This window comes from Colias croceus, chromosome 20, assembly GCF_905220415.1.
Source record: "Colias croceus chromosome 20, ilColCroc2.1".
NCBI classification, from domain to species: domain Eukaryota; kingdom Metazoa; phylum Arthropoda; class Insecta; order Lepidoptera; family Pieridae; genus Colias; species Colias croceus.
This window is the reverse complement of record NC_059556.1, coordinates 8,734,021-8,861,458: the sequence shown is the minus strand read 5'-3', so window position 1 is coordinate 8,861,458 and position 127,438 is coordinate 8,734,021. Positions and strand designations below refer to the sequence as shown.

Here is a 127,438-nt window from a genome sequence, read left to right as displayed (position 1 = left end):
GAAAAACAATTTACAATGGTGTGGTACAATAAATGATTAAATAATAATAATAATTAATTAACTCAAAGTGCATGGCACTAGTTACCCATAAAACTATATTCTCATTTCTCAAGCATGTCGCCGTTTGATGCGGCTCCAGGCGCCGTCGCCTACATTCCTTTGAGATATGCAATTAGTCTTTATTACATGTCTATTAATTATAATATGTCTTATATATTAAAAAATAAAAATAAAAATTTTAAAAGTTCATTCTAAGCTTTTTATATATGTATGTATTTTTAAATATTTATAACTAGTATTCTCGATCCGATATTTTGAATGAAAAAAAAGACGAACGAAAAATGTATCATTAAAAATTGTTTATTTGGAACATTATAAATTTATAACAAACTATAGGCAACAGTTTTAGCAATAATGGCGCCCTTATTTAAACAAGCCAAGCTTAAATTTAAAATAATATTAATATTAATTTATAATATTTAAATAAGCACGTGCCAACATTCTGTCTGCTAATCGGTAGCGATTGTTAGCATACTTTTCTATTTTATAAAAAATAGCTAAAACTTAAGCTTACCTATTCTTAAAAGGAAAGGTTTCATAGTTAAAAATTATAGCTACAACTAAATTATATCGATTTTGTTTTTGTAGAGTCATAAAGGAAATCATATAAGAGTAAAATCTTGAAATGAAGAAAATCATTCAAATTTTTTAAAAGATAGTAGTCTCCCACAAAAATATATTTATTGCACCAACACTAACTAATAAAACAATATACCACCCACCCATAGCATAATTCATATAAAATTATCCGGCATATTACAGAAAGCACTTTACTCTAATTATAATTACGACAGGTCGGCATGAAAGTGATTACACAAATATAATTAATCAGACAGTCATCAGAGAGCTATTTGCGGCTGAATCACAGTACAGAAATACACAAGCCTGATCCACCATTTTAGCCCGCTGCACTTGTTTTGACGTGAGACCTATTTTAATAACCTATCGTTTACTAAAGGAAACATAGAGGTAGGTCAGGTATGAGAGATTCCTGATATGTTATATTTATCTGTCACTTAAAATCACAAACATACAGCAAATTAATATCAAGAAGGGGGAAACAGAGCTAGGCAGTAACTATTCTCTAATCTGTGGCTAGGCTATCAGAGGGACATCAGTACATCACAATGGAATATTTGTACAAAATTGTGACAACGCCGCGTACCTTCGCTATACCTTAACTTCAAAAAAAATATTTAATTTATTACTAAATATGTTTTGTGGAAAGCTCAGGCACTTCATCAAGTTTGCTATTAAAACAATATCACACTATTTCACTTAAAAGTAACAATATACAATTAGCCTAAGAAGCAAATGGTTCCATCATCCATGACAATTCGATTTCGTTTGCTTCGATTCGATCCATAAAAACCTAATGATAAGAACAATATTATTGGAATTAATAAATAATCAGTTTTTCAATACTTTATCTACCGTGTAATCAAATGTCATATTTCAGTAATGATCCTACTTGATTGTGAAGATATCTATAAAAATTGCTAAGTATTAGCGTATCGCCTATTTCAAGGGTTCTGTATGTTACCTCTCATTTAGGACATAGGAAATTTTTTTACTTTTCTTTTTAGTTTCATTTTATCTATTATCTAAGTAAGTAGTTGCGCCGCGCATTTTCACACAAAAATGCAAGTTTTTCTATATCGTATCTATATACGTTATTCTGTTTACTAGATAAGCTGTACATAAGTATTTATTTATTTATTTATTTATTTATGTACAGGTACCTTACAGCTAATCTTACACTAGATATAACATTAACATTTCAATACGCCAATTAAAAGGTACACCAATAACAATCATAATACTGTGAGTGAGCAAAGTAAAGATTAAAGATATATTAACAATTACAAACCCTATATTATATCTATAATTATAGCTAAATAAAAAGGTAACAATTGGTAACAATATATGAGTACAAGTGTGAGTGAAAGTGTGTGTGTGTGAGTGTGTGCGTGTTGTTTGTGATTTTCTTTATAATTTCACATTTATAATTTTCACAGATTGATGTTCTTAGGGGGTAAATACTGACTGTGTATCTTTAAAAAAGGCCTTTTGTCAATCTCCATAATTGAGATAAAAATGATCATCGTGCGCATTATTTCTAGAGATTAAATTTTAGATTTTAGACCATTTTTCAAAGAGAATCTCATAATGGAAAAATGGTCAATGAATATTGAGAATGAATTTATGTAATAACGCTTATGTTTAGAATAAACACGTAGAGATTAGTGTTTTATTTTAGAAAGTAAAAAATCGTGATTTGAACGAATCTGAATCGATGGCAAACACCAGTTGCCCCATCCCACTAGACAAGATTTTTCTCTATTTCTATACCTTCAAAAAATATTTAAAAAATACAGTAATCCCTGTTGTTACTAACCTAAACTTTCAAAATAATCCATGATTCAGAAATAATCAAAATGGAAGCTCTACGATAATCAATTTGTACGCTTCAATAAAAATGATTATATATCTTTCGTACGTAACCTTATAACGAATAATAAAATATAAAAAGATACATGGCTATAGAAAGATCAAAGGAATTATAATAACGCGATTAAAAAAGTATTTAAATACGACTCGTGAACATTTGTTATCATTCATTGGTGCTTGATCTTAAAAAAATGAAGTCCTACTTGGTGTTAGCCCTCGTGCTCTTCGCAGGTTAGTTTTTTGTTGTATTTGTGGTTTTAATCGAAACAATTCGTTATCCAATTCCTAAAAATAAATGTGTGGTGCTTTTTCAAATTCCGATGCAGTATTAGTCGAATCAATTGAAATATACATTAGTTTAAAAAAATGAAATTGCGCACTAGCTTCTCTTAAAAGGTTGAAATAAAAAATGATTAACTAGGTATATGAAACCAATTTAAAATAACTAAATTAATAATATCGTTAAACAAAATCTGTCACGTCGCCTGTTAGGGTTCTGTTTTTTTAAACTCAAAACTACTGCACCAAATTACATTCAGTTTTACCTATTTAATAGCGTGATTCTCGAAATTTCGTAAAAGGTTTTTGTAGGTACACCATTGGTTAATTTTAACAATGCGGGTGAAGCTGCCGGTGTAAAGCTAGAAACTTCAAAAACCTTAACATCACTTCTTATTCAAAAATCCACCTGACTACATGTACATAATGCCCATTTTCCACCAGGCTGTGCGTCCGCGACGCGTATCGTCGGAGGCCAGGACACCACCATCGAGAAGTACCCCTACATCGTGCAGGTGGACTCCTTCAGCCAATGGTCAGGCAACTGGGCACAGTCCTGTGGAGCTAATATACTGACCAGCTACTTCCTGCTGTCTGCTGCACATTGCTTTGAGGGAGCGTGAGTAAATGTATATCTTTCTATTGAAATTTTGATGGAAATGTAAAGTTACCCAGTGATGAAGTAACCTTAATATCTTCAGACACAAAAATCGCTCCACTATGCCGTGAAAGATAGACAAACAAACACACTTATGCATTTATAATACGACTAAGTTAGTTAACGAATTGCCAATGGTGGATTCGCTAGAATGAATTAACAAGTTTTGGACAGCCTTCACCATATTCTTTGTTTATTTTGGTAATCAGTTCAGTAAAGTGGTAGAAGTCGATTTACAAGTTACATGATTATTTTTTATTAACCCTATCTATTACAAAAACTTTAACCTATCTATAGTTAGACTGTTTTTACTATTTTACCTTAACTTTATCCCAATTCTTCAATTAAATTAATTAAATTATTCCTTGATTTCCAGTTTATACGCGCCTCAATACCGTCGTATCCGAGCTGGTACCACCTTCCGTAACTCCGGAGGTGTCATCCACTACGTTGAGTATGCAGTGAACCACCCTGAATACCGTGTAGCTGCCAGATACGATGCTGATATCACTGTCTTCAAGCTAATCACTCCTCTCGTATACAACCCTGCGATTCAACGGGGTACCATCATTGCTCAGGGCGCGGTTATTCCTGACAATATTCCCGTGGTCCATGCCGGTTGGGGTACTACTACGGTTAGTGTTGTATTTATATATGTTTGGTTAGCTGTAGGCTTTAACTATAGTGCTCCAGCTTAAAGAACTTAATGTTAAATTAGCGGGACTTTTAAAATGAGTAATATAACTTGTGTTTGTGTAATGATGAAGCTATCCATGTGTCTATAGATCGTAAAACAGCCTTTTACCAGTAAAATAAATGTGTAACTATCAATCTTTTAAAATAAAATGATTATGATTTTATGACACATAAAACTGAAAGAATAGAATAAATTCGATTGCTCTGGCGGGTCATGAGTGGCTGAGTTGGTCATGCATCCGCCCCGGAATGGCGCGAAAGGATGCGGGTTGAGTCCCGCCTCGTGATCGAATTTTTTTTATTCTTTATAAATTTATAAAATGATTATTTCAAGTGTAGAGTAAGAGTTAAGACTGTCAACATTTTATACAAACCATGATATTCCAGAAAAACGCAATAATCGCAATATAACAAATATAGAAATTTCATACAAAAATATCTAATCGATCAGAAATTTCACTGAATTGTGTTTTTCGGCAACAATTTCTTAAATAAATCGACAAGCCATAACAATACTTCAACCTTCCCTATAAACTTCATCTAATCAATCCTCTATTCCAGTGGGGCGGTTCTCCAGCACCAATCCTTCAAGAGGTTCAGATTTACACGATAAACAACAAGCTCTGCGCCGAGCGTTACCACGAGTTCAATCCTAACAACGTTGTAACTGAAAACATGATTTGCGCTGGTCTCCTCGACGTTGGCGGCCGCGACGCTTGCCAAGGGGACTCTGGTGGACCTTTGTACTACCAGAACATCATAATTGGAATCGTCTCCTGGGGCCACAGGTGCGCTAATGACACGCTACCCGGCATCAGTTCTTCGGTAGCTTCTTATTCCGACTGGGTTCAGGCTACGGCTAAATAAAATTGACGACTAATAAATGTTATTTATTAAGAAATGGTGTTTTTATTATATTTTGTCACATTTGAAAATGATCCTTGAACGTGAAAATCACCTTAAATCTTCTCTATGTATAAAATTCTAGTGTCAAAATTTTAGTTACAATAGGTACCTCCGAAATGGCTGGACCGATTCTCATGGAATTTTGTTTGCATATCGGGTAGGTCTAAGATTCGGACAACATCTATTTTTCATAACCATAACTGATAAGAGTAAGGCAGAACAACGTTTGCTGGGACAGCTAGTATTTAAAATAATGTGTCAGTAATTTCCTAAAAAATCGTGTGATTAAACAATTTTATCAAAGAAATTATAAAAAAAATTGGAAGATAGTTCCGCATGATGATTTTACAAGGATAATAGATTAATAATTAGTTTCTAGAAATATTATACATAAGCAACGGAAGCGGCTACTTATTAAGTGTTATGAATAAATAACACAATAAAGATAATATTATACTCAATCCCCAGCCGTGAATTTATTTAGTACAATAAAATTATTATATTGCGCTTTAAATACGATAAAAAATATATTATTTCGACAATCTACACTAATCCCGCTAATCTTTGGCACTACTGGCATAGAATATAATATAGGTACCTAGTCCGATTTGAAAAATTATTTCTCAAGAAAGGCTATCATCACGCTGCGCTAAGACCAAGAGGAGCAGAGCCACGCGGACGAAACCGCAGGGCGCAGCTAGTTAATGATAAAAGTGAAAAATTTAAACTGAGCTAGGCTAGTTAATAAGGCGAACTAGATTTATTTATTTCCTTTCGTTATGAATTACTTTAAAGTGGTATATGGTACACAAAACCACAAACCAATCCTTATAACAATAAGGTTAAGGTAATTATGTATTATGTGGTAAAAGGTAGAATAATTACCGAGGGGGACTTTCAGATGAAAACTTGATAATTGCCGTCTAATTTCAGGTTTTAGAGAGATCATCTAACGCGGGCTTTTGTTTCTTATTATGCCGTTTTCTTTATTCAACTAAGCTTTCAATGCTTGGATAAAACTTATTCGTCGAATAATGTACCTATAAAACTACCATTTTAAAAACGTATTGTATTGACCGTATTTGCCAGTTTACGTGACATTTTAATGTTATAATACTTTATAGGACGGATAAGTTTTATCCAAGCATTGAAAAATCGGCCCTAAATAAAGAAAAGAAAACTGAAACCGTAAGTACACAATGTTTTGTTAGGTAATTGTTGGTTAATGGTTGTGTCAACTTGTATAAAAAGACAATATATAAAAACTAAAATGTTTGGCTGTTTAAATAATTTCTGATTCTTTGTATTTTCTTGTCTGTTTTTATAAAGTAGGCTCCAAACTAATAAAATAATGAAAGAAAAAGAAAATTCATTAAACATCCCATTGCTAAAAATAATTTTAACTATTTTTATTGGTTTCAAGAAATTAACGATTCAAAATTTATTTATGCAACGAATAAAATAATCTGCAATTTCCGAACTTTCAAAACATTTTATTATCACGCCATCTATTGACGAAAAGCGAAAACAGTACAATCATTCGCAAATTCCCATTCCGTCTTAGTTTTGGTTCTGGTCACTAGAGGGCGTTTTTCTAAATATGATAATTTTTATTATCACGCCATCTATTGTCGAAAAGCGAAAACAATACAATCAATTAGCAAATTCTCATTCGTCTTAGTTTTGGTTCTGGTCACTAGATGGCGTTTTTCTAACTATCAAAAGTTTTATTATCACGCCATCTATTGGCGAAAAGCGAAAACAGTACAATTATTCACAAAATTAACATTCGTCTTAGTTTTGGTTCTGGTCACTAGAGGGCGTTTTACTAAATATCGTAATTTCGAACATTTTCAATGTAAAATTAATAATGTTGAGTATTTTAAGTAGGTACATATTCGACGACAAAATGTTGCAAAACTATTTTTTTTAATAATTAGACGGTAAGGATAAGTTAGTACTATCACAGACTAATAATAATATACTACGTATACAATACTATCAACAAAAAAAAATAATAAAAAATTTACAGAACGTTTTAAATTTCATTCCGCCATCTATTGGAGATATTTGTAAACAGCTTTTCATTATTCATATTCGTACTAATTTAACTGCTTGCTACTAGAGGGCGCATTTATGGAAAAAAAATTACTGACAATTTAGTGAAATTTTACTATATATATAATTATATTATATATTGTATATTATATTTATTTGAATTATTTGAAAAATATAACAACAGTCCTTGAAGTAATTTCCATTGAATAAGATTCATTCTTGCAGGAATTACATTCTGATTTGGCCTAGAACCTATCCTACGGTAGCTAGCTACCTTCTAGTTATTATTCTGTGCCTACGGGCAGGATTTTATTGTATTTAGCAGCATTAAACAATTCACTTATGCAAGATTATTTTATTAAAAATAAAATATTATGTAGTTATCAGCCACTTTAATAAATTTTTTTAGACATTTATTTAGAATAAAATTATTTATGCCAAAACAAATTAGCGAGCGGTAGCCACAACCCAATCTGAATACGATGCAACAGACGCGCTCACACCTGGGTAAGTCTCATTAGCACAGCCATGTCCCCAGGAAACCACACCTACGATAACGTCTCCGGAATACAAGGGTCCTCCAGAATCACCCTGGCAAGCATCTTTACCCCCCACATCAAGGATTCCAGCGCAGATCATGTTATTAGTAACATATTCAGACCCGTAGTATTCGAGGTAACGGGTGGCGCATAATTCGTTGTTGATTACGTAAATGGTGACGTCTTGTAATATGGAGGCGCTGGGGCCGTTGAACTGAAAGTAAAAAGAAGTGTTATTCTGATCTTTGATTTAGAATTATACACTGTACACTGAAAAAAAATTTACTTTTCATTAAGTACCATGCAAAAGCTCACGTTAAGTTGAAGTGAGCCCACAGTTAGGTATACCCCGAAATATATTTTAAAATACTTAAAATAAGTTATAATAACATAGACCTATGTTCAATAAATATGAAGAAAAAGCAAACTTATTCTACGTAAAAATATATCTGTAGTTTCCTAAGCTTCTGAGATAAAATTTTCCTTTGTTTCTGCTAAAAATTTCTGTAGAATTTTTAAAATCGATAAAATATGTAGTTCTTGATTTAAATAATTATTTCGTTTGTATTCGTAACTTTGTAGCTAGGTACTAATACAACATTAGTCGCTACAAAGTTAAGAATGAAAATCTTCTAAAATCTAATCTATACACTATTAGTCCTGATTAATATACTTACTCTAGTAGTCCCCCATCCAGCGTGCACCACAGGATAATTATCTGGTATCACATCATTCTGTCTCACAATAGTTCCTTGTTGTATAACTGGAGTGTAAACCAAAGGAGTTAATAGTCTAATAACGCTGATGTCAGCATCAAATTGTGTCGCTTTTCCGTAGTCTGGATGGTTGACTTCATAGTCTACATAGTGGATAACACCACCAGTGTTTCTGAAAGTTGAACCAGCTCGTATGCGTCTGTATTCCGGGGAATATAGCCTGGAATAAAAAGCACAGATAATTGTATGATACCACAGACTAATAATAATATACTACGTATACAAATGATACTAGCTAGGTAGGTATAAGATAATTGTTATTCGTATTCATATTTTGGCGTTCTTTTTAATTATGTCGTGTTACTCGGGCTAGTTCAAAGCTGTGTTTTGTCAGATAAATAAACGGAATATAAGCAGAAAATTAGATGATCATTCTTTTATCGGATATAAACTGGCTAAGGCCTAAGTATATGTATAATATAAAGGAAGAAGAAGTAGATAATATTTTTATAATATAGGATGTTATTTATTAGCTGATTATGGAGAAAACCCCCATTAATCTGATATGAATTTCTGATGCGCATAAATGCCTTAATTGAGATGGAAAATTAAGCGGTATACAATGTGACTAACTACCTAAATGGTTCTTTATTAAAGTGAAACTTTTATTACATCGTTTCAAACTTTTTGGTTTGTGTAGCGCATGTCGCGTGTATCGCGGCTGCCGAGTAGGTATACCTACTCGGCACGCGACATGCGCTACACAAAGCAGTGTTCGGAACTGTTCGAACAGTTTCACTTTTACCGTGGTTTCATAAAACCACACAACATTTTTTTTTTAATTCTTTAGTTTACTAAAATTATTTTCTGGGTTTAAATAATTATGTCGTATTAAATATGGACTAAATACTGTTTCAACTACTCTATCAGAAACTGACTTATATGGTAAAATAAGACTATTTGACTGAGTAATCATTTAATGTACTCACCACCCCTCAAAACAATGAGCAGCTGACAGTATCCAATGGCTCGTCAGGATGTTGGCTCCACAGCTCTGGCTCCATGAAGATGTCCAGATACTCCAAATGTCCATTTGCACATGGGTATTTCTCAATGGTAGTGTCCTGACCGCCGACGATTCTGCTTGCGTAGGAGCATCCTGTAAGATGAAACGTTGGGGGAAATTTGATTAGGCTTTAAAGTCATTTAGAATTTTATGAATGAATAATAAATATGAATAGATAATTATTTGCATGGTGCTTTTGTACACTATGAAAAAGAAGTAGGTAGGTAGTAATACAAAAAAAAAAAAATTGTTTTAATATAATTAATTTTATTTCCGACTCTTCTCGGTAAAGCGATTTTAAGAATCGTTGGTTGTTACTTGTATCTAATAGTTTAAACGAATAAAAAAATATTGATAGGTATTGTGTTTGATTTTGTTTTTAAATTGTTTGTTAACCATGGGCGTTGTTAAAAATATTTGCAACTTATAATAAGAAAACAAGGAAACATTTTTTAACACTTATTAATTTATAAACATTATAACAACAATTATTGTAAAGATATACCTACCAAAAACAGTACTGCGAACGGTAAATAGGTCACCATTTTCAATGATTTTTGACACAAATACTAGTAATTATCCTTCCGTGCACCATGTGGGGTTTAATACACCCCAGCCATACAAAAATCTTTGTATCTTTTCCAAACATTGTGCGAAAGTCTTGAAACCTCGTCTAGCTGGAGTTCCGACGTTGCCAGACCTCTTAGCGACAGCGGTTTAATAGTAGCGTCGCAGACGCAGTGAACGGACGCCGTCAAAGTGCAGCTGGGTGTCAGAAACCCCACGTAGTTCGGGACGTCTACTAATAGGTGAGCAGTATAGTGTGATAAAATACGACTATTTTTATATAAATATTTATTTAATTTGTTTTTTTATTATTTAAAATTATCTGAAATTGTTTCTAGGGCTCATTATGGCTCATCACATCAATGAAAATGCAATATTATCCGCACTTATGGAATTGTGGTGATTTGAACCAATTTGGATCTCAAGAAGACCAATTAGTTTATTTCAATAAATAGACTAAAAGAACAACTATGGAGTTTCTTGCCGGTTCTTCTCCATAGATACTGCTTTCCGAATCAGTGGTAAATGTTAAAAATACTTGTGAAATGACGATTCGAAAGTGCTACTAAAAGTAGTAGTCTAATTGAATAAATAAATGTTTGAGTTTGAGTTTGAGTTTGAATTAGTTTTAGTCATTTTTGTTTTATTTTTGTTTACTACTTTGTTATGCCTCCAAAGCATAGAATTAAGAAGTTCTTAGTTATTTTTTTTTTCTTAAAGTATAACCCATAGAACATAGTCTTATTTTAGTTGGTAAAAAGTACTATTTCTGTAACATAGCCTAAAGATATAATAAATGTATATAATATTTAATAAATTTATATTATTTATAACCTCTAATAGTCAAGGGATAATAATAATATACACATTACAAATTTACAATAAATACTAGCTTAAAAAAACGTGGAAAGATTATTGGGTCCAGGAAACCCCACGTAGTGCAGGACATAACTTTTATCCACGTGGTTCACGGAGGGTTATAACTATTTTTTCATGTATTTATACAAAACTATATAATATAATTATTTAAATCAATCGTGATAAGAGCATTAGTTTAGTAAACTAGCCATATAGTTTTAATCTAATAATTGAGCTATTTTATCAATCCGGTACTATAATGGAATCTTTAGATTAAGCTAAGTCAAGATAATAATGTGACCTTAAAATAACGTAGAAGCTATAGTTCATTTTTCTGTTCATTTTTGATGTATATTAATGGAATAAATCATATTTTATATATTATATATTATTATATATATTATAAAAACTCTAAATATGGCGTAATTATTGGTAGATCTTTCTAAAACATGAGGTTGCGTCATCGCAATTTTATTTTTTTGATGTGTGAAGTTATCACCAAGTTTGTGGGGTCGCCATTATTTTTTGAGGAACAACTTTTATTTACAACATTTTTTCATTAAGTACCTAAATAGCTAAGGTTTTACAACGCTCCGAAGTGAGTACTGTTTTTCAGTAATGTGTGCTACAACAGAATGATTGCATGTAGTTTAGTATGGTTTTTAAGCATCAAAAGATTTTTTAGAGGTACCTTTGTGATTTTTTTTATCGAGTAAAATAAGTTGCATTGTATTTTCAACACACTCTCTAGCTAGTATACCTATCTCCTGAAGAATATCATATATACTAGCTGCTCCGCGCCGTTTCACCCCCGTGGCTCCACTCCTGTTGTTCTAGGCGTGATGATAATTATATAGAACCTTCCTCGATAAATGGGCTATCTAATATCGAAAGAATTTTTCAAATTGGACCAGTAGTTCCCGAAATTAGCGTGTTCAAACAAACAAACTCTTCAGCTTTATAATATTAGTATTAAGTAGTATAGATTTGTCTGAGATTTTTTACTGCAGTTAATCAAATACTTTAAGGCATTATAAAACTCGCGTTTAGCTCTTCTAGTCCCCTTAATCTTTGTGATGTTTATTCTGAATATCAAATCTGGGAAATCCCATGGCACTGATAAAAAATTGATTTGATAAGGTGTATAGTTTCTGCGCAATAAGGTCTAGAGAATGGCAATAAAGAAAACATTAGGAAATTATACGATGATGTTATTGATATGACGGTTGCAATCCTATCCTATTTTATCCTACTTCCTACTTAATGCTACTAATATTATAAATGCGAAAGTTTGTGAGGATGTGTGTGTGTGTGTTGGTTACTCTTTCACGCGAATACTACTCAACCGATTACAATGAAATTAAGCACACATATGTTGCGCAGCATGACTTATAAGAAAACTTAAAAACTGTGAGATCCCAGACAACTGCATTAAATTTTTATTAAAAAAGTATAGTAGTTGTATTTATTTTTATATTATTTATTTGTATAAGGTACCTTCAGCATATGATATGTACATTAAAAAGAACATATCACAAAGTTACAAGGAACACCAATACATGCAGCGTGTGATCAAAACTTTAAAATAACAATAAAAAGCTTAATCGGAAAAATATGAAAAATGTATATAAGACTTCCTAAGTTCAAAAAATCGATTGTGTAGAAGAAATATCTACGGAAGTGGTTTACCGAGTAATTTCAAGGCAGTTTTTAACTTTTATCAAAGAAAGCTTAATAGTACCTTACGCTACTTTTAAAGTTAAAAAGCTTTTATACGATATCTCATTTATTTTTGGTTATTTCTTTAATAAAATATCATTGGTTATATCCATTGAACGTTAAATTATTTTCATTCATATCCAATTAAAAATAATAATAACAATCTTTACTAGAATTTTTAAAGTTATGGTTAAGATTTTTCTTAGCTTTACACGTTTTTATGACAAAAGACAATACACCAAGTCGGGGGATATATCAAAAGTAATGAAATGAATAAGACCTTATTTTAAATGGATTTATTTCATTAATAAAAACTTACACAATAATAATAAATAAAGTTTGTACTCTGAACATATCTCTTATTTATGTAATATACACAAAAATATATTCGGTCGTTAAGGTACTTCAAAAACGTCATATAAACACAATGACACCTGGCCACTGGCATTTTGTGTTGCTTACAGGTAGAATCTACCTAGAATCCAGGTAAACAAACAACAGACAGTTATTTAGTAAGATCAAAATAATGTAGTTTCAATATGTCCTGGCTAGATAAATTATTATGTACACCTTTATCTAGCGAGGATTTTCGACAATCCGGGTGTATAAATTATCGAGCATTAGCAACAATCCAATCAGTGAAAGAACCAACAGCAGCACTGACACCAGGATATACAGGATCAGCGCAGCCCATTCCAAAGGACACAATACCAACTATGACGTCACCAATGTACATCGGTCCACCGGAGTCCCCTTGGCACGCGTCACGACCACCCACGTCGAGAAGACCAGCACAGATCATGTTCTCGTTGATTACAACATTTACATTACTGTAACGGGAATTACACACTGCTCGGTTCACAGTGTTAATGGTTACATCTTGGAGGACGTGAGATGAGGGCCCGGAAGACTGAAAAAGTTGAGTTTAATGTCACAGTTAATGAATTAAGCAGTGGTGGCCCAGTTTGGACCAATGTATAATTTAATTCTGACAACATAATATGCTGGTTTATTTATTATCTACATTCTTCAATAATAAAATGTCCTTATCAAACATTTATTTAAAAATTAGATTAGATTTCTATTAGAAACGCTTATAAATCTAAATTTATAAAGAATAGAAAAAATTACTACTGGACTCGAACTACGGGACTCGAACCCGCATCTTTTCGCGCCATTCCGGGGCGGATACCTGACCAACTCGGCCACTCGTTCACGAGTATATATATAGTTTCGATATTTATAAAGCATATGAATGCCATAAAACCAAAAATATCATTTTCAACGCTTATTAATCGTCAAAATACTATATTATATTTTATAACTTTGGGTAGCAAGTTTTACTCACGGTAAGGGTACCCCATCCAGCGTGCACTACGGGATAATTGTCAGGTATAACGAAACCCTGGTTGACAATAGTTCCTGGTTGGATGGATGGTGAGTATACGAGGGGAGTGAGCAATTTGAACACGCTAACGTCAGAATCGAACCTAGAAGCCTTATTATATTCGGGGTGATTGCGCTCAAAGTCAACGTAGTGCACGCTTCCATCAGTATGACGGTAAGTGGCACCTGCTCTTATACGGGTGTTCTGAGGGTCGTACCACCTGAAGAGAATTAAAATATAGTAATAAAATCTAATGGAAATAAAGAATTATGTAAATCTTTAGTAAATTTTACAATTGTAGATAAAAAACTTACTAATTTGCGTGATCTATAAAAATTTAATAATATGGCATAGTTTATATTTGTGTCCGGTTCAAATTGAAACTATATTTATGTCTTGTATACTGTATAGGTTTGTTTATCAAAGGATGTAATATTTTTAAGTTATGCTATAAGTTACATCCAGCTACAAATAAAAGAAGTAGAGAATCGATGAAAGATGTTATTATGAGAACCCTCCTCCATTTTTGAAGTCGCTTAAGAATGAGTAATATTATTAAAGTATTATTACTTTTCAGACCAGCTAAAGTTAAGATAGGTAAGTAATTAACTAATTAGTAATTACCATTCATTAAAGCAGTGCGCAGCAGTAAGAAGCCAATAAGATGTTAGAATATTTCCACCGCATTGCTGATCCCAAACTCCGAGCCAAGGGAAATAGAACTCTATTTGCACTAAAGATGGATATTGCTCGATGGCTGCATCTTGACCACCGACAATGAATGGAGATTTCGCTTGAGAAATTGCTGCAAACAAAAATAAGTATCGAATAAAATTATCGTCAAAAGCCCTAACTGGTTTATAAAATGAAGTCACTGAAATTATAAATATGCTTGCTATGCATCCAAAGAAAATCTAAGTATTAAAGACAGATCGTAGTTAAAAGTGTATAGTTTAATAATAAACTACAAAAAGGGTAGCAAAACTACTTGAATTAGGTACAAAAGATACACCTGGAAACTTGTAGGCAAGTTAAGAAGCTAAAGTTTTATAATACAGTTTTACCTGCTATGAGCAGCACACCCAGCAATGACAAGTACGATACCTTCATTTTTATATTTATTGTCTTTCTCCAATCAATAAGAATTTTATTGGAGAAAGAAATGACACATACTCGAGTACTGAGAATAATTAAAACAAAATTCGATTAAATAGCTCGGACAAGTGATATCGATAATTCTGGGTTTACCATAATATTGATTAAAAAATCTCTGATATGATAACATTAACATTTTCGACTTAAATAGCTTTAATGACAAATAAAGAACGCAATTTGGTACAAATAGAAAATTTGTTTTGTATTCGGGGTACAAATGACCCTAGTGAAAAGAAGAAATTCGATTGCTCAGGCGCGGCGCGATGAGGGGGTTAAACAGAGGCTAGAAGTCACCCTGGCAAGGTGAAAGACGCGGGTTCGAATCCCGAGATTGTTTTCAATTCTTAAAAAAATATATGCTAGTGAATTATGTATTCGTTGATAGTGTTTGAGTCAAGTTTAATTCAATGGTACAGTTTGAGCTTATCAGGGAAGTTCTAAGAATTTGTAACCATACCTACACCCAAATTAACAAATAAATTGTTTACAACAGTCCTGTTGATGGTTACTGCTACATTACATGAATATAAAAAAGATAAGCAATGTAATATCTATAAACATAAGTCTAAATATAATAGTGAAGTAGTCATAATGATTATCATCAGCTCATGTTCTCACTGCTAGGACACGGGCATAAGGCCGTAATCCACCATGCTGGCCAAGTGCGGGTTGGTAGATATATCACATGTTGTTGAACTTTTTGATTCTTCGACATGTGGGATTCTTGTCGATGTTTTCCTTCACCGTTTTGAGCAGTTGTGTTACCCACACGAGCAGATGATTTCAAAAACTAATTATTTTCTGCACGCTCGTCTGGTCTCGAACCCCCGACTCATCAATTTTAAGTCCGAAGTCCCTTACCACGGATTGTGGATTACCACCAGTGATTCAAAATTAATAATAATATTATCCAATTAATACTAATGATTTTTATAAGATAATGAGCAATAATTTAGTGACGATTTTAATCTTATCTTTCGTAATAATATAAATATTAATGAATGACATTCAAACTTCGTAAATGAAAATTTAAGATATCGATTATTTTTTCACTCCTATCACAAAGCACAAACAAAACCCACAAAATGTTTATTTGCTCATTTTTACAGTTATGTCTATTTTAATATGTGTATGGTGAAATCATAAGATTTTTTAGTTGAGACATTATGAAATTAGGCTTTTTGAGTAAATGGTAAAGAATTTGTACCTTTCATTTGGGTAATAAAAACCAAAACATCATGTATCGGAATTAATCAAATTTAGAGTGATTTAAATATTCATCATCCGTTGCTTAGTTTTAAAGATTTATGCATACATAGGGATACAGGGCCATGGAAATATATTATATAATATGTACTAATATTATAAAACTGAAGAGTTTGTTAGTTTGAACGCGCTAATCTCAGGAACTACTGGTCCTATTTGAAAAATTATTTCGGTGTTAGATAGCCTATTTATCGAGACAGGCAATAATTATTAGCGTGATGATATATAATAATAATATTATATCGACACGCTAACACCAACAGGAGCGGAGAGGTTCGGAGCACTGCGTGTAAAACCGCGAGGCACAGCTAGTAAAAGATACAAATATATAGATTAGCAGCTGAGTGTTTCTTTAATTACAGGTTGTCCAGGTGGACAAAATATTGTGATAAGGCAGATTTAATTATGTAATTACATATTTGGATTAATCAAGTCATAAATCGAAACTGAATAAAACATAATATTTTAATTTAATAAAAATTACGTAACACTAAAACCAAAAATTCATTATAAATATAAATATTAAAATTTTAATTAAAATTAAAAAGTATAAATCACAATAATATTAACTCTTTAAGCCATACAAGTCTCATCTAATACCTCAACATACATCTCATCCTTACCTAATCCCTCTCTAGAGCAGAAGCAGGTGGAACATCAATTCTCTTCTCCTGTGGGCGAATACAAGAACCACGCCACCTCCCCACGACGGATCAATGACTGCTTATCAGCTGTTATGTTCATTCACAAATTCGCTAAACAACTTTTCAGTTCAAAATAAAAACGTATTTGAAGGTTTATAAAGTTGTTAATCAGAATTTTCTTTGAAAAAGCATTTTATATTAGCATAGGTAATCAATATTTTCTTTACAAATTCGTACCAAGACTTCGCATGTTATCACTCGATATCTGATAGTCAATGAGGTAATCTACATTGATTAATAATTCGTAGTATCACATTATTATTTACTAGCTGTGCCCCTCGGTACTTACTTACTTACTTACGCGCTTTTTTTACGCGCTTAACGCTTTGCTCTGCTCCTATTGGGCTTAGCTTAGGATGTTATATTATAGCCTATACTCTATATTGCTATAGCCTTACGGCTTACACATTATATGGTTCTATCTAACAGTGAAACGATTTTTCAAAACGGACCCGTGGTTTCTGAGATTAACGAGTTCAAGCAAACAAACAAACAATCTCTTTAGCTGTATAATACATATTAGTATACAGGGTGTCCCGTAAGTAGTGGAACAACGGGTTATGGGGAGTAGAGGAACTTATTATCTAACAAAAATACTAAAATTTATTGTCCTAGACCATAAAGTTTTTGATTTATATGCTTAATTTTCAAAATTTGATAAAAATATCATTTACATAAGCTTAATATGAACTTTTACCATTTCTGTTTTTATTTTATTCTTATTTTTTTGTTCAAGGTTGTTAAGAATAAATAAGTCTTCCTAATTAAAATGTAACTCAAGCATAATTAACAACAACAAGAAAATTAGACCAAAAAAAAATAGAGCAAAATTTTACGTTTTAAAGATTACGGACTGAAGTTTGAACAAAGCTGGTGTAAAAAAAAATGTATGACCCTGTGAAACTTTATTTTAAAAACTTCTACATCTCATACATATTACAAAAAGGTATAATTATGTGGTACTTATAAAGTGTTTAAAAAATGTTAAATTGGCGTACAACATTCAAATTAGAAATTATCAGGAAGTCAACTCATTAAGTAATTCCGAGAATGATTGCCTTTATGGGCGTGCGCTGGAATTCTTTTGTTTCTGGCCAATCATAGACGATACTTGAACCCACTATTATTTTCTTTGATTTTCAACTATTTCAGTGACTTGCTTATAGCTCGGAACTACACGCGTGTTTAGCTTGATCCCGTCATTACGATATTATTCTTTGTTGAAGTACGCTTGAATTGGACACTGATTTTGCTTGTGATTTGGATGTTGTTCGACTTTAGCTTTTTGAAGGAAATTACCTAATACATACACTCCGTATTCTGTCTGGTCTGTATCCTATCACGAAGGCATGACCGCATGAGTTTTTGAGCTTTTCCTTTAATTCCATAGTGATTGAGTTCATCCAATAAAGTAGAATGTTCAACGCAGTCAAATGCTTTGGAGAGGTCACAAAATATCCTCAAGGCATTTTTAGAGTTTTTTCATATTAAACACAAACAACAAATTAAAAAAGTTTGTACTTTTTTTTCTTTAACGGTCGCCAGTGTAATAGACACGTTTTTGGCATAATTATAATGTTAAATTTGTATTATCTTTACTGTATCTTTGTTTTGGTGCCAAATAAAATGGGATTGTTTGAATTTGTAAGGATTCAAAAAGAGGGCAAGAGTTTAATCAAATCGATAATGTGTTGTTTGTTTACCTGCTAGGAGCAGCACACCTAAAAGCGGCCAGCCCCCCTAGCCAAGTGGCTTTCTGTTAGCGTAGCGTTCAATAGAATAGACTACGAATGTATGACGTTAGCTGTAGATACGTTTATCTACAGCTTACGGATGTATGAGCTTGACGTTAGCTGTAGATACGTTTATCTACAGCTTACGGATGTATGAGATTGACGTTAGCTGTAGATACGTTTATCTACAGCTTACGGATGTATGAGATTGACGTTAGCTGTAGATACGTTTATCTACAGCTTACGGATGTATGAGATTGACGTTAGCTGTAGATACGTTTATCTACTTACAGCTTACGTCAATCTCATACATTCGTAGTCTATTCTATTGAACGCTACGCTAACAGAAAGCCACTTGTCTAACCCCTCAGTACGGTATCTGCATTGTTACCGTTGTCAATCTTATCTTAATTAGAATTAGATTTTATCTATCTAAATAGGATTCACGTAATATTATACAATAGTGCACTATCAAACATTACGACGAAATTTGATTAATGAAAGCAACTGTTTTAATTCCTATCAATTAAATATAAATGATTAACATCGGTTGCTTCTTTTTTAATTATAAAGCCTTATCGTCATCATCATCAATATCATTATCAATACATATAATAAAATTGTAGAAAAGTAATTTCTGTACAAATATAAAAAAAAAATAGCAGGTGATATTATTAAATCGGTCCCGAACCCAGAACTGTGTTTTTTTTGTCTGTTTGTCTGTTTGTTTGTGCACGCTAATCTCAGAAATAGCTTATCCGATTTAGATGCGGTTTTAACTAAGGCATATACTATTGTACACTACAGTGTAAGATAAAACGTAAGGTATCTGTTATACGCTACTGTTATTCCTTTACATGTCCACATGATCATATCGAAAGTCCCCAAGGGTCCCCTTATATATAGGTACAATTAGACATGGTTTACATCAAAATCGGTTCTGCCATTTACTAGGGGTGAAAGGGAAAAGTTGAAAGTCTGTGAAAGTAGAAGGATATGGGAGCGGGAGGATAAGCCACACCCTAGAAATTTTGAACTCTTTTGTACCTATTTTTATAGCTCATTTTAGTAATAAATTTTTTGTGTTCTTTTGTGTTCTTTGTGTTATTATTTTGTTTATTATTATTTATTTTGTTTCTTAACTGTACAATAATCTGTAAGTGCTTATAATTTAGTTGTTTATGGTAGCATGTGTTTACTCAATAATTGTGTGTTAAGTAGGTAGTAACTACTATGCAGTCACTATTCCACGCGGACGAAGTCGCGGGCACCCGGCACAGCTAGTAATAATAACTTAAATCGTATAACTCAAGCGGTGATGCTTGACGTGGATAGATAAATCCTTGAAATCAATTAAAAAAACAACTTAATTTATCATCAGGTCTTGATAAGCGAAGAGACAATGTTTTAATTTAATCAAAATTCTTCGTAATTATAGATAGTGAAAGATTGTGATCTTGTGAATCCTATTTAAATATAGAAAATTTTCTTTATTGGTTATTAAAGATTAATAACTATAACAACGAAGATGCCTTACTTGCCGCTTCTGGGTGTGCTGCTCCTTGCAGGTAAATAAGTATTTTAATATACATAAAAGTCTACTAATTTGCTTATTTGTCCATAAAAGGCCGGCAAGGCACCTGTATCACACTAGTAACACTTCTAGTGTTACAAGTGTTTATGTATGATGGTAGGTCTTTAGATGATGTTAAGTGGTGACCACTTAACATCAGGTGGCCCAACTGCCTCTTGCTTGCTCTGACATAAAAAAAAAAAAAAACATAATTCGAATGTGCTATACGGACGAACCGTTACAAGTAGAAGAACCCGCGGGCAAGATAAAGTATTTCTATGTCTCATAATATGTTACGCTAATGTAAAACCTATATCACTGTGAAATCATCAAAATATGCCCCGTATGTAGTTTTTTGTGAAAAAGTAAAGAACCTATATACTTAACATCGATCCATCCTCACAAATTTTCGCATCCTACTTTGAATTGAATTTGAATTTACGAATGCAATTTTTTGGATTTAATTATATTGTATTTTTTGTAATGGACCGAGAATAGGCCTGTTGATATGTTATAATGATGATTTTACTCATTTTCATTTTTCGTTCTGAAAATATGATAATTACTTACATATTTTTTTAATATATCTTATTACTTTATTAATGTCTCTTTGCCCCGACTTTGCTTGGTTTAGAAAAAATGAATAATTCTCCGTAAAGATGTAGCTTTTTTCTGGTAAAATTTCTTTGAAATTCAGTTCACTAGATCCAGAGGCTACCCCACAATCTTACAAACGTTACTTCTTTATAACAGTTCAATTATATTACTATGTTTTCTTGTTTACAGCAATTTCTCAGTCTGCTCCAAACTCTCGTATTTTCGGAGGTCAAAATACCAGCATCCAGAGATATCCATCTTTGGTACAAATTGAATATTACGACCCTACCTCTGGAATTTGGAATCAGCAATGCATGGGCAATATCTTAAGTACTAACTGGGTACTTACAGCTGCCCAGTGTTTCAACAGACAGTAATTATTATTTTTTTAATTTCATACAGTTACTTAACAGCAGATAACTGGTATACGTAAAACATACAATTGAGGGACCCAAAAAGCCTCTTTATAATGCCCTCCTCGATTTTCTGCCGTTGAAAAGATAAACTTTAGGATGTTATATAATCTGTTACTTTGATAACGTTAAATAAAGATAAATTAGTTTATTCATGTGAATTTAATACTATAGAAAATAAAATGACGAGATATCTCTATGAAAAATGTTTAGTAAAACGCAATGTTCAATTGCAGAGATAGAGTGGAGTACATGCGTATACGAGCAGGTTCCAATTACCATGGAACCGGTGGGAGCCTGCACTATGTTACGTACGCAATCACCCCGACTACTACAAAGCGGCACCCGCGGACGCCGATATTGCCGTCATCAAACTGCTCAATCCCCTGGTGTTCTCGCCGTCCATCCAAAAGGCAAATATTGCCAGCCGGCGCATTGTTGTGCCAGACAATTATCCCGTTGTACACGCTGGATGGGGTACCAACTCCGTGAGTATACATTTATAGTGAAATAATTAATTTAAAAAAAACTGATTGTGCCGTAGGCACAATGTCACTTTGCAAAGAGTAACAATCGAATTCCTTGCCGGTAGAATTGTCATTCCGAATCGGTGGTATTTCAAAATGTCTACAGCAATGAATTGTTTTGAATTTGAGTTCAAAAGAATAATTCGTATTTCAGACTGCCGGGCCGTCATCATACATTCTTCAAAATGTAACCGTCTACACGGTAAGCAGACGGGAGTGTGCTCGGCGCTATGCACACATTAAACCAATATCGATCACCAGGAACATGATCTGTGCTGGCGTCCTCGACGTGGGTGGTCGTGACGTTTGCAATTGGAACACTGGCGGCCCGATGTACATTGGTGACATAATAGTTGGCATCGTGTCCTTTGGAAATAACTGTAATGATTCTTATTATCCTCGTATCAGCACTTCTGTCCCGGCTTACTCTGATTGGATCGTCGCGAATGCTCGATAATTACATCCAGATGTTTGAGGAATTCTTGCTCAATAAAGACGTATAAATATCAAACTAAATTGTTTCATTATGATATTCTTAAATAGTGGTTTACCGAGATAGTTTTGTTGTGTTTGTGTGTTTCTTATTGGTATTTGAACCAAGAGGAATAACATCAACCTGTAAGCAAAGCAAATGTTTAAAATAATTTATTATGAATAGGTATTATTTGTATTTATTACATAAACAGATAAATTAAATTAAATTTATTACTTTAAGATACACGTTAATCATACAATTTACATTTTAAAGTCTCTTAAAGACTAGAGTGACGCAGTTTGTATAAAGAATGGACGTGATCGTATTCCACTTTGATTTTATTTTCTTAATATAATAAATCGGCCTTTAGCTACAGTAGGTAATATTAAGTTATTTTATTTTATTAGTTATATGCAATCCATAACCAGCGGGCAATGAATAGGCCTCAAACGACACCTTATTTGTCTAATTAATTATCTATTATTATCAAAACAAGTGAGTTTAGAAGTCACCAGGGAACAGATAAACACTATACACACATGAATACATACATACAGGTTAAAATGATAACTGTCCTTCTTAAATATAAATTTATAACGATTAGAAAAAATTCATTCATGTGGCGGGACTCGAATTTCCCCATCCTTTCACGCCATTCCGGGCGGATGCCTGACAACTCCCCGTGAGAGCCAGTGCGATCGAATTTATACTATTCTTTCAGTTTTGTGTGTCTAAGGGACACACCGCGTGCCATCTATTGAGATGATTAACGACCATCTCAACCAATACTAAACATTTTTCAATGAATATAATATTGTAAGGACAATGTTGTAAGGACACGACCTTTTTGTTGAATTTGATATTTTTGCTTTTATGGCATTCAAATGCTTTATAAATAACGAATAGAAAAAATGATGAATGCTCTAAGGACCTCAAAATCTCATAGTATAATCAGGAAATTATAGTATAAGAAGGAATCAGACAAATTGCAGAAACGCTAAAGAATAGAATCCGCAATCGCTACTAATTGAAATAAGTTTATGTCGTTTTAATAATGGTTCGATCCAGCCGAAATTTTTTCTAAATACAAAATATGAAGAAATTGCAAATTGCAAATAACCAATAATAAGAACGATATACGTAAACTCATCTGGATTTTTACTTCTTTAGACATAATATAACTTCACATAAGCTTACAAAGCAAATATACAAGTCGTTAGTACAATACATATCCTAGCGTATTGTATTCCTATCTTGGGGGAGCTAAAGATTCAAGTCTACAAAGCGTATGCATAGGTGACTTCTGAAAATCATGTACCAAAAACCACGCCGGTTTCCTACGACGTTTTCATTTCTATAAACTTTGTGATATTATACTATCAGTCAACTATACATTTTATTTATTACCCTCAAACACGTAAAAAAACACAATTGTATCAACAGCAAAGAAGAGAAGAAAGAAAGAGGTAATTAAAACTCGTTTTACTAAAAATATTTTTGCGAGACGTTTAATTATTGATAGAGTCGCTGCAATCGCCGTGTTTATTTGTGAAATTGGCGGCCGTTGGCGAAAATTTTATTATTCGCAGTTAAAAACTTCGTAACTCGTTTAATTACAATATGAAGAAAGTCATAGCAAAGAATTTACGACGAAGGGGTTCGAGTACTATGGAAACTGCGGATATCCTATATCCAAGAAAAAATGCGTCTAAAATCCTATAACTATATTTATATATCCTACTATATTATTTCTTTTTTTAAAACCGGTTCGCTTCTGACGTTGTTTATCAAAGTCTAACCTAACCTAACCTAATTGTTTCCTATTATAAAAACGATTCGCTTCTGGCACTCGCTGGCCGCTGCCGCGGCACTCACTTAAATGACAATAAACAACTTCTTAAAATATTCTGATTTTTTTAAATATTTTATACGATCAGGCCAAATGTGGATGAGAAAATCGTGAAACATTGACGATTTAACGATCTGGTCAAACTATGTTGGCCACATCATGAAATGCAACCATTTCACGAAATGAGCAAATCTACGATATGGCCACGGAATATAGGATACCTACTATCATGTAATAAATTATTGAAAATTAATAGATTAAGTTATTGTGAATAATAAACAAAACAATGAACTGGCTAGAAACAATAATCTATGAAGAACGGAAAATCATATTGCTACTGATTGGCTCACATAAGTGGCGATGCCTGACTTAGAAGCCTTGAAAAAGAAAACCAGCCTAGTATATCTATCATTTACAACATTTGATATGCATATAGACAACATTTTTATTTAATCAAAATTCGCCGTAATTAAAGATAGCGGACGATTTTTTATATTGAGAATCATATTTAAATAAAAAAACTCAAATTTGATAACTAAAACAATGACGATGTCGTACTTACTGCTTCTGGGCGTGCTGCTCCTCGCAGGTAAACAGTTATTTTAATTTTCGCTTACCCCGTGGACGAACCCAAAAGATCAAGAATTGCTGATATTATTAGTCTGATGTAAAACCGTAAATATCACTGTAATTATTAAAATATGGCTAATAAAATGTTCGTGAAAGAGTAATAAACCTATATATAATATATTTTTGTTTGCAGCAACTTCTCAGTCTGAAACTCTAGACACTCGTATTGTCGGAGGTGAAGACACAATCATTGAGAATTATCCATCTTTGGTACAATTGGAATATTTAAACCCTTATTATGGAACTTGGTCTCAGGATTGTGCGGCTAACATCTTAACTACTTACTGGGTTCTTACAGCCGCACATTGTTTCGTCGAAAAGTAATTATTAATTTTTAAATTCAAACTTTCACAGCATATACCTATAATACCTTATTTAAGGGCCACTGGACAAAAAGTATGTCCAGTGGCCCTTCCTCGATCTACTGCAATAAAAAAGATATGCTTGTAGATACGTTTTAGGAAATTTAAAATTCAACTTTGATAATGGGTTGTTGTCATGATAATGTTAATATAATATTATCAACCCATTATCAAAGTAGATAGAAAATAATGACAAAGATACCTCTTAATATTTCTGTTAACGATTAAAAACCATGCTAATATAAAGGCAATCAATCTGATTTATTGTCAAATTATTCTTCAACAAAATTTGTGGTTCATTTTTTTTAATACAATCAAAATTTGTTTAGTACATTTCATATTATTATTTCTGAACATACACCGACACATGTGTGCGTGTGACCCTGTGTTACACACACACAGAGCTAGCTGCGACCGTTGAAATGTTGTAGATAGGTGATCATCATGTTCGTTGTATAAATGTCTGCATGCGTCTTATAGGTCTTGTGGTCTCCTTAAAGAAATTACATCTAATTAGTGTTTTAAAAAAACTTAATGGATTGATCTATTACAGTGATAGAGTGGAGTTCATGCGGATACGAGCAGGTTCCACTTACCGTATGACTGGTGGAAGCGTGCACTACATTGACTTAGTGCGCAATCATCCCGACTACGGCGTAGCGATTGTCCACGACGCTGATATTAGTGTCATGAAACTGCTAACTCCTGTAGTGTACTCGCCTTATATCCAAAAGGGTACAATTGCCAGACAGGGCTTTGTTGTGCCAGACAATTATCCTGTTGTGCATGCTGGTTGGGGTGGTATCTACGTGAGTATACATTTCATTAGCTTTCACAAGTACATGTTACATTAATAGTTATGGTAGTTATTTTTAAATTATTTTTAACTGTGTCGTATGCGCAAAGTTTATTTGTAAAGAGTAACTATTGAATTCCTTCCCGATTCGTCCCGGTAAAATTGTCATTCCGAATCGCTGGTAGAAAAAAAAATCTACGCGAATGAATTGTTTTGAATTTGAGTTCAAAAGATAAATTCCTATTTCAGACTAATGGGCCGTCATCATACATTCTTCAACATGTACAAATTTACACGATAAACAGAGAAGTGTGTGCAAGGCGATATGGAGACGGTGTATCATCATCAATCACTGACAATATGATCTGTGCTGGAATCCTCGATGTGGGTGGTCGTGACGCTTGCCAAGGAGACTCCGGCGGTCCACTGTACGCTGATGACGTCATAATTGGTATCTCGTCCTTTGGAAATAACTGTGGTGATCCTTATCACCCTGGTGTCAGCGCTTCTGTCGCTGCTTTCTCTGATTGGATTATTGCGAATGCTCGGTAATTAAATATCCAGACCCTGTTGATTGAAAATTCTTGCTAAATAAAGAGGTATCAATATAGAACTACTTTGTTTCATTTTAATCTGGCTAAGTGTCAGTTTACCTGGAATTTTAAGTAGCCAAAGGAAAATCACCTGTAGGCAAAAAAAAATTACTGAATGTTGGAAAATAATGTATTATTTACAGGTAGACAAGACAGGTAAAAGGTATATTTCCAAATTTGAAAAGAAGGATAAAAATTTATTTTTCTGATGAATGACAGATCAGAAAATATAATAATATGACGACGATACGACTGATGTAAATGTAGTAATTTAAAAAAATGCGATGATGAAGTCGCTTTTCTTATAGAAAATTAATAGGTTCTCTTTTTTATATTCAGTGTCACGGCGAGATATAAGTTTTATAGTAAACTTACTGAATAGATATTATGTAAACAGTGTAAACAATGTAAACAGTCATAAAAGACAAGACGTGAATTCTGCTACACGTGTAGTAAGATATTTGATTGCTACTAAAGATTTATGTATTTTTTATATTATAGTGAGAGCTCCTGCTATCATAGGATATTCTGACTAAGATTGTGCAAGTTTGCAAGGAAAATACACCAAAAATTCCCTCGAGATATATATTTTTTTCAATGGGGGACCAATAACATGCTCCAGTCAGAAGCAAACGACTATTGCCGTCTTTACCACTGAAGCATAATAAAAATTATATGCTTGTGACAATTATTGTTAGACCAAGGTGAAACATATGAGTTTTTTACTTTACATATAATAATACCACTTTATATTATAAACCTTCCCTTTGGACAGGACACTTTTCCAGCCTGCCTATAATTATCTATAAAAAAAGGTGATAAACAGATGCTTTGTTTTATTGTCGATAGGGAAGCGCTTGACCACAATCTCGCCTGATGTTAAGCTAAGATGGAAGGCGCTTCCCTAGAAGGTACCTGTTCACTCTACGCTTGAAGACCTTAACAATTACAGACCTATAACTCTGTTTCTAGCGAAGGTCTTTGAAAAAGTACTATGTATATTGTATAGGAAATTAAATTAATTTTTAGAAAAAATATCACAATTCAAGAAGAGGAGTGTGGGTTTCAAAAGACGGCTATTTAAGAAATCGTCAACAATACGTAGAAATAGCTCATGCACACTCAGATCTAATCGTTAGAATACAGTATACACAGATCACACAGAGAAGTGGAGTGCCACAAGGAAGCGCCCTTGGACCTCTATTATTTCTACTATATTATATAAACGATTTGCCCAATATAACACCTCATAAATGTACTGTTTGCTGCCATATCAATTGTTATTGGTGATAATAAATCTTACTGACTACCAATCCATTATTAATAAAACAATTTAAAATATAATAGAATGTTTAGAAATGAATGGTATAAATGTTAACATAGGTAAAACAAACTTTATTCAATAGCATAATAATAATTATATTTATCAGAGCGCAATAAAGTTATAAAATTCTCCCATTTACCACAAAAAAAACTTTACACATTGATATAAAATATAAATTTATGAAATAAAAATTCTAAGAGATTTAATAAACATTTACTTCCAGTTCTTATCATTTGGCAGATATCTTATTCAACACAAACATTCAAATTTTTAAGAGATCAAATGAAATAGAGAGTTATTAATAGTTAACAATTTTAATTGTTCAGCTTTTAATTTATTATTTATGGTTGGTTTTTTTTTGTTAAAATAAAGTCAAGTCAAAGTCAAAGAATAACAATAACAATAAAACTCTTTATCAACATGTGGGCAATATTAGTTTCAAAAATTTTGTACGGAAAATGTAAATTTCTTATTATCCCGACATTTTCTAGACACGATATTTTCTAGTTTCTGTAGATAATTATCGAGCATTCGACACTATCCAATCAGAGTATGACGCGACAGAAGTGCTGATACCAGGTGTGAAGGGATCAGCGCAGTTCTTATATCTGAAGGAGATGATGCCGACGATGACGTCACCAATATACATCGGCCCACCATTGTCGCCATGGCAAGCGTCACGACCACCTTCTTCCAGGACACCGGCGCAGATCATGTTCTTGGTGATCGGTGATGACAAACCATGTCCCCAACGCCATTCGCACACTTGTCTGTTCACCGTGAAGACTGTTACATTTTGAAGTACTTGTGATTGCGGTCCGTGGGTCTGCAATTAGAATTATTCCATTGAGCTCCTAAATTTAAGTTTCAACGTCAATTCGTGAGAACTCTTACAAGAGTTTATGGTGATGATGATGATGAATTATCATATTTTTAAAAAATACTACCAATTCGGAATGTCACTCCGGCAAAAAATAATTTTGTCATTGGAAAGCTACAACTTTTTCGAATAGCATAGGCATTTCTATCTAGGATCAAACCGAGAGCAACCCGTGCAAACAACCAGTTTCTAATCTCTGCACTTACTGTCTAAATAATATTTAGCTACCTCTGAACTACTTAGGTGTTAATATAATAGATAAATATAAGAACGTGGTTTTGAAAGTTTACTTAAATGTACACTTACGTAAATGTCTCCCCATCCAGCGTGCACAACGGGGTAATTATCTGGCACAACAAAGCCCTGGTTGACAATAGTTGCCTTTTGGATATACGGCGAGTACACCAGGGGAGTTAGCAGTTTCATGAGGCCAATGTCGGCGTCATAGGAGTAGAGGTGTATGTAGTTGGGGTGATTGCGGCTAAAATCTACGTAGTGTACGCTCCCGTTAGTCTCACGGTAAGTGGCACCTGCTCGTATACGAGTGTACTCATCTCTAGTGCTGCAAAAGAGGATTCCCACTTATAAAACAATTGAAAGGAATAAGATATTCTACTTAGTATTATAGTACTATAGTTTCTGCTCTGAAATTAAATGAAATGAAGAAAAATAATTACTATTCGTTACATTGCGCCGCTGTTAGAATCCAGTAAGTTGTAAGGATATTGGCCGCACAATCCTGATGCCAAAATCCAGAGCCAGGGTCGAAATATTCCACTTGCACTAAAGATGGATAGTTCTCGATAGTGGTGTCTCGACCTCCGACAATACGAGTGTTTGGAGTTTCAGACTGAGAAAGTCCTGTAAACATTAAAACATAGTACCAAAATAATAATTATCCATACATTTTGTAAAAATAATTTCTGTTAAAAGGAACATCACAAAAAGGATTAAAGAGCTTAATCAAATAAACCACATTATACTTCGACTTTAAAATCGTTGACGTTAATTTCAGACCAACAATGTTTTTAAAGAAAATTTGTTTGTTTACCTGCTAGGAGCAATACTCCCAATAGCGATAAGTACGACATCATCATTGTTACGGTTCTCAATGTAAATCCGTAACAAATTCGATTTTCTCTATTTAAATAGGATTCAAAAGATAAACAGTCATTATCAAGTGCACTATCAAGCATTACGACGAAATTGATTAAGGGAAGCTACTGTCCTATCAATTAAAGATAAATGATAAATATTCGCGACTTCATTCTCATTTTTTCTTGGATAATGCTTGGATTAGCTAAAACTTGATATCCTAGAAAAGAGAATCAACTTAATTTATTATTTACAACGTTTGATATACATTCTGACAATATAAATTAATCAAAATTCGTCGTAATTAGAGATAGTGAACAAATGATATAATGTTAATCCGATATACTATATAAAGAGAAAGAATCTCCTTCATTGGAAACTAAACTTTGATTACTATTACGATGAAGATGCCGTATTTTCCGTTTCTGGGTGTGCTGCTCTTTGCAAGTAAATAGTTATTATAATTTTCATCATTATAATATATATTTACTAGATTTCCGCCCGCGGCTTCGCCCGCGTTTGCAAAGGAAAACCCGCATAGTTCCCGTTCACGTGGGATTTACGGGATAAAACCTATCCTATGTGTTAATCCAAGTTACCCTCTATATGTGTGCTAAATTTCATTGTAATCGGTTCAGTAGTTTTTACGTGAAAGAGTAACAAACATCCATATCCAACATCCATACATACAAACTTTCGCCTTTATAATATACTAGATTTCCGCCCGCGGCTTCGCCCGCGTTTGCAAAGGAAAACCCGCATAGTTCCCGTTCCCGTGGGATTTCCGGGATAAAAACTATCCTATGTGTTAATCCAAGTTACCTACCCTCTATATGTGTGCTAAATTTCATTGTAATCGGTTCAGTAGTTTTTACGTGAAAGAGTAACAAACATCCATACATCCATACATCCATACATCCATACATCCATACAAACTTTCGCCTTTATAATATATATTAGATATTAGATATGCGCGCGTCAGATTACTTTTATGTCTCATGTTAAACTTATATTACTGTAAAATCATCAAAATACGTCCAGTAGTTTTCGTGAAAGAATAAAACCTACATAATATTTATTATTCTTGTTTCCAGCATGTTCTAAGTCTGAAACTACAACTACAAACACTCGTATTGTCGGAGGTCAAGACACAATCATTGAGAAATATCCATCTATGGTCCAAATAGAATATTTTGGCCCTTGGAATGGAATTTGGGATCAGCAATGCGCGGCCAATATCTTAACTACTTACTGGGTTCTTACAGCTGCACATTGTTTCAACGAAGAGTAATTCTTTTTTTTTTATTTCAAGCAAGTACTATTGCAATAGATACTGGTTCACGTAAAACGTCTCATATATTTAAGGGGACCGTATAAATGCGGTTATAACAGGCTATAGCCTGTTTTATAATGACTTCCTGGATCTACTGCAGTAAAAAAGATATGCTTTAGAATATACAGGTATTGCACTGTGTACTGACAGAGCTAGGCTGCGACCGTTAATATGTGGCTGATAATATGAAAATTATTAATAGCTAATAAGTGTTTATGATTCTAAATGAAACGCTCTATTACAGTGATAGAGTGGAGTTCATGCGTATACGAGCAGGTTCCACTTACCGTATGACTGGTGGAAGCGTGCACTACGTAGACTTTGTACGCAATCACCCCGACTACGATGACCAAGACGGATACTACTACGACGCAGACATAGGCGTTATCAAACTGCTCACTCCTGTGGTGTACTCGCCGTACATACAAAAGGGAACTATTGTCAGTCAGAGCTTTGTTGTGCCAGACAATTATCCTGTTGTGCATGCTGGTTGGGGAGGTATTTATGTGAGTATACATTTCATTGGCTGCTTATACAAGTACCCCGTCCGATTAGGGCCCTTCTGGCCTCCTCCACTCAAGCGACAGCTCAAGCCGAGGTTCGTGGTCCCCGTCAAGGGGGGACGCCCTTGTGCATGTCGCTACCAGGGTGAACCTTCAGTTCACCCCCGCGTCCGCGTTAAAATGTAGTAGCCCTTCTGGCTAACATTGAGAAACACCTTACAAAAAAAAAAAATTATACAAGTACATTAAGCACACGATACAGCATCCTCGTAAAGAATATTCCTTGCTGATTCCTCCCGGTAGAATTGACATTCCAAATCGTTGGTAGTAAAAAAACTTTACGCGAATAAATTTTTTTGAATTGAGATCAAATGAAAAATTCGTTTTTCAGACTGCCGGGCCGCCATCATACATTCTTCAAGATGTAACCGTTTACACGATAAACAGGACAGAGTGTGCGAGGCGTTATCGAGACGGTTTATCAAAGTCAATCACTGACAACATGGTTTGTGCTGGAATCCTCGACGTGGGTGGTTGTGACGCTTGCTATGGGGACTCCGGCGGTCCGCTGTACGCTGGTGACGTCATAGTTGGCATCGTGTCCTTTGGAGAAAACTGTGGTGATCCCTTTTACCCTGGTGTCAGCGCTTCAGTCGCGGCTTTCTCTGATTGGAGTGTTGCTAATGCTCGGTAATTATTTACTCACGCCCTGTTACTTGAAATTCTTGCTTAATAAAGAGGTATAAATATCAAACTACGTGGTTTCATTGTTATCTGACTAATTCTGTCAGGGTATCTGGAATTTTAAATAACCAAAGGAAAAACTTCAATACCTGTATGCAAAACAAGGTTATTATTAAATTTTGGAATATAATATTTTATTTACATACAGACGGAGATATAAATGTTACCAATATTAATTTCTTTGAAATGTTATTTGAATAATATAAAAATAACTGCGTTAAAAACAACCGACTTCAAAAACGGAAAAGTAAGAAATAAAAAAGATTTGATATTATTAATTACTACATATTATTTTTATGTGCTATTTACTAAAAAGGTTTGATGTCGGTGCACGGGCTTAATACTAAGTGCTTAGTGTTTGGCACCGACTTCAAACCTATTTAATAAATAGCACATAAAAATAATATGTAGTAATTAATAATATCAAATCTTTTTTATTTCTTACTTTTCCGTTTTTGAAGTCGGTTGTTTTTAACGCAGTTATTTTTATTTAATACTTTTTAGTGTATTTTTCAACACGAATCAAACGAGCCCAAACTCGATAAAGTTGAGTCAATATATTACTGAGTTCCTATGGCCACCTTCCGATTCCATCATCAGATCAGCTCCATGTCATGATAATGTTTCATCGCTATCCAATTTACATTCGTATACAAAATTTCAGCTCAATCGGTTACCGGGAAGTGAATCAAAGTTACTTGCTACATTGAAATTAAGTCATCGAGTACAGACAAAAATGCTCATAAAATAAAAACTACTAGGCCTAGCCGAATAAAATTTTTATGGGACCAATTCGACACCATCCCGCATCGAACAAAAAAAGAATCACGTAAATCGGTTCAGAAACCTCGGAGTAATCGGTGTACATACATAAAAAAAAAAAAAAAAAATATACCGGCCGAATTGATAACCTCCTCCTTTTTTTTGAAGTCGGTTAAAAATTATAAACACCCTATTGCTATACGCGACTAGCCGACAAATGCCGTTGCATGTCAGACAAACCGAACAAAATTAGACTAATTAATAAGTAGAAATAACTACTCATGATATTTTATGGCAATATACTGTTTTTGAACTTATGATATTTTTTTAGGCGTATTGTGAATAAAAATTTAAGGTTGCGCCTTGGCAATACCACGTCTTAAAGTAAGGCGACAATTTTGGTATTTTTGTATCTTGCCAAAGAAGTTGCACTTCTGACACGTGTGCTCGGCACACACGCTCTTTTTCATGTATATTGATTTCTTAACTATAGAAGAGGCTGGTTTTGCCAAGAAAAATACAAGGACCATTATTATTAGTTCTACTTTTTCTTCCCATTTAATCTAAGGAGTAATAAAACAACATACATACCTAGTTTAAATCTTAGATTACAAAATGTTTAAATGTATACGTGTTTATTCAACTGTAAAAAAATACGTGTGGTACTCGGGGACCGCCGCGGTAAAGCTTTTGCATGCAAGGCAAGCCACACCTCCGTGCCTGTCCCCGTGGGGAGCGTGAGGTTTTTTTCGTTACGGAATTTCTGGATTCGGTCCCCGCGCTCAAGGCCCGCGATAGAAGCTATGCAAAACTTCAAGCCAAGCTTTAACTTTTTCAGCAAAATTAAGTATATTTGTATTTACTAGCAATAGGAAAACAGAACACTAGATGTGCAATGTGCATGTTGGTTGCCTGGTTTTAGAGATGTCGAAGTCGTCTATTTGAATCTGCTATTTGATTGAATGTCTAGCGAGTTCATTGAATGACGATATTAAATTGATTGATTGGACAATTCGTCAAGTAGTTAAATATCCAGTCAATCAAAAATCAGATGACTGAGACCGTCAATAGTCACTATTTAACTTGAAAAACAAAGCAGTTTACACAAGTTGAAATTATTTAGTATCTTATATATTATAAAAATTGAATAATATTAATTCAGTATATTTACAGCGGATAAGAGGTTCGTCAATCTTGTTACAGTTGTTTTCGAAAGGGTATACTCACGTACATGCATCCAGTATGCATAACATGAATTATCTGATACAACAAAACCCTGTTTGATAACAGTTCAAATTTATACCGACTGGAGCAGCTTAAAGAAGCATATTTTTGCGCTGCGGAATTATACATGATTCCGCCATCCCCATTCTTCCATCGATCATCGAGGCGCACGATTCTAGGTCCCGATATAACATGATGGACGTTCCATGAACGACTCCACATTCTATATCCCAACCGCAAGGGACTGGAACATGCTTCATGAATGTGCGTGCACAAGCTGGGATACTTCAAGAGAAGACCTTCAAGGGAATCGCACTGCATATTAGACCACATCTTCGCTTACCACCAGGCAAGATCTGGGCCAAGCGTTCCGTATAACACGTTAAAAAAAGATCCTTTCTTTTTCAAAAGCAGGCAACGCATTTGCAGAGCCCATTTCTATAAATGTTCATTGCATCGCTTATCACCGAGCTAGTCCGATGAGATGTTCTTTATAGATATGGCGTTGCCACTCATTAAAGAACATCTAATAATATTGATTTTTCAAAAAAAAATAATTAATATTTTAACGCTTTTGAACTATCTCATCGTCAGCAGTCTTGCCGTAGTCTAGTATACCTTTAAAATAATATTACACAAAAATTAAATACTAAAAATAATTATGATAAAAATACTGTACCTAGTATTTATTACCTGCAGCTAGTCTGCTAGCCTCCTAGTTTCTCTGTGATAAATTCGTGTCATCTTCATTGTTGATAATTTACATATAAGTCCGCAGTATAATATGTGCAACTCTATTTAAATAGTATTTATGAGATATAAAATGATGCAATATCGTTATTTCAACGAATTTTGATTATATTGCGTTATGGTTTAATTCATATCGACAAGATAATATGAAAATAGCTTCATTTAATACCAACTCTATGATAAAGTTCCTAAAATTGGTCTGATATAGGATCAATTTCCTTCTACGTTATCTATTTATTTATTTATTAAACTTTGCAGAAAGAATAGCCCACGTCCCTAAAACTACTAGTAAACTATTATGATTGTATTTCGTTTTAACTTGCAAGTTAATGATCTATTTATTTTTGATATTCTTTAAAACAATACTGCTTTTTGTAACCACCCTGGCTCTGACCTGGAAGATACCTAACCAAATCTAAAAGACTGAATTATCTAGGTACTAACTACTAAACTTATAATCCGTAAGAAAATTCACACTCGATTCTCGAAAGTCGATTCTCAGTAAAAAGATTGCGCACGATTGACCCAATGCGTACACAAACGTAATCATTTTGTTTTTTGTGTATTATTTACCTCTATTGAATGATTAACAAATTGTCATACGCCCAGCTCACAATATGTTTTCCAGCCAGAAAAAGTGACATTCTTGTTTTATTGGAAATATCTTGGAAATATCTAAGGAGCTTCTCTTTTTCAATACATGAGTAGAAAACTCAGAGGTTTATTTCAAATGCGCGATTTAAAAAAAAATATTTAAGTTATTGTCATTTTCACGAACGAGTTAGCTTAATAAATTCTTAAAAAAATAAATAGGTACAATACATAATATTTTATTGTATTGCTGATATATGTAGTGAGTGATTTCAGGCGCAAATTAACCCATTTTGAAAATATCAAATTGACGATACAGAGACGAGAGTATTGTTATTTTAAGTGATTTTTTTAGTTTTTATTTTTTATGCAGTTGGCAGGCCGTAGTAGAAGCTCTGTCTAGTGCCAAAAGAAGCCTTGGATAGAGCTACCTGTGGTAAAAATACCACATTCTAACCACGCAATTATTTTGAGAAATATATTTGCAAAGATTTTCTTTCAGTTTCAGAAATACGTAATTGGATAAAACAGTCAATTTCGACCCATAGAGAGATTAAATTTTTTTTTACTTTGATTGTTCGTATGTTTTTCACAATAAGTGTCCCATCCTTCAAATTTTCAGAACTAACCCACATATTTAAATGGCACCTTCACCGGAAAAAATCATCAAATCTAGTCGAAAGAAGATACAAAACGAAGGCACAAAAAATATTTGTGACCCCACCCAACCCCCTATATTCGGTTACCAATTTCTATCACATGCCAATGCTTCCCATTTCATCATTGCAATCCCAAAGTTGAACTTGATGAATGACGTATCATTCATCAAGTTCAACTTTGGGATCCAGAAAAAGACAATAAATCACGTAAAAAATGCAATATTTCCAATATCTACTTAAAATAAAGTTAATCTTATTATTTGATAATAATATACAATAAATTAACTAAATCGAAATTCGTCGTAATTGTGATATGCATGATTTTATATCTGGAGAATCCTCTTTATATAGAGGAATTCTGTTGTCAACTACATTTAAACAACAACAACAATGAAGGTGCTGTACTTGCCTCTGATGGGTGTGCTGCTCCTAGCAGGTAAAAAAAGAGCGTATGTGCCGAACACACGCATCAGAAGTGAAACTTCTTTGACGTACATATACCGTCAGGTATTGCCATGACGCGATTTTGAAATTTTACTCTCAACGCGCCTAAAGATGTTACACTTCAAAATATGTATTACAATTATTTTTTTTTAATATAAATATATTGACGCTGGCTTAAACGCTTTAATTATTGTCTATCAAGTGTTCCATTTTGTGTTGTACCTCATATTATTGTATGTTGTTTTCATGACATGAACCTTTTTTGGAATTTGCTTTGTTCTCGAAAGATCGAATGAAATGATCGAAGGAAGATCATGTCATTATTTTTTTAAACTCATACGTTTATTCATTCAACTCAAGCACTTTTGAAAAGTTAAAATACATAATTTAATTTTAACCGCCGCGGCCGGCCGGTTCGGAAACCACTTTTTAACAAAAAAACTCCGTAAGTAGATACTCTTTAAAATCATGTAATAGGTATTACTTACGTTTTTGTTTTACATAATAATTATTACAACGAACTGTCCAGCGACGAATTTTATTTTGGAAAGCCTTGCGCCTTGCGGTGGAGTTGTCTGTCAACTGTTGTATTAAAACATGTTGACGATCACTGTCTCTTTAATTAAAATTTTGCGAATTTTTCCGTTTTTTTGGCTAATATTTTGCCTTCATTGCAGCAATTTCTCAATGTACTCCAAATACTCGTATCGTCGGTGGTGAGAACACTGTCATCGAGAGGTATCCATCTTTAGTACAAGTTGAACATTTCATCCCGTTCTATGGAGCGTGGAATCAAAATTGCGCGGGAAACATCTTATCTTCTCGCTGGATTCTTTCTGCTGCACATTGCTTCCCTATACAGTAGGTACTTTTTTATTTTAAATGCTTACAAAGTAGCTACAATTAATTTACGTTATGGACCCTCTTCACAATGTTGGCCCAACAAATGATCGTCGATGTTTGCTGCCATTACGGCATTACGGCCTATAGATGCCCCTACTCGCCAAGCGCTGCCCATTGTGAAGCGGGCCCATAAGAGTTGTATCTGTTTATTTGTCTTAATTTCGTTGTGAACGATGCGTTCTTCCAAACAAATGCTCTATTACAGGAACAGTACGGATTACGCTCGTATTCGAGCTGGCTCCAGTTTCCGTGAGTTCGGTGGCAGCGTGCACTACATAGACATTATCCGCATCCACCCCAACTACACCAAACCCGCACCCCACGACGCGGACATTAGCGTCATTAGAGTTCGCACTCCCTTCGTGTACTCCCCGTCTATAAGACCTGGAGTTATCGCCAGGCAGGGATATTTCTTGCCAGACAATTCCCCCGCTACCATCGCCGGATGGGGAGCCCTTTATGTAAGTATTTAATTATGTCAAATCAAATCTGTTTATTTGCTTATTGCTATTAAGAAATATTGAATGAAAAATTTTGTGAAATAAAAAACTTTTCCGATGGAAGTAGAAAATCGAGATTCAAAAATTGTCTGTAATAGGTTTATTTACCCTTTGAAACTAACATATTATGCTCGTTAAAAAAAGCGCTTTCGTTTTTCTCGAATTAATAAATACCTGAATGTACGTATTGTTTAAAAAGTGATTATTTTATTAATGGCACTGTGCTGAATAATTACTAATCGCCAGGACAGCTTTAGTTAGGTAGCTAATTAATTTAAATTTTAAATTATCTTTAATTGTACTGAATGGTTCAAGTAATTTCGAAAAGAGTAACAATCGAGCACCTCGTAAAATAACTAAGGTTAAAAAAATCTTTTCAATCACACACATATTACTAAGACTTGAGTTTTCCAATTTCAGTTCGGCGTGCCGTCATCATTCATGCTCCAAAATGTAATTCTTCAATCGATACCTAGAGAAGTCTGCGCGAACCTTTATCAAGCGAACAACATGACCATCACTGAGAACATGTTCTGTGTCAATGATTGGAACTGGGGCTGGCGCAACGCTTGCCATGGGGACGCTGGCGGCGCCTTCTACAACCGCAACATTATCGTCGGCGTGGCTTCCTATACCCAGGGCTGCGGGAATCCCATGTTCCCTACCATCAGCACGTCTGTCGGTGCTTTCTCTGATTGGATTATCACGAACGCCCGATAGTTACATGTCCATTACCCTGCTAGATGGATGCACTACCCGATTGTTTGAACAATTTCCTTCAATAAAAACATGTCAATGACGTACATTGTTTTATTATTATCTTCATGAATATCTGTAGACTGAACATGAATATGTATGTAACATTGCAAGTTATTAACTTGTAAAAGCTTATAATAATTCAATCGTCGGATTCTCTGGCATCTCAATTGCATTTGCTACATAATATTATTATAACGTTGCAAACAGAGCTAGTTAATTTCCACAATAAAGATCTACATAAACAGTTTAGTTTTCGTTGAAAATTACAACTGATTATTTATCAAATAGATAAAATCAGGTAGCACCCACCAATTTTTTTTTATTAGGTTTAATCAGTGTTTATGAGTATATTTGTTTATTGATTAAAAACTCAATAAAATTCAAGATATCATAACCTATAAGTCTTGTTAACACGCACCTATTTAACACACACTATTACCAAGATGCAAAGATCGTTGTAGAAGAATCGTCGCCTTACTCCATGACATTACGGTATTGCCATGACGCGATCTTGAAATTTTACTCTAAACGCGCCTAAAGATGTTTCACTCATATTAATATTACGCAAATTAAATCATTTCGACCTTCGACGAAGCCTTCTTGGTTTAAGACATTTATTTCTCAAAAAGATTACATTTGAATCACTTACAGAGAAATAATAATAAAAATTATAAACATGTTTGCTCGCTTATCGTTGTACGTAGTAAGTAGTTTGTTAACACAAATAGAATCACACAATTGAATACAACAAGAAATAACAAAAAAATGGGCGGTAATTTTTATAAACATAATTTCAGACTACCCCAACGACATTCTAAAGATATAAGGCTTGTGTTCTAGGTAAAGATATGCTATTTTCATGAGATATAAAATTAGTTACATTTTTGTTAACACTTTGTTTTTACTAATTATATAATATGTATTTTAATAGTAAAAGTAAAATTTATAGGTTTTATTTATGTTTATTATTTATATTTATTTATATATTATTTATTTATTTTTTACTATAATATTTAGTTTAAAAGATGTTTCTTTAGCAATTTCTTGAAATTAGATATCGATTTGGCGTCTTTAATATTTTTAGGCAATTTATTATACAATTGAACTCCTTCGAATAAGATACTCTTTTTCCCGTAACTTGTCCTGGTACAGGGCAGGGCTATATTGTTTGCGCGCCGAGTCATACGGTTTGTGTGTTGTATATTGGTGGAAAAGTTAATTAGAGAATGAACATTTTTAGTCAAGATTTTTTTTATTAACATACATATATAAAATTGATAAGTTTGAGCCAGATTCATGAGCCGAGTTTTTTTGTATATGAGGGACGTGGGTGTTCGAGATTTATATTGAAATAAAGTTTTTATTATTTTATTTTGTGTTATTTGCAATTTTTTCAAATTTGTTGTTGATCCTGAACCCCAAACCTCGATTAGATAGTCAATATGCGACTTGACTAGGCTATTATAAATTGAATACCGCACTTTTTGTGGTAGACAACGAGCAATAGGTCGTAGCACGCCTATCAACGAAGTAAGTTTTTTACGTACTTTTTCGATGTGGGCTTTCCACGTGAGTTGCTTATCGAGAAGGAGACCGAGATATTTTTCTTCGTTTACTTTTTTTATCGTTTCTCCGTTTATGGACAATGGATTGTAGGAGCCTATTTTCTTATTTTTTGCGGTAAAAATGATGTAATTGGTTTTGGAGGCGTTTATCGTCAGTAAATTTGATTGAAACCATCTGTTTAGTATGTTAAGATCTTTTTGGGCTTGATTTACTACAATATCAATAGAATTACCATAGTAGAACAAGCATGTGTCGTCAGCATATAGAGTAATATCTCCGGTTAATCCTATTTCGTGAACGTTATTAATATAGATAAGGAAAAATAGGGGGCCCAAAAGGGAGCCTTGAGGCACGCCACAGCTAATAGGTCTTTTTTTGCTATAGTGATCATTAATTTTTACGACTTGATACCGATTTTTAAGGTATGATCTAAATATGTCATAAGCTACTCCGGTTATTCCCGCATTTCTTAATTTCAGTAGTAAAATTTCGTGGCTTACTGTATCGAAAGCTTTCTTAAGATCGACGAATACTCCAAGAGCTACCTTTCTACGGTCTATGTTGAGTCTGACATTAGTGATAAGATCCACCGTTGCTGCAATAGTATTAGATTTTTCTCTGAATCCGTATTGTTTATTAAAGAAAAATTTGGTAGACGTGAGAAAACCGTTTAATCGAGAGTGCAAAATTTTTTCAAATATTTTTGACAAAGCTGGTAGTACTGATATTGGTCGGTAATTACTGGGATCTAGTTTAGAGCCAGATTTATGAATGGGAATTACTGAGGCTACTTTGAGGGAGTCCGGAAAATAACCTTCTCTTAGGCATTTATTTATTATTTTCACCAAGTTATTCGCTAATAAATCTTTTATATTTTTTATTACCCGAATACTTATTCCATCCACACCTATAGCAGTATTTTTACGGAGTCTGTTTATTATTTTTAAAACTTCATTTTCATTTGTTGGTTCTATTTTAGACAAGTTATTTGCAGAATTTGAGGGGCTTTTAAGTATTATTTTAATGTTTCTATGAAATTCTTTAGGAATGTCGTTGGCTAGTTGAATGCCTACGGTGGAAAAATAATCGTTAAAATATTCACAAATTTCATTGACGTTAGTTATTTGCCCAGAGTTCGTTGAAAGTTTCGTAATCACCGAGTCTTTAACCTTATTATTACATAATTTATAAATCAACTGCCACATTTTTGCAGGATCACTCTGACAATTGCTAAAACTTTTAATATAGAATTGACGTTTCGCCGATTGAATTTTGCTGAATACGAGATTTCTTTGTTTAACAAAAACTTCTTTCAGTCGTTCGTCACCAGGAGTTTGTTTCAGGTTGTACCACAGTTGGTTTCTGTGATTTATACTCTCAATCAGATCTTTATTTATCCAGTCTTTACTTGGTGGGTTTAAAATTTTTGTTTTTGTTATTTTATTATTGTTAATAGCGGCTGTCAGAGCCGTTTCAAATTGCTTGTAATCAAGGAATTCTTCATTCGAAAATATGTTTTTGATAGTTTCATATAAGCTTGTGTAATTGATTGATTGGTATTGAACTCGTTTTAAAGCCTCTCGTTTGTGTCTATTCAATTCCAAATATATTTGTTTATGGTCAGAAAGTGAAGATTCAATAATAGAAAGCTGAAAGGTGTCACTGTGTAGATTAGTAAGAACATGATCCAGGATGGACTTTGAAGATGACATATCTCGCGTACAGTATTCAATACTAATTTTATTTAGTATTTTCATATTATTTTCTTTTAATATTAGTTTGTATTCTTTTATTGATTGGTCGATGCTCAGTAAATTTAGGTTAAAATCACCAAATAAAATTACACGTTTTCTTTTCGTTAGATGTTGACTAAAATTTTCAAGAAATTTTTGAGTGTTTGCTGCTGGCTGTTTGTATATAACTCCAATATCTAGGGAAAGTGAGTTCAGATGTACCCATAGAAAATGATTACCATCTTCAAACTGTTCCTCAAGAAATTCATGTTTTAGGCTATCATGGATATAAATAGAGACTCCTCCTCCTCTCAGTTTAGTTCTGTAATTATAGTAGTGCGTATATCCGGGTAATTGTAATCTTTTCGCCTGGTCTTCATCCTTAATCCATGTTTCCGTCAGCACTATCAAATGAACAACAGCTTGGAAAGATTCCACAATACATCTTAATTCATCTATTTTACCTGTTTTTACTATACTTCTGACATTGGCGTAAAGAAACTTTATGGATTTGGTGCGAACTATAATGTCGTCGTAATTTTGACAGAGTTTGTATGTGATGTTATTATTTTTGATCTCGGAATTTACTGGATTTTCATTCGTATTTAGTTTTTTGGAAAGTTTTTTAAAATTGTGGGTATTCCTTTAATGTATTTGATAATTAGATTTTTTTCTCCATTTTCTGTACGCAATCGCAGTTCTTCTTGCACATTTATCATATATTGTTTCTGGATTGGTGTCTGGTCCCAATAGATTTTAATTTTACCATCTTTAATTATTGATTTTTTTATCAGTATAGATTTTGCAATCTCTTGTGAAGAAAAACAGACCTTTATAGGACGTAGTTTATTTTCATCAAATTTTCCTAGGCGAAAGATTTTTACTGGTTCAGGACACTGTGGATTTATTTGAGATATAATTTTCATCACTTCGCATCTATCAAGCTCTTTCTTCTTCTGCATATCTTCCATCTTTGATTCCGTAATTCCAACAATTATTATGTTTTTACTGCGTTCCAATCTATCTTGTACTTCATTTATAATGTTAGTCGAAGATCCCATTAAATTTGAACCTTCTGTATTTATGGATGACGCTTGATAATTTTGTAGAAGACGAACGTCATTTTCCAATTTAGTTACTTTCTGTTGGGTATCACCCACATTACTCGTTAAATTCTCTATTTGGATTTTCAGGTATTGGTTTTCAAGAACTAGTCCGTCTGTTGTCGTTTTGATATCTGTAAGTTGGTCTTTAATAGATGAAATATCATTTTTAATTGACTGAATACTATCTGTTTGCAATTTGCCAAAGTTATTCAATATATCAAGCATTTCCATTTTAAAATCTTTAAATTGAGATGCAAATTCATCTTCAGGCATTTTTCTCTTTCGGATTGATACATTTTTTTGTTCATATTCTGCTTCTTTAAAAGTAGATAAATTTGGCTGAGAGCTGCTACCCGCGATACTCAAGGTACTTTTTGGTGAACGTAAAATACTCATTTTCGTAGAATTCAGTAAACTTAGTAATAGGATAACGCAAAATATAGCACACGATATTAATTATCGCTTCGCTTTGCGGTATGCGCTGAGCTTTACTGCGGTGATGTATCGCACGGAGACAGCAAGACAAAGAAAGATGCAGTTTACGCAGTCCGTCTTGCTCACTACACTTATATTTTTGTTCACAGTTCGTTGACGGAAATTACACCATATTCTATTTGATTAAGATTTTAAATGGCTTGACACTTTTTTATTAAATTATAAGATTCACGTAAACACGTCCGTACTCAACGCGAGTCAGCGAGCGAAAAAAATTACCTACACCTTCTTCCATTACCTACACCATTTATGGTAATTATTTTTGCATGCTTGTATTGGCTGAATATGTTTGTGCTTTATTAATATAATTGTATCACCATTGAATACCATGTTTAAAGCAAAATAAAGATTTTATTTATTTATTTATTTATTTACACTGAAATTAAAACTAAACTAAACACTCATAAATAAAGAATAAATAAACGTGAATATGTAAAATTATATATTATTTTTAACTGTATGAGCAATAAAGGCAATATATTTATTAACATTTTCTTTTATTTTACGTTTAATAACAGTTTTGAATAAAGAAATCATGCAATCGAAGTAATCCGCCCTAGCGATACTAGCGCGAGTGAGTGTGATGTCAGAGGCGCATCGAATCTACAGATGTTTCGTACTAAAATATGTAAACTTCAATAATCTATATCTCAGTCATTTATTGATGGATTTCAAAATTTTTTTCGGCCACTGATTAGTTTTGATCTATTTTTTAAGACTAGTAAGGTGAAGATACTATTTTCTTTTTTTTTAAACTTTTCCATTTTTCCATACAAACAAAATTTATGTCATTGAAAAAAAAATTAAATACAAATAAATTCAGTATTTTCTGATTTTTTCCTTTGTACACTCACTATTACCTAGTTGAATACAAAATTTGAACTTTCTAGGTCATCTGGAAGTGGGTTAGGTTTTGTATATGTCTATAAGTCAGTCAGTCTTAAAAATTGCGATTTTTGGATATTAATATCTACGCAACTGTTTAATCTGTATTTATGAAATTTAAGGTTCTTGTTTATCTTGAGGTCCTCTTGATATGTACCAAATTTGGTTTATATAACTTAAATAGTTTTTGAGTTATAAGGGGGTGAAAAGTGGCTCGAAATGGTTCGTGTAAATATACACACGGCTGCTGCTCGCCAGTTCTCTTCGCTTGAACTCGGCTTGACACGCTGCCGCGTGTCTAGATGTATTATAACACCATAAAAACAAAAGAAACGTTTTACAATTAAAGCTGTTATCCTCTGTCTGGAGTAGTGTCTTGTTATTTAGATTTCTATGGTCTGGCGATATGATTATAATACATATTACCATTTGCCTTAATCATCGATTAATTAAAATAACATATTAGCTATTAATTAACGAGTATCTTGATCCTTGATAACAACACGACAATCAAGAATGTATACGTATAGGAAAAAGACAGGATTTTTTAATTATTTATGAATGAAAAATCATATCAAAGATCTTTTATCAATTCTATGTATGCTAATTGCAGCCTTGATAAGACCTTGACAACAGACAATCAATCGAAAAATGTAATTATTCATAGTGTACCAATATGAAATGCTGCATAAATTAAAATACAATAATAAAAGGTCTACTTGCCACTGCAAGTTCCCGTTCCCGTAGGATTTCCGGGATTGCGTCATTTTCCCAGGATAAAAAGTAGCTTATGTCCTTTCTCGGGTATCAAAATATCTCTTTAGGCATGATTGAGTAACAGACAGACAGACAGAGTTACTTTCCAGTTTCCATTTATAATATTAGTATGGATTATTATTTACAAACATTTATTTTTGATTAATATTAACGTCCATAAAATATTCACGTTTCTTTTTAACCGACTTCAAAAAAAAGGAAGAGGTTATCAATTCGGCCGGTATGTTTTTTTTTATGTATGTACACCGATTACTCCGAGGTTTCTGAACCAATTTACGTGATTCTTTTTTTGTTCGATGCGGGATGGTGTCGACTTGGTCCCATAAAAATTTTATCCGGATAGGCTCAGTAGTTTTTATTTTATGAGCATTTTTGTCTGTATTTGTAAATGTTGCAAGTGCAAGTTTGAAGTCGGTTGTTTTTAACGCAGTTATCACTTGTTGTTTCGATGCTTTTTTGTTCTCTTTTCGAGTGCTTTCTATTTTAATCTTAAAATTAAGATTTTGTTTTTGGAACTTATAACTGCTCATACCATAAAAAGGAACTACTAATAATAATTGTCAATAAGGATTTCGTGATACAAGATCTAGTGCGCTTTTCAGTGAGTAGGTAGGGTCATTGCGCTGGTTTTCGTCCAATTATAGGAGTTGCCAACTTTGTGATACGAAATAAATATTTTGGAGCACCCTTCCTTAAACATATAATTTTTTTTTAAGTCCTTATATAGTCTTCTTTAAGATAATATTAAGGGAAAATAAATCATTTTGATGTATCTTTTTATTTAAATTATTTTCTGCAAAAGTAGGGTAAATGCTAGTTTTCGTCCAAAAAAACTGGTTTTCGTCCTAGTGTAAGCTAGTTTTCGACCACCGTGTAGAAAAAGGAGGGTAGGTCAACTATTAAGTTAAAAATCAATTACAGGTAAATATATACGTTTATTTAATTAACATTACAATTTCTCACTACCTTACAGGTTTAGTTTTACTTGTGGTTTTACTAATAATAATCAATATAACTAGTCAACACTGAGATCTATGTAGCACTTGGCAGTCCTTATAGGCGTTAGTGATGACTGTATAATCATTCGTAATAAAGAAAGGAATGCGTTCCTTACAATGTAAATGAAACAAGTAATAATTACAGGACTAAGAAATAACATCAAAAAACAGAAATATTCATTCTAACAACAAAAATTTTCATTCTAATACTTTGTTTATCAAATGAAACGTACTATAAACACACAGCCATAATAATAAGTTTTAGCTACAGAATCTTCAGTGTACGCAGCGTCTTTTTTTCTAGATTTCTTAGACTCCTTCGAGGCCATCTAAAAACAATAAGATCTTTCTGAGGATACGTTGAGTAAGTATAATAAAAAAATACTGCATTGGCAAAACAGACCTAGAATAAAAGATGATATTCAAGTGAATGATAATCAAGAAAAATACAGTGTATTATGTCAGACCTACCCCCATTTATGCTACGAATAATTGACTCTACTTCACATAAGGAGAATGATACATGACTGAATGAATGACAATATTAGGTACCTACAACACTCTGGCCCTCACCAATTATTTATAAGGAAGATACTGAATAGAAAACTTTTCAATACGTAAAAATAGACGAAAAGTAATGCAAAAGAATGGCTATATTTAATTTTTGGATACTCCAATACTCATTCATGGACGAAAACTAAAACATTTAAAGCTAAATTTAGTTTTCGTCCACTTCTTTAAATATTTTTTTATTTTGGCAGCACTGACATAGCAGTGGACGGAAACCAAAAAAACTAAACTAATAACAATAAAGATCACTTCGGGAGAAACTATTCAGTATTTTAAAGGTCCGATAAAGTAAAATGACCCTAACAAATATTCACGTAGCTGTTTGAGTTTCCGTCCACTTGGACGAAAACCAAATATTTTGAGAATTTGGTAACCTAGTATCCGTCCACTTAATATTTCGAAGAGTATTATAAAAATGTATGATAAACACTTATAATTGCGTTTATTATGCTTATAAATAAACATACGTACCAAAAACATTACGTAAACTAGCTAAAACAGTGATTTACCTTACCATGAACTTTTCTCGCCGGCAAATTTTTCTCTCGCGCGATGACATCTGCAAGGCACGTATGCGAAGCGGCCACATTTACGTTAATTTTTTGAACTCTCTTCTTGTCAAATCAAATTTTAATGTTGATAGTACTGTTGCTTAAACATTATGGACCGTAAAAAGTGCAAACTTGCGCGGGGAGGTAGGTTTGTATTCAAGTTATACGCACATGATTGTAGCAGGTCAGTCAAATGGACGAAAACAGAAGCTGGACGGCAAACCAGCGCAATTACCCTATAACGAACAAATAAAGAATGATTCATGATAGATTCACGACATCTTTGTTTTTTTTTTAAATTAAGATTAGTCAATTTATTTAAATCTTTTCAACGAATTGATATGACTCACTTCCTCCTTCCACACATTATTACACTTTTTTGGAAAGTCTTCCACGAAAGGCATCTCATCAAGAAAACATAGTGGTAAGGTTGCTTTTCCACTAGAGATTTACGAGGATGCGTAGCGAGGGCTGTGTTTGTAAAGAACCAATCATATTCGAAGTTTCGCAAGGCTGATCTTTATAACTGGGACCTTTTTTTATTTGAATTATTATTAAATTGTTTTTAACAAAAAAAATAAATAAAAGACCCCATAAATTGTTTTTTTTCTATTGACATAGTTTTCGACTAACATTTGGCTATAATAAAACGACGTATTTTAATGTTTATATGTTTTTATTTATTGTGCATTTTCAATAATCCAATCAGTGTAAGATGCAACAGAAGCACTGACACCAGGGTATCTTGGATCAGCACATCCCATTCCAAAGGAGACGATGCCAACTATGACGTCATCAGCATACATCGGTCCACCGGAGTCCCCTTGGCAAGCATCACGACCACCCACGTCGAGGACACCAGCACAGATCATGTTCTCTGTGATTGTATTTGGTCTATAACGCGAAGCACACACATCTCTGTTCACCACGTTAATTGTAACATCTTGAAGTACGTGAGATGATGGCCCGTTGTACTGTAATGGGAAAGGTACAAATCTGAATAAGTCAGTTTTGAATACATTCAATGGTTATTCAATGAATAAGAAATTGATAAAGGTGATAATATATTCGTATGATAACATAGGTTGTTAATAATAAAGATTATGCTTCGAGATAATGGTCGCGAGTAATTAAAAACGAACGCAATTCGAGATACTTCGCTATCAACCTTTACTCCATAGAAAAGATAAGGTTCAAAAACAAGATTTGTGTAACCATGATATACTTACATGAATGGTGCCCCATCCAGCGTGAACTACAGGGAAATTGTCGGGTAAAACAAAACCCCTGCTGACAATAACTCCTCTCTGTATAGATGGTGAGTAGACGAGAGGGGTGAGCAGTTTAAAAACAGCAATATCGGCGTCATAGCTTGAAAGTTTTCCATAGTCTGGATGATTGCGTTCAAAGTCTACGTAGTGCACACTTCCAGCAGTATGACGGTAAGAGGAACCAGCTCTTATACGGGTGTTCTTAGGGTTATACCACCTGTAATAGATTAAGTTAAATCAAGTGATAGTGTCTTTAATCTATACTATTATAAATATTATAAAGCTGAAGAGTTTGTTTGTTTGAACGCGCTAATCTCAGGAACTACTCCGATTTGAAAAAAAATTTCGGTGTTAGATAGCCCATTTATCGAGGAAGGCTATAAGCTATATATCATCACCCTAAGACCAACAGAAGCAAAGAAACTCGTGTGAAACCGCGGGGCACAGCTAGTCAACTGATAAAATCAGATCTTTAATAAACCATACTATAGATAAAATAATTATAACGATACTAAGTATATAAGATTTATGATACGTGATTACTGGTTATCGGAAATAAAATTATAATTTATAATTACCATTCATTAAAGCAGTGCGCAGCAGTAAGAAGCCAATAAGATGTTAGAATATTTCCACCGCATTGCTGATCCCAAACTCCGAGCCAAGGGAAATAGAACTCTATTTGTACTAGAGACGGATATTTTTCGATGGTGGTTTCTTGTCCTCCGACGATAAATTGACTTTTAGCTTGGGAAGATGCTGCAAGTAAGATTGTAAATACCAATTGAAGGTAAATATGAAATGGATAAAATTTGTGATGATTTGAAATACGAATTTTATAAAAATGTGACTAATCTATTACTCTTGAATTCGTGATGATTGCAAAGAAAACAAAATGAAATAACGAGCAATGAAACATAATATTAAAGGAGTAAGTTAGAACCATTATCACTGAGCTGATTAACACTAACATAGAAGCTGAAAAAAGTAAACACATAATTATGTTCTAATCAAAATTATATTATTATCAATTTACCTGCTGTAAGCAGCACCCCCAATAGTAACAAGTATGATACCTGCATACTTATAATTTCGATAAGATTGCATTTTCATTATTTATAAAGATTCTCCAAATGTGTAGATTGCATTTATCGATAATAATTATATCGAATTGGGATTAATCCAGTTGTTGTTTATGGCCTGTATGTTAGTTAATATTACAAATAATGTAACAATATTTAAATGTTACAAAATAAGTAAAATTCGAGGTATATTATCTTAAAATGATAAACCTTGGAAAATAAATATTCCCAGTAAAAATATAGACATGACAGACTTGAAGCAAGCAGCTGTCCGCTTTCATTAACACAACACACACATTACTAATTTCATAGCTTCTACCAAATAAATTATGATTAAATTACAATTATCTTATTGTGTAGTAAAGAGTCATTTATCTGATACGGTAGATAATTTTGTACTAAAACATTATTTAGTTTTAAGAAAAAAAAAACACCAAATCCACAAATTTCGCACATTGATGGGAAAGTAATGTTTTTTAAAACATTTGTAATGAGCATTTCAAAGAGAGATTATCTACAATTTACAACACGAATGCGATAAAAAACATTTTGAAAAGGAATTGGTGTAACTTGTGTACGCTTCAAAAGCTCTTCCAAAGAATTTCGAAATCAGTGAATAATAAAACAACACGCCTGTTAAATCTATTTATTAACGAGCGTTAGCCACAATCCAGTTAGTATACGATGAAACTTGTGTGCTGACACCGGGGTAGTAAGCGTCAGCGCAACCATTTCCAAAGGAAACAACACCAACGACAACATTGCCTGCGTACAAGGGACCACCAGAGTCTCCTTGGCAAGCGTCACGACCACCAACGTTCAGGATACCAGCACAGATCATGTTGGCAGTAATGGTGTTACCACCATAGCGTTGAGCGCAAAGGTTTCTGTTAATCACATAGATGGTAACGTCCTGGAGGACCACGGATGGCTCGCCGTTTAACTGAAATGTTATTTAATTTATTAGTCTTTGCATTGAATAAGGCTTACAAACTGACTTAACTTCGACTGTGTTCATGTATATATGAACGTAGTCAAAGTTCCTTAATACGGCATTTAAATTGAAATTACTATTGGAATTTAACTTAAAATAAAATATGTAACTGTCGCGTCGTCTCCACATTTACTAAGAAACTCTTGCTACTTTTTAATAATTCTATTAGGCAAACGTTAATTGCCAAATAAAGATAACATGTCTGCTGTCTGGTCCGAGTAGATGAAAACCAAAATTAAATTGATTAAAATCTTCCAAACTCTTACACTAGTAGCTCCCCATCCAGCGTGCACTACAGCCTGGTTATCTGGTAAAACAAAGCCTTGTGAGACAATAGTTGATCTTTGAACAGTAGCTGAGTATACTAGAGGAGTGCGTAGCTTGATGACGCTAATATCAGCGTCAAAGGTGGAAGCTCTTCCATATTCAGGGTGGTTACGTTCGAAGTCGATATTGTGAACACTCCCTCCAGTGTGACGGTTGGTAGCACCTGCCCGAATACGTGTGTTTTGGCGGCTGTAAGTCCTGTAAAAATAAAATAAAATTTTGTAATATCGTCATGGTTACATATGGCAAAACTATAAACGTATATGATCAATAGCTCAATGTCAATATGGCTTTTTTGTTTCCAATGAAAAAAAAAACAATTTCGTTTTAAAAAAATTAATCTTAGGTAATGAAGGGAGGAGCGGCTAGTATATTAATATAATCTGATGAAATGTTTCAATCTACTACCTATATTATTATTAATGATGTGTTATCTTAAATATTTGAGAAGTGTTGGTTAATTTGTCTATAATCTTTTGGAGCATTCCTCTGCAGTAAAACAAAAAAGGCCCCATGATGTGACTCAAATACTTACCAACCCTCGAAGCAGTGAGCAGCAGACAGTACCCAGTAAGTAGTCAGTATACTGGCTCCACACTCCTGGTTCCAGAAGCCCCAGCCCAAGTAATATTCCACTTGAACTAGCGAGGGATAGTTTTCAATTCTAGTGTTCTGACCGCCAACAATAAATGGGGTTTTGGCATAGACGTTTGCTGAAATGTATTTGAAGTTTAATATTACACCATATACAAACCACATGATTTGTATAAGTATCTATAGTCTATACTAATATTATAAAGCTGAAGAGTTTGTTTGTTTGAACGCGCTAATCTCGGGAACTACTGGTCCGATTTGAAAAATTCTTTCCGTGTTGCATAGCTTATTTATCGAGGAAGGCTAAAGGCTACATATATCATCACTATACAACCAATAGGAGCGGAGCCACGGGGGTGAAACCGCGCGGATGAATAAAGGTCTTATTTATTTTAAACATGTAACTCTAATAAAAAAAACTACTAGAGAGATTTAAAAAAATCTTATCTCAAATGCTTTAGATATCTTAAGTTGATCTGGGCAATCCCAAAATCGGAACGGAAGTATTTAAGATATTCACATTATAAATTTAATTATACCTACACAAGCAATAAAACTACGTTAAATTTTAAAATTTAAGAAATAAAATCATATAAAAAAAGAGACGTGTGGCACTCGGGGTCTGCCGCGGTAAAGCTATTGCATGCTATGCCTTCAAGCCACACCTCCGAGCCCGTCGGAGTGGGAGCGTGAGGTTTTTTCGTTACGGAATTTCTCGATTCGGTCCCCGCGCTCAAGGCCCGCGATAGAAGCTATGCAATACCTTAACATTGATAAAATAAATGAAATAAAGCTTTACCTACTGATAATAGCAAACCAATAATTAAATAGGACACCATTTTATTATTTTAATGTTCACTTCTATTTAAAATATTTTTCCTAAACTTCATATTTATATACCCATTACGTGGATAATTATTAAGATAAAGTATTATTACAATCAACTTTACTAATCCTAGTACTTACGTCTTACAAACTAGATTAAACAAAACCGTGTTATAAATTATAATTACTATTTCCTGATAAAACACTATGAAATAATTTACCAATTTTTACGATTACAATTCACGTTTGATATCTAATTTTCCTCGTCAATTCATATTTTAATGTATGTACCATTGTATAACGAATACAGTTTCATAATTATATAATATGGTAAATCGATCCATTTTCAAGTAATTTATCAAATAAAAACATGACCCGATACAGTAACGACTTTTTCTGAAAATTTAAATCTATTTCTCCTATTTAAAGCAGACAGAATTTTTTTCGCAGTTATGCCATTTGCAAGCACTACACAAAACTTAACAATTTAAAAATATGATGTTGAAGTATTAAAAAATATCCCTGGATTAATTTAATCAGCAACTACTTACCTTACAATCGTTAATACCTATAAATGTTAAAATTTGTATGGGAATTCCAAATCCATTAATTAATCTTAATTTGGTACTTAAAGGCGTGTATTAATGATATGGTGTTTCCTTAAAAAATAATAAGATATCTAAACGATATCGATCTTGATGCAAACAAATAAAACAGATGTAAACTATTTCACAAGATTTTATTATAAAATAATATATTACATGGTAGATACAGCAGAAAACCATTTTTACTATTCCTTAATGACTGATGATGATTAAGCTGTCCTCTGAAAAAGGTCGACTATTTTGGAAGACAAACTCACAAGTTTGATAGCTCATATAATACAAAGTAAACTAAAGTACTAATATAAAAAAGGAATAAACAAAAACATAACTACTGAAAGTAGATTAGTAAGATTAAAGTAGGAATTAACGGGCGGTGGATAGGATCCAGTTGGTGTAGGAAGATACTTGAGTGCTGACACCGGGGTAGTAAGCGTCACCGCAACCATTTCCAAAGGAAACAACACCAACGACAACATTGCCAGCGTACAAGGGACCACCAGAGTCCCCTTGGCAAGCGTCACGACCGCCAACGTTCAGGATACCAGCGCAGATCATGTTGTTAGTGATGGCATTACCGCCATAGCGTTGTGCGCAAAGGGATCTGTTGATCACGTTGATGGTTACGTGCTGGAGGACGTGAGACGCCTGACCCTGGAACTGGAGAGCAAAAGTTTCATTATTATCTGGGAGAAAATCGTGATCATAATGACTACTGAAATTCTGAATAAGAGGACATGGAACGTAACGTTATGTTTTTGCAGCAAGATGAAGTCGAATAATGATCTCCAATTTATATGTAGAATATGAATGATGTACTAACTATTTAACACTATCTATTTCATTATAACAAAGGCAAATTTACAAATAACTGCAGTAGTGATTTTATTCAACTTTCTAAAAGTTTTCCACATTTCTCTTACCCGTGTGGTACCCCAACCAGCGTGGATGACAGCAGTGTTGTCAGGAACGACGAAGCCTTGGTTTACAATAGTACATCTCTGGATAGATGATGTGAAGGTAATGGGAGTGCGCAGCCTGATCACACTGATGTCGGCGTCGTATCTAGAAGCCCTGCCGTAGTCGGGGTGGTTTCGCTCGAAGTCCACATTGTGAACGCTTCCGCCTGTGTGACGGAAGGTGGCTCCTGCGCGGATACGTGTGTTGGCAGCTCTGTATGTCCTGGAATGGAGTATGTTACAGTATTAATGGATATGCAATATTAAATGATTAATAGCTCTATTTGAAAAAAAAATAATTTATTAAGTTTGTCTTTAAAATCAAATTCATTTATTATCAGAACATCATAGGTCCACCTGTTAGTAATTTCTTAATTACTATGTTAGAATAGAACATTAATCATTTTACAATTTATATGGTGAAAGTACACACAAATGCTTTCTGTTGTAATGATATATTGAAAATTCTGATCAACTATTAGGTATGTTTAATAAGTATTAGGTGGGTACTTGGTTAGCAACTAGAGTTATGAAAAGTACTGACGATCAATTATATTTTAAATTTACAATTAATCAGAGAGGTTACAGGTACAGGTTATATTTTAAATTTACAATTAATCGTCATAAAAGGCAGGACATTTCCTTCATACTTAAATTATCTCTACCAAGTTTGTATGATCTATGAAGCATTCGTCTGTTAGTATCAAGAATTACTCACCATCCCTCGAAGCAGTGAGCAGCAGAAAGGATCCAGTAGCTAGTCAGAATGCTGGCTCCACATGCCTGGTTCCAGGTGCCCCAGCTGTTCAGGTATTCCACTTGAACGAGGGACGGGTATCTTTCAATAGTGGTGTCCTGACCACCAACAATGAATGGGGATTTGGCGTAGGCGGTTGCTGAAAGAAATTAAAATTAATTATTCCTATTAATAACTCAGCCCCCGGAATCACAGAAACGCAGAAACGACGAAAGCCCGATCGGTCCACGACACAATAGATTTTCTATTGTGTCGTGGACCGATCGGGCCGCTGGGGGCTCAATGGTTTAATAAAAAAAGCAGAGCAAGAATCACATGCACATACTGATGGCAAATAGAGATTATTACGAGAAATAAAGAAATTGAATTTAGCAATACTACAGCTATGAAAATTTCACAAAAAAAAAATTAACATAAATTCTATGGATACAGTTTTATTACAGACTGAAATAATGTATAAAATTAAAAAAAATCATACTAGATTGCCACCGAGTATCCTTAAAATATCTATTTGAAAAAAATAAGGAGAAGAATATATATTTATTAATTTAGGCAATTTGAAAATAATTTAGCTCGAAGTCAAAATGAAATTTAAAATATAAATTTTATGTTGCTTTAAACCAGTAATTTAATTACGTTACGCATTAGCATTATTATTTACGAATTATTAAATGACTTGAAAAAAAGGACTTTGAACCGCAAAAACTCCTAAATTAAAACAAGTGACAGAGTTCAATGAAAGTTAGATATTTTTTATAATATGTAAATAGTAAGAGAAATATAATTTATATTATTTACCCACTAAAAGCAGCAGACCAAGAGGTAGGTAGGACACCATATTGATATATTGAATACTTCTGTGAAATCATTTGCGCATTCTTCGTATTTATATACTTGGATAATTCATAGGATTAAATATTTTAAGATAACAAATTATTATTATCTGAGTTAGTACTTAATCCTTCTGGGCAAAGAATTGGATTAAAAATAAATATAATATAATAAAGATTTATTGATATTGATTGATGAATCGACGATAATATGATGAATCAATTTTTATTATTTTGCGATAAAATTGTTTCTAATTGTTTTATTTGTGTTTATATTATTTTAAAATTATTTTTTACTCCAAATCCAATCTTTATGTAGGTATAAATAATATCTTGTTTGTAAATTAACTTAATATATTTTTTTTAACGGTAAACAAAAGCTCAAGAGCCATTTTAATTTTTTTGTTATCTTATGTTTTTATTACATTATTATTTCGTAGACGTAAATGTTATAAATTATGTGTATAAAATCCACTTTAATCCATTCTTCCTACTAATATTATAAATGAAAGTAACTCCGTCTGGGTCTTCTTCACACCTAAATCGCTGAACCAATTTGTATGAAACTTGCTACAAAGATAATTGGAGACCTGGAGTTGCGAATTCATAAACGAGTTTTCCTCTCTTTTCTTTTTATTTATCTTCGTTGACTCACATTTTCAATATTATTCTTCTATTAAGGGGGTTTCTGATTAAAGAATTAGGTAGCAAGCATAAGCGCTTAGGAAAAGTATTTTTTATTTGCATTATTATCAAAAAATGGTAAATACCATTGAACATTTAAATTAACAAGATAGGGTATTGAGTCTATTACAGGTCGCGTGATGTTAATCCATATATTATCGATATTATCAATAATTAATAATTACAATTATTATCAATTGATAACAATATAACATTTGAAGAATTTTTTTAATTAAATTTTATTATTAATCAAAAGTTAATGATATCCTTGTTCGTAATTTTGACATGACGAATTTTCTTAATAATTCAGCTCATGATAAATATTGTATTTTCAGTGTATTTCATTCAAAATGTTACATGGAAAATTGATTTACCATATTAATAAACTATAATTATATAATGGGCCCTCTTCACAATCGACAGCGTTGGCCCATCAAATGATGGACCATCATTGCTGCCAATTAGTGTGACAATATGTGGTAGTTTGCATATTGTCCAATGTTCCTTTGATGACCAATGACCTATTATACTAGTAGACGCGGCATACGCCAACATCATTGCACTAAAAAACAGCGTAATTAATACATACCTACTTACTAACGCATTATCACCAATACAGTTGTTCTCTCTTTCACTCTCACGCACGAGACATAATACATGTATCACTCATGTACTTCGTAATAACAACAGCCGATTAAAATACAAAAAGAACGTCCAGCCACGACGCTGAAAGGTGCGTGACTAAGTGAAACTCGGGCACTTACCTGAGTTTTTTCTTGCCAAAATAGAGAGCGGGTAACGTATCTAGCTCTTTTATATATCATAGTTGATGACCGACAAACGGCAATTATGAACAAACATCTGTAATGATGACCAACCACAGACAGAACCCGTCTACGCTTAAACTCAAATATTTATTTGAATTAGACTTCTTCTAAAAGCAATTGATAAATGCGATGTTTGAAATTTGAATGGATCTGCATGTTTGGAACAAATATAAGTCCACATAATAAGCACATCGGCTACCATCGTTGTATTCGGGTACTAAGCAGTTCTCTTTACTCATTAGAAATTTTACAGATTTCTAATGAGGAAGCTATTAACTTTAAGTTTCGCCTTTATAAATTATCCAAGTTAACGTATGCTGTAAGTTACAACATCACAACGGTGGCACATAACAAACTTTAAATTGGTTAAGTTCAGTGCAGGGTTTAATCAAGATTTAGTACTTGCGTGGTTTTAGAATTTATATTTTTACGCTATTGCATAGCTTCTATCGCGGGCCTTGAGCGCGGGTACCGAATCGAGAAATTCCGTAACGAAAAAACCTCACGCTCCCCACTCCGACGGGTGGAGGTGTGGCTTGAAGCTTCACCGCGGCAGTCCTCGAGTGCCACTCGTCGTTTTTTTTAAATATAATATAAATTCGAAAATCCGAAAGAAGAGAATGGGTGCCCATTTTCTAAGGGACTTCGTTCTTTCAGCATTTTTATGGCGTCCACTGTTAGATATAGGCCTCCTTCAACACGGCTACTGTATATTTGTTTAAAAAAAGTGTTATGTTTGTTATTGTTTTGAAATCTCTACAATATGTAATTAATAAGGCCCGGCAACCAACGTCAAATATTTTGTTGAAAATAAATTACGAATCATTGAAGTACCCACACTCATAAAATGAATACAAGCAAACTGAACTAAACAAAAACAAATAAAAGAAATCATACAGTGTCTAATTAAAAATGAACTCAATAACGCAATAAGAATAAAATCAACATCAACAGTATTGTAAATCTGCTCCACAGCATATATCTATACATTCATCTCGACCTACATAATCTAGGTAAAAGAGCTATAAAGGCAGTCAGTCAATCGTGATTTCTGGAGCTCCATTATATTCCTAGGTCCAGTTTCCCGGGACAGGATCAATACGGCACTAACAAGGGAAACGCAGCGCGCATGCGTCGACGCCATTGCTAAAACGAAGCGGCTTCAAAAAACAAAACATTAATACCAATATTATTATAAGCGAAATGTCGCCGGAAAAAGAAAAAGGTATAAAGTGCTGTGATTTGTGTGTGCCATTTATTAGTTACGTAAGAATGCGTGTCTAATTTGACATTTTTCACTTGTTTATAATGTTTTTGTTGCGTGAGTATTTTAAAGTTTATCAGAGACAGGATCTAGAGATCCTTCCCGAATTAAATGTCTGAAAACAGTTAAAATAATTACAACTTTCTCAAATGTTTCATTTTAATTCAAGTTCAAGGTATAGACAAAAAACATAACCTCTTAATCTACGTATCTACTCTTTGTTATGATATATCATGTGTTTTTAGTTCTTTATTTTTGAATGAAAAGTTTAATAATTTTAAGCAGTGCTTTAAAATATGATTCTATTGGTTCTTTATTATTCACTAACACCTGGTCTTAAAAATACATTCAGTTAAAAGTGAACCTAAAAGTTCATCTAAAACGTACCTGTGATCCATTTCGCGTATTTTTCATGTACCTACTTTTTATATTATTTAATTATTAAATTTCTAATAAAAATATATGCAATTTAAAAACGACAGAACCTATTTTAGGTTTGATTTTAGAGCGCGCAAAAATTTAACTAAAAAAATCATGTAATACGCTTAATGTCAAGTTCATTTACCAATAATTAATAAAAGTAGTGTTTTAAAAATAGTATTTGCTACAAACAGTATTTTCATGTAAATTCTATTATAAACTACATTCTACGATAAAATTATTACCTTAAATAATAATTAATATAAGTTTTAATTATATGTCAGTAGCATCGCCATTTCTGCTGTAGTAGTAATCTACTAACATATTAGATAGTACCCACACATCAGAAACATCCTAATAAAAATTTCTTTCCAGAGCCCGAAGATGTCATGGAATCGATAGACGAGTTAAAAGAGCGTCTATCATCCATGAAACGTATGATGGAAGAACGAAAAGCTGCTGGATCTGGTACCAAGGACCTGTTCCAAGGTCACGCCCCCAGCCTGGAAGGTACCAATATGATAGATGGCAGCTTCCTAAGCTTCGTCTTCGGAGGGTCCCTGGTGGTGATCCTGAGCGTCTCCTTCTATGCCTTCTATAACCTTTACCATGCTGTACTGAAGAAATTCCCGTCGCCTCACACGGAATTGTAAATAGTAGGTAGTTAAATAAATTTATGGTTAATGTTTTTGTGTTTTATTTGGGAATCACGGGTATGGAATAATGAGATACAAATTTTAATATCTAGAGGTAAGTAAGTTAACCATACATCCTACAATTAATCCATACCTAATATTATAAATGCGAAAGTAACTCTGTCTGTCTGTCTGTTACTCAATCACGCCTTAACTACTGAACCAATTTGCATGAAATTTGGTATAGAGATATTTTGATACCCGAGAAAGGACATAGGCTACTTTTTACCCCGGAAAATAGTATAGGTTTTGTCCCGGAAATCCCACGGGAACGGGAACTATGCGGGTTTTCCTTTGACTACGCAGGCGAAGCTGCGGGTGGAAAGCTAGTATTATATATGCGAAAGTTTGTGAGGATGGATGTATGTGTATGTGTATGTATATTTGTTACTCTTTCATGCAAATACTACTGGACCTATTACAATGAAATTTAGCACACATATAGAGGGTGACTTGGAGTAACACATAGGATGGGTTTTATCCCGTAAATCCCATGGGAACTACGCGCGTTTCTCTTTGAAAACGCGGGCGAAGCCGCGGGTGGAGGCTAGTTTTTCATAATACATTGGTTCATGTTGAAATGTAATTCCTGCACACATCACACTAGTTAAGTAAACGTGTTTTAAATGCGTTAAACATGTAATAATGAATATTTATATAATATAATATAAAAATGAATCCCAAAATGTGTTGGTAAGCGCATAACTTGAGAACGGCTTAACCGATTTCGTTAATTCTTTTTTTATAATATTCCTTGAAGTTCGAGGATGGTTCTTATGTAGAGAAAACGTGAATATGTACCACGGGCGCAGCCGGGGCGGACCACTAGTAATGAATAAAATACAATAATATTTCAGATCGAATGTTTTTTTTTTATTATAAAGAGCCGATTTTTCAATCCTTGGTTAAAATTTATCCGTCCAATGAAGTATTACACTAACATATTAAAATGTCACCTGTAAACTGTCAAATACGGACAATTACAATACATTTTTGAAATGGTAGTTTAATACGTTATTCGATGAATAAGTTTTAACCAAGGATTGAAAAGTCAGCCCTTAAAAACCAATAGACCAAGATTTGGAATTAATTAATTGATTGATATTGATTATCCGTATCACAGACTTATAAAGCTTATTGTATTTACTGAGATAGAGCACCTGTAGCGGTTTTGTCAGAAAATGTGTAACAATCCATAAAAAATTAAGCAAAACTACAAACTAGATTGAATATAAAAGTTTGTGACAAAAAATATTTATCTGTGTGATATTTGTCACAGAGAATAGAGATATAAATTCAGAGCATTGACGCGTAGGCTACTTTTTATTTGACTCAAATCACGCATATGCGAACTGCTTATAAACCAAAATTATTTGTCTTTTTATATGTTCATTCAAAGAACGTTAAAAACTGTTAAATTCTTATAAGACAATAATTTTAATTAAAACAATTATTGCTTTAAAACATTTCATATTACTGAACTCTCTCTACATAGTATAAAACAAAGTCGCTGTAGCTGTCTGGTCGTCCCTATATATGCTTAAATCTTTTAAACTACCCAACGCATTTTGATGAAGTTTTGTTGAATTGATAGAATGATTCTCAAGGAAGGTTTTAGTACATTTATTAGTTTTTAGACAAAGCCACGGGCGGAAAGCTAATAGATATCGAGAATATACACCATTACAACAGTGCTTATTTCAAACAAAATTATGTTTCGATGGTTCGTTTTAGCCTAGATATCCTAGAAATTTAATTTATTATAATTAATATCTCACACGAAACTAATTTGTTCAAGGGCTTGTATTAAAAGCTTACATAAATTCAATTACATAATTAAGATACTTTATTACTCTATAGGTAGGTATAATTTACAAATTCTCGTTCGTTTCACTTCGACGAATTTTAATATATAAAGCCGATACAATTTCACTGTATTTCCTTTGAGGGTATCTAATCTATATAATCCTTTATAAGGTATTTAATCCTTTATTCTATACAATATGAACTTGCAATGTTACAATAAATGAATGCAACGTATAATAAAATATATCCTATGAATTATGAAATAATTTCACCATTTGCAATATTATCAGCTCCTAATTTTTCCTATCTACCACGGAAATATTAAGAGCTGATATATATATTGTGTGACGCCCACACAACCTACACTTTACAAATCACATCCAAAGGTTATAAACATTATTCATAGAACAAAGCACAAACAGCTATTACTGATAGCAATGTTAATAAAACTGTCAGAGCCTCAGTGAGGAAGTACATTGTTAATTATTACACGGAACGTTTAGTCTTTATGAGTAGAACATAAGGATATAAATTTACATGTACTATTCACAATACAAGAGAAGTTAAGCAATTGCATTTAATTTCTGATGGAGAATCAATTTCTTAAATTATTATTATAAACTAGCTTCCGCCCGCGACTTCGTCCGCGCGGATGTCGGTCTTCGCGTGGATGGTTTATTTCTCCATTTTGAGTAAATCTGACAATGACATCTTATAAATGTCTTTTATAAGATGTCATTGTCAGATTGGACCCAGATACGGCTAGGCCTATAATAATACGCAACGTGTTCTACAGAACAACGTCTATGGATAAAACTGAAAAATTAAGATTAATTTTTTTTTACGTATTTTTTTGGGATAAAAAGTATCCTATTTTACGCCCAGGATAATAAGGTATAATTATACCAAGTTTCATCGAAATCGAACCGTTAGTTTTCACGTGATGCCTTCACATACAGACAGACAGACAAAATTTTTTTTAATCACATATTTGGGTTTGGTATCGATCTAGTTATTTATTTTTTCAATATTTTCAATGTACAGAATTGACCCTTCTACAGATTTATTATATGTATAGATACAATTTCTGTTTGTATGCCCTAAAAATGATTGCACCGATTTTAATTTTATCATCAAAGGATTATGGGATGCTAGAAGAAGGTTTCAGTTCATAATTTGATTTGCATTTTAATTTTTAAAATCTTCAAATTTAGATAAACCGCAAACGGAAAGTTAGTAAATATTAAACAGAAAAGAAAATTGGTATAAAGATTCGCGAAATGGATTTACTAATATGTAAAACATTAGGAAATATTATACACACTAAAATTATTTTTTACTTTCATGTTCATTTTTCCAGAAACATTACATTTAAACCGAGTTATTAGATTTTAATTCTGACTTACGTAACAAGCCATTCAATAATTGACGCAGAGGAAGTCAGAGTTACGCAAACCTCCATATTTACTGTACAAGGAGGCTTAATTACCTCTCCTCTGGGTATGAGGTTTCCGGTTCTACGCTTTTGTGTATACTCTCAATTAGAATGTGGTTACCTTTTTGAGTACTACTTGATGCTAAAAATATAACGTGTAACTTTTAAAATATTTTTCAAAAAGATGTATTGAAATTCACACAGCTTTGTACAGATTTACAATGATTATTTAATAACTTAGCTACGCAAGTTGGTATGAACTCAAATGGAATATTCCAACATTTATCATTAAAATAAAATAAATTGATGACAATTGACATTGATGCTTTGTTTTCTTACAAAATTTTTACTCATTATTATAAAGCTGAAGAGTTTGCTTGTCTGTTTGTTTTAACGCGCTAATCTCGATTTGAAATTTTTTATCCCATTTATCGAGGAAGGCTATAGCTATAATATATCATCTCGCTGAGATCAACAGGAGTGAAGCGATGCGGGTAAAACCGGGGAGCACAGCTAGTGCTTAGTAAAATAATTGTAAATTATTAAAGTATTAATTAAGAGAAACAAACAAGTACAGTTATGCATAAGCATAACTGTACTTGTTTGTTTCTCTTTCAGGTTTCCGATTTGTGTGTCTCAATAGAACAAATGAAAAGGCTACACTGTGATCTAGGTTACTTTTACCGCGGGCAAACATCTAACTCCCATGGGAATGTCTACTTTGACTACGTAGGCGAAACCGCGGGTAACAGATAGGTATAGATTTAACTTTGTCGTCGTCAGGCCGGACTCAGGTCACCGGTATAGTTAAGCCTTCCCCAGAGAACCAAAACAACCAAATTTCTAGAGTGGAATACAGAAACATACACAAATATAATATATTTACGAAGGCTTACAAAACTCACAGACAAAAAATATATAAATAGAAATAAAATATAGAGAAGTCACAAGATCTGTATATTTGCAACGTATAAAAAGCAATAGTATCTAGTAAGTTGCATTTGGTTAATTATATTTCAAATGTCTAAGGTGCGGCACGAAATCGAACCTGCAACCTGAATTAAGTACTAAAATCGTGCGGCAACAGCCATACAAAATGCTATCAAAGGAGTTTATTAATAGACTTTTAAAAGCTTTTTAATTGTTGAAAAATACCCTAGCCTTTCCAGGGAATTGGTGTTATTATAAAATTTCACATTCAAACTAAAGTAATTAATAATTTCATAAATTATTCAACGTACAACCCGCGTTATTCAAAATGAAAATAGTTCAAACAACAATAATCAATTATCCAATAGCAATATGGGTGATATTCGTTTGTTCCATATTTAAAGCTCATACAAAACCTGTTTTGCCCTCTATATACTACCCGTTTCAGAAAATCAACACATCTTGGAAACAAAACATGTCATACGCTCCATTCATTAGTCATCACTGAAACTATATCTGTCTCTTTCACATGTACGTTTCTGTAATTAGTGTGACAAAGACAGCGCTATATGTGAGATGGGCGGGAAAATGTTAATGGAGAAATATCGTTAGAGCCAAAGATGAAATATTAAAGCGAAATGACATGTTATTTATTTTTACGAATAGCTATATAATATGTATTGTATAAATAAATTGTCACGTTTTACGGAATGGATTTATTTATCTTACTTAAATAAATAATATTACAAATCTAACGTAGTCAGTTTTATAAGACCACAGGGTCCTCAGGATCTACGTATAATAATTTTCGCGTGGAGATCATAAACGGAAAATTAATCAAAAGCACGTTATTATTAAGATTATATTAAATTTAAACAAATCAGTTATTTTTCAATATTACTTTCATTGGACAGTTGTAGTTATTGGCTCTACTTGGATAATTATGAAAACAAGAATCAATACATAATCGATACAAAACCAATTTTTCAATCAGCACAAAAGTCACGCTGAAAATTATTTTCTTTAACCATACTTTTACATTACAATATTTTTTACAAAACTGCCTCTAGTAATTTAAAATTCATATAATATACTAGCTTTCCGCCCGCGGCTTCGCCCGCGTTTTCAAAGAAAAACCCGCATAGTTCCCGTTCCCGAGGGATTTCCGGGATAAAACCTATCCTATCTCTCAAGTTGGATCGAACTGCACATGGTGTGCGAATTTTATTATAATCGGTTAAGTGGTTTAGGAGTCCATTGAGGACAAACATTGTGACACGAGATTTATATATATTAAGATAGAGTAGAAAAAAATATGAGCAAACCATAGAATATGAACTTATCGATTACATTATATTCAAAGTATACTGGCAAAAAACGTGAATGTTTATTTAATATTTCAGGCTAAAAGGACACAAAAATAATAAACTTATATATTTAGTCCAATGACAAATTGTCACATCTATATTATTTATTCTCATAATCATTGGCCGTTACATCTGTCGCTTCAGCTAATATTGTGGTAATATTATGAAACAATACACTTGCTTTATGTTTCACAGTAGCTTTATGGTGTACCTACTCAGCTTTTATGCAAAGTGTTTTTGTTTTCCGCATAGATGTAACTGCTGGTTCTGGACGCGTGAAACTTTACAAGGCTTCTGAAAATTACTTAGTTATTGGTTTTATATCAATAAGTTCAATTAAATTATCGTTGACATTCAAAGAGAGCTTTAAAATCCTCTTTTTTAATATATATACAAAAAGCTCTTTTCATGTGAATAATATATCATTGATTTGCACATGTATAGCCGAGCCGCACTTTGATTTAGTTTTTCTTCAGTAAAGTTCATTTTTTCTTAAATAGAGCAAAAATATACTATTTCATGATATGAGTTTAAATGTGCAGTCTTTGTAAGCCCAAGCTTTTATTTCCGTTTTAAAATACTTCTTATCTAGTCTCTATATGTATAAAATAAATTTATCGTCAAATAATATGTAAAACTTTATGCAAAAACCCAAACTTTCCCAATCCATCAACGATAGCGGTTATTCACAAAATTTCCCCAATGCAAAGCATTCAAAGAAAGTCATTGTCAACTGAATTTTCCATCAATGTTTTTCGCATGTAAATTGTATTATGAAAATGGCGTCGCGTCACCATGACGTACATACCCGCCCAGCCAGAACAGCGTAACAGGTAAAGGTGAAATCAACCCGACTTCAGTAAGCTCCCGGTGCCCGCGGCGAACGCACGTACGACGACGCGGCGACTTGAATGTTTTTTTAAAAAATACCTGTGAACCAGCCGGCGAGTATAACGGTAAGTTGCATCGATTTGAAAATCGAATTTCGATTTTTTTTTTAATTTTCGCGCCTAACGTAGGCAATGGAAACTGTTGCGCGTTGTAATCAACAAGTATGAAGCTTTTTGTAAGCTAGCGTAATGTAACAAAGGAATGGCATTGGCTATTAAATATTTATTACGTTTTTCCTTCGAATTTCCCGGTAAAAATTTTTTATATCAATTTTTCTTCTTGAATGCTAATTGGAAATTATCTTTGTGTGATAAAGTAAACGTATTTCAATTCTATTAAAATGTAGAGCATATTAGTCTTAAGGCTCTATAAATCATTACAATGATATTTTAATTAAGTATATCACCTTTTATACAAATATACATTTCGATTTAACCAACTTCAGATAAAGAAGAAAGCTCGCAATATAATAAGCTCTCTATTTTTTGTATTACCTCAGAACTTTTTGCTAGGTGAACTTATTTTGATAATTCTATTTGAAAGCCTCTTCTCCTTTTATCACTTATTTAATAAAATAAAATCCGATATAAACATAATATTATACCTTTAATAATTCGTATTAAATTGAATTTACCAATGATTATCTCATTTTAAAACTAAACGATGAAAAATAAGATAAATGTAGAGTTACAGTTGTTTATTCGTTACCAATTATTTAACAAATTGTCTCTAAACGGAACATCATTTAATAATAATTATTATCAGATGTACAGTTTAATTAACAATGACATTTGATTAATTATTGTCAAATGATTGATGGCGGACATGTTCTTCGCCATTTCAAACTAGTTATTAACAAGGCTTTTGCGGTTCCAGGATAGATTCGATAGATTGTTATATCGGAATAATTATTTAGCTTTCTACTCGTGAAATAATTTTCAAAATTGGTTAAGTAGTTTTTGTGTTAATCGTAAAGAAACAATGACTCATGAACTCAATAATTATTATAAGTAAGACGCCAAATAGAAATCTTCTTTTTACCTGTTACTCTCCTGTGTCTTATAAAAATAAATGTATAGTTTTTACTTTCCATTATTTAAAGAAAATTCATACATTTATTTATTTTACAGAATGACCAACTTAAATTTATAACATTAGATACAAAAGTGCTTAAGTACCTATTCAACTCAGAATACCCGTTCAATTTGAATTCTAATGCTTCACTTCTTTTTTGCAATTTTTTGTATGAGGTGTTTACTTTTGGAGACTTTTTTTCTATTTAGTTTATTAGATCTTCTTTATGATGTATTTGTACCTCGATATTACCCAATTTAAAGGTAAAATAGTTTATTTTCACAATTTAAAAGATCTGTATGATTTGATACTCTTTAGACTTACAAGTTTGACTTTAAAATGAAATATAGCGGTGTTCAGAGTAATAAATTTACATGAAGCGCGTTCGAAAATTTTTAAGGTTCCCTCGAGATTGAAGAAACTTAGCATCTTCTTGATCATGGCAGCGATCCAGAGAACTTTATTAATTTATATACAAGACTTGAGTAATCCAATTTTATTACTAGCATATTTTTTTATTATTTCCGTGGCCAATTTAATGAAAAACTTGTTTTGAATGAATACGCGACTTTAACAGTATTGAAGCCTACCTACTTAGTTCAAACTTACACGCAAATAAATTAAAATAATTTAATAAATAAATAAAAAAAATGAGTACCTACTTTTTGTATATCCAGAAACCATACAATATTGTAAAGATTTTACGTAGACATTCCGGAATTTCAGTAAATGCAGTCTTTATGGCCTTAAACATTTTAGAGTTTTATAATCAACTTTGCGTTGTTGGATGCCATTGTTTATTCATCCTCAGTTTAATGGATATTTTAAAAGTGATAATTGTGACTGGGGTCATTCTCTTTGAAGACAAACCACAGCTTAATAGGTAAGGTTACAGAGGGTTGATTACATACTTAGCCATTCAGAAAATCGATCAAAGACATTGATTCACGTTCCAATGATACTGCAGCCTAGTTATAGTCCTAGAATCAGGTGTTTATACTCTTCGTTCCGCTAATAACCATTTCCTTAGCTTTCCTCCTCACCACACTAGTTTCCTTGATAAATCCTTTGTAATAACCGCTATCAGACTTTGGAATTCTTTGCCTATAGCTGTAAGACGAGCTTCCTCGAAAAGTTCCTTTAAAACTCTTTTAAATAAACATTTCTCTGATTTAGCTTTTCCTTCAAAATAATAGTATGTATCCTCTTTTATTTTTCATATAATATGTATTTTATTTACTCTCTTTTATCTTTATTTTCATTGCCACCCGTGTACCCATTTAATATTAATCTTTATCCTTTACCTTGGGCAGCCTGGAAGAGATCGCTGATAAGCGATAAGGTTGCCTTATGTGCTGTGAATGTTTCCTTATCTTTTAATATTATATGATGGTATTGTAAACTTTGTAATCTATACATATAATAAATCTGTAGAAGGGTCAATTCTGTACATTGAAAATATTGAAAAAATAAATAGCAGGGGGTGTTACTGGATCGATACCAAACCCAAATATGTGATTAAAAAATTTTTTGTCTGTCTGTCTGTCCGTCTGTCTGTCTGCCTGTCTGTATGTGAAGGCATCACGTGAAAACTAACGGTTCGATTTTGGTGAAACTTGGTATAATTATACCTTATTATTCTGGGCATAAAATAGGATACTTTTTATCCCGGAAAAATACGTAGAAAAAAAAATCTTAATTTTTCTTAATTTTTCCGCGCGGACGGAGTCGCGGGCGGAAGCTAGTGGTACATAAAACTGTTAAATATCATACTTCATATTAAATATTGGAATAAATGAATGCGTAATGATTGTATTAAATATTGTATTATGTGATTTCTTATGAAATTTAAATTCTGATAGATCTCAAGAAATATCCATTTTCAAAATTATTAATCTTGAAATCTTATAACAATTTATTTCAAGACAACTATTTTGTACCTATACCGTAGATTCACTCGTAGACATATAAATTGGTGCTACGAAATTCTACGAAGGCTACGTAATTTCTACGATATGAATTACTAGGTTCATAGTAAAAATGAGCATTACGTACGTATGTACAATGAATAAGGCCTTCTAAAAATTTTTTATTTATAGTTAGAAATTTAAGTTGTTTCCAATATTTTTTATTTCATCTATTTGCTGAAGCAATCATTCTATAAAGCTGAAGAATGTGTTTCTTTGTTTGATTGAAAGCGTTAATATCGGGAACTTTGGGTCCAATTTGAAAAAACTTCTATGTTACATAGCCCATTCATCGATAAAGGCTATCATCACGCTAAGAACAACAGAAGCGGAGCCACGCGGATGGAACCGCGGCGCGCAGTTAGTATTAAATAACAACAACAATATAAACACTCTTCATAAATAAAGCTAATTGTATACGTAAATCATTCATCACTTGAAAAGTACTCATAATAGAAACACATAATACTATTCAACAGTCTATTACTAGAAGACCATAGAAAAGTCTAGAAGTTTACAGGTCAAGGGTAGTGAATGGTGCCTGAAATTCTGTTTAAACCGTCTTTTTACGTTTTGAGAACAACTCAAGTCACTATTTGAAGTACTTCTCTCAACATGGAAAATACGCAGTTAGAAGTCAATTTGAATTTTTCAGAAGGTTTATTTTGTAGATTTGACAAGGCCTACCTAAACTATGTTTTTATTAGATAACTAGCGGTCCGCCCCGGCTTCGCCCGTGGTACATGTTTACGTTTTCTCTACATAAAATCCATCCTCGTACTTCAAGAAATATAATAAAAAAAGAATTATCGAAATCGGTTCAGCCGTTCTCGAGTTATGCGCTTACCAACACATTTTGCGATTCATTTTTATATATAAGATTACGATATTTATATCTAAGGCCATTGAAGATGACAACCAGTTTGAAATAACATTAAATCTATGTATTATTTTTGCGATAATTGGTAAAACTTAATGGATAGAAACTAAACACATATACCAGTGTGAGCATAACTAAAACTCTTCATTCAAATGTTTGGTTTTTATGTATGTAGCTGTTATTATATCAGTAATTGTTATTCCAGTATTAGGAACCTTTAGTTTACTTGTAAAGTACGTTAGTTACTAAATAAAAAAATATAGAGTACAATTTATATCGATAGCATTACATGTAATTAATTTGAAACCTAGCTGTCTTACCTTGCCGAAATTTATTCGAGTTGAAGCTTCTTAATTAAGCAAGGACTTTTTTAATTAGACATTTGTCTCTTTCTTCTTTTTTGTTTTGGATTAACGACGACTTTGGTGATAAAAATTCGTCGTTAAAAGTAGCTAGTGTAAGTTGGTCTTGCTTCTATGGTATTTTTTTGTGTGCACACGGGTTTAAAAGTAAAATCGGTAATTTAATTTGAAAAACTAAAGGGTATTTTTTGAAAAATATGTAGAAAAATAGAACTGTTATCAGTAGTTCTTCTTAAAGAACATTCATTGGTATTACTCCATACTAGTTATCTACTATGGAATAATACCAATTAATGTTCTTTAAGAACATTATGGAAACCAAAATAAAAAAGAAAAAGATTTAAATTAAATATCAATACAATTGCCAACATTTTGTTACGTAGAAAGGAAGGTGTTTTGAACATAAAGGAGTGAGTGATATTTTTATAAAAACCATACTCATAGAAACGAAACGACAAAAACATCACTGTCAATACAGCAAACACTTTGATACCGGGACGGTGTTATGCAAAACACACAGCGCATGAATTCCTCTTACATATTTTACATTTGCACATGAATAGCGGAACCCTCGAACGACAGAGCGTTTAAATATTGCCTATATTCATCTCTACATAAACTTCGTATCTGAATAAACATTTACTTGTCACAGAGAAAACTCATTCGCAACCTTTAACCTATATTAATAAACCAACCGTGTTCTAACCAAATATAGGTCCAGTTACTCTTTGGTGACCTGAACACATTATGCCGGGTCTGGTGAACAGCGAAAGGTTTTCGTAAATATAAAGAATTTCTCGAAAGGTCGGGCTAATTGAATGTAATTAATCAGTCTCATGAAGGGGTCGTGACTTGAATTTATTCGGGATCATTTGTTTTGAAATAAGCTGTTTTGTTGTACGAATTTTTACACCTTTCTAAGGGAAGAAATTGTCTGCCCCAAAAATACAGTACCTACTACATAAATCAATTCGACTAATTTATAAAGTAAATAAATTAGTTGAAGGAATACGAAAAAATAATTTTTATTCATGAAAGCGCCTATTAATATTGAAGTAGCTTTGAAAATATAGTTTCAAATAAATATTTAACTATTCAAGTAATTCACTACTTCTCTAAGAGAATTAAAAACAACATGGCGGACAGACCAGAAATAAAAAGAAAATTAATACTCATACGATCAGAGAGAATTATCAAGAATTATCAGTTATCTATATATTTTATGTTTAAATATATTAAATATTGTTCTGTTTCGGAAAGATATTGAATTTATGATTTTCGGGCCCTATTTTAAAAACTTTTTGGCTCCAGTAATGGTTGCCTAACTTTTTTGACAATCGTCATTCGTATACGTGGGGCTCTACTTTTATTTGATTTATAAAGTTTTCCTATGTAACTTCCCGGTGGGAACATAACTTACTGTGCCAAATTAAAACATTATTAAACTGGCCGACTCACGGGAGGTCACACCTTTACATTCATAATATATCTATCGCGCGTCGCTCACTTGCAAAACTATTGATTTTAATGGCCTTTGTTTCACGCTGGTCGACGCTTTGACGTGTTGGTTTTATGGTATTTAAAAATTCAGATCATTTAGTTAACTTTTAGTCTATATAAGAAATCCTGGCTTTATTGAATAAATGGATACATAATATGTGTGTATGTTATTTTATTGGAACTATATGGACGTACGAAAAGCTTCATTGCATTCATTACCGTTACGTTACCTATTTTTACTACCTTTTTGATAAAGCAAGATTACTACTTGACTTTCACTACTTGATAGAGTACCTAATATTTATCAAATAGGAATAGGATAAATGTTTAAAAACATGTTATTATAAACCAAAGTAATACAATATCATAGATGTGATTACTTGTCTACTAATTAACTTGGATAATCCTATTAAATGAAATGAAATTGAACCTTATTCCAAAGCCCATTAGAACTTAACACATAAACGATTCAAACAATCTTGATACTTGCAATAACAATCCGAACAGATCCTAAAAACTGTTAATGGTTACAAAACGGCTTAAGAAACTCACGAAGAAAATCCATTATCAAAGCTAAAACTTCCCTATTGAGTAACTTTTTCCATACATTAATATTTATTGCGTTGAACACATAAAAGTTTGACAATCGATACCTTATCTGGTGGTTTAACATATTTTGTATTTGGAATAAATTCAGACATTTAGGCGTAATATGAAGTTATATATTTTTTTATATGCGGAAATCCCTCTTATTTATGCATACAATTATGTACTTACTTAAATACAAATTGAAAACAATTTGGTAATAAAGTAATCTATTTTATTCAAATACATACACAATAGAAAAACCTAATTTTTCAATTTCATAACATAAAACTGTTTAAAACTCCAAAGTATTAGATTTCATGGTCTAAAATTCGAATTGTTTACTAAAAGCGACCTCAACGTTGAAAAAGCTGAAAACAAGCTTGTTGACATAGCTAAAAGCAAATTTTCAATCCCAAACATGTTTTATTGAATTATTAAAAATGACTTGTCATGTTCATGTTAGCACAGGTATGAAGAAATATGTTACAAAAATGTATACAAATTGCCTATATTATGGAGAGAAAAGTACAGGAAAAATCGCGTTACACGTAACGGTACAAGTGAAAATTCCTTTTGTATTTAAGTACCTTTTCCTCGGGTTTATGGGACGCTTTCTTATCTGTGTTTTCAAGGATGTTTATAATCTCCTTTTATAATAAGGTTAGGCTTGTAAATTTTATGAAAATAAGAGGACGCTCAGGAATTTGAGTAGATACATAACATTGTTTTGAAGTGAAACTTTAGGCGCGTTGAGAGTAAAATTTCAAGGTCGCGTCATGGCAATACCGTCACGTCATGGAGTAATGCGACGATTTTAGTATCTATGAAGCTTTTGATATTGCCAAAGAAGTTTCACTTCTGATAAGTGTGCTCGGTTCACACGCACTTTTTTATAATAATACTAGCTTACCGCCCGCGGCTTCGCCCGTTTTATCTAAGACCTAATAAATTATATACTAAAACCATCCTCTTGAATCACTCTATCTATTTAAAAAAACCGCATCAAAATCCGTTGCGTAGTTTTAAAGATTAAGGCATACAAAGGGACATAGGGTCAGAGAAAGCGACTTTGTTTTATACTATGTAGTGATATGTAAGACATTTCGACGATAATTTACTGATAATATGCGTGTAATTATAATTATTTAGAATTAAAATGTACCTATACATATTATAATGATACGTACTGGCTTTGCAATAAATAATTCGGCTTAAAATAAATTCTTCATAAGTTTATTAACGTAAATTCTCTACGAATGAATTAAAAAATATCCTTAAAAACAACGGGCTGAAAAATAAAATTCTTTGTTGCTAACAGTATTATCATAATGATATTATCATTCTTGCCTTTAAAAACAATTAGACAAACAATTATTCCAATACCATATTCGAAGGTATTACAACAAACTACAACTGACGAGATTTTCGCCCGCGACTTCGCCCGCATTTTCAAAGAAAAACCCGTATAGTTCCCGTTCCCGTGGGATTTCCGGGATAAAACCTATCCTATGTGTTAATCCAAGTTACCCTCTATATGTGTGCTAAATTTCATTGTAATCGGCTCAGTAGTATCTGCGTGAAAGAGTAACAAACATACACACCTACACATACACAAACGTGCATCCTCATAAACTTTCGCATTTATAATATTAGTAGAATAGGATTTTCCACACAAAGACAACGTGGAATAACATAAAGTTTCAAAAGAAAAAAGTAAAATGGACGTTTCTAGAATACTTCGAACGTTCGGAGCTATTATTTTAAGTTTTAGCACAGTCGATAAACGAGCGGCCATTTCATGATGACGTCACGGAAGAACAGTTTTTCAATTTTTATTCCAGTCTACGCTGTTTTAAAGTTTGTCGGACATTTTGTATTCGCAGTTAGTTTTATATAGAATGAACTGTGCTGGGTTATTCGATATATATTTATGTATGTTATTTTAGATCATGTAACATAAGACAGATAGATAATATTCACAGACACTTTAACACATTTACTTTCATTAATTCCGACAGATATCAACAAAACATATAAACAGGATTTGTTACACTGACCATCAAACTATGAATGCAATCATATTAGGAAAAAAAACATTCAACAAATTTTCTCTAAAAATTTCATCCTTTTCTCTTATAAATACGATCAGTCAGTTCATTAGGGTTGTAAAGATAGTAATTATCCCAAAGAAATCACTCGTAAAGTGATCGTTATCCCAACTATCTCTATTAGACAAGACTGTTTCTGATTGCTTGGTTGTTCGTCCCTTACACGGATCTTTTAGCTATTTTACTAGATTGAGCTAACAAGTAGTATAATATATTGAATATTATTGTCTAAAAAAAATATTGTCATATTTTTTATTTCGCAAAGTACTCATATTAGACGGAATGTATTACACATACTTATTTCTTTATACATAATATGACGTTACTTAACTCAGCATCTTTTGAAACCTATAATTCTGTTACTAGTCTTTCATAAATCATACTACTAGTAGTTTACTAGTTTTCTAGAAAATAGGAAAATACATATTGACCTTCATATTCATATGTTGATTATTAAAAATAGGTACTCTAAATTTATACACGTATGATTATGAGTACAACCTAGAGTACATACGTTTTCTAGGTCGCGCTCCGATCATTAATATTAAAGTAAAGAGTTCGTGACAAAAAATTATTGAATAAATGATCTAGAATAACTATGATCCATGGTCAATTCAGCAGTTACCAAGTAATTTGTCGAAAGTAAACTCAAACACTCGGTATTAACTTCCCTGGAGCTTTGAATTCGTTCGTCAAATTGTAAAGGTATTGAAATAAGATTTTTTGTCAATTTGCTCACGTCGAGAGCCATTTTAAAAGCTTTTTCTTGTATGGACTGAAAACGAAGATAATTTAAACCTGTATAGGTGCTTTTCATTTGAATATCAAATGGAGTTTAAAGAAAATTATCTCGTTTTTTATTTATGTTTGTATGTTGGAATTAATTAGCTACACTTTTGATAATTTCAATGTCATTAATTGAAAGAAAAATACGTTATTGAGCAACAAATATTGTTTAAAGCAATAAAATTCTCTCGAAACAGACGGAGGTGATATTTCATTTCGTTGAATATAAGAATCTTGCACGAAATACATTTTTAATTCAACAATATTCACGCTATAGAGATTTATAACTTCTGTGGAACTATCAGATTGAAAGACTGACTTTACAGCGCGGTTTCGCTTTCATTTATAAAATCTACGTGAAGATGAAATAATGACCAAATTCCTTCGAAACGGCTTTACCCTAAAATTTTTGTCGAAAACATTTTTTTTATCCTCTAAGGGATAGAGGTATTCTGGAAGCACAACGTTTGCCAGGTCAGCTTCTATGACTAAAGAATCTATAAAGGTATTGAGAACAGCATTTAATCGTGATTTAGACTAGCCAACTCTATATATATAGGAGGTACATAAGTTATAAAGTAACGTCCACGATAATGTAGCTTTCCGCCCACGGCTTCGCCCACGTAGACAAAGAAAACTTGCATAGTTCCCGTTCCCATGGGATTTCCGGGATAAAACTTACTCTATGTCCTTTCTCGTGTCTCAAATTATATTACTAACTTTCATTCAAATCGGGTCAGTGGTTTTGGTGTGAAAAAGTGACAGACAGACGGACAGATAGAGTTACTTTCGCATATATAATATTAGTAGGGATATGGTCAACAATACAATAAAATTTGGAACATCTAAACTGCATCACTATGAAAAAGCGACTGATTTATATTCGCCTCACGTTTCTATCGATTTTACGTCCCCACTTCAAAGGTTAACAAGTTTGAATATAACCATAGATTCCTTTGCGATTTAAGCGTGAGATTAAACAACAATGTGGTATAATATTCATTAAAATTACTAGCTCCCGCACGCTACGACAAAAATATATTCTAACTATACAAGTTAAATTTATCTATCTTCAGAATTAAAATCTCGAAGAACTGCTAAGGGTTTGTCGTTTTTTTGCGTGTCTTATATTATGGTTGTGTGTACATGTGTACCTATCTTATATGTTTTTCTCTTTTCTTTTTCTTATCTTCTGTACCTATGTGTGTGTTAAATAAAGAATTTTGTATTGTATTGTATTGTTGTGGTACCTCCTTTTTGTTTGAAAAATCACGTGATAAAAATTGTTCTTAGGTACGTGTGAAATGTATACAGTTTAGGATTACTCATGTATCGAGAACATAGTATTTTATTCACAGGCTAAACTAACAAGCAAATTAAGGGTATTTATTTCGTTTTAGAATTACTTTCCTATACCAATGTCTGTGAACATTTTTTTAAACATAATATTCAAATAAAATATCACATATTTAAACACATTCATATAATCCTTCTGTTCATAATTTATATTTTTCCGTTTTAGCCATATTTCTACACAGAAATTCGATTATATTATCATATATTATGTTGCTTTAATATACTAGAAAGTAGAAATATAATGTTTCAAACTCAAGCATTTAATTTATTCAACTAGTCTTCTTTTAGAAGTGCTTTAAATTTCAGAGCAATTAGGAATCAGTCGTTCAGTAAGCAGCTTCCACAGAGAAGTAAGGAGCTCTAAAAATTTATTTAATACCTACCTACTATACATTTTTATATTGAGTATTTTCAAACTTCCTTTTTATTGTGAAGTCTTATTATATACGTACCTAGTTTTAAAAATTGTTTAGTGTCTCATACAACGTACCGTAAAAAGGTATCTAAGAACCTTTTTGTTACTCACAATTAATAAGGTTGCATAAGATGTGTGAAAATGAATTGATTTTTTCCAGTTGTTTTATGGTACATTTTGATTATAGTACGGGAGCTAGCAACGTTTAAAAAAAAGTCATTTTAGTATAGTTGGGTTTTTGATATACTGTTTCTCTTGCTATTTCGGTTAGAGTCCGGGCTGTCTGGCTGGCCGCAGTGGTTGCGTTTATTAGTGCGCATCTTATCTGCACAGGAAAATATCCTTAATTTAAAGTCATTTTTTAACGCGTAATTTTTAATCTTTTGCCTTTAGATAGATCCATCAGACATAATTTTTTTATTGCAAGACGTTTTTTTCGTTGTAAAATAGGTGCCATACGCAATTTTTATTTCAAAATAACTAAAATGTCATCGAAATAAGTGAAATTACATCAACATGAGTCCGCTTAAAAGGTAAGTAATAACTTTATTATTTATATTATATTATCCTTTTTTAATACTTATATTGAATAATTAGTAAACTAATATTTTTAATAGATGGTTTCATATTTATTACACTTTTGGGTATAAATATGAATTTGATGATATTTGTATTTTCTAGTGCTTGATTTTACGCGAGTATTATACATTTTGAAATTAAAGACTTGGGAAAATAATACAATGAATAAATCGCGTTTAAAATCCGTTAAAAAGTCTTTAATTTCTTGATGATATTTGGTTTTTATCAAGTTTACATTAACGTCCTATTTGAGGTTCGTTGGGAAAAAGGAGGCGATATGGTAGATTGTTGCAATAAAACTGTAAATAGTAAAATGAATATTATATATAGTATAAGTAACATAGTGATTACTTATCCTTCACTGGGACTCATGTTGATGGAATTTCACTTATTTCGATGATATTTTAATTATTTTGAAATAAAAATTGCGTCTGGCACCTATTTAACAACGAAAAAAACGTCTTGCAATAAAAAATGTACGTCTAATGGATCTATCTAAAGGCAAACGATTAAAAATTTCGCGTTAAAAAATGACTTTAAATTAAGGATATTTTCCTGTGCAGATAAGATGCGCACTATTAAACGCAACCACTGCGGCCAGCCAGACAGCCCGGACTGTAACCGAAATAGCAAGAGGAACAGCATATCAAAGAACCAACTATACTAAAATGCTCACTTGTCAACGTTGCTACCTCCTAGAATATTAAAAGTACCTATTCTTTGACAATTACTAATACAAATGTTCGTACTAGAAGTACATTTAAAGACGAAAATATTAATTTAACGTGATTCTATTTTAGTTTAGATAGTAAGTTCGATCGGTAATTTATTCAGAAGTATTCAGTACATTTGTGGAAACTACGTCAGAACTAGAAATAGTTCGTATTGATCGACCAAATGGAACTGTTTTGTGTTATATTTGTACATTTATGAATTAAATTCTTATTTATTTAGTAGTTACATTGATAAGAAATTGATGAGGTTATCTCGAGGCTTAAAAATTTAATAAGAATTTCGGTGATTGCGAAATTTTCAGCGAAAATCGGGACCAGAAGAAAATATTCAAGTAGGTATACCATCTATTTTTGGTTAAACTCTGAAAACATATGATATAATATTAAATATCTCTATGTTATCGAAAGCTCAACATTATATCTTGCCTGTAGTTGTGTTTCTCTTACTAAAAAGGACTGAAGACATATTGGATAATGGATTGCTATTATATTCCTTATAACTTTTATAAATGTGTAAATCGTGTTTAACATTGACACTGTATACTTATCACCAACTCACCATGTATATTGTTTTTCTTATAAATTCGGGTGAGAGGTTTTTCCATGTCATGAGTACTTTTGCATATTTAAACTTTATGACTACTAAAAAGGATATGGAACGAACAGAGAGCATAAAACAGTAATTTTCACGCTAGTAGCGTAAAAGATTAAAATGAATAAACATGTTTTGATAGAGTTTTTAGTACGTTTAAGTTTTAAATTCGAAAATAAAATAAAATCAGTTTACACCTTACGATATAGCTTTTATATTTTATAATCGTTTACATAAATTTCAAGTAACAACATAATAAAAAATAGGTTTGTTCGTATATCTTATAACTTTAGAGTACACTCTACAATTCTACATTAATAAGATATATCTACAGATACTTATGTGACCGCCTCCTTGGTACAGTGGTAGTCGCGTGAGCGTAGAACCGAGGGGTCCTGGGTTCGATTCCCGGTGGAGACGAAGAAAAAAAATGTCTCGGTCTGGTAGGACACAGAAGGCTGATCACCTACTTGTCCCTAAAGAAAATCGATCAGTGAAACAGATGTATGCATAATGCATCTGCCCCTTACCCCACTACGGGAACAAGGGACTTCAGACAGACAGATACTTATGTAGTTCAAAGAAAATTGTAATTAACATCTTATTTACTAGCTAGACCAAAGCGAGACTTATGTTAAGAAATTAAATATTCATTCATTCGTTGTTTCTGAAATACAGTTTTCTCTATCCCTGAAGCCGTAACTTCATATTAATAGTATAATGAGTTCCAGGAAATGACTTATTATTATTTATTCATAATAATAAATGTAAATTAATACATTATTTTATATACTGTAAGTATAGATTTATTATCTGTAACTGTACGTTATACCACGTTATACTGTGACCCCACAGTAAAGTATCGATCGAGGAATATTCGACCCTCCCGTGGCCTTGGCCTATTGCCCAAAAGGTCGCTATCTGTTTAACTTTTAACAATTAGCGGTTTCCATTAGAAATTCGCTTTCCTAATTTACTAGCCTATCCTACCCATCACACTACTACGACCACTAATTCTAAAGTTTATTTCGTATCCTAATTTACCCATCGTTAACTTCGAATCTGAAACTTTATATGGATGTTAAGGATATTAAGAGAACTTTGTTTTAGAGAAAGAAAGCCTATTTTTTTTGAATCTTAGCAAATTAAGATTTTTTAGAAAACGTTAATGTGGTATTCATTAGAAAGGTCGTCCTAAAAATTTTCCATACTAACTTACTCATTACATTTGAAAACTGAAACCTGAAAGCTTTTTTACTTATGAATAATGGTTTATATCATCAAACAACCAAACACCCCATATACTAATTACATAATATAAGCATGTGAATTAAACCTCCTAATACCCCTCTAAGTTTATAATAATAATCAATTAAACTATATAACCATTTTCTTCGATTCAATATATTCTAAAAGATTTTCCACTGCACGGCTGTTGTTGTTCCTAATGATAAAGAATAAAAGGACCCTCTTGGATCCTACACCTGCGACCCAGTGAATATATTCTGCACATAACATGACAGGACAAGAAAAATGTTAGATCAGCGATGTAAACATTTTATTTAAATAAGCCTTGAGGATATAGGTAAATAAAAAAGAGAGAGAATAATAATGGACTGCGGTAAAGCCTGTTTTTTCTCGGCTCTATATATAAGGAATTACATACATTTTGCTCTACAATGCCTATAATATATTTTCAATTATTAAATTATGGTGTTACCAACTTTATGTAAAAAGGTAAAGTGACTTATGGCATGTAGCAGTACTAAGTACTACATTATAGGATTAGAAACTATATATTTTGAACTTTAGCTATAAGTTTATATAACTCAATACAAACAAATACGCAAGCAAATACCTAAGTACTTGTACTAGGTACATAGTACATACATACACACATAACCTTTGAAATCTTATTACAATCCGAGTCCTTTACAAACACTGCGAATCACGCATAAATAGATTTTGTTAAGAGGAAACCATTCGAGTTTGCTCCAAAATTATACAATTTAAACAAAATCATTATTCGACCGTTTTTGGTCTTTCATAAAAGTCTGTTTGAATACGAATAATATGTGGTTTTAGTAATAACTTCGTTTTAGCACACGGTTTCACTCGCACTACGTCTGTTTCTCTGGCACTCATTCAAAGCTGATGTACGTTTCTCGTATTTTTTAAAGGCAGGTTTTTTTTTTAAAGAACGAGAAAAGCTTGTATTACTTAAAAAAATTATCAGAATAGAAACGTCTGGAAACATACATTTATTTGATAATAATTCACACAAGAACTAAAAAACGTTTATACAGTTTTTGTAGTCCAAATGAAACACACAATAAGCATAAAAACTACCAAAGGCAAAAACATTAAACACGCTTCTTGGCTCTTGCTAAACCAACGACGTAAATATATAGATCCCTGTCACAAAATATTCATATTTATTTATCGCTCTCCACTAAATCCTACAAAGGAAACATCATATGTCAAAGGCATATAAAACCAAATTTTCTTACAAAATGTACCACAATGGGCCTTGCTATTTGCGTGGTACTAGCACAAAGCAATTACGTGACTTGAGCGCTAAAGCCTTCGCAGCCCCTTGAGATCCGACCCAGGGGTTTTACATAATCAACCCTTTTTGTTTTAAAGAACTGTCGGAGCAAATTGTACTTGACTTTGATGTGAATATGATAGACATGCGATGCGTTGAATAATACCTATGTTCTTTCCATCTGGAAAATTGCACTTTGAAAATATATTACCCATACCTTTTATCTAATTGTTATGAACAGAAATAAAGCAATAATGAAAACTAGACATATTGTGCATCAAATGTTTGTTGTAAACATTTATATAAAAAAAAAATAAACAAAATTTCCCCTAGATACTTCGCTTCAATTGTTTACAACGTCATGTTACAAACTAGAACCTTCCTCAATAAACATCCCACGAAAAAGTAATCAATATCTGTAAAGATTATAATCTTTATAGTTAGCTTAAGCAATTGTACCACAAAACACATTTTAAACACTAGATATTCATACTCATAAAAAGAAGTCGAGTATGGAATACACCGTGTATGGGTCGGAAAACGGTCTTTGTATATTATATTAAATGACCCTTCCAAAGATTGTCACACACAATAATTCCACTGTAAGTATGCTAAATCCCCTGAGAACACCCTCACGTAATGTTTGGCTAAGTTAAATGTTAAAAGTTTTGCCACAGCTGTTCGCTTTTTGTTATTTTTCCTTTTTTTATAAAGCTTGTCTTTTAAAATAAAATTAAACACAATTTTATTATTAATAACTATCATACAGATATAGATAATTTTATATTCAAAACAAAATATGAATTCCTCTTATATTCTAAAGAGGAAATATTATATTGTTTAAAATTGTAGTAGATAAATTGGCAACTAAAAAGGGCCAATTCAAAGCTTTGACGGCTCTTCTCTGTATAAAATGCTTTTAGAACAAATAATTTATTTCTGTATTTTGACGATGCAAAGGCACTTCTTAGTGAAGTTGAAGTTAAATGTTTGAGTTTTTTTATCTATACCTGCCCGTAGAAAGCTATGTCACATAGCATATTGGCTATTACTAATACCTATCGTATTATTTTTATCTATATCTTCTAGAAATGAGTCTGTTTATGTGTATAAACGAAATAAATAAATAAATAAAATAATTACGAACCAAAATACAATTTTATCATTTTCATACTAAATAATGCTATTTCTACTATTTCCATGTCATAAATTATAGTCATATTTTCAATTTTCAAAATGGCTGTCAGCAAAATTGCTAGTAGAGCCTTAATTACATCTAAATTATCATTTTTATGAAAAAAATTCCAAACTTTGTTACTTAGAATTCAGACTTTGAACACTACTGATGCTTAAACTTGAATTGAGCTATGTTATGCAAGAATGTGTCAACCCTAAAAAAAACAAAATTAGAAAAATCTTAGCTCAAAGAAGTTTACAGCTAAAAAAAATAATAATAATCTATTCTGATTGTACTCAAAAGTTTTTAAATAGATGATCATATATTTTAGTGATTTTAACCCAGCTTATATAGCATAATAAAGTGTGAAATAAAGGAAAAAAAAATGAATTAATGATGGTTCGTTTATTGCAAAATCAATAATTATTATTCATTTATGTGGAATGTGTGGAAATGGATTATAAATATTCTTTTTAATTAGCAAAATACATCATCAAATAATATTTTAATTTAATATCCATACTACATAAAATGAATCTAAATATAAGGTGACTGACTGACTGACTGACATAGTGATCTATCAATACACAGCCTAAACCACTGCGTGTATCGGGCTGAAATTTGGCAAGCAAGTTGGTGTTACGACGTAGGCATCCGCTATGAAAGCGTTATGATCAATTCTTCCCCTAAGCGCATAAAATAGGGGATAAAAAGTTGTAGCATGAAAATTAATCTTTTCCACGCAGGTGAAGCTGCGGGCAACAGCTAGTTATTCTATATAGAGCTAGCAAAGAAAATCAAATTATTTTGTTTTGTATTCAACAACCACTTGTATTCCTTACACGTGCGACTTACCTTATTAACGGTACTAATTACTTTAATTATTTTTAATCAGTAAAGTTGCTTCAGTCGTTGAGAAGAATAATCGAGTAATGCTCTGACTTCGTTTATATTTAATTCCAATCAGGATGGTTGTTTAATTGAATTAAAAAGTTATTTAATGATTGATTTCTTATTTTATCGCTAAAAGGAAATTATATTTCAGCTTTAACTATATTTATAATGAAACCTGAATAAATAAATAAATAAATCTTTATTTTCTCAAATGTTGTTCACAAGTTATTACTTTATGGAAAGTACAGCACATTCGCCAGTTATACTGGCATGCAAACATAATTTCACAGCTCCGCATAATCATAAAAAAAATACAATTTTATTACATAAACATTATTATAGTTAAGTTCAAATACTTATTTATTATTATACATGTCAATATTTATGTTTATAATCCAAAAGGTCCCTTACATTATAAAAATTTTTGCTTAATAGCCACATATAAAGTTTTGTCTTAAACTGTTTTGCGTCCAATTTCTTTAAATCGTCAGAAATATTATTGTAAATTTTAACACACACGAATATGAAGAATTGTACCGCGATTTATACTCGACGTATTATTAAATTCTACTATTAAAAGTTGGGTGCTTTTTGGAATCAAAGATACAGAAAAACATGACATAAAAAAGAAAGTAATGCGATTTTTCAAATTTCTCAAAAAGTCACAAGTCAAACGAAGACCTGAAATAGACAAACCGACAATTTTTTTAGTAGGTAATTATTATAATCAGTTGCTACTTTTTTGTAGTTATTGTATTTACTTTCACGTTAGCTTAGCTATAAATTATAATTTTTGATATCACAAACACACGTTATTTATCTGTAAAGCTGTTGAAATCCTATATTATTGCTATGTACCACAGAACATTCACAAAGGATGTCGTGTATAATAAATTCATACACATATATTATGCTGTTTTGTCGAGAATGGATCAAATGGCTTAGTGATGGAACAATGATTAATTTTGTTGTTTACAGCTGTTAGAAAATTTCATATACCTATATCACAGAATACATAATAGTAGCTAAACGCTACAGAACGGACACTCTCCGCCTCCCGCCAAAATTAAACACTTACCTCACCCCGCACGATCAGACATGTTATGGTACCCATTTCCCGCAAGGACGATACCAACGACGTCTTAGACGAAACGCAACGAAGATTGAGAACATTAATCAAATTGACTTAAAGTAATTTTATTATTTTGGATTTGTGATTATCGTTTTTCGTAGAAAATGGTTAAATATTGTGCTGTTTACGGATGTATTTCATCAGAAAAACGCGAATTTTTTTTACGCTAGTCACACATGTGCCAACCATAAAGCGTTAACACACACATTTGCAGTCTCTACAGTGTGACTGTCAAAACGATAATTTTGTATGGAGTGTCCGGGGTGTGCCTATAGTATAGTGCGAATTACGCAGTATTAAAATTACTACGCTAATAGTTGACTTCAACGAGACACTAAACACCTACGCGACTTCGACTGACTCAGAGGGCTCTCATTTCCCATTTTTCAAGATTTTTCTATGATTCGCGACGCACCTATTTGTCCTATCGTTATATATTTTAGATTAATTATTATAAATGAATGATATATAAATGAATTTTTTACATTTATTAAGATCCTACACTGTCTTTAACTGATAGATAGGCTAAACGGAACATAAAATACTTAATATAAACAAATATTTAATACTAATTAACTTGGATAAATATCAAGACTGCTAAAAATATAACATAATTACCCAGCATATTCATAAATCTCAAAAGTTTCAGCAAAATCTCACTTTTTACGATAAAAGTATTCTTTCAACTTATAATTAATATGTCTGGCGCACGGCTGGTTAAATCTTTGACGTCACTTTATAGAAATTAGTTATAATTATTCTTGGAAATTTTGTCCTTTCTAAGTATATTTAATTTAATGATATTAGTCTAATTATTTCTTCTTTGTGCTTAACAATCCTTGAAAAGTTTTGATGAGACTTTATCTTCTGTATTAAAAAGGAAGGCTGTTTATATGTTAAAATATATAATGTATTCTTCGTTTGAAATCAATACAGCTTCTTATATAAAAATATACACAAACGAGGTGTTTATTACGTAATACAGTAACGAACTAAAACTTGGAATTAACCTTCAAATAGACATAAATAACATATAATTTTGCAGAAAAAGTATATCTTTAATAGAATAACAAATACAAACGTCCGTAAAATAGTTAGTGCTAAATATTCTCCGGTCCGTAAAATAGGAAAAGTTTGTGAAATAAGGCTCTAGAGAGAAACAAAAGCCTGCAACGGAAGGATATTTTACAGCGTGAGTTATTCGTTTGTATGCATTTGTTATGCCACGTATGCTACAATTTTATAACCAAATAATGAACGTCAAGTTTCTATGTGTATTGTATGTTTTCATAAATGTAGATATAATATTGTTCGTTGTATTGTGTTTCGAGCGAGCGTTTGCAAATATATAACTAAACATATTCTATAAAAAATTAGGGAAGATAAGATTTTATTGTTTGTTTGTGACGATTATTTCAAAAACCACTATTAGACGAATAAAAATTTTATCATACATTGTTACCGAATAATTTTTTACGGTGTGTCAACACACGTGAAGCCGGACTTAGCGCCTAGCATATAAAGCAATAATATTTAGTTGATAAAATAAGAAATAATAGTAATGTGAAAAACACTATTTTAGAAGTCTATTTTTCAAAATTCCCTCATTCAGCTACCATAACTATGCTTGTTAGTTAGAATGCTATTTTCTATTCTTTATGAATAACAAGCGAGCGTATTTTCCAACGACCTTTTCTCTTTAAAAGCTCAGGTTTTCTGCGTACCTGAGAAAATGAATTCGGTCTAGATTTTCCAAGCTCTAATTACAAAGAAGAAACAAGCAGCCGTTCATAAAATCAATTACCAAAGCAAAAACTTTATTTCCAACACGTAACATCAGGTTAAGCAATGTGGTTTTATACTTTATTCATTTAATTAAAACTTTGTAATGGATACCCTCTCGTTTACACTTTATCTAGATCTTTGCAAATAAATAAAACTAAGTAAGTAGCTGTAGTTAATTAAATTAACGTAATAATACTGTAATTCTAAATATAAAACGAATTCCAAGAGACTGTCATGAGCAGATTTCACTGAGAATTCTAATGTTATAAAAATAATAAATTTAGTTATGGAATAAAAATTGTTTAATTCATATTTTAAGTAACATTTCTTAAATTAATAAATTTTTGGATTTGACTCAAACTACAAAATGGATTTTTTATTTTACCAATGGAGAGCAATATCTTTATAGAGTATACCAGTACCAGTGGGTTTTTTGAAAATCTTAAGAAGTTTAAACTTTAAAGTTTAAACAATACATGTTCTAATAATATTTGTTTTATAAGGAATGAGGTTAAACACATACTTTTGTTCCATTCTTGTTAAAGTTAAATAATTTACAGAAATATGAGACAGAAAGAACGAGTATTCAATTATTTAAATGTAAAATAATGTTTATATACACGCATAGTCAGTCCCAAGTAAGGCCTAAATTCAGTACATTTTTTATGTGCCGACAGAGAAATGTTGTCAAAGTAAACTTTGATTCCATTCCCTTGGCACTTAGTGTAATACGTAATGCCTAGGAATACTGAATAGCGTCCGTGACCCCAATTTATATTCATAACCAATCAGTCCCCTGGACATCAAATGGCAGAGGAATGTAAATTCACCTGGCCGTCTTTGTGTGATAGTGATTTTCGTAGATTCGTTGGATATAATATGCTAGTATGGTTATTGGTTATGGATTAGATGAAATTATGTTCAAATTGTGTTGTTATGTACTTGTAACCATTATATTATGATTATGGAAATATTTTACTATTTATATTCGACAAGATACATTGGATTTGAATATGTTCAATTGTTTTTAAATTATAGATCTCGTGTCAATTTCTTTTTTCTTAAAATTAAATTAAAAGAAACAGAATATGTAGAAATGCGCAATTGTATTTTCTGTTACTTTCATATTATATAACTTGAAAATTTCTTCATTAGTTTAAGCATAAAGATATAACACACAAACTCAATCAGAAACGAATGATTGTATATTTATGAAACTACGTATTGAAAGTGCTCGTACTATCCATTAAGGTACATTTTCGTATGTAGAGTCTAAATACTTGGTAATAACATAACAAAAATATACAGGGTGTCCCACTGTTGGTATACTAAGCTCAAAGGAGGTTATAGTTTTGAATACGCTGAGAACGTAAAAAATACTTAAAAAATTCTAGACGCATTTTTTTTTCAAAAAGATGAATTCTTAAAACTCTATGTGTACACCCATAACAAGCAGCCCGTTCAACTTTACCACCAGCACGTGAGCTATCGTATAAGATTATGTTTTCATAGACAAAATGCTCACAATAGCGAAGCGGTATATGCCGGTTGCGCGAAGCTAGAGAAGAAAACATGGATTTTCAGGAAAAATTTAGCAAACAGTTTTTGATATAATTTTGTTTTTTAAGTATTTTTTACGTGATCAGTGTATGCAAAACTACAAGTCCCTTCGCGCTTAGTATACCAATAGTGGGACACCCTGTATAACGTATCTAATAAATTAATAGTTTCCAATACAATACAACCCAATTCTATATAAATATGAATTCCAAGTAAACGACGTGGAACAATTAACGGTGACCTTTAAGTCTAGCAAAATTCAATTACGAATCTTTTAAAGTAATAGGACGTTGTTTTTATTTATTTTTCATTAGAGGGAGTGCGGACATTTGGGTCGGAACTCGGTGTACACGAGCCGTCAGGCGTCATCCTCGTTTTTATTAAAGCGTCTATGTATTTTCAATTACAATTAAAAATCACATTGACAGACAACAACGTTTTTATATTTTAATACGAGTTGCATTTGCTAGATATTTATCTAATGCATAAGATTGGAAGAGAAAGAAGAAATCATTTTAGTCTTATTAAGAATGCAGAATAAATACTTCTATTTTTGTGTACGTAAGATTGGTTACTCTATACTAGTATGGAGCTGAAGAGCTTTTTCTTTGTATGGGCGCAAAACCGGTGTACAAACCAGTTATCTAATAATTTTTTTTTTAAATATGACTGGCATTTCTAACAAAGTATGCTTTATTTGGATGGAATTAAACACTCTCAAAATCGGAAGAAAAGATAAAACACAAGTCAATAACTGCGTTAAAAACAACCGACTTCAAACTTGCACTTACAACATTTACAAATACAGACAAAAATGCTCATAAAATAAAAACTACTGGGCCTATCCGAATAAAATTTTTATGGGACCAATTCGACACTATCGCGCATCGAACAAAAAAAGAATCACGTAAATCGGTTCAGAAACCTCGGAGTAATCGGTGTACATACATAAAAATAAAATAAAAACATACCGGCCGAATTGATTACCTTCTCCTTTTTTTTGAAGTCGGTTAAAAAAAAATATCAAAATACACTACATTTTCACATTTCCTTACCACGTCGTGTGTAAATGAACAAAGAATACAAAACACTTTCAAATCTTTTTGCAGGTAATGACTCGGAAAAATATTATGTTCTCACCTAGTAGTAAAGTTTTATGAGTGTAATAAAATTAAGGATTTCACCGACTCGGGGTGAGCCGTAAATGTTATCTCAGAAGTGTTAGGTTTAAGTACATAATATTCTACATTCTAAAGTTGCTAATTATATGAGCTTTATTTTTTTTGCGCTCCGTTTTTAACAGTTATGCATAATATATTGATTTATAAGTTGTACCTAAGTAATTTGCCTTTCTTTAAAATATAAATCAATGAAAGTACTTATTTACATTATATAACAGGTTTTCGTGTTAATTTGATCATGAAAATACATGTATAACAGTTTCAAGGTCAGTAATATATTATTAAAGAGTCATTTTCCAACACTTATATGGCACGAAACAGAAAAATTACTAAACTACTGAAAGCTTTAAAAAAAATATAGACCATATTTAATGCCTTATTTTGTTAGCATCTCACGTTAGTAGTTTCAAAACACAATTAATAGAGCCATTATTATTTTCTAAATATTCAGTATTTATATATTAATTATTTTTTATTGCTTATAACATGATTCTACTTTTACAGGAGTACCAAAATTATTCAGGTAAATGTTTCGGGAAATTTCTAGATGGAAACTGATGTTTCTAATGGGGATAAATAGTAGATATCTATTGGGGATAACTTTTTATCCCCACTGTTATCTATATAATATAAATATTTACTCGAACTTCTAATAACACTTGTTTCTTATTATTATAATCACGAGTAACAATATGCATTCAAAACAAGTGTTTATACAGAAATTTCCATTATTACATAAAGATACACCACATCTTATAAAGAACGAAAATAAATAATAAAAATACTTCAACTTAAAATAAAAAGCATCAAGCTTATTAAAGAAAAAATTCTCTTACTAAACTTGTATTCATTTCAGTACTTACACCAGCCAATATTTGAAGAGAGAAGTTATGTAATTATTATGATAATTAAAGATTTAATTAATTAACACTGCTATCTGTTCATATTAAATAGAGTAAGGTTTAGTTAAAGCAGATTTTGGAACTGGAGTTAAGAGATTCAGGAATTGTATTTATCTAAGAAAGGATAATAAAATAATATTAAGAAGGAAATTTATTCCTAGTTTGTTTTATGTTTACAATACTAAGAGTATACAGAAACGAACATAAAATATGAATAATGTTTGTATGGATGTATGACTATTGTGTATATGTTACTCAGTTTAATATGGCATGGACAGATATTTAGATGAAATGCGGCAGAATTTTGATAATGTATCTCTAGATACCTGTATAGGTAATTTTACTTGTTAGTTACAAGAAAAGTTAATAATAAATGGAGACATAGAGATTAACAATTTTCCTACAAATACACTATTTACAATATTAAAATATCTTGGTATTATTGTAGAATATCGATTAAAACCTCAGTCAACTAGTTCCCTTTTTTTGCTCGATCAAATACTACATACATTATCATACATAAATAAATAAATAATACATACATAAATTACTGGTCATTATCAAAAACATAAAAATATAAAAACATTGCATATAGCTGACTATATAAAGGAAATATTTACCCAATTCTCTCCAAATGAAGCACGCAACACGGTAATTGGAAAAAAGGACGTGGTCCCAGATTTTTCTTTATTCGAGAGAAATGTTGCGCGAATTTCACTTGTATTTATTTAGTTTTTCGGGATTTTTTAAAACATTTTGCTCGAAATAAGTCTGTCACAAAACAATTAGAAAGAGTTCCTTCGTCACTGTTTTCAATACAAGTGACATTTTGGTAAATAAAAGTCAGTATTCATTTTAGAATAAATATTTTTTTGTCATTTATTATAAACTAGCTTTCCGCCCGCGGCTTCGCCCGCGTTTTCAAAGAAAAACCCGTTCCCGTAGGATTTCCGGGATAAAACCTATCCTATGTCCTTTCTCGGGTATCAAAATATCTCTATACCAAATTTCATGCAAATTGGTTCAGTAGTTAAGGCGTGATTGAGTAACAGACAGACAGATAGAGTTACTATCGCATTTATAATATTAGTATGGATAATAAGCATTCCTATAAAATGGGCCTATAACAACAAAGAACCTGACTGCAAATTTTACTATTTATTACTTTTTAGCGCCTACTTACCTACGTACGTGTCACGACTAGACGAATCTATAGACACCAGTTACATAAAAATATAACAAGCCCTTCGCTTTAGGCCAAAGAAATATAAACAAATTGAAAAACAATCCTCCTTCTATCGCAGTCGGGTAAAATGGTCTTGTTTCCACAGTAAATACAAGGATCCAAGTTGCGAGGCCTGTAAGCCTTGTCCGATCGAATTCACACGGCTACGTGACGAAGTTACCCAACACGTCTGTAAACATAATCCTATGAAAAAGTTTCAGCTAACAGAGATAACTTGAATAATATATAAAGTACTTTATTATTCTTTAAATTATAGTTATAAATAGACAATACAAGAAATAAGTAAAAAAAAACATGTGAATAGAACTGACTTATTTAATTAGTTTGTAAGTTTGGAAATAAACCCTTTTTTCTGAACATTAATTTACTGTACTTATACTCTACTTCTATTTATTTACAAAAGTTTTATATACTCCATTCACTTAACAGAGTATCTTTTTGTAATTTAATATAAATCAAACAAAAATAGCCCTTACACATTCGCAATAAAGCATGTATTCGCTTAACTTATTTACAACAACACTAAGTGATTCCTCTAGAGTGCTAAGTGGGTAAATTAATTTGTATGCTAGAGTTGAGCACAAGTTTGATCCACTTATATATTAAGGGTCCTTTAGTAGGGTCTCTTAATTTTAATTAAGGGTTTCACTATGGCCACGTATTTATTAAAGTAAATAACTATATTTCGAACCGGAACACGCTACGAATATTCGTAGCGGATAAATTCGTAGCCGATGGGATATTGCTACGGCGTGCATAAAACGTGCTACGTAGCGATCGTAAATGCGTATAGGCTACGGTTCACCGGTGACACTTAACAAAATTGTGAAAATTTTGTTTTTACAAGATATACAAGGAAGCTATACGTATAAGAAGATAACAGACATCTATGATATTCACTGTTTTTTCTTCTTAATCATAATGTAATATTTTATATTAGTTGAACACATGACACGTTGATCAAGTTATTAAAGGCAAGTTAAAGTATAATTTATGTATATGCTTTTGGTTTAGTTCTATTGTATAATCATAGGTTGAAACATATTAAAGGAAAGGAATTATTATCGAAGTAAATATTGGTAACAAGTGCTTTCGAATAAAAAAATGTAATCTGGGCATTAGTATCCCTTTAATATAGTTACCGTTACATCTGTATAAAAAGCATACAAAACGTGAAAACTTTTAGTAATAACACTGTTAATTGAGAAGTTAACACAACTCAGATGAAACGTTCGCTTGTTTTTCTCCTCAATTTGCTACGTGTTAAACATTTTATGCCAGCCTTGGCCCGAAAGGCCGTAAAATGAGTCTGTTGTTTTTTTAGGCTATTACTTAGAATTAACCTTTCTGGAGCCCTTATCTTTTTATATCGTTATCTGTCACGTGCTGAATGATTAATTAACTTTCGTGTGTTTGTCCGAAATAATTATGTCTTTATTTCAGGGTACAAAGTCTGGTATATCCATACTAATATTATAAATGCGAAAGTAACTCTGTCTGTCTGTCTGTTACTCAATCACGCCTTAACTACTGAACCAATTTGCATGAAATTGGGTATAGAGATATTTTGATACCCGAGAAAGGACATAGGCTACTTTTTACCCCGGGAAATAGGATAGGTTTTATCCCGGAAATCCCACGGTAACGGGAACTATGCGGGTTTTTCTTTGACTGCGCGGGCGAAGCTGCGGGTGAAAAGCTAGTGTATATATATATGGTTATTAGTATAAATATATGTACACTGAAATAATTACTAGGTACTACAATTACTAGGTATGTCTCGTTCGGTAACATGGACGTAGTCTACGTTTCTGTGTATTGTATCCAATTCTGTATGAAGATTGCTTACATTATGAATTCGCATGCTTAGTATTTGCGAATGTTACCTACTTACTAAGGCTACGTACTTACAGTAATTTCATTAAAAATATTTGTAAATTTAATTAAATAGACTTTAATTAAATATTATTTTAATATTATTATAAACAACATAATATAATCATAATTTTACATCCATCAAACTCATCTCAAATTTTTACGTTGATATTTACAAGTAGGTACTTCGCTTCTCGGCCTTTTGGCTATAATCAAAGTGTGATATTTACAAGAAATAGTAAATACAATAAATTAATAATATTATTTCAGCATACATTTCATGCGTAAAATTATATAACGGTATAGTGAACATTACTCTTAATAAACCGGAATAAATAAAAGCCGGGTTTATAAAAGTTTTCATTGTGTTGATGAAAAACCTTTTAGCGTCGAGATTCTTTTACTTCTCAACAACCAACCAACGATATCAGCTGTCTCATTATTTTTAACGAGCGAAACGTATCGTTTTGCTCAAAAATATATTGTTTTATTTATGGTGTGAGGTGTGGTTTAGCGGTTAAAGCTTCCTGCTTCAATTAAAGGGTTGAGGGACAAAACGAGCAAGCAAATAAACAAATTTTAATTGAATTTTATAGTAAACATGGCACCATTGTAATAAGTGAAGAAATGTTGTGATGAAGCATGTCGTAAAATCGAATGATTTAACATCTGTTGAATTAACCATTTGCTCAGCTTTTTAATTAATTATTAAGGCTCATTAGCAGCTGTACATCAATAAAATTGCATTAAAACAATACACAATAAAAATATAGAACATGATGGACGACCAAAAGCTTGGTTGAATATGGCCAAACCCTCAAATATAGAGACGTATGTGTAGGTATTAACTAAAAATTGTGATAATATCACATATTATGTGAATATAGTAATTTATTTTATATTGTGATATAATCATGGATTATTTTTTTCTTAAGTACGAACTATTTCGCTGTTTACTTATAACACCCATTTTAGGTCAGCACTTATTTTTCTGTCGATAACATATCCTTATTTATGTACAGTGTAACACAGTACATAGACCTACAATACTTGAACCATGCGATGTTGTGACCGTGTTTTATTTGATAAATACTTGCTCTCAGGCGTGTAAATATTGCACTGGGGCCGCATTTAATTCCGTTCGCAACAGAGTTTACAACATATGCTGTCTCATGGGTTATATTGTCTGGAGAAATATTAAGATTTCCTCACAAAATGTCTTCTTACGTATAAAGCTCTTGTTACGACTATGTTTATGTGAAATGTATTATGGAGTTTTTTTTTAATATAAAAAGACGTGTGGCACTCGGGGACTGCCGCTGCTTAAAAATAAATTAAAGTATAAATTAAAGGTTCTTTTGAGTATGATATTTAAAAATATAGGTTTACGATTATCACGATGAATTATAAGAACGTATCACGCATGATTAATTACCCAATTTTGTTATTACGATCTTCGCTCGACTATTCAACGAATAATTTAAATAATAATTGGACTCGCAAAATTATTACACAAAATATGTACAACTGGATTTCTGCAGCTTCGCCCGCGTTTTAAAAGAAAAACCAGTATAGTTCCTGTGGGATTTCCGGGATAAAAAGTAGTCTATGTCTAATTCGGTTCAGTAGTATTTGCGAGTAACAAACATCCAAACATCCATCCTCACAAACTTTAGCATTTATAATATCAGTAGGATTAAATATACACACTCAGGAACAAAATAAATCACAGACGGAGATTGAAACACGCTCGTATAAATTTTAAATAATTAAGCTTGCATTAAGCTTTTAATAATGAAAATGCTTTAAAAGCTCAATCCGTTTTAAAGATAGTAGTTTCCATTTTTCTCGATAAATAAAAGGTTTTAGTTCTTTGAAAACATGAACACGTATCGAGTTGTTTGAGCAAGGCTCGTATAAAAATGCAAAGCTGGCTAAGCTCTGTTCGTGGAATACTGATTGTGGTACTACGTGATGCGCTTGGATTATCGGATTACGATTTGTTAACGCGAATTGTAATCAATGTTTTAATAGCAACGCAATATACATTTTACCTATTATACTATTAACTAAGTGTACAGTTTTACTCACCTTGCTCCGCTCATGTTGGTCTTAGCGTGATGATATTTATAGCCAGCCTTCCTCGATAAACGGGCTATCTAACACTAAAATAATTTTTAAAGTCGGACACAGTTCCTGAAATTAGCACGTTCAACCAACCAAATAAACTCTTCAGTTTTTAATATTAGAATTAAAATATGTTTACATGTAAAAAAATATTTATTATACATAGTATAAAATTTATATTTTTACCTATAAATGAACAATTTTCAGAAGGCGGCTTTATTTCTTGTACATACGTGCGTAATGTTATAATAATTTTTACTATCAACCTAGTAATTCATTTCAAAATAAGCCGCTTACAAATATCGTAGAGCTTGCGTAGCCTTCGTAGAATTTCGTAGCACGAACGGTAATGCGTATATTACGTAGTTCTCGAAAATGGGATTTCATAAAAGTACTTTACTAGTAAAAAGAGTTCTGGTATTTATTAACCGACTTCAAAAAAAGGAGGAGGTTATCAATTCGACCGGTATGTTTTTTTTTTATGTATATACACCGATTACTCCAAGGTTTCTGAAACGATTTGCGTGATTCTTTTTTTGTTCGATGCGGAATAGTGTCGATTTGGTCCCATAAAAATTTTATTCGAATAGGCCCAGTAGTTTTTATTTTATGAGCATTTTTGTCTGTATTTGTAAATGTTGCAAGTGCAAGTTTGAAGTCGGTTGTTTTTAACGCAGTTATTGACTTGTTTTTATAATTTTATTTAAAGAAACACGGTGCATTTTGTTCAAAACTGTTTCTAGAGGGATTTTTTGTATTAATTAATGAGTAAAATAAATCTTAATAAATAAAGATAGGAACCAATTACATAGGTACTTATTTCAAAATAAACTTATTCATGATTCACATAATAATAAAATTATTATAATGGTACTAGTCTTTCATAATTTATCAGTATCATAAAATATGTTTTTGATCCTCAGCCACAATAAAATATTCACTACAAAGAATACAGTGACTCATGAATATATGATTGGAGAGGAAATAAATAAAATTCGAGCTATCACTATGTGAGTGTTGGATTTTGGATAGAAAACAACGCAAAATAATATCGAATAGGCAAAGAAATGTTATAGTAAAGTACAGTAATATTATGGTTTCCCGTATAGAATAAGTTAGTATCTATACTATGATATTATAAAGCTGAAGAGTTTGTTTGTTTGAACGCGCTAATCTCAGGAACTACTGGTCCGATTTAAAAAATTCTTTCGGTGTTAGATAGCCCATTTATCGAGGAAGGATATGTTTTTTATTAATAGATGGAGCGGTTCCTGATATAGGTTTTATAGTGAAATTCAAAAATTGTTGAAGGTAAAATGGAAGTTATTTTTTTATTCGTTTTATTTAAATGTGTCCACAGTTTTGACCGCGGTTAAAACCGCGGGGTGCAGTATTTCATATACGATTGGGAAACATTTATTATTGAATTCGGGGTTTTTGTCCCTGTGGCCTGCCGAGGTTTATTAATGGTTTGACATATGAGAATTAAAAATATTGTAGCTGCGATATTTGTATATCATTTTTTTATATATATTTACGATAACTTCTCCTCTCTGAACCCTTTGTTAGTCTTTTTAGTGATCAAATTCAGAACGTATAAGTTCTATGCTCACACATAACCAATTATCAATCAGATGTTATCTATTTCATAGTAAATGTATAAATCCTTACATATTAATATAACACCTCGTTCGAGAAATCACAAACGCAAAATCCCTCCAGATTTACGGAATACATCCATTAATATAACATTCGTATAATAAAAACAAACGATTGGATTACCCGCCTCGTTATTTTACAAATGGGATGATATAAATTGTAATTTACTTCGTGTAAAGCCTCTCAAAGTCCGTTACTTAAGCTACGGGGTTTGAATGGAATAAATTAACAAAAGTCCTGATTAAAATACATAATAATTCTCGCTCTCGTAATCAATACGATTCTTGCTTGAATTATTTACTTTCTACAAACGTCAAAGAGTGGTGTATTTTACTTCAATTGGCGGTGAAATTAAATAAATACGTAAGATAAAAGGTACCACAATTGAATGTGAATGAAGGTTTAAATTACTCGTGCAATGAGATATATTTGAGTGTACTTTGTGACAAATAGTAACTTTATTTAAAGGTTTTTGCCAGTAGATACTATATGACTTTTGAACAATGCCTACCTATTGGAAATATGTTTTATGGAAAAAATGGTGATCATTCATCATTTAAAGTTCATTCGTTAAAATTAATTTTTACGATTCCATATAAGTGAGTTTAAAAAATAATAATATTTAATGCGAAAAAAGATTGTTGAACAAATGTTGATTTTGACAAAATAAAACAAAACGTATTTTTCATACGTACAATGAACACAATATAGTCATATTTTATACGAGATAAAAAAATATTTGCCTTCAAAATTAAATCCTGGGCTGAAAACATGTTACGTAAATATAAATTTAGGCTACATTTGTTTATTCATATTTCAGATTCACTTCAATCTCCCGTGTCGAAGCTCAAAGGGGTAAAAATAGCGAAATTTTAGTAATGTAGATTGTAGACGATTAAATCCTTTGAAACTGTGAAACAGAATATCACTTTGTACAATCAGAGCAGGACAATCTGGTATACGTGTAAAAAGTGACGATTTAAAGAATGTACTACACACGAAAATGGAATAGAAAATGTAATTTAATTAAGTAGAAAGGAAAATTCGTTTTGACGTAACTACTTGTATAAAATGTTGTACTTGCAATTGCGGTATGATGACCATAAAGGGGATTTGTTTTGTTAGTGCTGATTTACACAGGGTCAGTAACTGACTACAAATTCGAGGCAAATCAGTGCTGACCCGAAAAAAAACCCTGTGTAAACAGATTTGAAGTCAGTACAGAGGCTTGAAGTCTAAGTAAACAGTTAAAGTCAGTCGCGGCGCCGAAATTCGGCGCCGCGACTGACTTGTCTACTGACCCTGTGTAAATCAGCACTTATGTACGTGAAGTAACTCAATCCCTTATATTGATTATCTACAGTTAGATTAACATTACTAAATATAGTTTTAATAGTATGATACTCTGCTTTTAATTATTTCTTATCTTTTTTAAGGAATGTAGGCTACGCACTTTGTGAACATTTATAAGAATTTCTAACAATTATATGTTTTATATATTGATATTTCACATAATAAAGCAAATCATTTTCAATCAAATACAGTAACTTCTTGAATGATAAAACTTTCGTAGACACCAACCGTCCTTGGAAGAATACGTGATTCGTTATTGCGATTGAATATTGATGTTTCTTCTCAGAAAACAATGGATGTTCAGTATTTTCTTTTTATTTAACGCGAACATCAATCATTTAGATATTCAATACTTCAATTTGTGTATCTGTACTACGATTCTTGTAAAGCGTGGTTAGGTTCCGAGAGATACCATTTAAAAATATTGAATAATAAATACATCGGTCACGTGGTGGGATTAAAACATGCGTCTTTTACACTAGCATTCATCGCAAACGTTAGATCTCTTTAATCTTAAAAAGTGAACATTAAGGTACCACATGATCAAAATATTATACCCTAGCTGCTCCGCGCGGTTTCACTCCCGTGGCTCCACTCCTGTTGGTCGTAGTGTGATGGTTTATAACTCGATAAATGGGCTATCTAACACCGAAAGAATTTTTCAAATCGGACCAGTAGTTCCCGAGATTAGCGCATTCAAACCAACAAACAAACTCTTCAGCTTTATAATATTAGTATAGATAGATACATTCATCGTTCATTGTAATCAAAATACAAGGCGTAGTCATAAAAACTGCTTAATAAGCTGAACAGGGGGAAACTAATTGATTTACGAAATACGTAGGCGTCGACGCATTCTGTGAATATAAATGAGGGTGATTTTTACGTAGAATATTAGTATGTTTGCAGAGCACGGAACTTTTTGAAACATTTGATGTTTGAATTGTGGGAAATGGTAATTTGATTAGCTTGTTTTTTATGTAGATTTCGACTATGTCCAGTCGCAATCGATTCATAAAAAATAGTAATACTTTTTGAAAAGCACTCTACACTCTACACTTTAAAACTTTAAATGTTATGCTTCAGTAACTATGATGGTGATGATATATAGTTTTTAGTTAGTTTTGAAATTATCGTTTATCCCGAATCAAATAATTTGAGCATCATAAATTTCTAAACTGTGAACTATCTTATATTGAAAATAATTTCAAATTGAAATCTGGAGCAGCTAAGCGTTGTTTCCTATAATTTATCCCATTAACCCGAGATTAAAGGTAAAATTTAAATGCATTGCGTGTTCCTAACGCGTATTTACGCGTAAGTTATAGGCCCTTTCATGTTGTTCTCGCACCTTCGATACCATTCTAAGGGTACAGGATTTATGAGGTTTTGGGCTCCGTTAGGGTTATATCTTATTTACAGGAAGATTTTATGTATAGGTTTATATTTGGCAAATTCCTGGATTAAGGAATTTCTTTTAGTACGTATCGATACGGCTGAGAATAGGTCGTAAAGTTTTGTAGAAACAATCTAGATCGGTCGATAGTGATCTACAAATAGTGCTGAATACATAAATAGATTAAAATTTATTGACATAATAAATATAGCTTCAATATCAATTCATAGGTTCCTGAATTAGTAAAACACTTTGTCTCATGTAATCTACTGTATCGCTAATATACCTGTTTAACTGATTTCGTAAAATATATGGAAAATTAAATAAAAACATTAATTGCACTCTATATAATAGACAATGGTATCTACATATCTACATTTTTTTAAAGGCAGGCCGTATCTAACAGGAACAAAAGTTTATTTTTAATCAAAAATTGTAGAAGAAATTGCGATAAAACCGCCATTTGTTTAATAGTAGGTATTCTTAGGTTCATTTTTATTGTAACATTCTCGGAGCAATAAAGAATAAATAAATAAAGATCTCAACATTCATAAACCATCCAAATTCTGATGATATTTCTTACCTATTTTATTTCCGAAAGCTATCAATTGATATTCCATTATAAGATTACCCTTTTGCATTACTCCGATACGAGGTTTCGATAACTTTCAATATTATAAAGATATTCTGTTTGCTTCACCTTTGCATTTTATGTAACAATATTTGTTCAAACGTAAGAGCATTGGTTCCATCAAAATATGAGATATTATTTATCTCAAAGGCGCTGCTTGTGAATTACATATTTATTTTATTCAAATATTTTATATCTGAGCGTGAATTGAGGTTATGTTGTAATAAAAGTCTTATTACTTAATTCAGGATATATTTCTTATGGCATGAAAATGATAGTGAGTGAAAGATACGCTTTCATGCCAAAATCACCGTAATTTATCAATCTTTCCAATAAGAATTTGTCTCTTATCTGCAACCTAGTGTATTCAACTAATGCCCTCTGAAATATATTCACAGTTATTCATTTCTTTCATTAAAAAAAAAGAAATTTCAGTACAATAAAGATTGTTTATAGATTAAACATTATAAAGGTCACCACCTACGCTCAGTTAGATTGCTTTTATCTTTCTCTAGCAAAAGCCAACAATCCTGAAATCAAAGTAACCGACTTCTGTGATCAGAATTTTAATTACAAGTGTAGCATGTGTGTTCTCTTTAGTCTTTTCTCTAACTTTCCGTTCGAATTGGAAAAAGTTCCTATGATCTGCTCAGAATAGTGATTTCATATTTTTTCTATACCTTTTGGAACTGAAATGGCATTAGAAAAACTAAAATAAATAGTCTATGTATTTAAAGAAGTCTGTAGGTACTAAGCGATGTAATTATTTAAAAAAATCGGTTAAGAATTTTAGTATCACACATTTTTAAGTACCAACATCAGCCTACCATCAGGCTAACCACCAGATCGCTTCCCCGCTCTAACATAAAAATAAATCCAGTTTACATTTAGATTTGTTTATAACTTCCGATTTGAGTATCGTAATTGTAGACATGACAAAGCCTATAGGTTTAATAATAATCGTGCTAATCGGTGTTTCAGGATTATTAGACTAATCCAAACTATATTGAATTTAGTTACAGTAAGTTTACTTGTTGTACCAGTCCTTTATCATAAAAAACAACATGATGAGAGAATCTGTTATCTGATATATCTATAATTACTCGAATATGGACTAGTCTCAACGATATGTTTTTGGTCCTTCGAGACGGATTTAGCCAATAATTCGTTGTCTCGGCTCATTTACTAACTGTAATAACATCGATTTATCCAATATTCATTCTGATTCTGAGGTGATGATATAATCTTACCTTGTTGCCATGACGTCTTAATACAGTAATAATTACGGTGTAGAAAAGTGATGACGCTAGAGGACCTGTATAGCTGTCTTTTTCCCACATTACAATTAATACTGCTTTATGACGTCATAGATACAGGAGGGTAACTAGGGAGCCTTCATTTAATGTCCTTTGGAAATGGAGATACTTCATGAATCTAGTCCCTCCTAGCACTCTACAGTCAATATCTAATAGAGTAACTACCTAAGTATAGCCCCTGGGAGTCAGCCAATTTATGTCACTTACCTTGCTGCTGGCTAACAACGTAATTTCCCAGAGGTTAGCCGATAAATTGGAGTCTTTGATAGCAGAAATACATTATTAAAGGATCATTTACTTCAGCTACATGACGCGTAACGTCGGTTGTTTGACGTACCAATATCTCTTCGGTACCTATTCTTATAATGATGTAAATTTGTCTTTCCCATCATATAAATCCCAAGAAATTCTAATATTTACATAAAGATATTATATTTTATGGGACATAGATTGTAAAAGTAAATTCCAAACCTTAGTAAATTCGCTTTGTTTGCTAATTCTCAAAAGAAAGTTTATATTTTGTGGATGAATAAAAAAAAAGTAAGCGGTGTATTGAAAAAATGTTTATTAATTATTAAAGTGCCTATCTGCCGAGCTGTCATAAATACTGTAATTTTACTGTTCGAATAAATGAGTGCCATGAACGCAATGGACTGCATTTGGACGATATTATTTTTAAGAAATAAATTCCCATATTATGCACTTTAATAATTAATAAACATTTTTTCAATACACCGCTTACTTTTCTTTTATTCATCCACAAAATATAAACTTTCTTTTGAGACACCCTGTATAAACTTATCAAAATGTGTCGAACAGTACTGAAGATTTTTATTTATTCGTTGTATTTGTCAACTATATAAAGTTGCAGAGTAATGGATAGTGTTATTTACAGTCAAATACAGATATCTTTTGAAATGTACCAAGAATGTATTCGATTTAAACCTACTGCTATAAAACAAAATTCTTTCACTAACATTTTACGATTTATTATTCCTTCAATAAAACCGAAGAGAAGCGAGAGTGTATATAATAAAATTAGGTAAACTTCCCAAAATCTCGAGACTGATAAGCAGATTTATGGTCGTCGTAAAACACGAATACCTGTGAATATTTTATCATCTCTCGAAAGAATAATCAATGCTTTACAGGTGTTTCGCTTTTTATTGCTTTTGTTACTTTCCGAGACGTGTAAAACACGGTTTTAGTACAATCTTCTTAATTTAGTACAATAGAATGATCTGTTGAGATACCCTTTCTCTTTTTCGTTGTAGTATTACTTTGAGACATATCATTTACCATCTCTTAAGAACAACTCTTAAGAAAATCTATTGTGTCTGGGACCGATCGGGCCGCTTGGGGCTCAATGGGTTAAGAGATGGTCAATGATATGTCTAGTAGAGATATCACAATATAATAGAAAATTTCGCCGTAACAGTCATGGTATCCACTCCTGGACAAAGGCCTACCTTAAGGATTTCGCCCACGGCTAAGAATTAAAAAAAATATAGTACAAATATGTATTTAGGTATGTTAGTTAATTAATGTTTTAATTACACTCCCCTTTCTCTCCTTTTAACTTCTTAAAATGTAAGCCTTCATTATCTATTCCCTAATGATGTTAAACATTCCCTCTTATTTTATTAAAAACACAACTACTTTATGAAAATCTGTGAACAGCCTATCGTAGGTACATATAATATAACACGACTAATTCGTATTGTCATATCTTATTCCCAAAGGACATACGAAATATAACCTTTTGATATTACCAGGTAACCTTTATGTAATAGTTCACACAACACCTACGACTAAAACTAGTTTTCCAGGAAAGTTAGTCGGAGCTTTGACTTTGTAATACTGTTTGAAACTTATAATTCTCCGTAAGTAGCTACTGCTCATTCTGTTCACATACGTAATATGCTTATTATATAAGTCAACACTTATTATAATTAACTTCATTCGCGTAATTCTGTTTCGTTCTTCAATTTTCTGACTGAATCTAATAAATAAAAGATAAATTTGACTTATAACTCACTAGCTTTTCGCCCGCAGCTTCGCCCGCAGCGGCAAAGGAAAACGCGCATAGTTCCCGTTCCCGTAAGATTTTTGGGATAAAAACTATCCTATGTATTAATCCAAGTTATCCTCTACGTGTGTGCCTAATGTCATGAAAATCGGTTAAGCGGTTTTTGCGTGAAGGAGTAACAAACAAACGTACAAACTTTCGCATGTTAATATTAGTAGGATTTTTCATTGGATTTATTTATTTCTATGAGCTTTTAAAGTTATCTAATCGCCTTGTTTGGTATTAAAACTGGATAAAAAACAAACAAATAGCACTTCAACCATAATTATTAGTAGAAAATATATCGAAGAAAATCTCTGCATATAAATTGTTATAAAAACCCTTTGATGTAAAATATAGAATGTTCAACCGAATCTCTAGCCTTTATTGAATAAACCAAAATAGGTCAACCGAAGATATGTAAATTTCGTACATTTGGACAAATAAACATACAGTTGAAACGAGGAAGCAAATTGCCAATTATATCGGTTCGTTCAGCCATGCTCATATTGACGTCGATTTTAACGAACTGCGCTCAAATTATAAGGTTTTGGACATGACCTGACTCATTTTAGCTATTTTATTGTAATAACAGTTCGCCCTGGCTCTACATTTCGCAACATTTTTTTTATTTTCATAATTTTATAAATTATTATCCTAATCTTAGTGGAGACGAATCCAACTAACCAAAAATCATTAAAATCCGTTCAGCCGATCTTGAGCTATAAGTGGTGTAACTAACATGACTGCTATGTACGTATACCTACTCGTCAATATAAAACAGGATATTTTCTGGTTGCTTATTTTATGTGGGCTAATTAAACGCCATTTTCAGCTAAATACAATATTCTTGTGAGCAGAAACTATTATCAGTTCTCTAGTTAGGATTTTAAAATTCAATCTAAGAGGAAGATTACGAACCATCTATTTGCTTTAAAGGGGAAATGCGCTAGGAAAAACTAAATAAAGACCGGGTAATGCAAGTTGCAACGTAGTTACTGTAATGGGTGAAACAAAAGCAAAATAATTCACTTAAAACATACTTTATTATTTATTTAAGGGCCGATTTTTCAATCCTTGGTTAAAATTTATCCGTCCAAAAAAGTATGACACGAACATTTTAAAATGTCACCTGTAAACTGTCAAATATGGACAATTAGAATACATTTTTGAAATGGTGGTTTAATACGTTATTCGATGAATAAGTTTTTGGTTTTAACCAACGATTGAAAAATCAGCCCTAAGTGTATAAAATTAAGATGATATACCTACACCAAAAACACATAAGTAAACAGATATTACAAACAGGTGTTTGTTAATCTTTCACATAAAATTACTGCACCGATTTGAATGAAACTTTACAGTAAGATAGATTATACTTACATTAAAAATACTTGATTTAGCCCTCGCGTTGAACTAGTTCGATTTATAAAATAGATTAACCAAAACATATTACCAAATAATTTATACGTCGTTTTAATATAATGTACCTATAGATCCATGCTATATGTTTAAGGATTTAGTTAACTCCATACTACGGGAACACCTAATACGAGCTAACGCGAATGTAATATCCTTAAGATTAACTAAGTGTTCTATAGGGATCTAGACTTCATGCCTCGTGAGCTGATTGAGGATTAATAGCTTTGAAACACTTTCGAATAATAAATTAGTCTTTTAATTTTTATATGAGGCAGCGTGATTTACTTGTTAGAAAAAAAATTGGTTGTCTGTAAAGTCGGTTTACTGACAATAGTTGAACGTGATAACGTCCGATTGTGCTTCTTTGTCGTTCGTTCCGCGCTCTCACTCGCACTTCAAGCCTTATATGGAACGCCTCAGAGCGAGGTAACGCCGCATGAGTCATGTTTTTTCGTGCGTGCAGGCGGCTCTATCGAATTATAAGACGTTGTCACGTCAAAAGTTACATGAGGCGTGTAAAATTAAATAGGTACATGAGAAGTTTTGATGATAAATATTTTCAAATGAGACAATGTAATTGATATTACTTTGCAATACTTTGACTCTTCAGTTTCGCATATTTTATAATTGAGAATGGCAACATGTTGTTTTCCTCCTTCCATAAGAAATAAGTACATATATAACTATAAATGAACAACTGAAAGTATGCACATGAAAGTTTAATTTAAAACATACAGTTTTGGTAAAGTATAATCTAAAAGTATACAGTTTTGTTTCGTGTGTAAACTTATATACACTTATATATTCAATGAATATTAAACTGAATATTATCATAAACAGAAGATTAAACACAATTAGGTTTAAACTGGGTTTAAGTTTAAATTTTCAGCCTTTAACGTAATTATAGAGTAAAGTGTATTGTTATTTTTGTTGTTTATTATATTCAAGTATATCAAGCAAACTTCTTCCTTTTCCTTTATTTATTTGTTACATTGTGTGCTTTCTAAAAATATAATAATATTATCGCTTCATCATTTTAATTTATCATCAAATTTGCTGAAATCGTCTAATAAATAACACAATTTTAACAGCATGTTTTAAGAAATAAAAAATTCAAACTGATTTATATTTTATGTGTATTTTATGCCCACGCAACTCAGAAATGTTAAACTTGGATTATGTTTGAACCTTACTGTTTCTTTTTAATTAAAAACAAAGCTATTACAAATGAAAAACGCCTACCTAAAGCTCCCACAGATTCCGCCCTACCGCTACATATCACAGTAGCTATTTTAAAAACTCATATAAGAAGGATAGGTTTTACTTAAATAAGTAATACTAAAGTATACTTATTACTACAAGAGGTAGACACTACAAGAGTATGTTTTAAATTTGCTTTGCTTTTTTATTATAGTACCTAATGGAGTGTGTTATCTATCACTTTCATAACTATTAATAGATTTGATTTTAGTAATTTTTTTTAAAACATTTTCTAAGGTACCTACCTAATGACGATCATAGAGCGAGCATAGAGCGGCCACTCCTAATAGAATGAGCTCATATTTTATGACCTTCTTTAATAATTAAATTGTACCATTATAAGTTCTTTATTATATAAATGAAGCAATAACAATCTTATTGCTTCATTTATTTCTTAAGATATATTCATTTCTTTACAAACAAACCCCTCGCTACACATCTCTGGTGAAAACGCAGCCTTATGTACCTCCATTTAGCAGTCATCGACACCTAACAAAGGGTTAAAATAAATATATTTATTTGCAGTAATGTCGCCGTGCACCATGGCAACTTGTGTGGTGGCGCTGCTTGCTCTCTGCAGCGCGCCGGGAGCCGTGTCTTTGGATCTCAACCGTCTTTATGGACATCATACGAAGCGATCTGGTGAGAAAGTCCCTGTATTAAAAATTATTTAGAAACAATACATAATTCCAAAACAAAAACACGACGATCGCCTCAACTAGGAATATATCTCTGCTAGAGACATAATAGAGTAGGTACTTGTTGCACACGAAGACTTACACGCTCATTGAGCGAAAAATAAGACACAGACTCTAGGCACCGCCATATGGTGGACGTTCCATGTACCCGGACAAAGCGGTTCGGATCGACATTCTTCATTCGAACCGCGAGGGACTGGAACATGCTTCCTGAGTCTGTGTTCCCCGACGAGTACAATATGGAGGTCTTCAAGAAAAGAGTGAACAGGTACCTTCTAGGAAAGCGCGCTCCATCTTAGGCCACATCTCAGCTTTCCATCAGGCGAGATAGTGGTCAAGCGCTTTCCTATCAAATAATAAAAAAAAAAAAAAAAAATAGTTTATAATGCGTTACACGTCCTGAAATTTATGAAATAGTTATCTTGAAAACGCTCATGACGTGTTGAATCACAGGTAGACCAAAGTGAAATGCATGTCATGGCTGATATATTAGACGACGACACGTTTTAGCCATGAAGAAAATCCACGCGTCAGAAAAAAAAAGAGCCATAACGCAAATTACGAGATTTAGATCTTTGTAACCAGATTGTTAGATTTTTTTTCGCTCTATGTGTGCTGTCGGTGTTTGAGCATAACATGCTCATAGACTTTATTCATACATTACATTTTATTCATAGACCAGCTACAGAAGCACGTGCTACGTGCTAATAATATTCATTCTGTGCTCCACAAAACATCACGTTACATTTAAGTAAAATATCTGAATATCGTTGCTTTTTCCTTGATTAAGAACAAGAAGTTTCACATCTAATAGCGGTGTCACAGATAAATAATTGCTATCACAAAACACGTACCTACGTTATGTAGGTACTTACGGTAAATGTCATTTATTCTACCTCCCTTTGTTTTGTTGACAAGGCTGGGTGGGCCAGAAGCCTGGAGCAGACATCAAAGGTCACAGAAAATTAGCAATTTATACTAATTTCAGTACTTATGTGTAGGTGAAATTCGCTAAATCTACATGCGAGGGAGAGATTAGAATTAAATTAGGTTACACTAACATTGCTACGATGTGTCATTTTGTCAAGTTGTATTTTAGGTTCGGTCTTGTATTTCGTGGAATTTAACGTTGAATATATTATTGCGAATTTGTAATTCTCAAATACATTACTGCAAATTCAAATTCTGAGAAGCTTTTATAGGAATGAAAACATTTTTATATTAATGAAAATATTATTTGTCTTTCGTTTCTCGTTAAGTATTTTCAGTAAGTTGTTAAGTAGTTACAATTCTTTTCGACTTAAAATGAATAATATGTATATTATCAAATATCTGAACATAGATTTAAAAGTTGAAAAAGCCTACTATACTTAAATATAATATTATTATCAAAATTAAAGATATTTCTAGATAACTAGGCATATCTTAAATTTTGAGTCTGTAATGAAGTCTAATAAGTGCATAATGCATCTAAAGAATAAAAAAGATTTCATTATCAATTAAGTAATAACATTAATCTAAAAATCTAATTAATCAACATTTGATTGACGTATTAAGTAATTTTCAAAATGATGTGTTTGTTATGCATACACAAGTCGTAGAGACGAAATTGGTTTTGCAATGCTCTCTCCTACACTCTCTGAATTATGTTTTTAGTGATGTGTGAATAGCGTAAGGCGATGAATTTTGATTAAATTTTAAGGTCGTTGTACACTTTCATGTGAAATCTAGTCAATTTCGACAATGTTACTATAAGACTAGGTTTATTAATTAAAATAACAGCGTATCTACTGCTTATGTATATTATCCAAACGTTTCTACGATACCTATTTTATAAGTTTTATTAATTATGTACATATCAAAGGCATTCAAGTTGTATTGTATGTTCGTATTGATCCCAACAAGAACAAATGTTACTTAGTCACGAATATTGTTCAGCTCTATGTCACTATACATTACTCATATCATATCTACAGATTATTTTATACAATATAATATGTAAGAGAACTACATTTTTTATTTGTTTTGAATGATCTCCGAAACAACACTCTATCCAAAAAGATTTGCCGTATTTTTCCTCAGCCTTTCTTCGGGTCTCGCCTTTTCATCAACTCTTGATTTCTACACGGCAAATATGATCAAAATACGTGAAGAACATGTAAACATACGTATTTACAGATTTCAATTAAAATATTAATGAGAGATTAATAATAATAATCAAAACATAAATGGGACTGTGAAAAGCTACCTTTATTCTCATAATGGCGGCCTTGCTTACGTCATACTCAATTACGAGCTATGAATCAAATTAACAGAAAACGTATCTCGTTGTAAACAATGTTCTGATTTTAAATTAAATTAATATTTCAAAGAACTGTTAATTAATAAACGTTTTCATTTTCAAATTATTTGAATTTAGCTATTATTAAAACGGTTTTATTTTTTCGATTAATAGGGATGGAATGAGAGAAACTTAAATGTTGCTTTAGTTCAAAAAGAAACAATGGAGATACATATATTTTTTTATGATTTGAAGCAAAGATAATTACATGTACCTACAACAAGTAAAACAAGATAAAGTAGTGACTTGTATAAAGCCAAAGCTTTATACAGGTAAAACTTTGGCATATATAGAGACATAGAGACTTGATTTGCGACACAATACATAGGTACTATATGTGGTATGTAGGTACATAGTTATTCACCCTTTCATAACAAACCTAACTACCACCAAAATACATGAAATGAAAACACAAATACAATTCATATATTATAATGTGGACATTTTATTGCACCGCTGCACGCTGTAACAATACTCTGCTGAAATTTACTTGAATAAAATTAAAAAGTAAAGTTAAAATTGTTGAATCAACGTCGCAACTGAAATTAATTGCTCCTGGGAACTTTAAACTTTGAAAGTTCATTCGCTGGCGAATAGTTATAAATCAAGTGACGCTAGGTGCAGAGTTAAGACGTTGTTCTATTATTTTTTCTTACAAAGAAAAGGTGGTTTAATGAAAGTTACGTTGAAATAATACATCCTGAAGGTTCACTTTTAGTTTTTATTTCATTCTGCTTTAAATACTTCTCAGAGATTTATTTTATACTAGGTTTCCGACCATGGCTTTGCCCGCGCAGTCAAAGAAAAACCCGCATAGTTCCCATTCCCGTGGGATTTCCGGGATAAAACCTATCCTATTTCCCGGGGTAAAAAGTAGCCTATGTCCTTTCTCGGGTATCAAAATATCTCTATACCAAATTTTATGCAAATTTTTTCAATAGTTACGGCGTGATTGAGTAACAGACAGAGTTACTTTCGCATTTATAATATAAGTATGGATTCAAGTAAGAAAATTATTTTATTATTTAAAATCTATATATTATAATGTTCCTAAATTTTGTTAATAATTATTTGATTATTTGTACTAAACCTAATTTTACTTACGACGTTTAATCCAAATTCTCAATGCAATATTATAATACGATCAGCGGCCATTCGTATTTCGACGTATAAAGAAAGAAATATTTGGTTATGTAAATACATTCATCATACCATTTCTGAATTTTAGATTTATCCCGACCTTCAAAGGGAAAATAACTCAAGGTTTTGTCAATTGAAATACATTCTTGATTTATCAGGGCTGCTTATTTTAGCGGTAAAAAGATTTATCAAAAAAAATACAATTTTTTATTTAAAAAATTAACCGTCCAGGGTGAGGTCCCTAATAATATATCTTATAGCAGTTATATTTCGAGTGTTGGAAAGTGATGGCACTATACGACCTATACAGGGTGTAATCGTTAAGTGTGCATCATTTCCTAGTCTTATTCCAGGAATTTTTCCGAATAATCCCCAGAAAATGCCTGGGAAATGCCCGGAAAATTCCCGGAAAATATCCGGAAAATGCGTGGAAATGTCCGGAAAAAGCGTGGAAAATGCCTGGAAAATGTCTGGGAAATGCTTGGAAAATCCCCGGAAAATGTCTGAAAAATTCCCGGAAAATAACCGGAAAATGTCTGGGAAATGCCCGGAAAATGCCTGTAAATTCCCCGGAAAATGCCTTCGAAATGCCTGGAAAATGTCCGGGAAAAACGTGGAAAATGCCTGGAAAATTCCAGGAAAATGCCAGGGCAATGTCCGGAAAATGTCTGGGAAATTCCCGGAAAATAGCCGGAAAATACCAGGGAAATGCCCGCCGAAAAATATTTAGCAAATGCGTGAAAATGTCTGGGAAAAGCGTGGAAAATGGCTGGAAAATCCCCGGAAAATGCCAGGAAAATGCCAGGGAAATGTCCGGAAAATGTCTGGGAAATGCCTGGAAAATATCCGGAAAATGTCTGGCAAATGCCTGGGAAATTCCCGGGAAATGCCTGGGAAATGCCCGGCAATTCCCGGAATATATCCGGAAAATGCGTGAAAATGTCCGGGAAAAGTGTGGAAAAAACCTGGAAATCCCCGGAAAATGTCAGGGAAATGTCCAGAAAATGCCTGGGAAATGCCTGGAAAATATTTGGAAAATATCCGGAAAATGCGTGAAAATGTCCCGGAAAATAACCGGAAAATGTCTGGGAAATGCCCGGAAAATGCCTGTAAATTCCCCGGAAAATGCCTGGAAACTGCCTGGAAAATGCCTGTAAATTCCCCGGAAAATGCCTGGGAAATGCCTGGAAAATGTATGGGAAAAGCGTGGAAATTGCCTGGAAAATTCCAGGAAAATGTCAGGGAAATGTCCGGAAAATGTCTGGGAAATGATTGGAAAATCCTCGGAAAATGCCTGGGAAATTCCCGGAAAATACCCGGAAAATACCTGGGAAATGCCCGCCGGAAAATATTCGGCAAATGCGTGAAAATGTCTGGGAAAAGCGTGGAAAATGCCTGGAAAATCCCCGGAAAATGCCAGGAAAATGCCAGGGAAATGTCCGGAAAATGTCTGGGAAATGCCTGGAAAATATCCGGGAAATGTCTGGCAAATGCCTGGGAAATTCCCGGGAAATGCCTGGGAAATGCCCGGAAAATCCCCGGAATATATTCGGAAAATGCGTGAAAATGTCCGGGAAAAGCGTGGAAAATGCCTGGAAATCCCCGGAAAATGTCAGGGAAATGTCCAGAAAATTCCTGGAAAATGCCTGGGAAATGCCTGGAAAATATCTGGAAAATATCCGCAAAATGCGTGAAAATGTCCGGAAAAAGCGTGGAAAATGCCACTTCAAATTTGCGAAGAGAAAAAGAAAGCTAAAATCTTTCATATTAAATGTATATGGGATATTCATATTTCATACTTAATGTATGGGAGGGTTTAAAAATATTTTTTTTTTATATTTCTCGATTTTTTTTTTTTTATTTATTACGGCCATTTTACTCATTACTTTCGATATCAGTTTAAAGTTTTTTGTTATCTGTAATACTTACGGACACTTAATGATTGCACACTCAATGATTACACCCTGTATAACGCTGTCACTCTTCCACGCTGGAAATATGCTGCTTTAAGACATCATGGACGGGCAGCCCCGGGTGGTTTTCATTATTAATAGAAACAAAAACGATATGTATCCCTGTTTTAATTGAACGGAGATTGGACAGACCAATCTTGTTATAATTTTTAGGTTGGTTATGATTTGGTTGGTTGGTTAAACTTACTAATAAAAAGATTGTAGGTTTTCTTTGAAACCTCTAAAGTAATTGACCGTAGAGAAATACGCAAATCTTTGGGTATAAGGGCTACTGGAAATCAGCGCTGCAAATCAGTGGTGCAACATTGTACAGCACAAGCTGATTACCTACAGTTTGTTGTTCACAGTTAGCTTCACTTAATTAATTTCTTTGTATATTGTTTTATCTTAGTATAATCGGTACTTTCTAATGTATGCAATATAATAAAATGTGTGTTTTTCATTTTCTTCACCTGTAAGTAATATGTCGTGTCTACCAGATATGAATAAATGAAGATATATTTATCACCATTTAATTAAACAAAAGATTCGCAAAAGCGATGAGGATGTGTGATCACTTAAGCCGTAAAAATATATCAAACTAGCTTTCCGCCCGCGGCTACGCCCGCGTTTTGAAAAAAAGCCCGCATAGTTCCCGTTCCCGTGGGATTTCCGGGATGAAACCTATCCTATGTGTCAATCCAAGTTACCCTCTATATGTGTGCTAAATTTCATTGTAATCGGTTCAGTAGTATTTGCGTGAAAGAGTAACAAACACACACACACACACATCCTCACAAACTTTCCCATTTATAATATTAAGTAGGATACACTGTGAGCTAGCGATCAGCTAAGTTAATACAAGCAAAATATGTATATTCATATTGAAATAATATATCTTACAAAATGCCTTAATAGGTAAATACGTCACAATACAACTTCTAGGTATATTAAATTTTAAAGTAATTTAACTTGGTAAATATGTTACAGTTTCTAACTTATTTACCTACCCCTCTCAACAATGTCTTCAAGTTTATACAATTTGTGAACAAGTTTCTGTTAATATTACTTACATATTTAGTAAAATCTGTATCAACTAAATTATACATTTTTTATGAACGTAAATTCATAGCGCGCTCGTTTGGAGTTTTTCAAAGGAATAAATTATTACGGTATAAAACTTGTTCAACTTTTTCAATTCGACATTTCGATTTTATTCTATTCATCTTCCATTTAAATTACCTTTTGAAATAAATGTTTTAATTCCTTTACATTTATTTGAATAGAAGGTGAACAGGTGATACTTTTTATTCTTTGTTTATACATTTTGTACCTATCTCATAGTGATCTCCACAGAACTATATCGAGATAGAAGGAAAGAGTGTATGTACCTCGCGTGGCGAAAAGACGATTAATCATCGTCTTTGCTCGCCACGATGCTCAGTCCTCTCTCGACCGCTCTCCGTGTGTGACGTGCTTAATGCAAACAGAAAATGATCCCGTGCTCGATAATTAAATGTGCAAACACCACCAAAAAAGTTGAAGGTGTCAATAAAAATATTTCCTTTCACCTTTTTGCCCTAAAATATCTGTTATTATTTATAAAACAATTTATTTTTATGCTCCGTATTAATTTAATGTAAACGGTAACGGAATGATGCTACTTTTCTATTACGGTTTTAACTTTACACGCCAGACTGGACATGCATTAAAAACCAGCAATGAAAATAAAACATTCCAAACTGTCGAAACGCGGTAAAGGTTGATTTCTCATTTTTCTGTCAAAATTAAGCATATAGAGTTGTACGCCACGATTTTCAATGCCGATTTCTTAGTCGATTCAAATCGATACCTATTGAAAACAGAAAAATGATAATTATTTTTTAATCCTATAATATTATTGTAAGGTATATCGATGGTTTAAAATATATTTACTATATACTTATTGCAAATTTGTTTCAGTTTTCCGAAAGATTCTCTTGAAGTCGTCTTCGAAAGAACTTCTTTAATATTCAATTGCAAGATTTGATCCGAACATACATAAATACATTCATATACACATGCATATACATACATACAGTTTAGGTTGATAAAAAGCTTGTAAAAAATATCATACATTTTTATTCTCATTATTCTGTCAAGGTCAAAATCGATTCCCAATTCGATTCCATAAAATGATTTAACTACCTACTTAGTTTCCATTTATTAGGAGTCAATTATTTTGACGTTGTGAACATCACTAAAAGACTCGCGTGACGTCAAAATACCTACGCAAAATGTTACACGGTCGGTTCTCATATAAATCGACGAACTATTTCCTTCTATCTCGATATAGTTCTGTGGTGATCTCTATATATTGATTTAAAAAAATAACAATTATTCAATAAAATACCATGCCTGTACAAAATTAATATCATTTTAATCTTGGTAAAAACTATGTAAAACCTTTAACTATGTGAAATAAATTGGTTTAGAAAGTGCCCCCACTGGGCCCTCTTTCCCTATAAATAACAACCTTTGAAAATGTTGAAAACTAGCATTATAGTCGCACAATATAAATAAACTTGATACCTGCTCGATACCCATATAAAATATTGATGTCGACCCTTAGGCCTGGATTAAGAATAGTTTCGATGAGCTGCCAATAGTTTTTCGAAGAAAATCCTTTACTGGCATCGCCCGCGGGATTACGTTAAGTTTGATTTCTTTTATATCAGAGGAATGTTCTTTTATCAATATTGCGACCAACCTCATTTCAATAAAATATTCTTTTATAAAGCATCATTTTCCTCACAATATTTTCATTGAAACAAGAACTGTGGCTCACTTCATTTGCAAGTTCCATTAGCCTTCTTCGTAGCGAATTCGTATTTTATTTGGTTTGTACTTATATATTTTCTCTTCTCCTACTGCGGTTCGTTTAACCAATTTCCCTTACTCGTAATGACAATTCATTAGAGTTTTTGTTGCGTCCAGTTTTTCTAAGAAATACGTTTGTAATATTGTGATCTTTAGGTACGGTATTTTAGGCGCGGTCGTTTTGACAGAAATTGTGATAATTGCCTTAAAGCTTTTACGTAGTACATGGTAGTACGGAACTATACGTTTAATATCCTAATGAATGTTAATTAAGTCGTGTCTTGGAACTTCTTTTCTTTCGAATATTATCTTTGAGGATATACTTCTCTGAATTAATTAGAAAGTCTACCTACGTCCTACGATGCACGTGTAAAGAGAATTTTTGCATTTACAAATTGCAATAGCAGGTAAAATAAAATTAGATATACAAAAAAAATTACGTAGGCAGGTTAACTTAGATTTGACATCCTTAAAAATAGCATAATATGTTTATTTTTTATCATCATACCAAACATTAAATCCTTGACAATATAGATGTCTCATTTATAAATATAAAGTCTAGGTTAAATATTTATTACTATCTAGATTTAATATTTAGGATACCTTTACCTAATATTTTATAAAATATATGTTGAAGTTCAGACCAATAATTTGCCTTATTTTTATTCATTGGTATTTATTTATTGATATTTCTCAGTTGCAATTAATGAAATATATTTAAACGTTATTTATTGTTTCATTTCAGAATACTGCCATCCATACGAGCCGTTCAAGTGTCCCGTGGATGGCAACTGCATTTCCATCCAATATTTGTGCGATGGCGCGCCAGATTGCATCGACGGGTATGATGAGGACTCCAAGCTCTGCACTGCAGGTATATTAAATATTTTTAACCTGATTATACATTATAATACAGAATACTGACTGCACGCCCATTAGCTATGTTACTTATTTACAAATTTCGACAGGGTTAACCCAGTGAACACAATTTCAACAAAAGAAACATTATTTTATTATACATTATAAATTATATAATCAAAATGCAATAAAATGCATGTACTACATGACTTGCAGGTATAATCTTAGAATACCTGTATATAATATTATCGTAGGTATTATTTATTCCTCACGCTAAAAACAATATTTCCACCCATCATCTTTTATGTTTATAACTTAACATTAGTAGGAAACTTTCGTAAAGAATATCCTTTTTAATATTTTTATTAAGTTTCTATTAACAAAACATAAAATTATTTACGGTTACATTTCAACAAATACTAGTACTATATAATGATTTGTTATTTCGATAAACATCAAGTATCTACCTAAATATAAATAGCTACACGAAAGCCTTATTCGTATAATATAACTTTCCATTTGCCTTTGAATAATAAATGTACTGAATGTTTGTTACCTATACGAGAAATATGTCTATATAATAATTTATTTATGAAATCTTTGAAACAGCTTTGATATAACATGTAAATTATTATATTAATACATTATAATCAGAGGCGGCTCGTGACAAAATTTTATGGGTGTTCACTTGAAATAAAACACTGAAAATACATGGTGTAAATCAGTACAATTTAATTAAAAAATTACTTATAAAGGAAATGCATACGTCTTTCTTGTTGGTGTGCAATAATATCTATAACTTGACACAATCTATTAACCTTCGTAAAATATGTCTGTTTTCATCGACACGGTCATTGAACTCGCGTATTGACTTTCGGTACGCGGAATCTAATGCTTTACAGTTTACGAATGTCTTGTCGTTCGATAGACGCCAATTATTGCAGTTCATTCAACAAATGGTACCTACCGAGATTGTGAATGTTTTTTCATCTTAATTGAAATATGAGCTAAGTCGTCAACGCCCGTTTCAGTCCAAGCACTCTCACCTCCGCCGGCCGCGCCCGCTTCAAATAAAAGACACGGAAAACAAAATATTTTGTTGCTTTCATGTTCATCACAACCACACAACCACGGTGTTTTCACATATTGTTCGGATTTAAACACACGCGTATATGTTTTCGTTTTTGTCGTACATTTTTGCGTAAGGTCAAGTTCAAGCCGTGGCGGTCCCTTAGCTTTCAATTCAAGCCGAATTTGTAACGTTTTAACACACCTTTTAATGAACGCCACATTATAATTGTCCATTTTAACACTCACAAGTAATACTGATAACTACAGGCTATTTCAACAGTCAACACGTATCTTATGATTTTAATTAGAAAATTCCCGAATATACATTCGCGCGCGTGCAGTCAAGTTGACTAGAGTGTTTGTTTATATAGGCAACGTCGCGCGAAATCGCTGTCTTGTGTACGGGCGCGCGGTAAAAACGAACCGGCAACGTTTGCGGGAGCGGCGCTCCGAATTTTGCTATTTTTTCATAGAAAATCTTCTGTTTCACGCGCAGGACTCTGACAAAACTATCTCTTTCACTCCTATTGGATTTCGTATTAGAAAATGTACTAAATATTTTTTCATTGGAGCGCAATCGTGAGCGCTCCGCTACGCGCGTTTTATAATACAGTATTATACCTACAGGTGTATGGAATGATGGATATATTCATTGGTATTGCCAGTAGTTTTTTACGATTACGATTGATTTTAAATAGTAATAATTAATATTAATAATGAAATTAAGGAGTATGATTTTATTATAATTATTTATGGGAGTTCACTGCACCAGCGCTCCTTAGGGCGAGCCGCCTCTGATTATAATACCTATTATTAGACACCTACATTACCTACATTATAATTATGTAAATAATTAAGCTTATAAGTAACTGTTATTTATCAGATATTTGTTATTAGTTACTCAAATATTAAATAAATTGGAATTTGGGAAAAATAGCTCAAGGTCTGTTCATTAATCAGGATGATATTAGTGATTTTTGCCTGATCATTAATTACCTTTTCTGCTATTCATTTTTGCTTATAAATTATATTATGATTAGATTTTTTCCTCATAAAAGCGTGATATCTATGATTGATTAATTGGTATTACATTACGATATAAAATCAAGAAATTAATTACATAACTGCGACTACGAACTATAGATGACTAGTATCTAGGTATATAATAATAATATATAATATAAGCCTTTATTCAGACACAAAATATGATACATAATATTAAACACTTAATCTGACGACTCTGATGAGTCAATGACACCAACAACTCGGTCTGTTTGCCCAATTCTGGCAAAGGCCTCCTCCATCTTCCTCCACTCTATTCTGTCAAGTGCTTTCCTTGACCATGTTTTTCCAGCTATAGACTTAATTTCATCCTCCCATCTTCGAAACTGCCTACCTCGTTTCCTTTTCCTATTCCTTGGGTACCAAAAGATGATATCTTTGCTCCACTTATTAATACCTCTTATTGTATGACCAGTCCATCTCCATTTAAGCTTTCTGATTCTAGTTGTTACATCTTCAATTTTAGTGCGTTTTCTGATGGTTCTGTTACTTATTCTGTCACATTTTCTTATGCTCATCATGCTCCTTTCCATTGCTGTTTGGCAGGTTGCCAGTTTCCGATTTTGTGCTTTAGTGAGCGCCCAAGTTTGGCAGCCGTAGGTTAGAACTGGGAGTATGCAGGTGTTGTATAGCTTGGATTTAACAGCCATCTTAGTTTCCGTGTTCTTCATAATTTCCTTAAGACCCCAGTAGCACTTCCATGCATTCCCTATCCTTGTATCTATTTCCTTAGACATTATATTAGTAGTTGATATTTGTTGACCTAGATAGGTATACTCTTTCACAAACTCGATTGGCTGGCCATTGATGATCATTGTATCTTCGATAGCGTTGGTCATAGCTTTAGTTTTAGAAGTGTTCATCGTGAGACCTACCTTGCGGCTTTCTCTCTCTAAGTCTGTGAGCATGCTTTGTAGATGTTCTTTTTTGGTAGCGAATAATATGATGTCGTCGGCAAAACGTAGGTGCGATAGTTGTTCTCCATTTATGTTCAATCCGTACTGATTCCATTCAAGCTTTCGAAAGACATCTTCCAAGACGGCTGTGAATAGTTTAGGTGAGAGAGGGTCTCCTTGACGTACACCTCTATTTATTTTTATTTCTTTCCCCTCCTTTTCTAGTTTTATTCTTGCTGTGCCCTGAGTGTATACATTCTTTATAATTCGAATATATTTGTGTTCGACGCCTTGGTTCTTTAGGGATAACCAAATGTTTTCGTGTTCGACTGAATCGAAAGCCTTATTGTAGTCGATGAAACAGCAGTAAAAGGGTACATTAAATTCTTTATGTTTTTCGAAGATTTGTCTCACAGCATGTATATGGTCTAATGTTGAATAGCCTGCTCTAAAACCAGCTTGTTCTTTAGGCTGATTTGCGTCTAAAGTTTTGGTTATTCGCCCTAGAATTATTTTTGCAAAAACTTTATAAATGTTCGACATAAGGCTTATTGGTCTGTAGTTGGTAATTTCGCTCTTGTCACCTTTTTTATGCAGTAGGATGATTGTAGATGTAGTCCACTGGGTCGGAATTGTCTCTGTTTGTATAATATCATCGAAGATATACTTCAGTAAGGGTGTAATGAAGTTCTTGCAACTTGCCAGCAATTCATTAGTGATGTGGTCAGGGCCTGGAGCTTTATATAGTTTCTGTGATTCTATTGCCTTATTTATTTCTTCTACTAAAACATCTGGTACATTATCTATGTTATTTAATTTAGTAGTTTGGTTTATTTGGTTTTTACTAGAGTAGAGATTTTCGTAGAATTTAGTGGCAGTAGATAGAATGTCGGGTCTCTTAGTTATTTTGCTAGATCGGTCTTTTATATTGGGTATCCAATTAGATTTCTCGGATAGAAACTTTAGCGCCTTTTTTATGCCACCTGTCTTCGTAATGTGTTTGTCAAAAGTTTGAAGTCTAAAATGTTCTCTGTCTCTTCTCATTTGTTTTTTTAATTCTTTACTTATCTGACTTATTTGTTTCCTAGTAGTCTTCGTTTTCTCCCTGATTTTTATTAATTTCCATCTCTCTTCTAGAAGTTTTATAGCTTTTTCTGACAGGTATTCTTTGTCTCTTGGTTTAGATTTTTCGTTGGTTTCTGTTTTTTCTGTTAGTATATTGTGTAGTATGTTGTATTTCTGTTGGGTATTTAGTTTCTGAAGAAAAAGTGGTTTCGTCACAGATTGGAGATTGTTTATGATTTTAGATGTATTCAATTCGCTCTTTGGTAGGGATATTTTAGCTTTGAAGGGTCGACTTTTCTTTTGAGTAGAAGATGTTTTCAGACTTGCTCTAAGCATTCTGTGGTTACTATTAAAATTTAAATTAGCGATGGTACCACAATTATCGAATGCCTTGGGTCTGTTTGTAAGTATGTAGTCTATCTCGTTTTTGTACTTGCCGTCCGGTGATATCCATGTCCATCTTCTAGAAGGTTTTTTCTTAAATACGCTATTCATTATTTTTAGATTGTTTTCAAAGGCCATCTCCATTAGCTTTTGTCCATTTCTTGTCCTTTTCCCACTACTGTATGGGCCTAGTACGATATCCTCTCCGATACGTGGCTCTCCAACTCGCGCATTAAAATCCCCCATTACGATGCAGTTATTGTGTATGTGTTCCTTTAAGGTGATGTTGAGGGATTTATAAAATGAGTCAATTTCTATGGTACTAGACTGTTCAGTTGGTGAGTATATTTGTACTATAGACCATGCTTCCAGGTCCGGCGGGAGTCTTATATTCAATATAGCTATTCTTTCCGATATACCTTTTATTTCTATAATAAAGTTCTTGAGTTCTTTCTTGATTAAGAATCCCACTCCGTGTCTACCTGGGGTTTCGCCTTTGTGGAACATTATGATTTGACGGTATTCAGAAATTTCTTCTCCATTCCTTCTTACTTCGCTCAAACCGATTATATCCCAATTTACATCTTGCAGACTTAGTATAAGTTCTTGTAAGCTTTCTTCTGATTTTAATGAGAGTGTGTTGTATGTAGCAATATGTAAGTTTGGAGATTTTTGTTTATTTATGTTTATAGAAGTATTCAATTTAGATAGGGAGGTAGTATTTGGAGGGTAGTGGTCGCTATGCCCCACGGTGACCAGCCGTCTTGGGGTGAGAGTTTTGGACGTTTCTTTGGGTGAACAGTTTTTTTTGAATGAGATTGTGTTGGGTTTCCTGCTGTCGGTGTCTATAAAGGGTTTTTTGATGTTGTGGGTAATGACAGAGACGTAGATCTATCCCTCCGTGCCACAAAGTCCAGCATATTAGGTTTGTTTTTATTTATCTTCTTTGGGGCTGGTGTAGATACGTTGTTGGGCGAACTTATGCAGTCTATTTTACGTTTGTCTCTTTTTTCTTCATTCTTTTCTTTTATTACTAGTTTGTCCTTGACGAAATAACAAGTTTTTCCTTTCGCTCGTTCTTCTTGTAGCTGGGGTAGTAGCTGTCTTCTTTTTTCTAGTGTTTCTCTGCTGAGGTCTTCTTTGATGTAGATTTCGGAGTTCAATTTCTTTTTGTTTTTAAGTATTTCATTTCTCCTCCAGTTTGTTGTAAAGGCTACAAGAATAGGTCGCGATTTATTGTCCTTCTTTTCTCCTAAGCGGTACGCATTATTTATTTCATTTGGTCCAATGTGGATGTTCATATATTTTTGAAGAGTTTGTATAATGGTATCTATGAGAGATTTACTGCGTTCTTCCTCCTTAATACCGAAGAAAATGACGTTGTTTTTCTTTTTATGCTCTTCCATTAATTTGATTTTGTCATGAAGGACTCTGACCTCGGTCTTGAGTTGTTTATTTTCTTCTACAAGGGCAGCTAACTTTTCATTGATGTTTTCTGAAACATTTTTGGTGACGGCTTCAGTTATCTCCCTTGTTTGCGCAGCCATTTCTTCTTTTAAGTTTCGCCAAAATTTTTCCATCTCAATTTCCATATTTTAGGGTAATTTTTTAGTTTTGGCAACACTTATTGGGAGTTGGCAACACTTGCTGAGATCTGTTATTTATGGTGACGTTTTATTTTGTTAGGTTGGTACACAGTAGGTAAACAGTATGATTGTCAACTGTCACAGTGGATGATAATTGTTATTGATTCTTTTCTGACCTGTTCAACAGTTTAGATTACGAATAATTCGTTGCGATTTTCTTGGATGATATATTCGCCACATGTATTTATCATTAATTCCAACGTTCGTCACAGTTTTCAGTTGATTTGCGTTTTAATCACAGTGAATTTTAATTATTTTTAAGCGAGTTACAACGACAGGTGTTTACTATTTGACACCGGAAACCGGAGGTATCTAGGTATATACTATACTCGTATTGTTCGTAAATTATTTTTTATGTGAAAAGTCGTCAGCTAGATAATTTAAAAATATAGGTCGTGATAATTGAATTCCCAAACATGCCACCATAATTCAACAGAAAATATTCATCAGAGACTGATATTATTGATCAATTTAATTTATTATCTGTGGCCTGTTTACCCGAGGGAACAAAATCAGCACTCAAATGACCTACATTCACAAAATTTACAATTTGCCAAAACGTTCCATTCTATGCAGCATTTAGTTGTTGAAATTATCCTTCATTTGCGTAACGAGACCAAAGTGGACTATATAATTTGGGAAACACATTTTGCATTAATTACTAAATGAATATGGGTCGTAAACATGCTGCTATTACAAAGTTTTGGCTAGATTTATATGGAGTATGATTTATTTAATGTTGCGAATATCATCTTTAAGTTAAAGGGTTAGGACTTATGAGCAGAGGCGGCTCGCCCTAAGGAGCGCTGGTGCAGTGAACTCCCATAAATAATTATAATAAAATCATACTCCTTAATTTCATTATTAATATTAATTATTACTATTTAAAATCAATCGTAATCGTAAAAAACTACTGGCAATACCAATGAATATATCCATCATTCCATACACCTGTAGGTATAATACTGTATTATAAAACGCGCGTAGCGGAGCGCTCACGATTGCGCTCCAATGAAAAAATATTTAGTACATTTTCTAATACGAAATCCAATAGGAGTGAAAGAGATAGTTTTGTCAGAGTCCTGCGCGTGAAACAGAAGATTTTCTATGAAAAAATAGCAAAATTCGGAGCGCCGCTCCCGCAAACGTTGCCGGTTCGTTTTTACCGCGCGCCCGTACACAAGACAGCGATTTCGCGCGACGTTGCCTATATAAACAAACACTCTAGTCAACTTGACTGCTCACTGCACGCGCGCGAATGTATATTCGGGAATTTTCTAATTAAAATCATAAGATACGTGTTGACTGTTGAAATAGCCTGTAGTTATCAGTATTACTTGTGAGTGTTAAAATGGACAATTATAATGTGGCGTTCATTAAAAGGTGTGTTAAAACGTTACAAATTCGGCTTGAATTGAAAGCTAAGGGACCGCCACGGCTTGAACTTGACCTTACGCAAAAATGTACGACAAAAACGAAAACATATACGCGTGTGTTTAAATCCGAACAATATGTGAAAACACCGTGGTTGTGTGGTTGTGATGAACATGAAAGCAACAAAATATTTTGTTTTCCGTGTCTTTTATTTGAAGCGGGCGCGGCCGGCGGAGGTGAGAGTGCTTGGACTGAAACGGGCGTTGACGACTTAGCTCATATTTCAATTAAGATGAAAAAACATTCACAATCTCGGTAGGTACCATTTGTTGAATGAACTGCAATAATTGGCGTCTATCGAACGACAAGACATTCGTAAACTGTAAAGCATTAGATTCCGCGTACCGAAAGTCAATACGCGAGTTCAATGACCGTGTCGATGAAAACAGACATATTTTACGAAGGTTAATAGATTGTGTCAAGTTATAGATATTATTGCACACCAACAAGAAAGACGTATGCATTTCCTTTATAAGTAATTTTTTAATTAAATTGTACTGATTTACACCATGTATTTTCAGTGTTTTATTTCAAGTGAACACCCATAAAATTTTGTCACGAGCCGCCTCTGCTTATGAGTTATAAATCTTACTACGTCTTTATTCATTGAAATAATAGTTACAGTTAAAGTTTATCGACACTTTAGTTCAAATAAGCATTTTATAATATTTTTTAAAGCATCATGAAAATTATTTATTTCGTATACCTACATATATTACACAAATAAGAAAGTTTGCATATAGGAAGTATGAACAGATATTTACTGATATATAATTTTAAAAAGAATATTAATTAATATTATTCATAATTACGTATTTCTTTTTACAGCTAAGCGGCCACCAGTAGAGGAAACAGCGTCTTTCCTCCAGTCGCTGCTCGCGTCGCATGGCCCGAATTATTTGGAGAAGCTCTTTGGCAACAAAGCGAGAGATGCCTTGGAACCGTTGGGAGGCGTTGAGAAGGTTGCTATTGCTTTGTCTGGTAAGTTATTACTCAGTATGGTTAGGTTTATAGATTTTCTATGATGATTTAGATTAAATATAATATTTTCAGTGACATGAAGTAGAATTGAATTTTGAGATTCTTGTTTTCCAAAGATATCTATTAGGAAAATAACCAATTATTCATTATCAAAAAATATTATACCTATTTGTGTTATTTCATGATTTTCATTTTAGCAAAGTATTTGTTCCTATTAAAACAAATTTTTATGATATTATTTTTATAATTACAGAGTCTCAAACAATTGAAGATTTCGGTGCCGCCTTACACTTGATGAGATCTGACCTCGAGCATCTACGCTCCGTATTCATGGCTGTAGAAAATGGCGACCTTGGCATGTTGAAATCCCTCGGTATCAAGGACAGCGAGCTCGGGGACGTCAAATTCTTCCTCGAGAAACTTGTGAACACCGGCTTCCTAGACTGAGTGGCACCGGAGTCAGCCTCTGACTACTATCACGTCGTCCAATACGGTCCCATCAGCTCATCTTTCTACAGCTACCTTCCCTATGAATCTATGAAGTATAAGAGAAATTAAATTTCCTCGCGCACTCATTCCATCCGGTTACGATTTCTCACCGGCCACAGACTCGAGCCGAATGGAATGATTCCATGATACTTTTTTTAATTTTCGCGCCAATTTCCTCTTTTTTTTGTCCATGACTACTTAACTATGTAAGCTGAAGCGCTTTTTATATATTTTTATTAAAACGTACAGGCAACTTCTCGCGTCGTAATCATGAAAATGTGCCAATCGTGTATGTTGGGGAAAATGTAAAAAGAGATAAATAGCAAGCTTTCGAATAACAGTGAAATGTAATTTATAGGGAAGGAATTTCGGACACATTTTCGCACATATTCATGATCCTGTACATACTTATAAATTAAATTGTAATATGTTAACGTCGCCCTAAACATCTTTCTAAACCTTCGTGCAAAGCCAATGTCAGAGGCGACTCCATAATATGTAAGATGTCCATTCTAAGCGAGATATAAAGCTAATAATGGTTTCGTTTAAAAATTATGTTTCAGTTGAAAAAAAAATCTTTAAAAAAGTATAGAATGCATGCGCTTTATATCTGGCTTTTGAAAATCCAGAGTAGGACCATTTACAACATATCATTGTAATTTAGATGTAGTTTATATAATAGATAATCTGTAGCGAATACTAATGAAATATATAGAATATTTGTAGGTATTGTAGGTCATTATTTGTGCCCTTATCGAAACGATACATATCATTGAGCGGTGCTCAAAATCGATTACATATCAAAATGTGATTTCGTAAAATATATATATCAAACGTTATAGCATAGTGTCTACATTTCTTATTCTATAATCTATGGTATTTTTGAAATGCGGGCTAGTAGACAACGAATAAATAAGTGGCGAAGATCTAGGTAAGGTTGGTTAACAATTAACATCAATTGTATCTTGGTAAAGGCTGGGTTTATGTACCAATGGATGCAATTCATAAATCCATTAGAAATCATTGCACAATGAAAAATAATATGGATTTTGTGTTCATACAATGTCTCAATTATACACACTACGAGTAATACTATACTGATTATACAATATAATTGGTACCCACACAATTAATATTCTTCTTTTGGGTGAGGTTGATTATATGACACATTGAGTAAGTACCACTATAGCGAATCTATGACTTATAAAAACTTATACCTTTATTAACCTATCATTATAATAATTATCTAGACCTAAGCTATTCTTCAATTAATATAGTAAAATACTTAAGAATATTTTAACTTACGTCAGATGATTATAATTGATAGAAACCTATCTACGATATTCTTATAATATGTGTTTTGATTCTATGTATATGGCTTATGTATTCTTAAATACAATAAATAAATTATCTTGCAGTCGTCTTTTATTTACCTATGTTTTCCTACAACCCCATTCCATTCAATCCAATTTTCATAATAAGTAACATGTACTTGATTTTACGTAACGTTCGTAATTATGTAACCTAGTCTTTGCTTCGATTCCGGAGGAGAACTACTAAGAGAAAACTGTTCTAGGCACTTGTCCGTAAGTGTTTCGGCGCGTGGCGAAATTAGGACGAGATGTCGGGTATTTCCCTAACTCAGGGGGTAGATTTATGTAATGGCAATATTATTATTGGCGCTGACAGCGCCGCGTCTACGGGACTTCTTTTATGGCGAGCATTCTAATTCCGTCATCTTGTA

The 127,438-nt window shown here is 32.6% G+C and overlaps 11 protein-coding genes, 1 long non-coding RNA gene and 1 pseudogene across 12 annotated transcripts; 7 read left to right on the top strand and 6 right to left on the bottom strand.

The window, feature by feature from the left end:
* The first annotated feature begins 2,674 nt into the window (after positions 1–2,674).
* On the top strand, positions 2,675–5,011 carry LOC123701067 (trypsin, alkaline B-like). The gene is made up of 4 exons (XM_045648477.1): positions 2,675–2,742; positions 3,235–3,409; positions 3,825–4,083; positions 4,706–5,011. The coding sequence occupies exons 1-4, from the start codon at positions 2,703–2,705 to the stop codon at positions 5,009–5,011; spliced, it is 780 nt and encodes a 259-aa protein (XP_045504433.1). The 5' UTR covers positions 2,675–2,702.
* Positions 5,012–7,550: 2,539 nt separating this feature from the next.
* Positions 7,551–9,974, bottom strand: LOC123701066 (annotated as a pseudogene).
* A 3,209-nt stretch (positions 9,975–13,183) lies between these two features.
* Positions 13,184–15,070, bottom strand: LOC123701065 (trypsin, alkaline C-like). Its single transcript, XM_045648476.1, has 4 exons — positions 15,025–15,070; positions 14,585–14,765; positions 13,922–14,180; positions 13,184–13,483 (listed from the first exon to the last, which is right to left on the bottom strand). The coding sequence occupies exons 1-4, from the start codon at positions 15,068–15,070 to the stop codon at positions 13,184–13,186; spliced, it is 786 nt and encodes a 261-aa protein (XP_045504432.1).
* A 5,259-nt stretch (positions 15,071–20,329) lies between these two features.
* LOC123701063 (trypsin, alkaline C-like) lies at positions 20,330–22,407 on the top strand. The gene is made up of 5 exons (XM_045648475.1): positions 20,330–20,386; positions 21,178–21,361; positions 21,638–21,690; positions 21,741–21,889; positions 22,083–22,407. Exons 1-5 carry the CDS (start codon positions 20,347–20,349, stop codon positions 22,383–22,385), a joined length of 729 nt encoding a protein of 242 aa, XP_045504431.1. The 5' UTR covers positions 20,330–20,346; the 3' UTR covers positions 22,386–22,407.
* Positions 22,408–24,795: 2,388 nt separating this feature from the next.
* Positions 24,796–26,592, top strand: LOC123701062 (trypsin, alkaline B-like). The gene is made up of 4 exons (XM_045648474.1): positions 24,796–24,841; positions 25,016–25,202; positions 25,798–26,053; positions 26,290–26,592. The coding sequence occupies exons 1-4, from the start codon at positions 24,796–24,798 to the stop codon at positions 26,590–26,592; spliced, it is 792 nt and encodes a 263-aa protein (XP_045504430.1).
* Positions 26,593–28,477: 1,885 nt separating this feature from the next.
* LOC123701061 (trypsin, alkaline B-like) lies at positions 28,478–29,934 on the bottom strand. The gene is made up of 4 exons (XM_045648473.1): positions 29,889–29,934; positions 29,515–29,698; positions 29,144–29,399; positions 28,478–28,783 (listed from the first exon to the last, which is right to left on the bottom strand). The coding sequence occupies exons 1-4, from the start codon at positions 29,932–29,934 to the stop codon at positions 28,478–28,480; spliced, it is 792 nt and encodes a 263-aa protein (XP_045504429.1).
* A 399-nt stretch (positions 29,935–30,333) lies between these two features.
* On the top strand, positions 30,334–32,500 carry LOC123701060 (trypsin, alkaline B-like). The gene is made up of 4 exons (XM_045648472.1): positions 30,334–30,379; positions 31,027–31,219; positions 31,516–31,771; positions 32,160–32,500. Exons 1-4 carry the CDS (start codon positions 30,334–30,336, stop codon positions 32,460–32,462), a joined length of 798 nt encoding a protein of 265 aa, XP_045504428.1. The 3' UTR covers positions 32,463–32,500.
* Positions 32,501–36,888: 4,388 nt separating this feature from the next.
* On the top strand, positions 36,889–39,065 carry LOC123701059 (trypsin, alkaline C-like). Its single transcript, XM_045648471.1, has 4 exons — positions 36,889–36,934; positions 37,620–37,803; positions 38,051–38,306; positions 38,766–39,065. The coding sequence occupies exons 1-4, from the start codon at positions 36,889–36,891 to the stop codon at positions 39,063–39,065; spliced, it is 786 nt and encodes a 261-aa protein (XP_045504427.1).
* Positions 39,066–46,581: 7,516 nt separating this feature from the next.
* On the bottom strand, positions 46,582–47,959 carry LOC123701102. Its single transcript, XR_006752676.1, has 2 exons — positions 47,749–47,959; positions 46,582–46,993 (listed from the first exon to the last, which is right to left on the bottom strand). It is a non-coding gene; the product is annotated as an uncharacterized LOC123701102 (long non-coding RNA).
* Positions 47,960–48,465: 506 nt separating this feature from the next.
* On the bottom strand, positions 48,466–52,957 carry LOC123701058 (brain-specific serine protease 4-like). The gene is made up of 7 exons (XM_045648470.1): positions 52,954–52,957; positions 51,995–52,172; positions 51,399–51,657; positions 50,793–51,081; positions 49,635–49,815; positions 49,015–49,273; positions 48,466–48,759 (listed from the first exon to the last, which is right to left on the bottom strand). Exons 1-7 carry the CDS (start codon positions 52,955–52,957, stop codon positions 48,466–48,468), a joined length of 1,464 nt encoding a protein of 487 aa, XP_045504426.1.
* An 820-nt stretch (positions 52,958–53,777) lies between these two features.
* On the bottom strand, positions 53,778–56,034 carry LOC123701057 (trypsin, alkaline C-like). The gene is made up of 4 exons (XM_045648469.1): positions 55,995–56,034; positions 55,158–55,335; positions 54,404–54,662; positions 53,778–54,140 (listed from the first exon to the last, which is right to left on the bottom strand). Exons 1-4 carry the CDS (start codon positions 56,032–56,034, stop codon positions 53,847–53,849), a joined length of 771 nt encoding a protein of 256 aa, XP_045504425.1. The 3' UTR covers positions 53,778–53,846.
* Positions 56,035–58,553: 2,519 nt separating this feature from the next.
* LOC123701101 lies at positions 58,554–59,907 on the top strand. Its single transcript, XM_045648543.1, has 2 exons — positions 58,554–58,762; positions 59,597–59,907. Exons 1-2 carry the CDS (start codon positions 58,741–58,743, stop codon positions 59,872–59,874), a joined length of 300 nt encoding a protein of 99 aa, XP_045504499.1. The 5' UTR covers positions 58,554–58,740; the 3' UTR covers positions 59,875–59,907.
* Positions 59,908–66,324: 6,417 nt separating this feature from the next.
* LOC123701098 (IDLSRF-like peptide) lies at positions 66,325–127,111 on the top strand. Its single transcript, XM_045648538.1, has 5 exons — positions 66,325–66,410; positions 107,344–107,460; positions 116,554–116,682; positions 125,053–125,205; positions 125,459–127,111. The coding sequence occupies exons 2-5, from the start codon at positions 107,346–107,348 to the stop codon at positions 125,650–125,652; spliced, it is 591 nt and encodes a 196-aa protein (XP_045504494.1). The 5' UTR covers positions 66,325–66,410; positions 107,344–107,345; the 3' UTR covers positions 125,653–127,111.
* The last annotated feature ends 327 nt before the right edge of the window (positions 127,112–127,438 follow it).

Excerpts from the sequence above, each read along its gene's own strand:
- LOC123701067 (XM_045648477.1), top strand. The coding sequence starts at position 2,703 with ATGAAGTCCTACTTGGTGTTAGCCCTCGTGCTCTTCGCAG. Across the intron at positions 3,410-3,824 it reads GCACATTGCTTTGAGGGAGC|TTTATACGCGCCTCAATACC; the intron begins GTGAGTAAATGT and ends CTTGATTTCCAG. Across the intron at positions 4,084-4,705 it reads CCGGTTGGGGTACTACTACG|TGGGGCGGTTCTCCAGCACC; the intron begins GTTAGTGTTGTA and ends CCTCTATTCCAG.
- LOC123701060 (XM_045648472.1), top strand. The coding sequence starts at position 30,334 with ATGAAGATGCCGTATTTTCCGTTTCTGGGTGTGCTGCTCTTTGCAA. Across the intron at positions 30,380-31,026 it reads GGGTGTGCTGCTCTTTGCAA|CATGTTCTAAGTCTGAAACT; the intron begins GTAAATAGTTAT and ends TCTTGTTTCCAG. Across the intron at positions 31,772-32,159 it reads CTGGTTGGGGAGGTATTTAT|ACTGCCGGGCCGCCATCATA; the intron begins GTGAGTATACAT and ends TTCGTTTTTCAG.
- LOC123701058 (XM_045648470.1), bottom strand. Across the intron at positions 51,658-51,994 it reads GCTCACTGCTTCGAGGGTTG|GACTTACAGCCGCCAAAACA; the intron begins GTAAGTATTTGA and ends TTATTTTTACAG. Across the intron at positions 51,082-51,398 it reads CTGGATGGGGAGCTACTAGT|TTAAACGGCGAGCCATCCGT; the intron begins GTAAGAGTTTGG and ends ATAACATTTCAG.
- LOC123701065 (XM_045648476.1), bottom strand. The coding sequence starts at position 15,070 with ATGAAGGTATCGTACTTGTCATTGCTGGGTGTGCTGCTCATAGCAG. Across the intron at positions 14,181-14,584 it reads GCGCACTGCTTTAATGAATG|GTGGTACGACCCTCAGAACA; the intron begins GTAATTACTAAT and ends AATTCTCTTCAG. Across the intron at positions 13,484-13,921 it reads CTGGATGGGGTACCCTTACC|TCTTCCGGGCCCTCATCTCA; the intron begins GTGAGTAAAACT and ends CAACTTTTTCAG.
- LOC123701061 (XM_045648473.1), bottom strand. The coding sequence starts at position 29,934 with ATGATGATGTCGTACTTATCGCTATTGGGAGTATTGCTCCTAGCAG. Across the intron at positions 29,400-29,514 it reads GCGGCGCAATGTAACGAATA|CACTAGAGATGAGTACACTC; the intron begins GTAATTATTTTT and ends CCTCTTTTGCAG. Across the intron at positions 28,784-29,143 it reads CTGGATGGGGAGACATTTAC|ACCCACGGACCGCAATCACA; the intron begins GTAAGTGTACAT and ends TTCTAATTGCAG.
- LOC123701098 (XM_045648538.1), top strand. The coding sequence starts at position 107,346 with ATGTCGCCGTGCACCATGGCAACTTGTGTGGTGGCGCTGCTTGCTCTC. Across the intron at positions 107,461-116,553 it reads ACATCATACGAAGCGATCTG|AATACTGCCATCCATACGAG; the intron begins GTGAGAAAGTCC and ends GTTTCATTTCAG. Across the intron at positions 116,683-125,052 it reads CTCCAAGCTCTGCACTGCAG|CTAAGCGGCCACCAGTAGAG; the intron begins GTATATTAAATA and ends TTCTTTTTACAG.
- LOC123701057 (XM_045648469.1), bottom strand. The coding sequence starts at position 56,034 with ATGGTGTCCTACCTACCTCTTGGTCTGCTGCTTTTAGTGG. Across the intron at positions 55,336-55,994 it reads TGGTCTGCTGCTTTTAGTGG|CAACCGCCTACGCCAAATCC; the intron begins GTAAATAATATA and ends AATTTCTTTCAG. Across the intron at positions 54,141-54,403 it reads CTGGTTGGGGTACCACACGG|TTCCAGGGTCAGGCGTCTCA; the intron begins GTAAGAGAAATG and ends TTTGCTCTCCAG.
- LOC123701063 (XM_045648475.1), top strand. The coding sequence starts at position 20,347 with ATGCCTTACTTGCCGCTTCTGGGTGTGCTGCTCCTTGCAG. Across the intron at positions 20,387-21,177 it reads GGGTGTGCTGCTCCTTGCAG|CAATTTCTCAGTCTGCTCCA; the intron begins GTAAATAAGTAT and ends TCTTGTTTACAG. Across the intron at positions 21,890-22,082 it reads CTGGATGGGGTACCAACTCC|ACTGCCGGGCCGTCATCATA; the intron begins GTGAGTATACAT and ends TTCGTATTTCAG.
- LOC123701062 (XM_045648474.1), top strand. The coding sequence starts at position 24,796 with ATGACGATGTCGTACTTACTGCTTCTGGGCGTGCTGCTCCTCGCAG. Across the intron at positions 24,842-25,015 it reads GGGCGTGCTGCTCCTCGCAG|CAACTTCTCAGTCTGAAACT; the intron begins GTAAACAGTTAT and ends TTTTGTTTGCAG. Across the intron at positions 25,203-25,797 it reads GCACATTGTTTCGTCGAAAA|TGATAGAGTGGAGTTCATGC; the intron begins GTAATTATTAAT and ends GATCTATTACAG.
- LOC123701101 (XM_045648543.1), top strand. The coding sequence starts at position 58,741 with ATGTCGCCGGAAAAAGAAAAAG. Across the intron at positions 58,763-59,596 it reads GTCGCCGGAAAAAGAAAAAG|AGCCCGAAGATGTCATGGAA; the intron begins GTATAAAGTGCT and ends ATTTCTTTCCAG.
- LOC123701059 (XM_045648471.1), top strand. The coding sequence starts at position 36,889 with ATGAAGGTGCTGTACTTGCCTCTGATGGGTGTGCTGCTCCTAGCAG. Across the intron at positions 36,935-37,619 it reads GGGTGTGCTGCTCCTAGCAG|CAATTTCTCAATGTACTCCA; the intron begins GTAAAAAAAGAG and ends CCTTCATTGCAG. Across the intron at positions 37,804-38,050 it reads GCACATTGCTTCCCTATACA|GAACAGTACGGATTACGCTC; the intron begins GTAGGTACTTTT and ends GCTCTATTACAG.